General features: G+C 28.6%; 17 protein-coding genes and 1 long non-coding RNA gene across 19 annotated transcripts in view; 8 read left to right on the forward strand and 10 right to left on the reverse strand.

Annotated features, from left to right (window-relative positions):
* Window positions 1-30,568: 30,568 nt before the first annotated feature.
* Window positions 30,569-36,480, forward strand: LOC134832605 (golgin subfamily A member 6-like protein 22). The gene is made up of 4 exons (XM_063846688.1): window positions 30,569-30,577; window positions 34,842-36,173; window positions 36,225-36,416; window positions 36,460-36,480. Exons 1-4 carry the CDS (start codon window positions 30,569-30,571, stop codon window positions 36,478-36,480), a joined length of 1,554 nt encoding a protein of 517 aa, XP_063702758.1.
* LOC134832606 (boophilin-H2-like) lies at window positions 36,474-39,532 on the reverse strand. The gene is made up of 3 exons (XM_063846689.1): window positions 39,297-39,532; window positions 38,768-38,874; window positions 36,474-36,551 (listed from the first exon to the last, which is right to left on the reverse strand). Exons 1-3 carry the CDS (start codon window positions 39,530-39,532, stop codon window positions 36,499-36,501), a joined length of 396 nt encoding a protein of 131 aa, XP_063702759.1. The 3' UTR covers window positions 36,474-36,498.
* Window positions 39,533-40,882: 1,350 nt separating this feature from the next.
* On the reverse strand, window positions 40,883-42,087 carry LOC134831547 (uncharacterized). The gene is made up of 2 exons (XM_063845299.1): window positions 41,963-42,087; window positions 40,883-41,906 (listed from the first exon to the last, which is right to left on the reverse strand). Exons 1-2 carry the CDS (start codon window positions 42,011-42,013, stop codon window positions 40,896-40,898), a joined length of 1,062 nt encoding a protein of 353 aa, XP_063701369.1. The 5' UTR covers window positions 42,014-42,087; the 3' UTR covers window positions 40,883-40,895.
* Window positions 42,088-42,906: 819 nt separating this feature from the next.
* LOC134832607 (uncharacterized) lies at window positions 42,907-46,375 on the reverse strand. The gene is made up of 2 exons (XM_063846690.1): window positions 46,319-46,375; window positions 42,907-46,257 (listed from the first exon to the last, which is right to left on the reverse strand). Exons 1-2 carry the CDS (start codon window positions 46,319-46,321, stop codon window positions 42,958-42,960), a joined length of 3,303 nt encoding a protein of 1,100 aa, XP_063702760.1. The 5' UTR covers window positions 46,322-46,375; the 3' UTR covers window positions 42,907-42,957.
* A 2,544-nt stretch (window positions 46,376-48,919) lies between these two features.
* On the forward strand, window positions 48,920-50,444 carry LOC134831587 (hsc70-interacting protein-like). The gene has a single exon (XM_063845345.1). The coding sequence runs from the start codon at window positions 49,038-49,040 to the stop codon at window positions 50,253-50,255; it is 1,218 nt and encodes a 405-aa protein (XP_063701415.1). The 5' UTR covers window positions 48,920-49,037; the 3' UTR covers window positions 50,256-50,444.
* A 1,023-nt stretch (window positions 50,445-51,467) lies between these two features.
* Window positions 51,468-53,119, reverse strand: LOC134830524 (protein catecholamines up). The gene is made up of 2 exons (XM_063844034.1): window positions 52,711-53,119; window positions 51,468-52,652 (listed from the first exon to the last, which is right to left on the reverse strand). Exons 1-2 carry the CDS (start codon window positions 53,048-53,050, stop codon window positions 51,712-51,714), a joined length of 1,281 nt encoding a protein of 426 aa, XP_063700104.1. The 5' UTR covers window positions 53,051-53,119; the 3' UTR covers window positions 51,468-51,711.
* Window positions 53,120-54,314: 1,195 nt separating this feature from the next.
* On the reverse strand, window positions 54,315-55,216 carry LOC134831513 (pseudouridine-5'-phosphatase-like). The gene has a single exon (XM_063845255.1). It carries the CDS (start codon window positions 55,058-55,060, stop codon window positions 54,377-54,379), a length of 684 nt encoding a protein of 227 aa, XP_063701325.1. The 5' UTR covers window positions 55,061-55,216; the 3' UTR covers window positions 54,315-54,376.
* Window positions 55,217-55,803: 587 nt separating this feature from the next.
* LOC134830323 (pseudouridine-5'-phosphatase-like) lies at window positions 55,804-56,759 on the reverse strand. Its single transcript, XM_063843765.1, has one exon. It carries the CDS (start codon window positions 56,670-56,672, stop codon window positions 55,992-55,994), a length of 681 nt encoding a protein of 226 aa, XP_063699835.1. The 5' UTR covers window positions 56,673-56,759; the 3' UTR covers window positions 55,804-55,991.
* Window positions 56,760-57,090: 331 nt separating this feature from the next.
* LOC134829381 (F-box-like/WD repeat-containing protein TBL1XR1) lies at window positions 57,091-60,379 on the reverse strand. Its single transcript, XM_063842432.1, has 4 exons — window positions 60,190-60,379; window positions 59,094-60,112; window positions 58,916-59,032; window positions 57,091-57,927 (listed from the first exon to the last, which is right to left on the reverse strand). Exons 1-4 carry the CDS (start codon window positions 60,245-60,247, stop codon window positions 57,544-57,546), a joined length of 1,578 nt encoding a protein of 525 aa, XP_063698502.1. The 5' UTR covers window positions 60,248-60,379; the 3' UTR covers window positions 57,091-57,543.
* Window positions 60,380-60,492: 113 nt separating this feature from the next.
* On the forward strand, window positions 60,493-62,511 carry LOC134831055 (uncharacterized). Its single transcript, XM_063844693.1, has 4 exons — window positions 60,493-60,689; window positions 60,746-61,511; window positions 61,564-61,858; window positions 62,020-62,511. Exons 1-4 carry the CDS (start codon window positions 60,538-60,540, stop codon window positions 62,496-62,498), a joined length of 1,692 nt encoding a protein of 563 aa, XP_063700763.1. The 5' UTR covers window positions 60,493-60,537; the 3' UTR covers window positions 62,499-62,511.
* A 953-nt stretch (window positions 62,512-63,464) lies between these two features.
* Window positions 63,465-64,184, forward strand: LOC134830470 (large ribosomal subunit protein P1). Its single transcript, XM_063843971.1, has 2 exons — window positions 63,465-63,646; window positions 63,769-64,184. Exons 1-2 carry the CDS (start codon window positions 63,572-63,574, stop codon window positions 64,030-64,032), a joined length of 339 nt encoding a protein of 112 aa, XP_063700041.1. The 5' UTR covers window positions 63,465-63,571; the 3' UTR covers window positions 64,033-64,184.
* LOC134830471 (uncharacterized) lies at window positions 63,984-64,946 on the reverse strand. The gene is made up of 2 exons (XR_010161971.1): window positions 64,798-64,946; window positions 63,984-64,732 (listed from the first exon to the last, which is right to left on the reverse strand). It is a non-coding gene; the product is annotated as an uncharacterized LOC134830471 (long non-coding RNA).
* Window positions 64,947-65,527: 581 nt separating this feature from the next.
* LOC134830819 (dolichyl-diphosphooligosaccharide--protein glycosyltransferase subunit 1) lies at window positions 65,528-67,443 on the forward strand. Its single transcript, XM_063844404.1, has one exon. It carries the CDS (start codon window positions 65,623-65,625, stop codon window positions 66,991-66,993), a length of 1,371 nt encoding a protein of 456 aa, XP_063700474.1. The 5' UTR covers window positions 65,528-65,622; the 3' UTR covers window positions 66,994-67,443.
* Window positions 67,444-70,246: 2,803 nt separating this feature from the next.
* On the reverse strand, window positions 70,247-79,035 carry LOC134831290 (dedicator of cytokinesis protein 7). Its single transcript, XM_063844987.1, has 8 exons — window positions 78,899-79,035; window positions 78,744-78,819; window positions 76,253-78,676; window positions 74,788-75,573; window positions 71,861-74,102; window positions 70,714-71,113; window positions 70,502-70,651; window positions 70,247-70,444 (listed from the first exon to the last, which is right to left on the reverse strand). The coding sequence occupies exons 1-8, from the start codon at window positions 78,928-78,930 to the stop codon at window positions 70,399-70,401; spliced, it is 6,156 nt and encodes a 2,051-aa protein (XP_063701057.1). The 5' UTR covers window positions 78,931-79,035; the 3' UTR covers window positions 70,247-70,398.
* A 118-nt stretch (window positions 79,036-79,153) lies between these two features.
* On the forward strand, window positions 79,154-82,027 carry LOC134830301 (uncharacterized). Of its 2 annotated transcripts, XM_063843730.1 has the most exons (4): window positions 79,154-79,330; window positions 79,415-79,501; window positions 80,317-81,362; window positions 81,474-82,027. In XM_063843730.1, exons 1-4 carry the CDS (start codon window positions 79,297-79,299, stop codon window positions 81,864-81,866), a joined length of 1,560 nt encoding a protein of 519 aa, XP_063699800.1. In that variant the 5' UTR covers window positions 79,154-79,296; the 3' UTR covers window positions 81,867-82,027. The 2 variants fall into 2 exon arrangements, with proteins under 2 accessions (XP_063699800.1, XP_063699799.1); XM_063843729.1 differs by having other exon boundaries at window positions 80,317-82,027.
* An 863-nt stretch (window positions 82,028-82,890) lies between these two features.
* Window positions 82,891-83,808, forward strand: LOC134832612 (protein obstructor-E-like). Its single transcript, XM_063846694.1, has 2 exons — window positions 82,891-82,933; window positions 82,991-83,808. Exons 1-2 carry the CDS (start codon window positions 82,891-82,893, stop codon window positions 83,806-83,808), a joined length of 861 nt encoding a protein of 286 aa, XP_063702764.1.
* Window positions 83,809-89,268: 5,460 nt separating this feature from the next.
* On the reverse strand, window positions 89,269-90,052 carry LOC134832047 (clavesin-1-like). The gene has a single exon (XM_063845936.1). The coding sequence runs from the start codon at window positions 89,992-89,994 to the stop codon at window positions 89,269-89,271; it is 726 nt and encodes a 241-aa protein (XP_063702006.1). The 5' UTR covers window positions 89,995-90,052.
* A 2,528-nt stretch (window positions 90,053-92,580) lies between these two features.
* Window positions 92,581-142,139, forward strand: part of LOC134831386 (out at first protein) — a 51,350-nt gene continuing 1,791 nt past the window's right edge. The window contains exons 1-4 of the mRNA XM_063845105.1: window positions 92,581-92,988; window positions 121,345-121,458; window positions 134,786-134,920; window positions 134,979-135,162. Coding sequence (XP_063701175.1) covers window positions 92,869-92,988; window positions 121,345-121,458; window positions 134,786-134,920; window positions 134,979-135,162 — 553 coding nt within the window. The 5' untranslated portion in view covers window positions 92,581-92,868. The remainder of the gene's footprint in view (window positions 92,989-121,344; window positions 121,459-134,785; window positions 134,921-134,978; window positions 135,163-142,139) is intronic.

Raw genomic sequence — 142,139 nt, forward strand, 5'->3', positions numbered from 1 at the left:
AGTTTTTTTTTATTTTTTATGTCAAAAAGGATTAATTTAATTTAATTTTTTATTAAATTATATTTTTTATTATGTTTATTTTCTAACAAAATATTTTTTATCTGATTTTTTAAAGAAAATTCAATTTTTTAATTTTTTTTTTTTAACTATTTATAACAAATTTTTTTAAAGGAAAAGTGAATTAATTTTTAACTTGATAAAAATTTTATTTTTTTTTTATTTAATTATTTTATTTTTTTTTTTTTAAATTAAAATTTGTTATTTTTTATTTTTTTTTATAAATTTTTTTTCTAAATTATTCTTTTTTTCTAAATTATTTTTCTTTATTTTTTTAATATATTTTATTGTTTTTTTTTATTACTTTTATCATAAAAAAAAAATTTTTTTAAGAAATGTGAAATAATTTTTAACCTCATAAAAATTTTATTTTTTTTTATTTTATTTATTTTTTTTTTTTAGAAAAATTATTTGTTTAAATTTTATTTTTTATTATTTTTTATTTTTTTTTACAAATTTTTAATTTTTTTTTTTCTAAAAAAAATTTTTTAAGAAATGTGACCTCATGAAAATTTTAATTTTTTTTATTTCTAAAAAAAAATTTTTAAGAAAAGTGAATTAATTTTTAACCTCATAAAAATTTTATTTTTTTTATTTTTATTTATTTATTTTTTTTTATTTTTTATTTTATTTTTTGTTTTAGAAAAATTAATTGTCTTTTTTTTTAATTATTTTTAAATTTTTTAATATTTTTTTATTTATTTTTTTTAGAGAAAAAAATCATCCTCCATCCTTGTTTATTACCAACTAAAGCATATTGTGTGTAACCATCGAGTACAAAGAATCACCGTTCGTTCAAAGGTTATAGTGGCTTTCTAATTACAATTCCATACGGCTTTTCATGAAGAGAAAAAAAAAAGTTTTTTCATCTTTTCCTCTTTAGAGGCATTTTCATCACACAAATAATACGCACAAATTGCACTTACAATAAATGAAAACCAGCACCGTAGCATCGTAATAATACGAAAAGAAAAAAAAATCTCACACAGTATAAAAATAATCCATTTATCACAAATTCTCATCCTCTTTCATCTAACGCTAAGCTACAAAGCCTTCGTCGTGTCGAATTTCATATACGACGCCTGTAATCAAACTAAAAGCGCACAAAGCGAATTCATTTCATCATATTTCTCGTTTTTTTTTTCTCTCTCGAGCTAGCTGCCTTTTAAACACTATTATAACATAAAACTATAAATTCATGGAGCAGGCACTTGTGATGTGAATTTTAAAATGATGTCAACTGTGTAATTTATTAAATAAACAACAGAGTGCACGAAGCTCTCTCTCTCTTATCTCGCAACGGGGTCCCTCATTAAAATTCCTTTATATTTGAAATTTATATTCACACACGTCGAAAAAAAACGAGGAAAAAAGTTTACCACTGGAATAATTTTCACACCTTTTCACATTCTAATTTTATATTTATTCAATTTTGTGTCTGTGGCAAAAATGAAAAAAAAAGCGAGGAGAAAATTATGAAAGTTGAGATTTTGAATTGTGTCCAACAAAATTCATCTTGTCTTGTCAAATCTTAACTTTTTTTGCGCCTTGTCGAATGTTATTGCAAAAGAAAATGCTCGATAATCTCTTTTTAAATGTTGTCCAGATGCGAGGTTTCCATGCCAGTTTCGTCATTTTCGTACCGAAATTTTGTCAAAGCGAAAGAGAGAGAAAGAGAAAAAATTACAAAGTTCAGGGAAAACATTTTTTGGCATGACACCAAGAGCTTGTCTTTGATAGCGCTGCCGTGTCGTTGTTGGCATGAGGCGAAAGATGTGACTGTGTCAATCGATACGGAGGGCGGTTTGTCAACCATTAACCAGAAAAGCAACGCTGATTTGGAGCCAAGAGACACGGAATTTACGGTTTAAATTTTTTATTTGAAGGAATTATTTTGAGGGAGTCATATTTTGTGAGGAAATTTACCATTTTCTTTAACTTGGATTATTTTTTGGTAAGTAAAATTTGAAAATTTTTAATCCAATTTTTTAACTTGTATATCGAAAAATTTTAATTATCAAAAATTCATTTAATTTAAAATTGAAAAAAAAAATTCTTTAAATTTTTATTTTATAAAAAAATAACTTTATTTTATTAAAACTTTATTTAATAGAAAAATTTATTTTAAAATTTAGTTTTATTAAAAAAAAAAAATTTTTTATTATTCAAGATTAAATTTTATTTTTATTCTATAATAAATATTAATTTTTTTTAATAAAATTGAATTTAAAAAATTTTTTTTTATTAAATAAAATATTATTTTAAAAAAATTATGAAAAAAAATTAAATTTAATTTTTATTTTAAAAAATTTATTTTAATTATTTCATTTCATTATTTAAATTTATTTTTTAATAAAAAAATATTTTAAATTTATTTTTTTATTAAATAAAATTTTATTTTTAAAAATTAAATAAAATTATTTTATTTATTTCATTATATTATTCAAAATTTTATTTACTACAAAATTATTTTAAAATTTAATTTTATTAAAAATAATTTAATATTATTCAAGATTAATTTTTTTTATATTAAAATTTTATAAAAAAAAAATTAATCAAAAATTTAATTTAATTTTTATTTAAAAAAAAATAATTTTTAAAATATAATTCTTAAATTTAAAAATTTAATTGAAAATGAAAAAAAATTATTTAAATCTAAGAAAAAAAAAAATGAGAAAAAAAATCTCATAAAATTGCACTTAACCATCCAATTTCTGCAACGAGTGACTCTTTCATATCATTAAGAATATTAAATTACACTCATCATGACTTTCCCTTGCGCTTTTTTATTTCCATTTTTCAAGTGAAACCATTCGTTTGTTTGTCGTGCATGCGAAGAGAGAAAAAGCAATCAAATGTAAAAACATATAATTTAGTAAATGAAAATTACCCGGTTTGTAACTTCTTGTTTATTTCCAGTTGTTTGCGCACAAGAACCGACAGTAATTTCTTAGTCGTCACGGAAAAAAGGAAAAAAAAGGAGAAGAAGAAGCTACAAAGAGTAAAGGTACGACAACTTCACATGCCATTAAAATAAAGAATCCATTCAATTCACACTCTAATTTTCATGGCAAAACACACACGATGAGCACGTAAAATAAAATAATTTTGCAAGGCGACGAACTGAAGTAGCAATAAAATTCACAACGAGAGCGACAGAAAAATATTTTAATGATAATAAAATTATACAACATGATGTTTGTCGCTACGATTATTACAAGTGTCATGTCGTCGTTTTCGTTGTCGTTCCTTGTAAAATTTGTAACTCTCCGAGTTTCGAGCAAAAATATGGCAGCTCGTAATTAAGTGTGACTATAAGACACTTTGTCTCGACACAAATTAGAAGCAACTTTACCTTAATTTACTCTCACATTTTTATTTTTTCAGCTTTTCCCTCTGCCGAATGACACAAAAGTGACAAAAATAGAAACACCATCAACGATTTTTTTTTCTGTGTGTGTCGGATGAAATTGCTCCTTTTTTGCCTCCAACTCGCAGAATTGTGTCTGTTTGTTGCATATTTAATCGGATATCGCCGAACATCGTGTCGCTTTTAAATAAAGTTGTAGGCAAACAAACATCACGCATACTCCTTTCACACGAAAAAAAGCACTTCGACAAAGGCAGTTCAGCGTAATCGTTCAGCAAATATCACTTTTTGAAGGCTCAAATGTCGATTCGTTTCGTTGCGATGCGTTCAGGTGAGCGCGAATCGATGCGAATGTAATGAAAATTAATGAATCAAAAGGAAAAAACGTGAAGAGAAAGAATGGAAGATGAAAAGAAAGTGTGCGATAAGTAATGTTCGAACTTTGATCTCCTGCCTGAAATTTATTGCCATGCTGATATTTAAGCGGGAAGGAGAAATCTAATACGGTTGAGAAATGTTTCAAGGATGATTTGAAAGGTAAAAAATTCTTTTTAGATTTTTTTTTGTAGGTATTTAGAATTTTCAATTTTTTTTATTATTCTGATTGAAATTAAAAAAAATTTAAAAACTAAAAATAATTATTTATTACAAAGAAAATTATTTTTATTTTTATTATAAAAAAAAAATTTTTTTTTTTTTTTGAAAATTGAGCAAATTAAGGATTTTTTTTAAAATTTTTTAATTTTTTAATTTTTTGAAAAAAAAAAAATTAATTTTTAATTTTTTAAAAAAATTAATTTTTTTTATAAAAAAAAATTAATATCAAAAAAAATTTTCATTCTTTTTTTTTCAATTTTAAATACTATTTTTTGAACCAAAATACTCAAAAAATTTTGAATTCATTATTTTAGTTGAAAAAAAATGTAAAATTGAAAAAATAAAATTTGAATAATAATTTTTTTACATGTATTTTTTTTTTTTTTTGAAAATTAAAAAAAATGAATTGCTTCATAAAATATTTTTTTTAAACTTATAATTTTAAAAAAAAAAAAAAAAAAATTTTAAGTTTGAGAATTTTTATTTTGCATCTTTTATATGTATTTAAAATTTTTATTTTTTTTCCTTTTATTCTGATTAAAATTAAAGGAATTTAAAAAACTAAAAATAATTTTTAATTACAAAGAAAATTATTATTTTTTTGAAAAGTGAGAAATTGAAAGATTTTTTTTATTTTGTTAATTTTTTTTTTTTGATAAAGAATTATATATAAATTTGAAGTTATATTTTGCATATTTTTATTTTAAAATTTTTTGGGCAATTTTTTTTTTCAATTATTTTGGTTAAAAAAATAAAATTTTAATAAAAAAATTTTGACAAGTCAAATTTTATTTTTTTTTTAATTCTTAATTTTTTTATTTGCAAAGGATTTTTTAAAAATTAAGTTTAATTTAATTTTTAAATAATTTTGAAGTCAATCATAAAGATTAACCTGATTTTATTAAAAAAATCAATTTTTGTTAAAATTTTTTTTAAAAAGAAAAAATATTTAAAAATTCTTACTCGAAAAATTTTCGCGCAACTGCCTAAAAGCTCGAAATAAATAATCAAGAGCAGTGCGCAAACAAGCAAAAGACATAACTAAATAAATAATTATTGTGGCATAATCATTGTTTCCCATATTTTCCTCTCTTTTAGGAGCATCTATGACAACGACGACGACGCCACATAACAATCATAACTCTGCTGTGTTTAAAATATTTGTGTGCGTACATCACATCAGCTCTCACGTATCATAGATAATATCGTTTAATTAATTAATAATTGTTTTACCCCCCGTTTCGTTCCAGCAGCAGAGTAGCAGCTACACGACACCAAACGGAGATAAATAAAGTGAAATGAATAAATACATCAGAACAGCATCGCATGTGGACTGGGAGGCGACACAAAAGCGGTGTACGAAGGGAATGAGGAAAAATGAGACAATTTATATTTATAAAGTTGCTTACCTGCTTCGACAACGGCAGACGACGACGACACAGCTTCCTAACAAATAAAAAGTGTTATAAATTAAATTGGAGCTGAATGTTCCTCTGTCACTGATGTCTTGTTTCATATTTTCTTTTTTCGGCGTACGAACGGAGAGCAAGAGACACGGATGATGATGACGTCGACAAGTCATTTTAAATAAGTATTAAAAAAATATATAAATTACTTCACCCCTCTTCCTTCCCTTTTTTTAGCCAAATTTCCTCTAATTTGTAATAAAATCACTTTTTTTTGTAGGAACATGTGACAGACAGTGACGGCAAATTTTTTTAATCAATCGAAATAATTAATCCAAACCAAGCATAAAAAAATTTAAAACTCTAAATCCGGCACTGATATCGTGATGTGACGATGATAATAAAAAAAGGAAACAGGTGAACTTTGCACAGCGCGAAGCAATAATGGCCCAAAATTAAATCCAATTATTTTAATTAAGTTAAATATTTAATCAAGTCAAAGCTGGAAATTTTTTGAATTATTTATCGTGCGCGTAAATTAAGTTTTTAAATAATGTGAACGGATTTTTTTTCATTCCCGAAAGAAATTTATCACACAACTTCTCCTCTACATTTACGAGTTGAGAAAAATTCTCTCTCTCTGCGAACCGAAAAAAAAATGTGATGCCTTATGGTCCGAATTTACTATTTTATTTTATCATGGATATTATTTATTCAAACAATTTTTATGTTTGTCTCTCTTGCTCGCTCGTCGATAGCCTGATGTCATCTCGAAACATTTGTTGTTGTTGTAAAAAAGTTCAAAAAATCACTGGTTTCATTTCATGTTTTTTTTTTGTGTATTTTTTTTCGTTTACACAGACAAACACTCGTCCGGGGGCAAAAAAAGGGAAAAATGCTCATGAATATTTTATTAAATCGGTTCATTTTCTCTCTTGTATCAATTTTCTTCCTTGTAAATATTTTGTCTTTGTTTTTTTTTTCACTTTTTGTTATTTTTTTTCTGTTCACTTGAATTTTTATTTATTTATTTTTATGTCTTGCACAAGGATTTCCAACAACAGCGGCAACGTGCCATGATGCGCCATGATGAGAGGAGACACAATCGAGCCGATGTCTTGACAGAAACTCTTGAGAAAATCCATATGTCAAAGCTTTTATACGCGGAAAAATGAGATGAAAATTCCGTTCGGGTGGGGTGCGACTACAGAACAGCATCCGTTCGCAGGCAACACGTGTATTTTCTCCCTCTTTTTGCCATTGTCTCTGTGTTAGTGTGCGTTGCGACACAGGGTGTTACTCCTAAAATGAGGGAAAATGTGAAAATTTTCATACAAAAAATTGCTACCCTGTGATAGAAACACGCCAATTTCCTTATTAAAAGTGCATAAAGAGGGTGTGTAAATTGCAATTTCTCCTGCGCATGAAGAACGAACACGAATCTACACATCAGGAAAGAGAAACAATCGGAGGGGAGGAAAATCAAGGGAAAATTTTGTGTGTCATGTGAAGGAAAAAAAGGGAAATTTCGGAGTAGCGGCGCGCATTCAAAAAGGACATTTTGTTGTGAAAGAAAAATGAGATGAAACGACGGTTATTGGTTGGCGTTGCAAAAAATATTTTGAATGAGTTTTCGCATTAAATAAACTATTTTCTGTGCTGCAGTCGACGGACAGCGATGAGAGACTTGACAGGACACTTTATCAACTTAAGGGTGTCTTTGATCAACGTTGACATTGACAATAACTTGCTAAAGATAGAAAATTTTAAGAATCAATCAAAAGCGATAATAAAAGAAAATTTAATGAAAATTTTCAATATGAAACTAAAAAAAATTATTTTAAGAATATTAAATTTCATTTTAAAATTTTATTTTTTTCAGAAAGTAAAATTTTGAAATAATTCAGTTTTATTTAAAAAATTTCTGAAAAATTTTATTTTTTGATTGAAAATATTTGAAAAATAAAATAAAAAAAAAAATTTAACAAATTCATTAATTTTTGAAAAAAAAAATTAAAAAATTAATGAAATTGAATTTAAAACTAATAAATTTAAGAAAATATAAATTTTTGACAAATTCAGTAAAAAAAATTTAACTTTAATTTTTCAAAATTTTTTAAATAATTTTAAATTAAAATTTTTTAAATAATAAAATAAATTTTTTAATAAAATTAAATAAAAAAAAAACCTTCAAAAAAATTTAAATTTTTAATGAAAATCAAGAATAAAAATTTTTTAACGAATATTGTTTTAAAATATTTCGTGAAATTATTTTTTTTATCAAAATTTCATTAAATTTTCTTTAAACAAAATAAGAAAAATGCTAAAACTTACCGAAATTCGAATTTTTCAAGACAAAATGAGAAAATTTTCTTCTACGAACTTCAAATTTATTAATATCAAGAGAAATTTTCTTTATTTTTGTAAGTTTTTTATTTAAAATTTTAACTTTTCTTTAACATTTTTTGCAAAAACAATTTCATTTTTATAAAATATGTTAAAAAAAATTAAAATTTTAAACAAAAAAGTAAAGAAAACATCTCTTGATATTAAAAAAATCTGAAGTTCGTAAGAGAAAATTTTCTAATTTTGTCTTCGAAAATCCTCAATGGTCACTTTTTCACTCGCCAATCCAATCCTCATCAATAATTTCCTTGAGATATGATTACATTTCTCCTTTCAGTGCACCTTTTTCGACTTCCTCCCTGACATCGCCTCACCTTACAAATCAAAGAAACAAATAACCCGTTGACATTTCGTTGATAACAAAGGGATTTGAAGTTCATTTCATTTTTCCAGATTACTTACACACATCCATAAAGTACGAAAACTCCTCGAGATCAACAACAACAACAACAATAATAATAATTCTATTGTGCTACTGTTGCTTCTGCGATGCGATGCATTCGACGTAAGAAGAGACAAAAAGTACAAATAACATCAAATAAAAGGGATAAAAGGACATGACATAAAATTTTGTTTCGATATTACTCGGTTGACTCGCTACGTGCGCGCCGATATTGATACAAATTATGGGCAAACATCTTGTGTTTTATGATATGACTTTTGGCAATGGCAACAAGCAACACGGCACGGCACGAATTTATACCTTTACTGCATACATAAAACAAGCTATTTATATTATTAGTATCTCTCATCTCATTTTCTAAATGCGATGCTAACATATTTATTTATTTTTCGGGCTTGACTCTTTTTTTTTCGTCTTCGGAACTTCAATCGAGATCAATAAGTCTCTCGGTCGACATTCACACGGGGATTGGATTGCCGGATAACACGTTATGAATTATTTAAATTTTTTCGGTCGCTTTATAAATTGAATTGAATTTGAAAAAAAAAATCACCAAGACCAACCTTTATAACACCCGAGGGGCAAACAGCAGCAAGCAAGCTCATCTATTAGATAATAATGCTAAAGCACAAAAAAAAATCATTAATGTTTCAGTTTTTTTCTTTTTTTTTTCTTTCATGTGAATGAACTGAGAAGAGAAAAAAAATGACAATAGTTCTTACGAAAATTATGTCACATTACCTTTTTTTGTGCTGTTTCGGATTTTCATCCCCTTATAATTTTTCCTCTTTTTCATCATGCGTCGATGTGAAGGATAAAAGAACAATATGTGATGAACATGAGTTGTAAAGAAAAAAAATTGTAAAATGAATAACTTGAGCGTATTTTTGATATTTCATAAAAATTTCAAAATACTCTAAAATCAATTTTTTGAAAAAAAAAATATTAATAAAATTTCATTATTTTTGGTTAATTAAAAAATAAAAATATTTAATTAATTATTTAATTTAAAAAATAAATTAAATTTAAATTAATTAATTTTTATATTTAATTAATTTTTTAATGTTTATTTAATTTTTTAAATCAAAAAATATTGACGAATTCTTTTTTATTTCCGCATTTTAATTTTTTTAATTTTAATTTTTAAGAGGAATATCAAATATTAAGCATCTAATTCCAAAAAGTTACAAAAAATTTCAAGACACATTTTTTTAGACAATTTTTAAACAAAATAATTAAATAATAAATTAAATAAAATAATTAAATAAATAATAAATTTTCAATTTGAAATCATTTAAAAAATTAAAAAAAAAATAAATTTTGTTAAAATCAGATAAATCAGTTAAATTTTTTCAATTTTAAATCAAAAATATTAAATTTTAAAAATAAATATTTTTTTAAATTGTTGAACGAAATATGCAAAATTTTAAGAAATTCTATTTAAAAAAATTTAATTAAATTAACTTCATATTTTTTTTTATTATTATGTTTTTTTTTAAATTTTATATAAAACAATAAAAAATAATTTCGTCAATATTTTTAAAAAATTAAAAAAAAAAAATAATTAAATGTAAAAATTAATTTTAATTTATTTTTTTTTTTATAAAATAAAAAAAAAATTTTTTCAAAAAATTAAAATAAATTAAAATTTTAAAGAAAGACATCAAAACGCTCAAAATACAATTTTTTAAAAAACTCTTCGAAACACGACAAAAAAAGAAAATAATAATGATACGAACCTCATTGTAACCTCATATTATCGTCGTCGACACGCAATTCTACAATAATTTTCGGTCACCTTTTTTTGTTTTGTAAATAATGAATTTAAACGAGTTACGGTCCTTGTTCTTATCTTTGAATGAAATTTTGTCTCCCACACATCTCTGACCTCTGCAAGATCCCGAAAATGCCGCAAAAAGAAAAAAAACTGTCGGCTTTCGATACAAATTTATGACTCTTGTCACTCACTGATCATTTTAAATCCCATTTGATGTCTTACTTTACTGCCATTTTTTCTGTACACTTCGTTTAATGTGTAAACGAATATCAGTCCATTATCGCAATAACCTGAAATTGAAATACATACGACTCTGAAAGAGACTCAAGTTTATGCGGCAATAATAAATTTACCTTCTTCGATCTCCGACTCCGTTCATGAATAACGAGAAGGAAGACATCAATATCGAAATTGCTTGTAATTTTGTGTGTCTAACATCGTTTTCTGCAAAAAAATGCCGAAAACATTTATATCTGTAAACTTTTTACTCAATTTGATAAACATTTGTATCAAATTTCTCATTTTCTTCATTGAATTTTTCCCTCGCACGATAGAATTTGCTCGAAAAGGAGGCACGAAACTGCACCAAAGGGATAAAAATGTTTTAACAGTTAAAATATTAGAATGTTTTGTATCATAAATATCGAACGAGTACGTGCCTGGACATTCACTGCAACGAGAAAAAAAAGGAAAAAAAGGTTAAGGTGAGAAGAAACATCGACGAAAAACTGATGTGAGGTGAAATAAATGAAAAATTAATGAAAATATTTTTTTTAAAAGTACGACACTGCTTTCGTGTATAATTTTTCTGCAAAGAAACTAAAAAAAAAATACTAAAAAGAGACCAAAGAAACCATAAAACGTTTTATCTAGGCGGCTTGTCTCATGCATGCACTCATAACATAATTTATTCAAAAAGCAGAAAATTTTATTGTTTTAAAGAAAGAACAAAACTGCAAAAAATGTACTGCTGCTTTATTATTATTTTAAGACAAATGAAGAAAAAATAAGGAAAAAAATGTAAGAAAGAGGTCGAGTTGAAAAAATGCAACATTTAATCAAATATTTAAACTAATTGTTTGTTTTTTTTTCAGGAATTTCCGAATACTTAATTTTTTGACCTGAGAGGCATTCAATTTTTTATTTTTTAAAAAAATGTTTTGTAACATAAACAATTAAAATGAGATAAGAAACATGTGCATTTAAAATGTTACGAAAAAAATAAATAAAAAATTTAGTTAAGGATGGATCTTTGAAGAGACAAGACATGAGCAGTTAAGCTCTTAAAAAAATAAGAAAAAATTTGAAAAATTTCTTATTTTTTTTGTAAGTTAATTAAAATTTTAAATTTTAAAATTTTGAAAAATAATTTTCTTTTTTTTATGAATTTCAGATAAATTCGGTCAATTATTTCTTCTCATCGTGAAACTCAACAAAAAAAAACTTTTTGAGCTCTTCATTATGTTAAATTTTTATGAGAGCTCGGATAAAAAAACATAATTCAATTTACACGTTTATCTTTATATAATGAATTTATGTCTATGTATAATGAATAAAATATTTTATTATTTGTATATGAGAATTAATTATTACTATTAATTATATTTAGAATTACTATCTGATAAAATAATAACTAATCGATCAAAATCATATGTAAAAAATTTTTTATCTGTTGAACGAAATCAAAAAATAAAAAAAAAGTATAAAAAACAAATCAAAAAAATAAAGATGATAAAAAATTTATTAAAAACTAATGTTAAAAAAAATCGTTTAAAAGAAATAAGAATTAAGAGACAATGGTTAATTAAAAAAAAAGATTGAAACTTTCAATTTATAAAAAAAATATTTAATTTAAAAAGTATTTAAAAAATATAAAAAAAAATTATTATAAAAATTTAATTAAAATTTAAACTATGACAAAATATATCTTTCAAAAAAATAAAATTTAAAAAGAGGTGAATTGTTTATTTTAAAAATATATTTAATTTTAAAAATATTTTAAAAAAATAAATAAAAATAATTTTTCTTTTTTAATAAAGAAATATAAAAAAAACTTATAATGAACTTTAAATTAAGTTTAAAATAATGAAAAAATTAATTGCTTAAAAAATTTAGAATTAAGAAATCAATATTTCATTAAAAATAATTTTTTTAAAAACTTTAATATTTTTTTTTAATTATTTAATTTTAAAGCTATAATCCGTAAAATTACTTTAATAAACTTTAAAAAACACAAACCCTCCTCTCAAATGCTAAAAAACATATTTTTCCTTGTAACATAATACTTACATGTAATTGATTTTTCCAAACTGCTTGGCTGCATCTCGTTGCACTCCGCAAGTCAATATCATTCCTTGAGACGATATTTTTTTTCTTAAATTTTTTGTTTGTTTGTTTGTTTTTCTCTAAAAAAATCATTTCTTTTTTTCAGGTTATGACTTTTGCCAGACTCGAACTACTAAATGAGTTGAGATCATGCACAGAAAGTACATTTTGGCAGAAAAAGAGTGCAATGTAGCGGAAAAAAAGTTAATATTTGAGAGAAAAATTTTGTGGGAAGGCCACGTTTTTTCTGTTTTTCGTTTTTTCTTGCCTTATGAGTATTCAAGTTGTGGCCTAAAAACTAAAAGAATGAGAAAATATTTGCTTCTCGGAGGTGCTGTGAAAAACATTTTTATTGCTGTTGCTCGCTGTGTGGCGAACGTTCATTCAAATTTACCTCATATTTGTTACAATTTTATTTGCCTGCATGTTTTCTTGTAGTTTGCCATCCTCGGCAGTGTCTTATAGCTCTATCTGTTGCATATTTGAGAAGCGTCGGTCTATAAAAAATGTCTATCTCCTTTTTTATTTATCTCCGAGAAGAAACGTGAATGCCGACTGACTGCAATAAAGTGTTTACCTATGTGCCCGAAAGACGACGCGTTTTATTACGAGGAAAACCCTTTAAATACTCGGAAAACTAAAAATATTCAATTTTACCGCGTTCTCGGCGGAAAGTTAAGTGCATGTTTATAAATATTTCAAATTTTTACCCGGTTTTTATTATTATTGCCATTATTTATGAATTATTGTGCTCGAATGTCGCTGGAAAGTGCAACAATATATCATCTCATTTGCCTCCTTCTGTTCCGTGGACAACTTTCTTCCGTGCCTCGCGACTCCAGTACATAAATAATCATCAAGTTAACGGGTTACGAATTGAAACTTATTGCACTTTTGAGATGCTTCTCGAGTACAAATCAAATTTTCACCTCGTTTTTGCGGGATTTGAGGTAAAAACACACAAAGAAACGCCTTTGACCACTTAATTATCTGCAATAAATATCAAATCAAGTGTAATTTGTTGGTTTTCACGCCAAATTTATGTGTTTCTTTACTTTTACAGAGACTGACGATCAAAATTTTTTCAATTAATCCAAACCAAAATATTTTTTTTTTTTTTTTAATGTATAAAAAAATTTTATTAAAAAAAAAAAATTTTTTTTAAATTTTTTTTTTTTTTTAAAAAAAAAAATTTTAAAAATTTTAAATAAATAAAAAAATTTTTTTAAAAAAAATTTTTAAAAAAAATAATTTTAAAATAAATTTAAAAAAAAATAAAAATAAAAAAGAAATTAAAAAAAATTCAGGAAATGCCTCGAAAAAAGTGAAAATCCGTCACTGACTCGAATAGAAAAAAAGAAAAAAATCAATTTTACCGAATTTTTCCAGTTCTGATTCGCAACTTCATTAAATGAAATCGTTCCGACGTGAAATATCTCGATCATTATTACTTTTTCATTACACTTTACCTTCGTTTTCGTCTTACTCGCTCTCGTGAGAGAGCCATAAATACAATAAATATACGACTTTTTAAATTAGAAAATTAAATTTTATAGTTCATCATTTTATTATTTTATTCGTTTAGTTCGAGTTTTCGACGGAAAATGTAGGAAAAAGGAAGAAATTCGTCGACAAAGGGGACTTCTGTTTCAAAATTATTGCTATTTATTTGGCATCTCATGGCATTATTATTATTGTGTTTTGCTCTAGATTATTGTTATTGCCTTCATTTCATTTATTTTTGTGTTTAATGTCGCACTGTTTCATGCACGAAAGACATTTTGCCGCGTTTTTTCTCCGTTTTTTGATATATCGTCGTGTAAAATGTTGGCATGGCATGCCATGGATGGGAAATTATTGTTATTATTTATTAAATATTGAGCGGAGAGATGGGAGGCAGAAGAGGTGCAGGTGAGAAATTAGCAATTAAGTTAATAAATTGTGGGCAGGGATGGAGAATTTGTGCTTTTAGGTCAAAATTTGGATCTCTGAAGGACAATTTTGAACACTTTTGGTACTTCGAGATGAAAATTTGGATCTCTGAAGGATAATTTTGAACATTTTTTATACTTACAGATGAGAATTTTGATCTCTGAAGGAAGATTTTGATGAGAAAAATGATTTCGAACATTTTTTATACTCCAAGATGAATATTTTGATCTCTAAAGGAAGATTTTGATGAGAAAAATACAAATTGTGCCCTTTAACGAACTTTCTCTTCCAATCCATGTTCCATCTCTGCATTATCGATGCCTTGCAACCACAAATACATCACAACAACTGTGTCATAAACCATTAATTACATAAATTTCCATTGAAAATACCGCAAAGAGAGTGACTTACCTGAGGAAATTTACAACTTTCACCTAAATTCATCCCTCGTCGAAGCACAAAACTTCATATCAATTTAAAATAATTTCACTTTTAATCGACTAAACGACTTTCGAACCAAAATTTCACACAACCACGGAACAGAAGGCAAGCAAAAACGAATATTTAAACGAAACCCTCCCGTTTTTTGACGAAAATCATTAAATTTTATATGTGCCAGCAGTGTTTTCTGTAACCGATTGCAAATCAATTTTGCGTAATGTAATTATTATTATTCCCTTTTCCCGTTTTTTGCTTTGAAAATCTCACAAAAATGGGAAAATCATGAAATTTATCGGAAATTTATGAATGTAATTTGTAACAGGAGTTGACTTCTTGATGGAATTCGGTCAGTTATCAACCGGATTACGAGTGTTTGTAAGTCAAGTGGCTTCGATAACGTGAATGAACACGGAATTTTAATCGGATTTCCCGCAAATGTCAACAACTTTGATAAGAAACTTTTTTCCAATTTCATTTTTCATATAAAAACTTGCGGATTTTAACAATTGTCAATCAGTTTCAAGCCGATTTCAGTCAAGAAACAGTCTAAAAATGGTAAAATTCGTTATTTCAGTGCTCCTTTTGGCACTTTTGCCTTTTAACGGGCTTGCTGGCGTCGTTAATCTTCAATTCGGAGATAGTTGCTCTTCAGTTGTGTCGCTTCTCAAAGGGCAAGAGACACTTTTCAATGGAATTGTTGCCGACAGTTACTCAAGTAATCCCGAAAATTTCAATTCTCTGTTGAAATTCATCGGAGATTGTCCCAAAACTTACCAAATTTCCGGATATTCGACCCTTGTGAAAGCCATGAAAGAGGAAAACAAGCTTTGGAGTCGTCAAGGATTGAAATTAGCTTTTGCCGTGAGTCGTTTTGACGCAAATTCAACACTTGCCAGTGAATTTCCTGTTCTCGCACAACAACTTTACTTCAGCCCGTCGCCAAATTGTCTCCTGAAGAACATCGCCTTCAACGAATACTATTACGCAGCTGATTCGTGGTACGGATACGACAAAGGGCGTCGCAACAATTTCTGCTGGACCAAACAAACGACATCCGCTCAGAGCGTTTATGACGTTCGCGTTGTGCAAGATGACGTTTTTACGCTCCGCAACACGTATTACGATGAATTTTTGTATGCCGACGAGGCGCAATTTAGTCACAGCACAGAGAGACGTCGTGTGTTTACGTTCAGAAAACGCCCCGTTCGCCCCGTCGGAAGTGAATGGAAATTTGAGCCTTTGGAGGAAGAAAATGCCGTGAAGATCCGCAATACGAAATATGAGGAATTGTTGTATGCTGATGGCGATGTTCATTATGACAGTAGTCGACGTGAAGTTTTTACGGAACGTATCAAGGGACACGCGCTCGAAAATTGGACTTATTGGTCTCTTGAATGTTAAAAAAAATTAATTCTAAAATGAAAAAAAAAATAATTAAATTTTAAAAATTTTACAAAAAAAAATTTAAAAATCAACACAACAAATTTATATATGAAAAAATTTTTTATATGAAAAATAAATTGCATAAATTAAAAAAAAAATGTTTAAAAATTAAATTTAATTTAAAATAAAATTTTAATAATTTTTAATTGTGAAAAAATTAATTCTTTAATTATTTTTCAATTAAATTTTTTTTTTTAAATATTTTACTTTTTAAATTTTATTTTTTTTTATTTGTTAAAAAAATATATTTGTTCAATTAATTTTAATATTTTAATTATTTAAAAAATAATTCTTTCATTTTATTTTATTTTTATAAATATTTGTTAAAAAATATATTTTTATATTTTAATTTTTATATAAAAAAAATAATTAAATTTTAAAAGTTTTGCAAAAAATTTTAAATAAAAAAAAATTTTATATGAAAAATATTTAAAAAATTGAATTTAAAAATTAAAAAATTAAATTTACCCAAAAATGTTTAAAAACTAAATTAAATTAAAAATACGATTTTAATAATTTTTTAATTTAATTCTTTAATTATTTTTCAATTAAATTTTATTTAAAAAATTAATTTATTTTTTTTTATATATTTATTAAAAAATATATTTGTTCAATTAATTTTTAATTATTAATTTATAATTTTAAATAAATATATATTTTAAAAAATTTAAATAAATAAAAAAAATATTTTAAAATAATTTTTAGAAAATTTAAAATTTTAGAACTTTCTTGAACAAAAATAATAAAATTTTGCAATTTGAATATCAATAATTTTGATAAAAATCTTAAATTGACAATGAAACGGAAAATTTACTGATTAACTAATAGTTAACGTCATTAAAATAGGCAATTAAAAATAAATTTTTGATAAATTGATAAGATAACTCACCTATTTTATATTGCATTGTGCTACTTATCGAATTTTCAGAGGATATCGAACGATTAAACTTGAAAATCTCTTATCTCAAACCATTTATAAGCAGGTCATTCTCAAGTGTTTCTTCAGTTAAACTTAAAACTTTAACAAAAAATGATCAAAATCTTACTCTTAACTCTTTTTCTCGTGATTTTACCCGAAAATGGGTCATCCACGGCGTTACTTCCCGTTTCGCAGCTTCTCAAAACTGGAAATTACTCTTCTGTGATGTCATCTCTGCTTCCAACTGCCGAACACGAAGAGCTCGAGGAACTTTTTGAGGCGTCATGGGACGAAAACATCAAAAATTTCAACGAATTGTTGGCAGTTATCAACGAAATTCCGCGCGAAAGTCGCTCAATGGTGTTCGAAGCGTTGTTCAAAGTCATGGAACGTCACAACAAACTTTGGTCCAAGGAAGGTTTCGAACTTGGTTATGTCATTGCTCAGTTTGACAAAAATTTCGCGCTTGTCGAACGTTTCCCCAAACTCATCCGGCAACTTCATTTCTACGAAAACATGAATTGTCTCTTGCGGAATATCGGTTTCAACGAATATTATTACGGCGCGGCGAAGTATTACGCTTATGACAAGTATCGTCGTCGCAATTTCTGTTGGGTCAAAGGCACTTGGGCGAAAGATTCCGTTTACGACATTCGCGGCGCCGGACAAATTGGAAGCTTTTTCACGATTCGCAGCAAATATTACGACGAATATTTGTACGCGGATGAGCCGGAATACCAATTCGATAGCGGAAGACGTCGCGTTTTCACGTTGCGCGTCAAAAACATCATGCCTCATGGCGGATATTGGACTTTTGAGCCTGTCGATGCCGAAAAACCCATCGTGAGAATCATCAATAATCGCTGGCAGGAACCTTTGTATGCAGATCCGACGAAATACAACAAGAATCGTCGCGAAGTCTTCACAAAAACCAAATTTGGAAACACCGAACCCGCATGGGAACAATGGGCAATCGAGTGTTAAGCTGATTTTTTTTGCTGTTTCATGTCAAATTTCACGTGACACGAGTAAAACAAGAGAAAAAATTTCGAGCAACAAGTTTTTTGTGTTTATCTGATAAGATTTTTCTACTCTTTCGTTGGTTTTGTTGTAGTTGAGTTCAAATTGTTGAAAATTACACCGAAAAGCGACAATTCTGAAAGAAAAAGATAAATTTAGTGACAAAAAAGGGGGAAGTTGATGTACATTTGTAACAAAACTCGTAACTTGTTCAACAAAATGATTTGTGATGTTGTCTCAAATGCATTTTTAACACGAAAAAGTTTTTTTTCATGGCGTGTTTTGATCATAGAACGTCAGAAATCTTCTTGAAAGAATGATTTTTTATCGATACAAATATTTTAAAACAATTTCGGTTCTCAAAATAAAAAGTTTTTTTAACAAAAAATTTAATTTTGAATATTATAGTATATGTTCCATATACTACTTTGTTTTTACCGCACAAAAATGGGCCCTTTTACGCCAGCCTAAAAACATCGAAAAATTGTCCGAATCAAAGGCGGTAAGGTGCTAAACGACAGTAAACATTCCAAAGAATTCGAATTGAGGCAAGGAATCTCCAGACTTGAACAAAAAAAATCTGGGGCCCTTCAAAAAATTTTTTTTCAAAATTTCAAAAATTTCTTTTTTCGCCTGTAGGTACATCGAAAACGCAAAATTTAGAAAAAGTCCAAAACAAAAGTTGTTTCTAACATCAAAACCTTCATTTTGAGAAAAGCTTTTTTGAAAAATCGGTATTTCATAATAAGAGGATTTTGACTTAAATAATCAATAAGAAAAAGTCCAAAACAAAAGTTGTTTCTAACATCAAAACCTTCATTTTGAGACGGAGAACCGTGAAAATTTTGAAAATTTTCGGTATTGAGCCCTCATAATTTAATCAATTTTTTTCGCTAACATCTTTAAATGGCTCCTGTACATCGAAAACGCAAAATTTAGAAAAAGTCCAAAACAAAAGTTGTTTCTAACATCAAAAAAGACGGAGAACCGTGATTTTAATTTTGAAAAATCGGTATGTTCATAATAAGAGGATTTTGACTTAAATTTTTTTTAATCAATTTTTTTCGCTAACATCTTTAAATGGCTCCTGTACATCGAAAACGCAAAATTTAGAAAAAGTCCAAAACAAAAGTTGTTTCTTACATCAAAACCTTCATTTTGAGACGGAGAACCGTGATCTAGCTTAATTTTGAAAAATCGGTATGTGAGCCCTCATAATAAGAGGATTTTGACTTAAATTTTTTTTAATCAATTTTTTTCGCTAACATCTTTAAATGGCTCCTGTACATCGAAAACGCAAAATTTTCCAAAACAAAAGTTGTTTCTAACATCAAAACACTCATTTTGAGACGTAGAACCGTGATCTAGCTTAATTTTGAAAAATCGGTATGTGAGCCCTCATAATAAGAGGATTTTGACTTAAATTTTTTTTAATCAATTTTTTTTCGCTAACATCTTTAAATGGCTCCTGTACATCGAAAACGCAAAATTTAGAAAAAGTCCAAAACAAAAGTTGTTTCTAACATCAAAACCTTCATTTTGAGACGGAGAACCGTGATCTAGCTTAATTTTGAAAAATCGGTATGTGAGCCCTCATAATAAGAGGATTTTGACTTAAATTTTTTTTAATCATTTTTTTTCGCTAACATCTTTAAATGGCTCCTGTACATCGAAAACGCAAAATTTAGAAAAAGTCCAAAACAAAAGTTGTTTCTAACATCAAAACCTTCATTTTGAGACGGAGAACCGTGATCTAGCTTAATTTCGAAAAATCGGTATGTGAGCCCTCATAATAAGACGATTTTGACTTAAATTTTTTTTAATCAATTTTTTTTCGCTAACATCTTTAAATGGCTCCTGTACATCGAAAACGCAAAATTTAGAAAAAGTCCAAAACAAAAGTTGTTTCTAACATCAAAACCTTCATTTTGAGACGGAGAACCGTGATCTAGCTTAATTTTGAAAAATCGGTATGTGAGCCCTCAAAATAAGAGGATTTTGACTTAAATTTTTTTTCATCAATTTTTTTCGCTAACATATCCAAAAAACGCAAAATTTATAAAAAGTCCAAAACAAAAGTTGTTTCTAACATCAAAACCTTCATTTTGAGACGGAGAACCGTGATCTATAAAGTTGAAAAAATTTTGAAAAATCGGTATGTGAGCCCTCATAATAAGAGGATTTTGACTTAAATTTTTTTTAATCAATTTTTTTTCGCTAACATCTTTAAACTGTTGTTGGATCGGTATGTGAGTTGTTTCTAACATCAAAACCTTCATTTTAATAAGAGAAAAATTTTGACTTAAATTTTTTTTAATCAATTTTTTTCGCTAACATCTTTAAATGGCTCCTGTACATCGAAAACGCAAAATTTAGAAAAAGTCCAAAACAAAAGTTGTTTCTAACATCAAAACCTTCATTTTGAGACGGAGAACCGTCATCTACAAAAGTTGAAAAAATTTTGAAAAATCGGTATGTGAGCCCTCATAATAAGAGAATTTTGACTTAAATTTTTTTTAATCAATTTTTTTTCGCTAACATCTTTAAATGGCTCCTGTACATCGAAAACGCAAAATTTAGAAAAAGTCCAAAACAAAAGTTGTTTCTAACATCAAAACCTTCATTTTGAGACGGAGAACCGTGATCTAGCTTAATTTTGAAAAATCTATGTGAGCCCTCATAATAAGAGGATTTTGACTTAAATTTTTTTTAATCAATTTTTTTCGAAAAATCGTATTGAGCCCTCATAATTTTGAAAAATCGGTATGTGAATTTTGACTTAAATTTTTTTTAATCAATTTTTTTTCGCTAACATCTTTAAATGGCTCCTGTACATCGAAAACGCAAAATTTAGAAAAAGTCCAAAACAAAAGTTGTTTCTAACATCAAAACCTGCATTTTGAGACGGAGAACCGTCATCTAGTCCAAAACAAAAGTTGTTTCTAACATCAAAACCTTCATTTTGAGACGGAGAACCGTCATCTAGCTTAAAAAATTTTGAAAAATCGGTATGTGAGCCCTCATAATAAGAGAATTTTGACTTAAATTTTTTTTAATCAATTTTTTTTCGCTAACATCTTTAAATGGCTCCTGTACATCGAAAACGCAAAATTTAGAAAAAGTCCAAAACAAAAGTTGTTTCTAACATCAAAACCTTCATTTTGAGACGGAGAACCGTGATCTAGCTTAATTTTGAAAAATCGGTATGTGAGCCCTCATAATAAGAGGATTTTGACTTAAATTTTTTTTAATCAATTTTTTTTCGCTAACATCTTTAAATGGCTCCTGTACATCGAAAACGCAAAATTTAGAAAAAGTCCAAAACAAAAGTTGTTTCTAACATCAAAACCTTCATTTTGAGACGGAGAACCGTCATCTACAAAAGTTGAAAAAATTTTGAAAAATCGGTATGTGAGCCCTCATAATAAGAGAATTTTGACTTAAATTTTTTTTAAAATTTTTTTTAACATCAATGGCTCCTGTTTTTTCGCTCAAAAACATCTTTAAATGGCTCAAAGTCAAAAGTTGAAAAAATTTTGAAAAATGGAGAACTGAAATCGTAACATGTCCATCGAAAACGCAAAATTTTGAAAAATTTGAAAAAATTTTGAAAAATCGGTATGTGAGCCCTCATAATAAGAGGATTTTGACTTAAATTTTTTTTAATCAATTTTTTTTCGCTAACATCTTTAAATGGCTCCTGTACATCGAAAACGCAAAATTTAGAAAAAGTCCAAAACAAAAGTTGTTTCTAACATCAAAACCTTCATTTTGAGACGGAGAACCGTCATCTACAAAAGTTGAAAAAATTTTGAAAAATCGGTATGTGAGCCCTCATAATAAGAGAATTTTGACTTAAATTTTTTTTAATCAATTTTTTTTCGCTAACATCTTTAAATGGCTCCTGTACATCGAAAACGCAAAATTTAGAAAAAGTCCAAAACAAAAGTTGTTTCTAACATCAAAACCTTCATTTTGAGACGGAGAACCGTCATCTAGCTTAATTTTGAAAAATCGGTATGTGAGCCCTCATAATAAGAGAATTTTGACTTAAATTTTTTTTAATCAATTTTTTTCGCTAACATCTTTAAATGGCTCCTGTACATCGAAAACGCAAAATTTAGAAAAAGTCCAAAACAAAAGTTGTTTCTAACATCAAAACCTTCATTTTGAGACGGAGAACCGTCATCTACAAAAGTTGAAAAAATTTTGAAAAATCGGTATGTCGAGCATAATAGAAAAAGTCCAAGACAAAAGTTGTTTCTAACATCAAAATTTTGAGACGGAGAACCGTCATTAGTTGAAAAAATTTTTTTAATAATCTTAAATTTTTTTTAATCAATTTTTTTTCGCTAACATCTTTAAATGGCTCCTGTACATCGAAAACGCAAAATTTAGAAAAAGTCCAAAACAAAAGTTGTTTCTAACATCAAAACCTTCATTTTGAGACGGAGAACCGTCATCTACAAAAGTTGAAAAAATTTTGAAAAATCGGTATGTGAGCCCTCATAATAAGAGAATTTTGACTTAAATTTTTTTTAATCAATTTTTTTTCGCTAACATCTTTAAATGGCTCCTGTACATCGAAAACGCAAAATTTAGAAAAAGTCCAAAACAAAAGTTGTTTCTAACATCAAAACCTTCATTTTGAGACGGAGAACCGATCTACGATACTTAAATTTTTTTTAATATTTTTTTCGCTAACATCTTTAAATTGCTCCTGTACATCGAAAACACAAAATTTAGAAAAAGTCCAAGACAAAAGTTGTTTCTAACATCAAAACCTTCATTTTGAGACGGAGAACCGTGATCTAGCTTAATTTTGAAAAATCGGTATGTGAGCCCTCATAATAAGAGAATTTTGACTTAAATTTTTTTTAATCAATTTTTTTCGCTAACATCTTTAAATTGCTCCTGTACATCGAAAACGCAAAATTTAGAAAAAGTCCAAAACAAAAGTTGTTTCTAACATCAAAACCTTCATTTTGAGACGGAGAACCGTGATCTACAAAAGTTGAAAAAATTTTGAAAAATCGGTATGTGAGCCCTCATAATAAGAGAATTTTGACTTAAATTTTTTTTAATCAATTTTTTTTCGCTAACATCTTTAAATGGCTCCTGTACATCGAAAACGCAAAATTTAGAAAAAGTCCAAAACAAAAGTTGTTTCTAACATCAAAACCTTCATTTTGAGACGGAGAACCGTCATCTACAAAAGTTGAAAAAATTTTGAAAAATCGGTATGTGAGCCCTCATAATAAGAGAATTTTGACTTAAATTTTTTTTAATCAATTTTTTTCGCTAACATCTTTAAATTGCTCCTGTACATCGAAAACACAAAATTTAGAAAAAGTCCAAGACAAAAGTTGTTTCTAACATCAAAACCTTCATTTTGAGACGGAGAACCGTCATCTACAAAAGCCCTCATAATAAGAGAATTTTCTTAAATTTTTTTTAATCTATTTTTTTCGCTAACATCTTTAAATGGCTCCTGTACATCGAAAACGCAAAATTTAGAAAAAGTCCAAAACAAAAGTTGTTTCTAACATCAAAACCTTCATTTTGAGACGGAGAACCGTGATCTAGCTTAATTTTGAAAAATCGGTATGTGAGCCCTCATAATAAGAGAATTTTGACTTAAATTTTTTTTAATCAATTTTTTTTCGCTAACATCTTTAAATGGCTCCTGTACATCGAAAACGCAAAATTTAGAAAAAGTCCAAAACAAAAGTTGTAACATCAAAACCTTCATTTTGAGACGGAGAACCGTGATCTGCTTAATTTTTCGGTAACATCAAAAATTTTGAGACGGAGAACCGTAACATTTTGACCGTGATCTAGCTTAATTTTGAAAAATCAAATCATAATAAGAGGATTTTAACAAAAATGTTGAAAAATTGCTCCTGTTCGAAAACACAAAATTTAGAAAAATTTTGAAAAATCGGTATGTGAGCCCTCATAATAAGAGAATTTTGACTTAAATAATCAATTTTTTTTCGCTAACAATGGCTTGTACATCGAAAACGCAAAATTTAGAAAAAGTCCAAAACAAAAGTTGTTTTTTTAATCAATTTTTTTCGCTAAATCTTTAAATTTTTTTGGCATCCTCCAAGACAAAAGTTGTACATCGAAAACGCAAAATTTAGAAAAAGTCCAAAACAAAAGTTGTTTCTAACATCAAAACCTTCATTTTGAGACGGAGAACCGTGATCTAGCTTAATTTTGAAAAATCGGTATGTGAGCCCTCATAATAAGAGGATTTTGACTTAAATTTTTTTTCATAATTTTTTTTGCTAACATCTTTAAATGGCTCCTGTACATCGAAAACACAAAATTTAGAAAAAGTCCAAAACAAAAGTTGTTTCTAACATCAAAACCTTCATTTTAAGACGGAGAACCGTGATCTAGCTTAATTTTGAAAAATCGGTATGTGAGCCCTCATAATAAGAAGATTTTGACTTAAATTTTTTTTAATCAATTTTTTTTCGCTAACATCTTTAAATGGCTCCTGTACATCGAAAACGCAAAATTTAGAAAAAGTCCAAAACAAAAGTTGTTTCTAACATCAAAACCTTCATTTTGAGACGGAGAACCGTGATCTAGCTTAATTTTGAAAAATCGGTAAATTTTGACTTAAATTTTTTTTAATCAATTTTTTTTCGCTAACATCTTTAAATGGCTCCTGTACATCGAAAACGCAAAATTTAGAAAAAGTCCAAAACAAAAGTTGTTTCTAACATCAAAACCTTCATTTTGAGACGGAGAACCGTGATCTAGCTTAATTTTGAAAAATCGGTATGTGAGCCCTCATAATAAGAGGATTTTGACTTAAATTTTTTTTAATCAATTTTTTTTCGCTAACATCTTTAAATGGCTCCTGTACATCGAAAACGCAAAATTTAGAAAAAGTCCAAAACAAAAGTTGTTTCTAACATCAAAACCTTCATTTTGAGACGGAGAAATCCGAAAAAATTTTGAAAAATCGGTATGTAGCCCTCATAATAAGAGGATTTTGACTTAAATTTTTTTTCATCAATTTTTTTTGCTAACATCTTTAAATGGCTCCTGTACATCGAAAACGCAAAATTTAGAAAAAGTCCAAAACAAAAGTTGTTTCTAACATCAAAACCTTCATTTTGAGACGGAGAACCGTGATCTAGCTTAATTTTGAAAAATCGGTATGTGAGCCCTCATAATAAGAGGATTTTGACTTAATTTTTTTTAATCAATTTTTTTCGCTAACATCTTTAAATGGCTCCTGTACATCGAAAACGCAAAATTTAGAAAAAGTCCAAAACAAAAGTTGTTTCTAACATCAAAACCTTCATTTTGAGACGGAGAACCGTGATCTAGCTTAATTTTGAAAAATCGGTATGTGAGCCCTCATAATAAGAGGATTTTGACTTAAATTTTTTTTAATCAATTTTTTTTCGCTAACATCTTTAAATGGCTCCTGTACATCGAAAACGCAAAATTTAGAAAAAGTCCAAAACAAAAGTTGTTTCTAACATCAAAACCTTCATTTTGAGACGGAGAACCGTGATCTAGCTTAATTTTGAAAAATCGGTATGTGAGCCCTCATAATAAGAGGATTTTGACTTAAATTTTTTTTAATCAATTTTTTTCGCTAACATCTTTAAATGGCTCCTGTACATCGAAAACGCAAAATTTAGAAAAAGTCCAAAACAAAAGTTGTTTCTAACATCAAAACCTTCATTTTGAGACGGAGAACCGTGATCTAGCTTAATTTTGAAAAATCGGTATGTGAGCCCTCATAATAAGAGGATTTTGACTTAAATTTTTTTTAATCAATTTTTTTTCGCTAACATCTTTAAATGGCTCCTGTACATCGAAAACGCAAAATTTAGAAAAAGTCCAAAACAAAAGTTGTTTCTAACATCAAAACCTTCATTTTGAGACGGAGAACCGTGATCTAGCTTAATTTTGAAAAATCGGTATGTGAGCCCTCATAATAAGAGGATTTTGACTTAAATTTTTTTTAATCAATTTTTTTTCGCTAACATCTTTAAATGGCTCCTGTACATCGAAAACGCAAAATTTAGAAAAAGTCCAAAACAAAAGTTGTTTCTAACATCAAAACCTTCATTTTGAGACGGAGAACCGTGATCTAGCTTAATTTTGAAAAATCGGTATGTGAGCCCTCATAATAAGAGGATTTTGACTTAAATTTTTTTTCATCAATTTTTTTTGCTAACATCTTTAAATGGCTCCTGTACATCGAAAACACAAAATTTAGAAAAAGTCCAAAACAAAAGTTGTTTCTAACATCAAAACCTTCATTTTGAGACGGAGAACCGTGATCTAGCTTAATTTTGAAAAATCGGTATGTGAGCCCTCATAATAAGAGGATTTTGACTTAAATTTTTTTTAATCAATTTTTTTCGCTAACATCTTTAAATGGCTCCTGTACATCGAAAACGCAAAATTTAGAAAAAGTCTTTTTTGTAATTTTTAGTACATTGTGTTTATATGTTTGTCCAGCATATGAAGAATTGGCAATAATTTCTCTTAAACTAAACAATGACTCGGTACACAAACGGGTTATGTAACAAACATATACTACAATTCGAATTTGCTTAGCTAATTCAAGGTACTTTTTGAAGAAATTTTACTTAAAATTAATTTTGATGTCAGGTTTTTGTTCAATTTTTTTTAACAATTTTGGTTCGAATGATTTTTTTTCTTAAAAAATTATTTTTTTAATTAAATCTTTTTCGAAACAGACCTTTTTTTTAAAGTTATAATTATTTTGGAACAAATTTTCTTTAATTTTTGAACAAATTTTTCTAAAAGTATAAATTTTTGATACTCAAAAATATAAATTTTTTAAATTTTTGAGATAATTTCGTTTAAAATTTGAACATTTCAAATAAAATGCGCTCAAAAAAAATTTTTGCTTGAAAAAATTAAATTTTTAAAAAAATTTTCAAAATATTTTTCCTCCAAAGTTAAATAAAAATTTAATTTTTATTCAAAATCTTTTTCATAGCAAACTTTTCTGTGTTAAAAACCAACATTTTTAACAAATTCTGCTCAAATGAGGTCATTGCACGTTAATGACACACTCCATCGTACCCCCAGTCATTCATTTTCACGTAAATCAAGACTTTCAATTAGTGCTCCGGCCATATATTTTAACAAATTGTCTTTGTCTGTGTTCGCAAATCGCCTTTGACCATCGAATTTTAGTGCAGCTGAAAAAAATGTCAGTTATAAATGACCAATTTTGTGCAGTTTTGTTGGCAAACAGTCAAAATTATTAGGAAGCGTTCACGAATTTGCCTCTTTTTACGGCTAAAACGCATGAAATTCATTTGAAAACGGCTCTTAAAATAGAAATTCATCCCGAAAATGATGAAGTGATAAAAAAAATTTGTCAAAAACAATTAAAAACTAATTTGTGGCGTTCGATTCGAGGGAAAAAAATGGGAAATTTGCGCCATTTTTACATCAATTACGATAGAAAATGTCGATCGAACGAGTTAAAACAAACAATTTCGTGCCATTAACGTGAAGATTACCTCCGAGAGACACTCATATGTTGCCGTAACTTGCTTCCGATCTGCGATGATGATACGGAAAAAGTGTTTGTATCGTTTAAAAATTACTTTAAAAACATCATGTTATATACGATATTGGTATTTTAAGCACGTTTTTCCATTAAATGTTGCCTTCGTTCGTAAAAAGGTGTCTAATGCAATCCATTGTGCGACGCTCGAAGGTAAAAATGGATAATTTTCTCACAAGAGACCCGAAAAGCCATCAGCTAACGGCAAAACTTTGTTCTCGCAACCTGAGCTGCAATGCTGAAATGCGGGAACAATCGTTTATCTCGTTCGTGTTCGTTCGTTGAAACATCCTGGAAAAGTTTCGCACAATTTCCATTTGCACACACAAGACCATTGTTCTCGAGATGGAGACACAAAACTCGCATGTCACACAATTTGAAATGTAACGGAAACTTTTAGACGCCCGGATTCTCGCTTGACGATGAGACGACATTACCTGTTGAAACAATTTCAACGTGCGGGGACTCTCTGTGAAAAGAGATATGCAGCAGAAATGAAATTTCCGTTTTTCGTTTCGAATATAATTGAGATGGAAAATTATATTTTATCATTACAGCATGAGATGAGTGGATGAAAATATATGAGAAAAAGTGGGAAATTTTAAAGGATTATGAAGGATTTGTGAGAAAATATTTAATTTTTTTTATAAATTTTCACATAAAAATTAAAGAAAATTACTTTAAAAAGGAAAAACAAAAAAAGAAATTTTGGTTGAAATTTTCACTCAAAAAAGGTAAGAAATTTAATTATTTGAAAAATGTTTGTTAAAACTTAAAAAAAAGGACAAAAATGCAAATTTAAATATAAAAAAAAAATTGACAAAAATTAAAAAAAAAATTTTTTAAATTAATAAATTAATTAGTTATTTAATAATTATTAATTAATAATTAATAAATTAATTATTAAATTAAATTTTTTTTAAACTATTGTTAAAAATTATTATAAAATTTTAAATAATTATTTAATGATTTAATTAAATATCAAATTATTTTTTTATAAAAATATTTTCAGAAAAATGAATTTTTTTTTTATCAAATTCAAAAAAAATTTATAATAATTTTAAAAAATTAATTAATTTGAAAAATTTTAAAAAATAAATAAAAATTTTAATAAATAAATTAAATTAAACAATAAATAAATTAAGTTTTGTCATTTTTTTTATATGTAGGTATTTAAAAAAGAAATTTTTCAGAAAATTTGAATATTTCAAAAACTCATCAAAAAATTAAGATTTTTGTTAAGAAACTTCTTTTTTTGAATAAACAATTTTAAAAAAATTTTCTTATTTTAAAAGAATTCATCAAAAATTGACTCTCTTGTATAATTTTTAGATAAAATTTCATTAAAATTTATCAAAAATTTAATAATAAATTTAAATTTTTGAGTAAAAAAGTGAAAATTTGAAGGATATTTACTCAAAATCAACCAAAAATGTCAATTTTTCTCCATGAAATTGATATTCAACAGATCAAATTAACAAAAACCCATCGTTAACCCACTGTGAACCCGAAAATTCGACCCATAATGAGCATTTCATGACATTTTATGAGGTTCAAATCCGTTCCTGCTCCTTTTTTCCTTCTTGTAAATCCTCCGAATCCTCCTTAATGCGTGTTGAGTCGACCTTTTCCATCACTCTCGCACCGCAAATCGCAAATATGGAGCAAAACAAGTGCATTATTTTTTATTTAATATCGAGGTAATCCACAAAACAACCACAAAATCGACATATTTACCCTTTTTTATTTGTTTTTGTTGGTCCTGCGTTGAAAAAAAAGAAGAAAAAAAAATATGAAACCCCTTCATGGCATGTCCCCTCATTTTGATACATTTTTTATGATGATAACATTCGGAGTTATTGATTGAATGAAAAAAGGCGTAATAATAATTTCTTCTTTCGAAATGCGACAAAGTCTGAAGGTAATTTTATCTATTTATTGATTCCTCGTGCACGTAAACGGACCGACACGACAACTCCCCCAGAGTCAAATAAATAAGAATTACACAAGTTTTATGTCTTTTTGTGCATTTCGTGCGAGTTCAGAGACATTTCTCTCGATGTGTCTCCGAAGAAATTGCTTCGATGGATGTCGGCAGGAGCACTTTTGGATTACATTAACGCGCCAGAAAAATGATTTAAAGTCCCGCGTGTGGATTTTCGTGCGAAATTTATTGCTTTTTTCAACAAATAATTGTCCAGTGACTCGCTTTGTCGTCATTTACGGCGACATTTCCATTCCAAAGCCATCCGAACACCTGACGACGCTTCTCATCGAACCGCAAATCGTCCGCTGCAGCATAAAGATGATCCAAATATTTCGAATTTTTGATGGTAAAATAATTTCCAACTCTTGTTACTTCCCAAAAACATTCCGGATCGTCGCATTTTTCATCAGACCACGTAAAAGCCTTTCTCCGATCCGCATCATGGTTAAAATCATCCGCTGCGCTGTACAAATATTCGTCATAATGAACACTTTTGAGCCTGTATTGACCATTTTTTTCAAGTTCAAAGCGCCATTTGCACCGATCGTTCGACGGAAGACACAACGGAGCCTCAGAAGTCTTCCTGACGTCATAAATTTCGGCAAAAATCTTCCTTCGATCTCTATCGTGGTTGAAAATATCACTTTCTGGATACAAAAATCCTGATTTCTCGAATAAACGATTCCGAATGAGGCAGATTGAGTTGTCCGGAATGCCTTCGGCTTGAAAAAATCTACAAAAAATTACAATTAAAATTAATTTTAAAGACATTTCGAGACAAAATCAAGATAAAAACTGATCATAGTTACCCGTGCATTGGATGTTTTTGTCCAATTCCGTCAATTAAGATGAATTTAAATTTAATTGCGATTCTTTTTCTGCTCTTACAGAGCAAAATGTTTCAAGTAAGTTTTCTCCCTCACTTTTTTTCATTCCAACTATCGAGCGATTTTTCCGTAAAAAATGAAAAATTTGCATTAAATCCGGAAAAATATCGCGCGCCAGTAAGAACGTGAAGGGGTCTCAGCTGCGCGACACAAAAACAGACTTAATGTTGTATTGAAGAGATTTAAAAAGAAATAAAATTATGATTATCATAACGGGCGTATTATGATAATCATATTTAATAGAATTATCTTTGCATATGAATTTTTATGTACTTTTGTTTGTTTTTAAATATTTTTTTTTGTCTTTGTCTCTCTCTCTTTTGTTGCTTGTTTTGTTTTGAATGTCCATTTAGTGAAATCGCTTCGGGATTTTTTTCGCGCGTACATGACAAATTTCAGCGTTTGGGGGATGAAGTGTGAGTAGTTTGAGGCACAATGAGCTAAAAAAGAAGAAAAAAATTAAAAGTTTTTTTTTAGAAATTTTTAATTAAAAATTTAATTTTAGGTCGAAAATGTTCACGAAAATAAATTTTTTAACAAAAAAAAATTTTTTTTTTGATAAATTTAATTTTAAAATATTAATTAATGGATTTGATTATTTTTTAAAAATTTATTTAATTTTAATTCAATTTTATAAATTATTTAATTCTTAAAAAAAATATATTTTTTTTTTGAAAAAATTTAATTTTAGATGAAAAATATTTAAAATTTTTATTGAAAAATAATTTGTGATAAATTTAACTTCAGATTTTTTAATTTTTAGCTCTAAAAAAATTTCTAAAAGTTCTAAAAAGTATTTTTTTATCATTTTCTGGTTAAAAAATTTCTTTTTTAATAAAAATATGATCCATTAAAGACTCAAAAAGGAACTTTTTAATTAATAATTCTCAAAAAAAAATATTTTTGACTCATTAAATTTCATTTTTAATAAAAATTTCTTCATAAAAATGCATTAAAATTTTTTTTCGACGAATTCGAGTCAAAAAAATTAAAATTTTCATAAATTTTTTTCGTAAAAATTCCGTGAAAGGTCCGTGAAAAGCGATAAAAATTTTAATTTTCTGAATAGCAAGTCAAAAAAAAAAAAGTTAAAATTAAAAAATTAACCCCATTGTGTCTCTGCAAAAACAATTTTCATGTAAAAATGGCAAAAACTGAACATGAACTCACTTCCATAGTTTATTCGCATGCCTTGTTCTGCATTTTTATCATTATTCTAAAAAAAAATGCGAGATTAAAGTAAATATCAACTAATCTGAATGAAAATTTATACCTTGTGGATATTAATTTGTAAAATTTTCAACAAAAATCTCTCTTTTTCCGCCTTTTCACTCGTTGGCTCGTTAAATTTTTGTACACAACCGGAAAATTTGTTGCTTTATTATAATCATCAGCATGCATCTCCTCTTGACATGTGATGCGAACGAACGAAACGGAGGTAATTACGCGTTTGCTGCTTCATGCCTCGGGTTTTCAGGAATAGTTTCTCGTCGAAATCTGGAAACATATTTTAAGGAAAATCCATTAAATTTTAGGAAATGACAAAAATGATATCTTTCGAACAAAAAATTTCGTAGATTGACGTTGCATTGTTTACCGTCGAAATAAAAAAAAAAAAATGAGAAGACTTCTATTTTTACCCCGATTGTATTTGAATAGTAATGATGATGACGCAAAATTTTTGTGTATTTATGAGAAAAAAAAGAGGGAAAAGATTTTCATTTCCATTGTACAAAAGACAATAATAATGGCTTAACAAAGCGTAAGCAGCAACAAATGAATAGTAGTAAATAGAAATTGTGTCTAAGAGTCTCTCTGTTTCCGATAGAAAACTTGAGCGGAGTAATAGTTGCAAAACAAAACAAAACAAAAAAAAAATCATAAAGACCATAAAAATATTAAAGGACATTCTTTTGTGTTTTTTGTTTCTTCTTCTCGCCACTCTACGCATTTCTTTTTTTTTTTTGCTTTTATGAAAAAAAAAACAAAAATAATGGAAAAAGATTGGTGACGTTTTTGAGTGATTAAAACGTGCAAAAAAAACTTTTTTCTTGATCACCTGAAGGCATCTCACATGCTTTTGCAGAGCTTTGAAGATTTTTCCTTTAAAACATCACAAAATTATCCGGCTTCCGATGCGAGTCGACGACAATGACACCTGCTACCGAGCAACAAAAAAATGTTATTTTTATGTAATTTAACAACCGAACTATTACTACATCGGAACATTTTTTATTATATTATTTACACGTTTTCCATTATAATGTGTTCCTTAAAAATTACTGCGATTTTGTGAGAAATTTAACGAAATATATTAATATTTATTTTTATTTATAAAAAAAAATTAAAAATCATATTTTCTCATTAAAACTTAAAATTAAAAAAAAATTGTTTAAATAAAAATTAAATTAAATTAATTAAAAATTATAATAAAAATATAAAATATTCAAATAATTTTTAAAAAATTAATTTCTAAAATTAACTAATCTTATTTTAAAAATAATTTTTATTATTTTTTTTTTAATTTAATTTTTTTCAAATAATGAATCATTTTGTTCTTTAAAATCTCAACATATTTTCAATTAAAATTTTTTTGAAATTATTTTCAAGTTAATTTGAATTTAAAAAATATTAAAATATTTAATTAAACCAAAATATAAAAAAGAATAAATAAATAAAATATTTTAAAATAATTTTATATTTCAATCAAATTTTAAAAAAATAATTAAACATTTAATTAAATATTTATTGATTTTTATTAATTTTATTTTATTTATTTATTTAATTTTAATTAAATATTTTTATTTATTTAAAATTTTTAAATTAAAAAACTCATCAAAGAAACTTGGAAATTTTTTCGTAATTTTAGAATATTTTCAATTTTTACAAAGATTATAACTTTTTAATTAATATTTAAAAAAAAAATATTTTAAATTTTTATCACTTTAAAAAAAAATTATGTAATTTTTTAAATTTTATTTTAATTTATTTTAATTTTAGAATTTTAAAATTTTATAAATAATTTTTTTAAAATAAAAAAAAATTAAAAATTTTAAATTTTTTCAAATAAAAAAAATTAAATTTTTTTTTTTAAATATTTAAAAAAATAAATAAAACAAAATTATTTTTATTTAAAATTTAAAAAAAAAATTCAATTTCCTCACAAAATCGCAGTTAACAACTCAATATGGGAAGTTGAGCAAGGAAGCTCATTATAAATAATACATTATTATTAATATTAGTAGGCAAGTAACGTAGTGTGTTTGAACATATTTTTACGTGAATTATGGTAAAATTTATTCTTTTGAAATAATAATCGCACTGAAAATGCATAAAAATAGCAACAGAACCCTCTCTTCGTTAGCAAAACGACGTTCGACGTTCATTCATTAAGAAAATATGTCTGAGAGGTAAATAATGTATAAAATTATATTATTTTAATAAACATGTCACCTTTCTTCTCTCATGCTCTCACACACACACATTTCCGGGTAAAGTCATAATGTTTCCCTTTTCATGACTTCTATTAGTTTCGACTTTCATGCAATTTCCAGCCATGTGCGGAAATATCGTCTTTTAACGTTTGCCTGGCACGTTCGGCATTCGATTCGAATTATTCTCGCATTATTATTTGATGCGGTAGCGAAAAGTGTTTTTCGGTTCGACGTGACGAGCGAAAAAATTTTGTGAAAATTAATTAAAAGCACCTGTCACCTTAGATTGATATCGGAGGAAAAATGTTCGAGTGACATCAGGGCGCAAAAAGACGTTAATGAGACAGGTAGACAGTGCATTACTGTAAGTACTTAATGCATTTTGACTTCATTTGTGTCCCGTTTGTCTTCGTTTTGTGCGCAACAAAGGCAGCTCATTACTTATGAACGCTCCGGAGCACACAAATAATGCGAGAAAATTGCATGTGAGGCAGGAAAAAAAGCTTGTTAATGAAAAATTTTAATTAAAAACAAGCATTTACGAGATGGACTCTGAACAACTTTTCTCATTAAATATTTGGACAAGACAGGATTCAATTACTGCCCGTATTGATTACAATTTTCTCGAAGAAAAAAATGGAAAAATGACGTTCGGCAAACATTTTTAGCATCTTTCACGTCAAATCTTTTAATAATTCAAGAACAAACAGATTTTAAATGTCATTTTTTGTGCTGCCAGCGATTTTTTTCCTTGAGTGATTGATCACCTTCGAGTCATTTGTTTGTTTGAACAGACATTTAACGACGTATTATGTTGAGCAAATAACATTTTTTTAAATAAATTTCAGGTTTTCTGCGAATCGGATCCCCTTAAAACGTTTTTGGACAAACTAGGGGAGTCTCAAGCGGATTTCGAGTGGATTCAGCATGCAGTACGAGGCATTCGGGATGGGCATGTGACAAAAAGAGACATTTTAACGTACGAGGATGACTCGGATAGTGTCGAAGACGAGGAAGAAGACGAAAAATTGACGAGTTTTATTGAGACAGGCGATCAATGGTACGAGAAATTCCGCGAAAACGAGTGTCGGGCATCGAAAAAGAAGGAATATTGTCACGAAAAGGAGGCAAGAGAGCAAAAATTATGGGAAGCGGTTCATTTGGACAAAGCTTTTGAACCGAAAAAGTTCCCAAAACCAATAATTCCAATGAAATTTGACGAAAATGAGGAAGATGAATACGATTTGGAGTCATTTCACCAAAGGCATAACGATGATTTGAGGACTTTGAGACGAAATACTCTCATAGAAGGCGTAAAAACGGAAAAAACATCGAAAAACGAACAAGAAATGGCAGCAAATGCAACAAATTATGAAGATTCAGAGGAAATTTTGGAAGAAAAACGTCGTTCCATCAATCCATCGAACGAAATAAAGCTAAAAATTAGCAATAAACTCATGCACAGAGGCATGGGCCCATCATTACCGAGCTATGGGTACAGCGACGGACAAGTTTTAGTGTATCGCGAACCCGAAAAAGACCCAAAATCGAGTTTGAAAGAAGAAAAACCTGACGATACATTCGTTTTTCCATACAAAGAACGCGATTTACCGAATTATAATCTCTTTAAACGCGCACAAGACGATGAAAAGACAGAAAATTGGTCTGAAAGTGATTACCCTGAATACGAAAATGATCCAAAAGATGAAGAAACGAAGTTTGGAAGACATTTGTTGTCGGTTTCAGACAAAAATGAGGACCATCGACATCATCACAAACATCAAAAAGGTCATAAATTGTCGAAAAAGTTGGAAAAAGAGTTCGATTATGACAAAGAAGCGAAAGAACTTCACGTTTTTGGACCAAAAGTCGCTTCGAATATGAAATGTGAAGCAAAACATGACAACGAAAAGAACGAATTTCAACATAAAAGTGAGAAAATCTCATTAAAAGAGCCAATTTTTGATGATTTACAAAAAAATATTGATAAAAACGATACAAATATTGACTCAACATCACCTTTTGTAAACATTAAAGTCGATTTCAACTCAAATTCATCAATTTTACCGAAGAACTCAACATTTGCTAAAATAGAAATTGCACTTTCCAAGTCGCGTAGGAGCTTGAAGCCCGAAAATGATCAATTTTCAATCAAAAATGCCATGAAACATTTAATTGAGGTAAGATTTTGTTCCAAAATTAATAATTTTTTCATAATTTTCTTGTCGCAGAACGTTCACAAGTCCCTCGATGACGATCCAGAACTCAAAAATTGGATTTCTCCTCACTTGATGAGTCGTTATGATGCGTTACATGCTGACGATGAGTCCTCCAAAGGCGATAAAAATGAAAAATTCAACGATTTTCGTGATAAAAATGTGAAGGAACTGAGTTCAAAGATCGAACGTTTAATAGAAAAGGAGGTACAAAGTCGAATGTGTGCCAAATTGGATCCCGATATGGAAGCTTATTACAAAAAACTTGTAAAATCCTCAAATTTTCCTTCTAAAAGTCATCGAAACGGGCGTCGTTCAAGGAGTGTTGATGTAATTTTTTACCTAAAATAAGAAAAAAAATTTTTTTATTAAAATTTCTTTAATTTTAGGTCGATCAACTTTCTTCCAAATACCAAACAGTTCAAGATTTGCTTCGTCAATTCAACTCTTTGCCTCGAGAAGAGCAAATTCACTTGACATCCATCAAAGAAATGCTCGATAATCACGTTCGTTTGCTCGATGAGCTCACAGAAGCCTTGAAAAATGAAGAAATTTCCAAGAACGAAACAATTTCCGATCGTTTTGAGCGCCTCTCGAAAGCCGTTACTTTCATCCGCAAAACAAACAAGCCATAAAGTAACAGAAAAATCATCTCGACGACAAATTAAAACACTTTTCAAGACTACTCGTTCATGGTTGAATGCGTCGTTACTCCTTCTGTTCCGTAAATCTCGACGACGGCAACAACGATGCATTTTTTAATTAAATTATTTTTAAATGAGTTGAAATAAAACAACTACTAAGCACTTGTTTTTCCCTTCTTTTCGTCTTTATCCTTAATAAATTCCTTTTTTTTTTTTTGCTTTTTCAGAACGAGACGAAGAAAATCGTGTCGAAAAAACAATGAAAAATATCAAGATATGAAATAATGAGACGGATTAAACAATAAAAATGTTCCGAGAGAAACAAGAGCAAAGCTTATAAACAATTTAATATTTTGTTTTCGCTTGAATTAATTATTCGAATAGATTTTTTTTCGGTGTAGATTTAAATGTTTTCTTGTTAAATGTTAATTTTATTTAATGTTTTCTTCTTTTCTTGTAGTTTGGCTTAGTTTTTTTTCGTCAAGGAGGATTTGTGGAAAAGTTTTCGTTTAAAAAATGGGTGATTTTAGGACAATAACCTTAATAAAATAATTAAAAAAGTCAAATTTTCTTGATTTTTCGTTGAAGTTTGCTTCAGGAACTTAAAATTTATATTTTTTATTCAAAAAAATTTAATATTTCGTCATAAAAATATTTTTTAAAAAATTATTTTTGTTTTTTTTTTTCAAAAATTTTTATATTTTGTCATTAAAATATTTTTAAAAAATTATTTTTGTTTAAAAATTTTATTTTAATTTTTTTTTATTCAAAAAAAAATTTAATATTTCGTCATAAAAATATTTTTAAAAAATTATTTTTGTTCAAAAATTTTAATTTAATTTTTTTTTATTCAAAAAAATTTAATATTTCGTCATAAAAATATTTTTAAAAAATTATTTTTGTTCAAAAATTTTAATTTAATTTTTTTTTATTCAAAAAAATTTAATATTTCGTCATAAAAATATTTTTTAAAAAATTAATTTTTTTTTTATTCAAAAAAATTTAATATTTTGTCGTAAAAATATTTTTTAAAAAATTATTTTTGTTCAAAAATTTTAATTTATTTTTTTTTTATTCAAAAAAATTTAATATTTCGTCATAAAAATATTTTTTATAAATTATTTTTGTTCAAAAATTTTATTTTGAGTAATTTTTTAAATTTAAATATTAAATATATATTTTTTAAAAAATCTTTTTTTTTAATTTAATATTTTATACAAAACAAAAAAAAAAGTTTCAAAGACACATTTTTGGTTGATTTTTTTTTAAACTTAAGAAATAAATTAAAAATTAAGTTTTTTGACCTTCTTTGAGATAAAATTCAATCAATTTTGGATCAAAAAAGAGTTTTTTTTTAAGAAAAAAAATAAAAATTAATTCAAAAAAGGAAAAATTTTGACTCTAACAACAAAAAAATTCACAAAACTTACCAAAATTTATCAATAATTGAATCAAAAAAATCCACAGAAGCGAAAAAATCTCCCAATAATTGCTTTCCATTCAATCCTTTATTCCTTAACTCGCATCTGATAAACTCATAAAGAGTCCAATTCCGATCTTATCTCCTCAAATTAAACGTTTCTTGCAGAAATTAGCAAAGAATTGTTCCCATAACTGTTGTTGACTCACCAATTCGCATTTCTTTTTTTTTTGTGCGGTAATAATCAGTTAAAAATAAATATTTCTTTTATTCATTCAACAAAAGTTGACCAAAAATGACATAACAATACATAATAATACAATAAATTAAATACATTTAAAATATTTATCAAAAAAATACTATATACACAAGTTGAACGTGCAACGAACGAAAAAAACCCATTTCTCTCGATTTGACGTAATTTTACACTCTTTTCGCTAAAAAAAAAAATAAAATGACGTAAAAAATTTTTTTAACGAATTTCAGTGACTCACCTTTGCCGCACGCATTCATGCACTGATCGAAGCTGAGGAAGTTGTTTGCATTTCCATCACATCCGCCAAACTTGAATTCGATGCAGGTTCCCTTCGATGGGTCGTAACTGCGTGAAAGAAAAAAGAAATCAAATAAAATTCAAGTTATTGTCATTTTTTTTGTCATTGTCTGACTTTGTTTGTTTGTTTTTATGCTGATCTCGAGTAAAAATATTGATTTGATGCACAAATAAACAGACAAAAAAATTTTTAATAATTTTAGGATTATCAACATCAGCGGAATTTTTCGCAATAATGACACTTTACGACACTGTGGGACTTGAAAAAATTTTTTTAATAAAATTTTCTGATGAAATTTATGAAAAAAGTGTTTTTAGCGACACCGTTCGATAGAAATTAAAAAAGAAATACACGAGTTTCACTATTTATCGCACAATTATGAGAAGCGATGTCACAACATGCATTAATTGCAGTCACAGTGATTAACGAGAAATTCAATAAAATTTTTTGCTGCGAATGAAAAACTTACCTAAAGCGAGGGATAAGAGCTCGACAATACCCTTTTCGCATTGGAAGCATGCATTTGTCGCCTGCGCTGCCATTTCTATCGGAATTTTCTTGTCGCACAACGCGTTTTAACTCGCCATCTTCAGTTTCATCCGCTCCAAAATAATATTCGCCAACGTCTGAGAGGAATTTTGCATCGCTTATGAGAAAATCGTAAATACTCAAGGGCATGGCTTTGGATGTTTTGGCGGCAAACATTAAGATTATCGAGAAAATTGTGATTATTAAAGAGCTCTTCATGATTTTTTTTTCACTTTCAATATTTTTATGTTGATATTTTTTTTTCTTTTTCTTTAGTAACACTTTCTTCAATGATGATTTTTTATGTTTGTTAAAAGTTAATGTTAACGTTTCAACGGTTTCTCTTATACTGAAGCCGATACGTGACGATTATCACTTGATATTTGTTTTCAATTTATTTTTTTTTATTTCATTTCTTCGTTGAATAATTTGTTTACCGATTTTTTGTCGCGTTGTAGGTGCATGTTTTGATGTGCCTCGCGGTGAAAAAATGGCGCGAAATTTTTTGAGATAATTAGATCTCGTAAGATCTGTGAATTTTTATATGTTTTTAAAGAGAAATGTTAAAATTTTGTTCAAAGAGTTAAAATTTAATGTTTTTTTTCTTAAATTTTTTGAAAATTAGCTTATGTGATCTGAAATTTTGAGGTTATATTTTTAAATTTTGAGGTTATGTTACTGATTTTAGATAATTTTCTATTTTCGTTTAATGTGAAGTAATAAATTATTGAAAAAACATTTTCTTTAAAAATATGAATATAAAATTGTAAAAAAAATCAAAGAACATGAGAAATATAAAAAATAAAAAAAAAATTGGATAAAAATCTCAAAATTTAATGATTTGTACCTTGAATAAATTGAATTAATTTTTTAATTAAATAAAATATTTAAAAATAAATAATTTTAAAAATTACATATTAAAAAAAATATTTAAATTATTTTTCGTAAATAATTTTTTTAGATTTTTTTGGAAAAAAAATTTGGAAAAATTAATAATTATGGGAAATTAAAGTTTTAGGTAGAAAATTTTTAAAATACGAGAAAATAAAAAAAAATAGAATTTTAATTAATATTTTAAAAAATTTTAATGAATAAAAGTTCAGAAATTTTTTGTAAAATTATTAATTCTAAAAAATTCTGAATTTATTAAAATCTTTCTCCAAATTTTTTTTAAAATAAATTTCCAAACACTTCTTCGCCGCTGTGAATTTACACATTCCGACAGAAGTCAATGAATTCAGTCACAATTGCAAATCGCCTTACACGATGTTAATCATGTTGCGCCATTTAAATACAATAAATCAATCACACTCACGCACGATCGTAGCTGAAACGGGTTTTTGAACCGGCAACTGTTGATCGGGTGTTTATGAGAAATTTGCGTGATTGAGTGCTCGCGTGTCGCTCGTCAATTTTGTTGACAAAGTGCGTTTTGAATTCTCTCGAACTTACCGGAAAACTTCGAAAAATTTCATAATTTGTGCATTTCTCCAATTAAAAAAAAAATATTTTAAGACTAAATAATTTTATTGAACTCTCATCAACTCGAATCACTCAAACAAATAATTTTGTCGTGCAATTTTTTATAAGATTCTTTTTTCTTCTTTTTAGTTTTCGGAATATTCAGCAACTTTTCACACTTTTGGAAATGCTGTTGGGTCCGAATATTCTTGCCGTAGATGTAAATCAGGAGTTTCAGTGGACAATTTTGCCATTTTAGGAAGTGTCGCATCGATGGGTTCGAACATGGATTTCCGAATTGAGAGTCAAGGAACGCGATGAAGCGATCAAAACGCTTTTCATGTAAAGTAATTTTTGGACTCCATGATGGAACGCCCGTTTTTGCACAAAAAATGATTTCTCCGCGGATGAAGGACTTGATGATGGAATAAATTTGTTGATAGAGTTCTTCAAAATTGCCTTCAATCGTGAAATTTCCGACAAATTCACAATTTTTTATGTTTTCGCTGTTATATCGACGAATGTAAGTTGGAAATGTCAATTCAACATGCTCTTGACGATCAATATTTTTCGGTTTTTGAACAATTTTCCGCTTTTTCGATGCAGGTTTGTCCTTTTCTGCTGACCAATCACTCTCAAAATCGTCTGAACTGCATTCCGATTCAGATCCAGAACTCTCAGACTCGTCATTTTTCTTTTCTTTTTCCTTAATTTCTTGTTTTATACTGATTTCAGGCTCTTTTTCAACCAACAATGAAGGATTTGTCTTGTAACTTTCTTGTAAAATCCTTTCCTCATCACGATTTTCTTCAATTTCAGTATTTTTTTCAAGATCATCGAACTTTTCTAACAGAATTTTCTGATTTTTATCACACATTTCTTTGAATTCCTGCCACAAAAGTAACTTTTGAGCACATGAATAGCAGAAATTTTGAGGTTCACATGGGCGAATGTCATATCCGAGAGATCTTTCGAACAGTTCTTTGTAAGTTGAGCCTTCACAAGCCAAAAAATCCAAGGAATATGACGTCGAAGAGAATGTAAGGCACGATCGACATTGAGTTTGTTTTGTTATTGAAACCTGTTGCGTCTAAAAATTTAATGTTTTTGTTAAAAATTGATGAATTTTTAATTAATTTTACTTACTTTGAATGGTTTTTCATCAGTTTCGATGTCAATTTCGAGATTCAAGTCCATTTTATGGGCTTTTATCTGTTAAAACTCTCAAAAATCAGAAGAAGCAAATTTGTGTGTCTTTATTTACAGAAATTGTTTTGTTTATATTACATGAACCCAAGCGGAAATTATCATGATACGTCTTTCGTTCGATTTTGTCTTAATAAAGATATTTAATTTCAAGCTTTTTAATTTTATTTTAATTTTAAATTATTTTAATTACCTATTTTTTTTAAATTAAAAAAAAATTAAGATAAAATATTTATTTTAAATTTTTAAAAATTTCACAAAAAAATAAAATAAATTTAAATTTTAAAGAACTACGATATTTTTATAATTCTAAAAATTTTTGATAGAATTATTTTTTCTTGAATAACATATTTAAAAATGAATTTTTAATTGAAAAAAATTTTAATTAATTTTTTTTCTAAAATTCCTTTGAAATTAAAAAAAAATTAGAATAGGTATTTAAAAACAATTTTTAAAAAATTTAAAAAAAAAATCTTCAGTATTTTAAATTTTGACGTAAAATCTTCAAAAAATATATTGAATTCTTTTTTTTTATTTTTATAAATTTGTGAATTTTTTTTTTAATAAATTTTAAATTTAAAAAAAAAATAAAATTAATTTCATCCTCACAATCTTTTGAAATTTTCATTGTTTTTTTTTATTTTTTATTTTTGAATTTCATTTTAAATTTTTCTTGAAATTTTATAATTTTAAATAAATAAATTTTTAATTAAAAAAAAAATTAAATTTAAAAATCATATACTTCTCAAATTTTTTAATTTAATTTTTAAAAAATCATTTTTAGATAAAAAAAAATCAAATTAAAAAATATGTATTAAAAAAATGGAAATTTTACGATATTTTCTTTGAAATAATTTTAAAACAATTTTTAAAACGTACACTTTCTTTATTATTTATTATGATAATTTTAAGCTTAATTCAATTCAAATAAAAATTTACTCGTAATTTCTGTCATAACTCCGTTCTCCTTCGGAATTTTCTTGTCTTTCGTTCTCTGTCCATTTCCAACTCAACATTTGGCCGCGATTTCTGCTCGTTTTCTTCAAAACTGTTCCTTTGGGCGGCAAAACGTATCCCGGATGCTCCTTTTTGCAATGAACTCTCACTTCAAATGCCGATCTTCGTTTCAATCCGCATGCCGGGCACTCGTACTTCCATTCCTGATGCAACGTTTGATGCGACTTCAAGCCTCTTTCGGTTTTGCTCACGTGACTGCAAACGTCGCAGGGGAATTCGGTGTCGGCATGCACTTGCATGTGCACTTCCAACGCTTTTTGGTTGATGTAGAGCTTCTCGCAGATGGGACACGGGACTTTTTGATTGTTCGGATCGTGTTTGCTTCGCAAGTGTTTCGCCATGAGCTTATCGCTGTAACTGACGTACGCGCAAAGTTCGCATTTTTTCAGTTCCAACGGTTTGTCGGAGTGAACTCGCATCGTGTGCCCCTTCAAACTGAAGCGCGACTTGAAAACGCTGTCGCAAATCTTGCAAGTGTACGTAACGCCCAAATGGATTGCCTTGACGTGATCTTGCAACATTTGTCGCGTGGCTTTGGCGACGCCGCACGTGTCACAAATGTACCTTTGCTCGTCGGAATGTCTTGCGGCGATGTGATTTTTCATATTTGTCACCATTTGCGGGCAATGCGGGCATTGTTTCGGGATTTTTCGTTCGCGATCCGGGTTGTAACGACATCGGTTGAGATGCGTTTTGAGTGTCGAGTACTTGGGATAAATTTTTTGACATGGCTCGAACGTGCAATGATAAATTAGTTCCAAATCCGGATTAAATTTGCATCTTTTCAGGTGTTCAACGAAGCTTGAGATCTGAACAATTGACGTACAACCCTCGAAAACGCAATGTTTGAGTTTTGTTTTATCCGCCAAATCCGCCTTTGATAAATTCAGCTTCTCATAAATTGATGGTTTGACGTCTTTTGGACTTCTAGGCTCCGTCGATCCACGTTTGGCATCCAACATATCGTTAAAATTCTCGTGCACAGACATTTCCGTGAATAAATGTTGCAATTCTTGAGGCGGAGACTCATGTACAAGCGATTCTTGTTGACTTCCTTGAATAAAATGCGCCCATAAACGCCAGAAATAGTCGAATGCGATGAATTTCGTGCCATGAACGGACTTGAGTTGCGAAATTAACTTCTCAGTCGATCTCGCCGACTCCGAATCTTGATCCAACAAAATTTTATCGAGCAAATTTTTGCGTTGAACTGAATCGATTGACGTTGAAAATGGCAAAATATCTAAAAATACGTCGCAACTTTTGGTCCAACGTTCTAAAGTTGCTTCATTAACGCAGTTTTTCCCCTCGAACGTGCCAATTTTGAAATTTTGTTTCCTTTCGGCGTCGGTTAAGATGACAAATTTATGTAAATCTTCCTGTGAGGGTCTTCCATCGCCCAATTTCGGGAAACTATCGACAAAAGTGACTTCTCTTACGATAAATGGTTGAACACGGTCCCATACTTTGTTGCAAAATTCTTCCGGGCTGTTTGCCGCAATTTCCAGCTCACCGATGAAAATTTGTTTTTTCATGTCGCTACGAGAAATTTTCAAGCGCCCGAAAAATTTGACCTTGAATTTTGTGTCTTCAGGAGTTTTTTCTTCATCTGGCGAGACAAAACTGAAATTTTTATCGAAAAATGTCAAAAATTGCACAGGAGGCTCTTCTTGCATGAGTTTTTCGTGTTGCGACGTTGGGTAACTTGAGACATATTTGGCCCACATTCGCCAATGAGCATCCGTCGCATCCCTGCCATATTGCGAAAAATGATTTTCCTTCAACTTTTCCAAGACATTTTCGCATAATTGGCGATCCTCGTCGATTTTCGCGGGTTCTGTAATTATTTTGCTCGCTTCTTGCCACAAATTTCGATTTGCTACAGACATGGAATAGGGATAAATGTACATTACGATGTCTTTGTCCTTCCAACTTTTCAGCAAATATTCCGTTAGCTTGTCTACAACAAAGCCTTGTTTCGTCGTTTTGTTGTGAAAATGCACAAATTCGTTCATGTCGTCTTCCGTCGGGGCATTTTCCGATAATTTTGGGGGTTCATGGTCGTCAAAGATGATTTCGCCCACGAGATGAGGTTTGATTGCCTTCCAAACGTTGTGTTTGAATTCTTCTAAATTCTTTCCTGAGATGGTAAAGTTACTTGCAGGCGTGCCAGAGACACCTTGCATCTTGAAATAACGAATGAAGGTCGCAAAAGTAACCGTTAATACTGATTTTTCGTTGGATTTTGTCGTTTTTGCGGGAATCGTGACAGATTCGAGAGTCGGTAATGTCTCTGTCGAAGGTTTACTTTTGATAATTTCCTTCATTTTTCGTTCCCGCATGAGTTTTTCCGTCAAAGTTGCGAGTCTTTTGGGATCCCGGTCGACTAAAGTTGCCATCGCGATCTTAAATTGCAAAATTGTGTGCAAATTTTTCGAGTACGGATACACGTAGAGATTCTTTTCTTGCTTGTGCCATATTTTGAAGCGATCAAAATTGGGAGAAACATAAGTGTACTTTGTTAAATTGTCTTGAAACAGCACAAAATTGCTCATATCTTCCTCCAAAGGTTCTGAATTTTGATGCCATCGCGCCTCGCAACGTTCCTCATCGAAAATTATCTCTCGTTTGAGCAAAGGTTTGACACAAAGCCATACTTGATGCATCAAATCCGTCTCATTTGAACCTTCGACAGTAACGAGACCAATTTCCGGCTTCTCAGCTTCCTTCTGTTTGTGCGTCAGTTGAAGCCCAAAGTTGCGAATCAAGATCCGAAAGTGAACAGTGACGAAATTATCCTCAATTTCCGACGTTACTGAGACGGATCGCTTCTTTTTCTTTGCAGGCGGTGGCGATGACGACACAGATTCATCCAAATATTGCAAATATTCGACATCCGGTTCGACTTTTACTTCGGTTTTGATTTGCACGGGCGCCTCGTCGTCGTGACTTGCGAGCCAAAGTGTTTCGGGAGCGGTTCTCGTGCTTGCGGGAAGCAGGCGTTCCTGCGTTTTGTCGCACATTGCCTTGAATTCGTACCAATCGACGAGTTGTCGGGCGCAAGAATCGCAAAATTGCTGCGATTCTGAGGGGAAAATCTCGTAGCCGACAGCAAGCTCGAACATTTCCTTGTACGTGAGCGATGAGAAGCCGATGAGATTGATGTAGTGCGATGTGAATTCCGTGACTGCTGACATGCAGCAACGACACGAATCCGCCTGCAATGAAATTTGGTGAGAAATTGTGCAGGAAAAAATAATTTTTATTCGAAAATTTTACCATTTTTATTCAAAAAATTGATTTTTAGGAACCTTTTTTTCTTCGCCTCTGGTTTTGTTTACTGAAAATGAACACCGAAATGACAATGCGCAAGAATGAACAAGAAAAAAATTGATTTAATTTGAAAAATCCGTTGACATTTCATTATTTTTATAATTTTTTTTAAATTGTAAAAAAATCGAAATTAAAATGAAAGAATTTGAATTTTAGATAAAAATTTTCTCAAAAAAATAATTTTTTCACATAATTTTTTAGTTATTTTTTAACATTTTATGATCAAAGTTCTTTCAAAAGTTCACGAATCAGCTGACTTTTGTTTGTCGGATATTCATTTAGGCCATTACAATAATTGAAAATGTTTTAGATTTCATTGACTTTAAAAATTTTAAAATTTTTTTGGTGAAATTTTTAATTTTGTACATTTTCATATTAAATGCTGAATCTAACTTTAAATATTTTTTTGAAAATTTTAAAATTTTTTATATTAAAATTCAAATTACGGAAAAAAATATAAAAATTTTTTATATCAAAATTCAAATTACGGAAAAAAATATTTTGCTCTTGATTTAGTTTTTAAAACAAAACTATGTCAAAGAAAATTTTTTTTTTCAGTTTCAATTTTTTAGCAGTTTTGAGTTATAAAATGATTAAAAATGATAAATTAGAGCCCTCTGACAAATTTTTATCCATTTGGAGCAAGATTTGACAAAAATTGCTTTGACACAGTTTTTGACACAGTTTTTTATTTAGTTTTTCTCTTGATTTAGTTTTCAAAACAAAACTGTGTCAAAGAAAAAATTTTTTTTCAGTTTCAATTTTTTGGCAGTTTTGAGTTATAAAATGATTAAAAATGATAAATTAGAGCCCTCTGACAAATTTTTATCCATTTGGAGCAAGATTTGACAAAAATTGCTTTGACACAGTTTTTGACACAGTTTTTTTGCTCTTGATTTAGTTTTTAAAACAAAACTGTGTCAAAGAAAAAATTTTTTTTTCAGTTTCAATTTTTTGGCAGTTTTGAGTTATAAAATGATTAAAAATGATAAATTAGAGCCCTCTGACAAATTTTTATCCATTTGGAGCAAGATTTGACAAAAATTGCTTTGACACAGTTTTTGACACAGTTTTTTTGCTCTTGATTTAGTTTTCAAAACAAAACTGTGTCAAAGAAAAAATTTTTTTTCAGTTTCAATTTTTTGGCAGTTTTGAGTTATAAAATGATTAAAAATGATAAATTAGCGCTCTCTGACAATTTTCTATCCATTTGGAGCAAGATTTGACAAAGATAGCTTTGACACAGTTTTTGACACAGTTTTTTTGCTCTTGATTTAGTTTTTAAAACAAAACTGTGTCAAAGAAAAAATTTTTTTTCAGTTTCAATTTTTTGGCAGTTTTGAGTTATAAAATGATTAAAAATGATAAATTAAAGCCCTCTGACAAATTTTTATCCATTTGGAGCAAGATTTGACAAAAATTGCTTTGACACAGTTTTTGACATAGTTTTTCTCTTGATTTAGTTTTCAAATCAAAACTGTGTCAAAGAAAAAATTTTTTTTCAGTTTCAATTTTTTGGCAGTTTTGAGTTATAAAATGATTAAAAATGATAAATTAGAGCCCTCTGACAAATTTTTATCCATTTGGAGCAAGATTTGACAAAAATTGCTTTGACACAGTTTTTGACACAGTTTTTGACACAGTTTTTTTGCTCTTGATTTAGTTTTCAAAACAAAACTATGTCAAAGAAAAAATTTTTTTTCAGTTTCAATTTTTTAGCAGTTTTGAGTTATAAAATGATTAAAAATGATAAATTAAAGCCCTCTGACAAATTTTTATCCATTTGGAGCAAGATTTGACAAAAATTGCTTTGACACAGTTTTTGACACAGTTTTTTTTTCTCTTGATTTAGTTTTCAAAACAAAACTATGTCAAAGGAAAACTTTTTTTTCAGTTTCAATTTTTTAGCAGTTTTGAGTTATAAAATGATTAAAAATGATAAATTAGAGCCCTCTGACAAATTTTTATCCATTTGGAGCAAGATTTGACAAAAATTGCTTTGACACAGTTTTTGACACAGTTTTTGACATAGTTTTTCTCTTGATTTAGTTTTCAAAACAAAACTATGTCAAAGAAAAAATTTTTTTTCAGTTTCAATTTTTTGGCAGTTTTGAGTTATAAAATGCATAAAAATGATAAATTAGAGCCCTCTGACAAATTTTTATCCATTTAGAGCAAGATTTGACAAAAACTGCTTTGACACAGTTTTTGACATAGTTTTTGACATAGTTTTGCTCTTGATTTAGTTTTCAAATCAAAACTATGTCAAAGGAAAAATTTTTTTTCAGTTTCAATTTTTTAGCAGTTTTGAGTTAAAAAATGATTAAAAATGATAAATTGCAAATAATTAAAAGTGAAAATATTTTTTTTTGTTTTAATATTAATTTTAAAAATTAAAGAACGAGAGTCTTAAAAATCTAAGAAGTTTGAATGTAGTTTTTTTTAGTAAATCTAAATCAAGCAAAACGTTAAATTTTTTTATGTATGAAACTCATAAAAATCGAAAACATTTTCAATAATTGTAATGACCTAAATGAACTCATTGAATGTCATCTAGAACAATCGAGCCGCCATTTGTTTTCACACCGCTAAATAAAAAGGTTAAAATTTGCATTAACGATCGCCAAAAAAATCTGAATTTACGTCACAAAACAACGAAAGAAAAATGTCGTGCCCCATCGGAAAAGAGGAGCTTGCCAAACTAAAGGCCTTCATCTCCGTTTGCAGTGCTCAACCGCAACTTCTCAACATGCCAGAACTCGAGTTTTTCAAATCTTTCATCGAAAAATTGGGAGGCAAAGTTCCCGCAGCTCCAACTTCGCAAAAATCCGCGCATGCCGAAGCGTCGTTCACATCGACAAAAGCTCCCGAACCCGAACCTGAAGTCGAATCCGAAGAAGAGCCCGAATCTGACTTGGAATTAGACAACGAGGGATGCGTCGAACCGGATTCCGAACAACCCGAAATGGGCGACGAGAGCAAAGAACCCACGGAAGAAGACGAGGACAAGGCAAGCGAGTTCCGTGGCAAAGCAGCGGGCGCCTATTCGGAACAAAAATTCGACGAAGCCGTAAAATTGTACACGGAAGCGATCAAATTGAATCCGCGCAGTGCTTTGTTCCACGCGAAACGCGGGCAAGTCTATTTGAAGCTCCGCAAACCAAATGCCTGCATAATCGACTGCAATCGTGCGTTGGAATTGAATGCCGATTCAGCAGCTGCTTACAAATTCCGGGGACGAGCTCATCGTTTGTTGGGCAAATGGGAAGAGGCAGCCAAAGATTTGCGTCAAGCATGCAAACTCGACTTTGACGAAGAAGCTGACGAATGGTTACGCGAAGTTACGCCGAACGCGAAGAAAATCGAGCAACACAAATTGAAGCAAGAACGCAAAAAAATGGAACGCGAAGAGAAACAACGCAAAGAACGTGTTCGTCGTGCCCAAGAAGCGAATCGTAAGGCACGCGAGGAAAATGTTCATGCCGAGGCACATGCTTCTGCAGGCGCGGGAGGAGAAGATTTCATGAGTGGCGAAGGCGCCGACTTCTTAAATGCATTCAAAGATCCCGAAGTTGCTGCCGCGATGCAAGATATCCTTCAAAATCCGGGAAATATCTCGAAATACATGGGAAATCCAAAGATTATGAACTTGTTGAGTAAAGTTTCCGGGCAAATGGGCGGCGGCGGAATGCCATTTGGTGCTGCGACAGGAGGTATGCCCGGCGGAATGCCCGGAGGATTCGGAGGAATGCCCGGATTTGGAGCAGGAGGCATGCCAGGCTTTGGAATGCCCGGAGGAATGCCCAATTTCGGGGCAGGAGCAACGCCAAATCCTTCAAATGCACCACCAAAGCCCGATTTTCATGATGATGGTTTAGATTAGACTTGAGAATTTCCTATGAGGAGAAGCCAGAGTGTCATTTAATCAAATATTAATTCTAAAAGAGGTGAAAAAATTTCCATATTACTTAAAAATTTAAAAATATAAAAAAATATAATTTTCATTTGCGTGTTCGCTCAATGAAGCAAAAAAAAAATGATTATGAAATATAAAGCTTTTTTTCCAAAAAATATAAAATAATTGTTTCAATTTAAAAAAAATATAGAAAAATACTATAACGCATTTTTCTTCGAATTGCGGTAAAAAATTTTTCATGACCGTTTTTAGAAAAAAGAAGAGAAACGGTCATGAAATTTTTCAAAGCAAGTTTTAAGCAACTTTTGTTGAATTTCAAAGCTAAAATTGAATAAATATTCATTCTAAAGATGATTTTCATCAAAATCTCCTTGATTTTTGAAAAAATAAAAAAAGAAATTTTTCAAAAAATTTATAGTAATTCAAGGTTTTGTTTGAGAAGAATTTTATTAAAAAAAAAATTCTGAAAGAAAAATTTCGTATTTGAAGATTTTTTAAGAAATTTTGATCATTATTAAAAAAAATTTTGAGAAATTTAATTTTTTGAATTATTTTTAATATTTTTTTAATATTTATAAAATATTAATGAAAAATTGAAAAAAATATTCATGAAAAAAATTTTCAATTTTTCAATGAAATTTGGTTTTAAAAGTAAAAAATTCTAAAATAAAAATTAAAAAATAAACAAAAAAAAAATAAATTTTTGAGAAAATTTACTTTTGAAATGCAAAAGTTAATTGATAAATTTTATTTTTTTTAGTTCAAAATTAATTTTTAATTTTGAATAAAAAAATTAATTTAAATTTGAATTATTTTTAATTTGAAAAAAAAAAATTAAATGAAAATATTATTATTTAATTTTTTATTTCAAATTAATTTTTAATTTGGAAGAAATTAAACGAAAAATATTTTTTAATTTTTTTTTTAATTTTAAATTAATTTTTAATTTCGAATAAAAAATTAATTTTATTTTTTTTCCCAAATTCTTCTAAAAACCACAAAATAAAAAAAAAAAAAATAAAATAAAAATTTTTTTAACTTCCAACTCAAAATTTAATTTCTAAAAGCACTCAAAAATAATTAACTCATAAATTTCAATTTTAAAAATTTTTAATGCTCAATTTTTTTCTTTTTTTGAAAAAGAATAAAAACGGTCATGAAATTTTTCAAAGCAAGTTTTAATCAACTTTTGTTGGATTTCAAAGCTAAAATTGAATAAATATTCATTCTAAAATAAATTTTAAGCCTTCAATTAAAGAAAAAAAAATTAACAAAATTTTTAATGCTAATTAACTTTTTTTTCTTGCACAAAAATATACAAATTGTGATATTTTTTTCATAAATTTCTTAACAATATACGGAACAAAATGGGAAGAAGTACAATTTTTTTTCACATTTTAAATGAGAATCTCTTCAATTTCGCTTATTCCAACCACGAAATGATCACCATCATGCCAACGCCCGCCAAGAGCGCCGTGATTTCTTTCAACGATTGTCCAAGTTTCGTCGATTCCTCCAACAATTCGGGAATCACACTCACGGTAGCGATGTAAATAAAGCCTCCCGCTGTAAAGGGCAAAACCCACGAAGCTGCCGCATCGCCTCCGCCACTTCCGAGCAACGCAATAACTGTTCCCGCAAGAGCTCCGAGCGCCGTCGTGAGTTGCAACATCATCGCTTTCCGTTTACTGCATCCCGATTTAATGAGAATTGCCATGTCGCCGATTTCATGGGGCACTTCGTGCAAAAGGATTGTGATTGTTGTGATGACTCCGATACTGTTGCCGGCAAGATAGGAAGCTCCAATTGCGAGACCATCGGTGAAATTGTGCGTGAAATCTGCTGCGAGATTGAGATAACCGGCAATTTCGATGCCCGTTGCGGGAGTTTCTTCCTTCTTTTTGTCGGCTTTTGTGACTTTTTTGCCTTTTCCTTCGGATTTTTCCTTCTTTTCGTCCTTTTCGTCGTGCGAATGTGTCTCAGAAGCAGCTCCGTGACTGTGTCCGTGCCCTCCTTTGATCATCCGAACGCCTTTTTCGACAGCAAGGAATGTGATGATGCCTCCAAGGACCCACAAACCGACTCGCATGTCATGCGAATGTCCTTCTTCGCCGTGACTATGACCTCCGTGCGAGTGAGAATGCGAATGGGAGTGCTCGTCATGCCCATGTCCTTCTTGCGCATGAGGAATTAGATGGAGAAAAGCGTCTCCGAGCAATCCGCCGGAAGCAAAAGCGAGAAGAACTTTCAAACGGGGACGCATTTGCTCAGTATTGTCCAACGGAATGACATAAAGAAGCAAGAAAGGCGCTGCACTGATCAATAAAGTTGAGCCGAGAGAATGAATCCAAAGCCATAAAACATCTAAAAGACGAAAAAACTTCAAAAAATCGAAAAAATTGGAAAAAATTTCAAATCTTGCCTTGTTCAACTCTCTTCCCACTCGATTTCTCTTCGTGATGATGCGTGTGATGTGCTTCATGCGAGTGCCCATGTCCGTGCGAATGCCCATGATGTTGATGTGAATGAGCTTCATTAGCTTCTCGCGAGTACTTGAAGCTCGGATTCGGGTCATGATGATGATGATGATGATCGTGTTCGTGCTCGTGATGATGATGATGATGATCGTGTCCATCGCAAGCGCCACAAAGCATGGGAAATGTGAAGAAAACAATGACAACAATTAACGTGATTGCCAAATATTTGAAGACGGGTATCGGTTTGCCCTCTTCCGGGACTTTTCCTTTCGAACTTTTGCCCATTTTATTTTATGTAACGAGAAAAAACACGAAGAACGAAATATTTACGTCTACAATCTGTTGGTAAATTTCACTTGACAGTCGGCATTCAAATACACGTCATTAAAATGCAATAGGGTGAACGAGAAATTTATGAGAAAGAAGAGTGAAAAGAAAATACGATTTTTTAAAAAATACGATACAAAATTCTCATTAAAAAATGATATTTTTTTCAAATTCATTTAAATTTAAAATAAAAAATTAAAAAAAAAATTAAATTACACTCAATTCAAAAAAAAAAATAATAATAATAATTTTTTCAAAATATAAAAAAATTTATGTCAATGAAAATTTTGAAACAAAAAATTTTTTATTTCATTTAAATTTTTTTATTTTATTATTATTTATTTTATTTTGAATGCCTTTTAATTATTTCTTTGTTTAAAGTCAAAATTTGAATTTTTTTTCACAAAAAAAAAATCAAAATCAATAATATTATTATAGTATTAAAAAAATTTTTTTTCAAAAAATTTATTTAATTGTTCAAAAATAAAAAAAAATATATTTTTTTAAAATTTAATTAAATTTTTTTCGAAAAGTGAAATTTTAAAGAATTTTATGAAATACCTGATAAAAATTAATTTTTGAAAAAAATATTTTAAAATAAATATTTTAATAATTATTAATTCATTAAAAATTTACATTATTTAAAATTTATTTAAAATATTAATGTCAATGAAAAAAATTAAAAATTTATGTATAAGTCGAAAATTTGAAAATATGATTTTTTTATAAAATTTTGAAACAAAAAGTAATTCTTAACTTACCTAAAACTTTAATTAAAAATTAATTTTATAAATTTTAATTAAAATTTCTTAATATTAATTGTACTTAATTTTTTTTTGCCCAAAATATTTTTTAAAAATTATTTTCACAAGAAAAATATTTGAAATTATACTTTTTTCAAAAAACAAAATTGTTCAAAAATATGAAAAAATAATATTTTACAATTTCTTTAAATTTTTTTTAAAAATTGTTCTGAAAAAATGTGAAATTTTAAAGAATTTAATCAAATAATCTTATCAAAGATTAATTTAAGAAAAAAAGTTATTAAAAATTAAAATTAAAAAAAAAATGTTGAATTTTTAAATATTTTTTTATTTTATATTTAATTTTTTATTTTATTTATTTTATTAATTTTGCAAATATTTAATTTTTTTGAAGCCTTTTAGTGAAGAGTATCACGTAATTTTATTTTTTTACGTTAATTTTTAAACTTTATTTAGAAGACACTATTTTAAAACTTTTTTTCATTTTTAGTCAATTTTTCCTTCAGATTTCTTTCAACTTTTACTCATAAGCAGGAAGTCCAAATTCCTCAGGCTTGAAATCCTCCAACGACTCCAACACGAGATCAGCTTCCGTGCAAAACTCCTTCGGCAATTTCGGATCAGGAATCATCACGCATTGCATTCCCGCATTTTTCGCTGATTTCACGCCATTTGCCGAGTCTTCCAACACCAAACAGTCTTTCGGATCAATCGGAGGCTCAAATCTCTTTGCCGTGATCAAAAACACATCAGGCGCTGGTTTTCCCTTTTCTACTTCCGGATCAGTTCCCGTTACCATGTGATGAAATTGCCCGATCAAATCCTGATAATTTTGAATTTTCAATGCGATTGATTCGCTACTTGAACCTGATCCGATGGCAATTGGAATGTCGTTTGCCAAACAATGCGTTATCAGTTTTTGAACTCCTGCGAAAACGGCACAATGCGCAAGACGTTCCTTCGAAAGTTTTTGAAAGTCAGCGTAAAATTCCGCGGGAGTGCATGGTAAGTTACAATCGGCAACGACAATTGCGCAGGCTTTTTGCTCTTCTGTGCCGAAAAGCTTCACACGAGTCGCGAAAGGTAAAGTAGCGCCATATTTGCGACAAATGTCTTCGTGAATTGTCGTGTAAACGGACTCAGAATCGAGAATTGTGCCATCCAAGTCGAAGATAACGGCTTTTACGGGAGCGTATTTTGTCATTTTTGTTGAAATTTTAGAGAAGTTCGATGTTTTTACGAGGTTGCTATGCCTTGGTTGAGGGTTGACAGTAAACTGAGTGCAGCAAATTGTTGAAAATTTCCACTATGCAAAAGTTTTATTTATAAATATTAGCGAGTATTAACCATTTATAGCACGATGTTGTGACAATTTGTTTTATTTCGAAGTGCAAATTAGAGCAAAAGGAAAAATTTCAAGGATTTTTTTTATCAGGAAATTTTTTTTAATGAATTTTTACGAATTTTTGTATAAAAAAAAATTTAAAAAAAAAATAATTTTATATTTTCGAAAATATTTTCAAAAATAAATTCCATATTTTACTAAAAAAAAAAAAAAATTTTCGCAACTTGAAAAATTTTCGAAATTAAAAATAAAAATTTTTGCACGAATTTTCATTTTTTTTTTCGAATTTTGTAAATTCGAAAATTTTTATACAAAAAATGGAATTTTTTTTATTTTCGAAACTTGAAAATTTTTACCAAATTTATTAAATTTAAAAATTTTCGAAATTAAAAATAAAAATTTTTGCACGAATTTTCATATTTTTTTTTCGAATTTTGTAAATTCGAAAATTTTTATACATAAATGGAAATTTTTTTATTTTCGAAATTTGAAAATTTTTACCAAATTTATTAAATTTAAAAATTTTCGAAATTAAAATTAAAAATTTTTGCACGAATTTTCGTAATTGGTTATTTGAACTTTCGTTTTATTAAAATTCAAAATATTTTCAATAATTTTTTATTAAACGACCCTGTAAATTGCAAATTCTTATCAAAAATACAATTTCTTTCCTGTATGACGTTAATAATTCGATTAAATCTCAAATAAATAAATAATAAATATTTACGACGGAATTATTTCATAAATTTAACTAAAATTGCATCACTTCCAATTAAGAAATTCGCCGCCTTTACGTGAATGCCGGCAACCCAAATAGCTCAGGTCGAAATTCCTCCAACGACCCAAGCACCAAAGTCGCTTCAAGCGTATTTTCCTTCTTAATTCCCTTTTCGGGCACCATCACACATTGCATTCCCGCTGCTCGAGCGCCTTTCACGCCATTCTTCGAGTCCTCAATTACCAAACAATCCTTCGGATCAACAGGTTTCTCAAATCTCTGCGCAGCCAACAAGAAAATATCCGGCGCTGGTTTCCCATTTTTCAACTCAGGATCTGTTCCCGTGACTTTATGATGAAACATGTCGAACAATTCGAGGTAATTTTGAATTTTTATCTCCACAGTTCGATGTCCTGAACTCGTTGCCAAAGCGAACGGCACGTTATTGGCATTTAAATGTCGAAGTAGCTTCTCCACGCCCGGAAGAAGAGCACAAGAAGTCAATTTCACGTTGGAAATTTTGATAAATTCATCCTGAAATTCATCCACAGTGCATGGAAGTTCACAAAGCTCGACTGTAATTTCACACGAACGCCTTTCTGAGACACCGAGAACACTTTCGCGAGCCTTTGCGTTGAAAGATTTTCCGTATTTTTGGCAGACAGCTTCGAAAATTGCCGGATAAACGCTCTCCGTGTCGAGTAACGTGCCATCCATGTCGAAAATTACGACTTTAACGGGATGAAAAGCCATTTTCGCGAGAGAAACGTGATGGCGAGACAAGTTGTTAGAACTTTAATGACGAAATATCAACTGAACGTTATGTAAAGAATCATCTGTTTGTGTCACTATTTCTATTTACCTACAATTGAAGGCTGTTACAATATCGGAAATTGATATAAAAGTAAAAAAAAAAAATTTTTTAAAGAAATTTTTTTTCCAATTAATTCAAACCAAGCAAAAATTTATCAAAAATTTCGTTTAAAAAAAAATACGGGGAAAAAATTTAAATTTTTTAAAGGAAAACAAAAGCAAATTTTGTGATGACCTTGAAAAATTGCAATCGATGCACATAATTGTTAACCCTGAACTTGCTGACGAAATTTTGCGAGAAATTTGTGAAAGCAGAAAAAAAAAGAATTTTTTAAATTTATTTTATATTTTATTCATTTTATAGCATTTTTTATCATCAAAGTGAGAGAGAATTAAGACTTTTCTCTCATTTTTAATTTTTTTCCTTCTCTAATTAGTTCAGTTTCTTATGTAAAAACTAGCTAAACAGGGAAACTGTCGAAGACGAAGAATAAATTTTGTTTAGTAGTCAGTAAAAACCGAAAGGAATTTCGTTTCAAGATTCCTCATCTTACGTTACGTTCTTGCTTTATTTGTGACTCATTTGCTTGGACAGAACAGAATTTTGTCAGCGTTACTTAAACATACACATTGTTTAAAATTATCATAAAAATTAAGAGTAAAATTAAAATCTAATTAATTTGTTGTTGTTGTTGTAAGTTTTCATTGTGTTTTGCAAATGAAAAAAAAATTAAAAAAAAATTTTCCGAAAAATTTCTAAAAATCCCCATCTAAAAATAAAAATTTTTTAGTTCCCGCTTCACGTTTCCCCTTATAACTTTCTCAAGTCTAGCACAAACACACTTCCGTCAGAGGCACTCGCACCAACTTTGCTGCCACGCGAATTCCAACAAACCTCGAAAATGCCGCCCGTACCTTTGTAACTGTGCACAAGGGTGCCCGTTTGCGTGCTCCAGATGTGCACGCATTTGTCAAAGCTACCGGATGCAAGGAATTTGCCGTCGGGCGAGAAAGCGACGGAATATACGGGTTCTGTGTGTTTTGTGAGCGTGTGAATGCATTGTCCGCGTTCAACGTCCCAAAGTCGCACCGTCGAATCGAACGAAGCACTTGCCAAAATAAGATTCATGTTCGGGTTTTGCGTGCCGGGACCCGTGGGTGACCATTTGATTGTGTAGATTTCTTTTGAGTGAGCCTGAAATAAAGGAAATTTTCGTTAGAAGTTGATTTTTAAAAAATTTCATGAAAAAACGTTTCACATGAATTTAGAAAAAATTATATTTTTTTGTAAAATTTTTTTCATTTTTTCAGTATTTTAAATTTTATTTAAAATTATAAAAAAAAATTAAAAACAATTTCATATTTTTTATATTTCATTATATTCTATTTTTAACAATATTTTCGACAAATTTCATACTTTTTCATTTCGAAAAAAATATCTTTTATAAAAATAAAAAAAAAAACTTTTTATTTTCGAAAAGTTTATTTTATTTTAATTTAAAATTTTTTTAATTTCGAAAGTTGAAAAATTTCACTAAATTTTTAGATTTTTTTTTGTTAAAAAATTTTCAAAATTCGAAATAAAAATTTTTACACAAATTTATGAATTTTGAAAATATTTCTAACTTCAAATTTTATTATTTTTTTTTTAAATAAATTGGCAAAATGAAAATTTATATTTTCAGTATTTCAATATTTATTTATGTTTTATTTTATTTATTTATTATTTTATTTTATTTAATTTTTAACTAAATTTTATATATTTTTCAAAAAATTTTTAAATCCTTTTCAAAAATTTTTTAAATTTCATTTTTTTTAAATTTTTATTTTTTTTTCAAAAAAAATTACTTTTCGAAAATTTTAAATTTTTTTAATTTTTTTTATTTTTTTTTTGATTTTTAAGTTTAAAAAAATAGAAAAATACAATAAAAATGTTAAATTTTCTTATTAAAAAATTAAAAAAAAAATCAAAATTTTAAAAAGTTTTTTTTTGTAAATAAATTTTCAAAACTGTCGACATGAAAATTTTAATGCAATTAATTTTGATTAATTTTTTTAAATTTCAATAAAAATTTTGAGTTTTTGAAATTTTTAATTTTTTTTATTTTTTAAAAATAAAATAAGATGAAATGTGAAACATTTTTCTTTATAAATTTAGATGCAAAAAATAAAAGAAAACTTACTTGCAAATCGTGAACACACGTATCTTGCTTCATAGACCAAATTTTCAAGGTCATATCATCTGAACAGGAAGCTAAAAGTTGTCCTTGAGGATCCCATTTGATTGCATTGACTTCATTCTATGAAAAAAATTTCATTATTTTTGTGATAATTTGTAAAAAATTGAAAAAAAAAACTCACCGAATGACCATGGAAGGATTTAATCGGTTGATCTACGCCTAATTTACACACATGAATACACTGATCCGTGCTACAACTGGCAAAGGAATTGTTCGTTTGCCAATCGACATCCAACGCGGGCGCCGAATGAAAGGAAAATTGTTGCGTGCATTTGCCTGTCGACGCCTCCCAGATGATTGTCGTCTTATCAACGCCCGCCGACAAGATGTAATTTCCACGTTTGTTCCATTTCAGCGCGAAAATGGGTCCCTTGTGTTGTCCCAATGTGCTTGCGAGCGATCCATCTGTCGTCCAAATACGCGCATACCCATCGTACGATCCCGTCGCGAGCAACGAACCATCGAAATTCCAATCCAGCGACGTGACATCTTTGTTGCTGGGTACTTCGGTGCCTCCCTTTTGGATGCAATGACGCAGCACAAGTTGATTTGGCGACGTCGAATTGTCGCTCATGTCCCAAATTCGCGCCGTACTGTCGCCACTTCCGCTCGCCAACAAATCTCGCGATGGATTCCACGCGCAAATGAAGACTTCGCTCTCGTGCCCCCGCAAAACAGTCGCTTTGCTCGGCGGAATTTCAATACTTTGATCGACATCCATGCTTTCGGGCGCCGCGCTATTGGCGTTGTTCGTTGCTGCGCCGCTCGCTGTCGTTGCGGATGCCGTTGTGACTGTCGTTGTGCTCGTCGTGCTACTTGTGGCGCCCGTACTTGCGTTCGTAGCTGCTTCATTGTCGCCGCCATTCGTTTCGGGCGCCTCTGTTTTCACTTGCACGACCTTCATCGCGTTCATATTTTGTCGCAGTTGCACGACTTCAGGCATCACGGCGTCAATTAGCGAGAGACTTTCGACAACGCGTTGCTCCGTGCCATCCTCATTGATGCTAATTTCCGCCTCCGTGTATTGCAAGCCTTTCTGCAAAACGCTCAGCAGGGCAGCGGAAGGCACCAAAGCGCCGTTTATGTTGCTTTGGGAAATGTGTGATTCGATGCCGAACGTGTATGCCGAATGTGTAAAACCTAAAATGACAAATTTCGAGCAATTAATATCAACAAAGCCGATTCGCGACGACGACGACGACGAAAAATGCACTTGCCTGACTCCTGCAAATATCGGTAAACTAAAAAGTTCACTTCATCGCTCGAGAAACTCATGTTGAACACAATAATTGGCGAACTGCAGAGACACAATTGATGTGTTAACACAAGACTTTGCGGGTTCTTTGCTGTATTTCGGGGCAAAATATGCTGATTTGTGATTTAGCAATTTCAATTTAAGCTGGCGTCGTGTTTGACGTAAATGTCAAAAAAATTCTGCGTCATCATTTTCATTCGTCTCACGCATTGAGGTTAATTTTCCTCCGCTAATTCAACTTTTTTTCTTATTTACCAACAAAAAATCCCCGAAAAATCATCATTTCTTACTAAAATTTCAGATAAAAAGCATGGGAATCCGCGGATTAGACACTTTTATTAAGACAAAAGTCAAAAATGGGACTCGAAACGTAAAAGTAGATCAGGAAATTCAACAAGAAAAACAAAAAACCGGCAAAGATGTACTTCTCGTCATCGATTTGGACTCGATGATGAACCATTGGTACTTGAAATCCCAAAAAAAATTGAATTTTTATTAATTTTTTGCTTTTTTTTCAGTTGTACCATTGACGCAGAGATGCTTTGTGGAATGCGAACAGAAGTTTATTGTGCTCGAATTGACGAATTCTTCCAAAAATTACTCATTGCCGGAGCAAAGTTGATTTTTTTCAGCGACGGACCTCCTCAAGATGACAAACATCCGACCTGGATTCAAAGACAGAACCGAAAATACGAAGAACAATTGGCGGTAATTGATAAAATTGAGCATCACGTGCCTTTGAGAGAAATTCTTGCAGCGGGATGTCCAACAACAACTTTGATTGGCTCCGTTTTGAGGAAAAAAGCGAAAAAATATGGATCGTTGCATATTTCCATGGATAACGAATGTGATTTGGAATTGGCAGCTTTTGCAACGAAAAATGCGGCTTTTGCGGTTTTAGGTGATGACTCGGATTTTTTAATTTATGCGGGAGAATGGCAATATTGGTCCGTCAAGCAAATGGATGAGGAAAAAATGACAACGACAGCGTATAATCGAGCAGCGTTGAGAGCTCATCTTGCCTTATCGCAGGAACAAATGCCCGTTTTTGGAGCGTTAGGCGGAAATGATATCGTACAGTTCGAGGATATCAAGGGATTTCACAATCGCATCGGATGGCGCGATAAATTCGACAATATTGCACATTATGTGAGACCTTTGCCGTTGAATTTCGTCGAACGAGAGGAAATTTTCGACAAAATTACGCGAGATGTGTTTTCCCACAGATCAGATTGGCAAAAATTTAAAAGTTTTTTGAAGAGCGGCATCGAAATTTATAATTATGTAAGAATTTTAAACTCTTTTTGAGAATTTTTTCAACAAATTTTCCTTTTAGAACTCTATAAAATCCGAAAAACGAACTGAATTTTTGCAAAAGTTGTTGGAAAATAATTTGACGGATGCTTTTGCGTTATTTAAACAATATCCATACACAAGTACGACACTTTTTCAAGATATGAGAGACACAAGTAAGAAACCTTACAGTCAAATGGCTTTGGAGATAAGAGCAAAAATGGTTGGAGCTATGTTTAAAAATGTCAACGACCCGAATTTACAAATGAAAGTTGTGATAAAAATGTCGCACGAAGATCCGTATCGACAGATTTTGTGGAAACCGAATTATCCGATATGTGAGTGATCGACGAAAAATTTCTGTTAAAAAAATTTTAATCGAAAAAACAAAATTTCGACCAAATTTGAACTGTTAGGGTTCATTTTTCGTTCAAATTTTCATCAATTTCAAATTTTTTAAAATAATTTTTGACTAATTTCAATTTTTTTTTCTTTTCAGTTAACGTGCCTTCGCCTGAAAAACTCATATTTCGCGATCCAAATGACGGATTAGATGAGAAACGAAAAGAAATTCTTCGTTGGATTTTGCTCGGAAGTCATTTCATCCCATTAAACACTGATAGACTCTTTAGTTTACCTCAAGAACTAATTCTTCCTGTTGCTACATTATTCTACCTCGTGAAAGAAGGAAATCTCTCAATCTATCTCGCTGACATTCTGCTCTTAACTGTTCTTAACTCGGCAAATGTTCACATGGATCCTCCGGAATATTTGTTCAAAGATGCTTTTACTGCCTCATTTTTATATCTGAAAATGTTTCAATTTCTCGTGAAAGTCTTCAAAGTAATTGGATTGCGTGATTTTGCGCCGACAGTGAAATTTGACGGATATTTGTTTCACAAATTGCATCAACAGAATCTCAAGTTTTGCAATATTGATGTGAGACAGATCGAAAATCTGAGAATTTTTTATCAATAAAAAAAAGTTTTATAAATATATTTTTTAAAAAATATATAAAAAATTATGTTTATTAAAAAAAAATAAAATAAAAATAAATAATTTTTCAAAAAAAAAAAAAACTTTAAATAATTTCTTCGAAAAAATTTTGATATTTTGTGTTTCAAATAAAAAATTCTGAAAAAAGTCAAAAATTTCTTTAAAAAAATTCAAAATTATTTTTTTTTAAAAAAGGTTTTTTTTTCGCAAAATTTAAAATTTGAAACTATAAAAAATTTTTAATATTTTTTAAAAAAATCATATAAAAATAAAAAATATTTTTTTATATTTTTTTTTTTTAATTTTAAAAATATATTTTGTTAAAAATTAAAAAAGGGTCAAAATTTTATATTAAAAAAATATTTATATTAAAATTTTATTTTTTAAAATTAAAAAAAAAATTGGTTCAATTTTTAAGAGAAAAAAAATTTTTGAAGAAAAATATTAAAATAAATTTTGAAAAGAATTCAAAGCATTTCAAAATTTGAATTAAGGTAATTTTTTATATAGAATTTTAATAAAATAAAAAACTGCAAAAATTTGAGAATTTTTTTTTTATTTTTTCGAAAAATAAAAGTATTTTGTCATAAACAAAAATTTTGAAAAAAAAATTAAAAATTTTGAACAATTATTTATTTAAAATTTTTCGAATAAATGATTCATGAAAATGTAATCCTTATTGTTCTTAAAAATTTAAAGACTAAAAAATTATTTTTTCAAATTTTTTTAAAAATCAAATAAATTTGTTATAAACAAAAAAAAAAATAAATGAAAAAATTAGATTTAAAAAAAAAATTAGAGTTAAAGAAATATAAAAATTATTAAAAAAAATACAAATTTTTTAAAAAAATTATAAATCCTTTAAAAATGTTGGGAAATATTGTTACCTTATTCTCGATCATTTGACAGTTCACGAAAAATTGCGTGTCGAGCAAAGCATCGTGACGTTTCTCTTTCTTTTCCAATCGCGCTCTTGTCAAGTGTGCTTGTTCGGAATCCGCTAAGGCATTTCTTTGCGACTTGCACCGTAAATAATACCACAAAACAAGTGAAAAATGGCTCTATCTAAAGCTGAATTAGCCTGTGTTTATGCAGCACTCGTCCTCGTTGACGATGATGTCGCCGTAACTGTAAGTTTCGCCCTTAAAAAATTTCGTCTCATCGCCACATGGCGTTCGCCATGTTCTTCCATGCGTACATCTATAGAACATTATTTTCACATGTGAACAATTTTTTTTTTTGTATTTTGCAGGGTGAAAAACTCCAAACCATCCTCAAGGCTGCCAACGTCGATGTTGAACCCTATTGGCCCGGTTTGTTCGCCAAAGCCTTGGAAGGTTGCAACGTCAAGGAATTGATCACGAACATCGGATCAGGCGTTGGAGCTGCCGCACCTGCCGCTGCTGCACCCGCTGCCGCTGCCGGAGGAGCTGCTGAAGCCAAGAAAGAAGAGAAGAAGAAGGAAGAATCCGAGGAAGAAGAAGATGACGACATGGGATTGGGTCTCTTCGGTTAGATTTCGAATTTTTTTTTTTCAAAAACATCAAAAAAGTCACGACATCCGCTTGGAATATTTGTGCAGTTCAATGCGCATCTAATCTAACGTACAAAAAAAGTTTATTAGAAATCTAATAAAAAAAAGTGATGTCAAAAAAATCTTAAAACTAATCCGTTTCATGTTTCTCCTTCACATGTTTCTCCAAAATTTGCCTATTTTTGTACGAATTCTGACAAAATCTACATTTGTGAATTCTTGTTTTTGCATCTCGCGGTTCCGGATGAACATTTCTCGCATGTTTGTACCACGCCGAGTACTCCGTAAACCTTTTTTCGCACGTTTTGCACGCATAAGGCTTCGTTTGTGAGTGAATATTTTCGTGATTCACCAAATTTCGTTTGTTCGTGAAGGATTTTTCGCATCCAGCGAAGGCACATTTGAAATCTCGCTCATTTTTGTGGATTTTTTCGTGAATTTTACGAATGTCGGTTGTCGAAAAGCTCTTATCACAGTCGGGAAAGGAACATTGGAAGGGACGGGCACCTGTGTGTATCCGAAAATGCCTCCGAAGGTCACGATGAATCTTGAAACGCTTCGTACAATGCGAACATTCGAAGGATTTCTCATCGATTTCGGGCAAAATGTCACTTTCGGGAGACGTTACTTGCGGAAAAAGATCAAAAAGGGAGGATTCGGGATACGATGGACCTTCCATGATCTAAAATTTAAAGGAAAATTTAATTTAAATTGACCTTGATAATGAAATTTTAAAGGAATTTTTACCTGAATGAGTATTTAACGACGTTAAATTGAGATTTTGTTCACGTTGAGATTCAATCATTCCCGAATTAAATGAAATTTTAATAGATTTTTAATGAAATTCGAGAGTTTTAAAATTGTTTAGGCCACTCCAAATTTTTTTAAAACTTTTTGTCCCATGTCCCATTTCAAAAGTTGAAAACCCAATGGGGCAAAATAAAAAAAAAGTTAAAAATTTCATCAAAAATTAACGTTTTTTTGGCATATTTTCATGATTTTACAAAAAAATTAAAAAAAAAAAATTAAATTTTTTAACCTTTTTGCATTGAAAATGATATATTATAAAAAATTTCCTTCTCTAAAAATATTTTTTAAAAAATCAGTAAACTGATGTTTTCAAAAATTTTTTCAAGTTTTTTTTTTGTGAAAAATTATTTTTCAATTTTTTTAATTGAATTTCTCGGAAATCAATTTTAAATAAGAAATTATCAATGAAAATTTTGATCATCGGTCGAAAATTCATTGAATATTTGTCATTTTGTATGAAAAAGTATTTCAAAATTTTATTTTTGATGCCCTCCCCATTTTAAAAAAAAAAGTTTTTAGGACAAAAAGTTCGAAATAAATTTGGAGCGGCCTAAAACGAATTTTAGTTCTCGTCTCAAAACACAGATGGGCCTTCAATTGACGCATGACGTGTCACCCAATGGATGTGTCAGCGTCGTAATTTTCAGCCAATCAGCGCGAATTGACACAAGTGACACCCCGAAAGAAAATCAGCTATCGTCACCTATTTCCTTTTGCTCTTCTCGCTGCAAAAAAATCACAAAATTTTACGCCGGACTCACGATGAAAGTGAAATTCTCCATTCTCTGCGCCCTCGCAGGCATTTGCATGTCGCTCGCAGCGAGCGTCGATCCCGAAATCCAAAATAAGAATGTGGACCGTACCATTGACATCAGCTCGCAACTCGTAAAAATCAATTACAAAATAACGCTGGAGCACAAACAGGGCAAAAACATCCAAAATTACGTTTTTGTCGTGCCGGATGCGGAACGGCAGCATTTGTCATTCATCTCGGTGAAGGATACGCAAAAGAAGGAGTTGAAAACGACAGAAAGCAAAAGTCCTCAAGGCACGGAGTTTATCTTTTCCTTTGGAGCGTCGCCGAATCCCGTGGTGTACATCGAAACGGTTTACACGAAGTTTTTGGAGCCATATCCGGCACAAATTACGCAGGCAGACAAACAATTGGTTCGCTACTATGGCAACGCTTACTTCTATTCGCCCTACAAGACCTTGACCCAGAAGACAACGATCCATTTGGCATCGCGTCATGTCGAAAGTTTCACGCAAGTGAAGCCTTCCACGCATTCCGACACCCAAATCACGTATGGAGCGTATGATAATGTCGAGCCATTTGCCACGGAACCAATTGTCGTGCATTACGAGAACCATTCGCCCTTTTTGACAGTCACCCGATTGCAACGTTGGATCGAAGTATCGCATTGGGGCAACATCGCGGTCGAAGAAACCTTGGAAATTGTGCATGCTGGAGCGAAATTGAAGGGATCCTTCTCACGATATGACTACCAAAAAGACACACGTGGCTCCCAACCGAGTGTCAAGTCGTACAAAACGATTCTCCCGTCATCCGCAACTGGCGTCTATTATCGCGACATGAACGGAAACATCTCAACCTCGGCGATGCGCATCCTAAAAGACAGTGTTGAGTTGGATTTACGTCCCCGATTCCCCTTGTTCGGCGGATGGAAGACCCAATACACTTTGGGCTATAATGTACCCAGTTTCGAGTATCTTTTCCAAAACGGCGACAATTACATGCTGAAAATGCGTTTAATTGATCACATTTTCGACGATATGGTTGTCGACGAGATCGTCACAAAAGTCGTTTTGCCCGAGGGCAGCACAAATATCAAACTCATCACGCCATATTCCGTGCAACGTTTGCCCGATGCGCTGCATTACACGTACTTGGATACCTTTGGACGTCCCGTTATCTCGTTCACGAAGAAAAATCTCGTCGAAAATCACATCAACGACTTCAACCTGAAATATACATTCCCCAAAGTGATGTTGCTGCAAGAACCGCTGCTCGTTGTCGGCTTCTTGTATGCCATCTTCTTGGTTGTGATCATCTGGATGCGACTCGATTTCTCCATCATCAAGCAACAGGAGCAGCATGCGCACAAGGAATAGGATCGGAGACGATTTCCGTTCGTGCATTATTGCAACACAAGATCTCGTGCAACTACAACTAACAGCTCATCTACGGAAACTACCGAGGAACCAATTATTACCTATCATGACGGAAACGACGGAAACAATTATATCAGAAGCAACGTTTAAAATATCAGAGAAACGATCTCCTCCTGTCTTCGACTTCAACTTCTTCTACTTTTATCGGCATTTAACATTCGCAATTAGTTAACAACGTTTTGTGCTAAAAAAAAAATAATTAGATTTAAAATCCAGTTAGACACGCCGCGCGCTGCAATTGAGTCACATTCACCAAAAATTTAATATTCACATGCATTTCTCTCGTTTAATTAGTTTTTTGTGTCTTGTTTTTTGTATAAAAAATAAATTGAAAAAAATAATGAGTACAGACTTTACATACAAGTTAAGGATTTAATTAAAAATAAAAATGTGAAAAAAAAATTAAAAATTGAGTTTTTATTTTTATCATGAAAATTACAAAAAAAAAATAATTACATAATTTAAAAAATTAATTTTTTTTTATTTTATTTCTTTAAATAATTCATTACCTTTTTACTATTTTTTTTTTTTTTATATTTATTTTTTTTATTTTAGAGGTAATCTCGAAAACAATACGCCTCAGAGCAAATTTTATTATTTATTTTAATTTTTATTTTTTTTTTTTTTTATATATTGATTTTGCCCTACAAAATGCGTTCCTGAGAGGTAATCTCGAAAACAATACGCCTCAGAGCATATGTGTAATGGAGAAAAATGTTAGTTATGACGTCCCCGGAGAAAAATGTTGCATGTGAAAATTGCAATATCATGAAATTTGATATTTTTAGCTTTGAACTTATCGTAGACAGTCAAATTTACATTCGTTTGAAAGATATGATGCAGAGCTACAAATTACAATAGGTCCCAATGCCTTTTGCGCAAAAATAAATTTACAGGAGCCCTAAAACAAATTTACGTATTTTTTACGTATATTTTAATTTGATATTTTTAGCTTTGCACTTATCGTAGACAGTCTAATTTACATTCGTTTGAAAGATATGATGCAGAGCTACAAATTACAATAGGTCCCAATGCCTTTTGCGCAAAAATAAATTTACAGGAGCCCTAAAACAAATTTACGTATTTTGACAAATTCTATGTGCGACACTGTTGCATGTGAAAATTGCAATATCATGAAATTTGATATTTTTAGCTTTGTACTTATCGTAGACAGTCAAATTTACATTCGTTTGAAAGATATGATGCAGAGCTACAAATTACAATAGGTCTCAATGCCTTTTGCGCAAAAATAAATTTACAGGAGCCCAAAAACAAATTTACGTATTTTGACAAATTCTATGTGCGACACTGTTGCATGTGAAAATTGCAATATCATAAAATTTGATATTTTTAGCTTTGCACTTATCGTAGACAGTCAAATTTACATTCGTTTGAAAGATATGATGCAGAGCTACAAATTACAATAGGTCCCAATGCCTTTTGCGCAAAAATAAATTTACAGGAGCCCTAAAACAAATTTACGTATTTTGACAAATTCTATGTGCGACACTGTTGCATGTGAAAATTGCAATATCATAAAATTTGATATTTTTAGCTTTTAACTTATTGTAGACAGTCAAATTTACATTCGTTTGAAAGATATGATGCAGAGCTACAAATTACAATAGGTCCCAATGCCTTTTGCGCAAAAATAAATTTACAGGAGCCCTAAAACAAATTTACGTATTTTGACAAATTCTATGTGCGACACTGTTGCATGTGAAAATTGCAATATCATGAAATTTGATATTTTTAGCTTTGTACTTATCGTAGACAGTCAAATTTACATTCGTTTGAAAGATATGATGCAGAGCTACAAATTACAATAGGTCCCAATGCCTTTTGCGCAAAAATAAATTTACAGGAGCCCTAAAACAAATTTACGTATTTTGACAAATTCTATGTGCGACACTGTTGCATGTGAAAATTGCAATATCATGAAATTTGATATTTTTAGCTTTGTACTTATCGTAGACAGTCAAATTTACATTCGTTTGAAAGATATGATGCAGAGCTACAAATTACAATAGGTCCCAATGCCTTTTGCGCAAAAATAAATTTACAGGAGCCCTAAAACAAATTTACGTATTTTGACAAATTCTATGTGCGACACTGTTGCATGTGAAAATTGCAATATCATGAAATTTGATATTTTTAGCTTTGTACTTATCGTAGACAGTCAAATTTACATTCGTTTGAAAGATATGATGCAGAGCTACAAATTACAATAGGTCCCAATGCCTTTTGCGCAAAAATAAATTTACAGGAGCCCTAAAACAAATTTACGTATTTTGACAAATTCTATGTGCGACACTGTTGCATGTGAAAATTGCAATATCATGAAATTTGATATTTTTAGCTTTGTACTTATCGTAGACAGTCAAATTTACATTCGTTTGAAAGATATGATTCAGAGCTACAAATTACAATAGGTCTCAATGCCTTTTGCGCAAAAATAAATTTACAGGAGCCCAAAAACAAATTTACGTATTTTTTACGTATTTTTTTACGTATTTTTTACGTATATTTTTTTAATGACGTGTTTAAAAAAAAAATAAATTTAAAAATTAAATTTAAATTTTTATTTTAATTAAAATAATTAATTAGGAAATTTGAAAATTAATAATTTAATTTTCCTTAATAATTTTATTAATTATTTAAATATTATTCATTAATATTTTTTTTATATTTTTCAAATTATTTTTTAATTTAATTAAATAATTTGCAATATCAAGAAAGAGCTAATTTTCACTTAATATATTAAAAGTTGTAATTTTCTTTCCGTCAAAATTAATGAATGGCAAAATTAAGCCTTAAATAATTGCTAAGGGTCAAAATGTTGATTAAAAAATTTTCTTTCTTTAAAATTTTTTTTTAAATTTTTTAATAAAACACAAAAAAAATTATTTCACAAAAATTCTTTATTTACGTATTTTTCGTAGATACTAAATTATTGCTCAACTTACTTTTCTATTCAAAAAAAAAAAATTGAAAGAATTAAGATCATAATTATTAAAAATCTCTTAAGTCTGAGATTTTTTTTTGTAAAATTTTGGAATATTTTATACTTTGAGTAAAATATATTTTTATGTAAGAAAACATTGATAAAAAAAATAAAATCTTAAAAAAATCTTACGAGATCTAAAATTAATTTAATAAAAATACTTTTGAACTGTGATGATCAATTGTTGTCTTAAAAATAAGGAAAAATATTTTTTTTGTCATGTTTTGCTAATGATATCAATATTTAGAGTAAATATTTAGAAGATAATCTCAGAACACTGTTCCTTTTAAATTCCTATATTTTATAGGAAACTTTGGTATATTTTACTAATTTTCGATGATTTACCATCGTAAAGGTGTAAATTTGTTATTTTTTGATGCGATTGAGCTAAAAAAAATATAAAATTAAAAAAAATTGTTTGAAAAAAAATTTAAATTAATTTACTTGATCAATCCTTGTGTTTGAAGAGGAGTAATTGTAATAAGAGGTGTCAAGCGCTCCGTGAAACGTACATAATTACGTTCGAGCTCTCGTTGATAATCCTTTTGATCGGCTAAAATTAAGCCTTTGTTTTTCTTGAGGGCGTCGTGACATCTAAAAAATCATAAAAAATTTAAATTTTTCTTGAAATTTCGTTTAAAAATTGAAAAAATTACTTTTTCGAGAAATCCTTAAAACACAATCGAAGTTTATTCTGATGTTTCGTGGGAATTGTCGTGCCATCGGAAATATTTTGCAAGAAAGTTAATGCCATTTCGAGAGGTCCTTGATTCACTTGTGTGCCAATGCAGCCTTGCAAAACCATCTGAAGTATTTTTGGATCGGCAGGTTCTTGATTTATTGCAGCTGCGAGCTCCAAAGTCTTCTTTTGAATGTCTTCGATAGCAACTTCGATGGGTTCTAAAATAATGGATTCTCTTGCTACAACCTGAATTCGGGTCTTTACGTAGGGGAAATATTCGCTCGTCGTGAGAATCGTCTTTCGTTTGTATTGCTCGTTGAGTTCGCCATGCGCTTTGCCGGATTTCGTGAAGGGAGTTGCGAAGATGAAACGTTCTAAAGAGAGAAAAAAATTAAAAAGTTATTTTTTAACTTTTGTTCTTTAATAGTCTTTAATAGTTTTAAAAAAAATTAAATACAAAATTAAAAAAAAAATTTAATATATAAAATTTATCAAAAAAAAAAAAAAAAAAAAAAAAATTAAAAATTAAAAAATAAAATTTCAAGAAAATTATTTGAAACAATTTTCATAAGATGGTTTGTTTTTAGAAATTTTAACACAATTTTAATTATTGCAAAATTATTAAAAAAAATTCTTAAAATTTCATTAAAAACAAAAATAAATTGAAGTATTTTTTTTTAATAAAAAATCAATTAATAATTAGAAAATTTTGTTATTTTCTGTTGTAATTAATTTATTATTTTTTTTAATTATAATTTTTCTTTAAATTTTAATTAAAAAATGCAAAAATTAAAAAAAAAAATAAATAAAAAATTAATTTAACATTTTTTAATTTTTCAAAATTTCATTAAAAAAAAATTTTTTTTATCAAAAAAAATAAAAAAAAAATCAAAAATTGATTAATAAAAATAAATTTCATAAATAATTTTAAATTAGATTTTTTTTATTTTCTGTAATAATTTTTTTTTTATATTTTTTAATTAATATTTTTCTTTTTTATTTTTTTTTATATTTTTTGAAAAATTAAAAAAATATTTTTTGAGAATTTTTATTTTTTTTTTCATGCAATTCATATTTTTTTTATAAAAATGTTCAAAAAAAAATCAAAAATTTTTACTTACTGATATTAAAATTCCTCTCGAAATACGTCTCCCGTTGTCTCAACTCATAAGTCTCAAAATAAGGTTCGACATATGTGATTTGAATGTACGCCTTATCCGCATCTAACGTCTCGACATTCACCGTATTCGAATCTTTTATGATGTGAACGACATCCGGACCAAATCTCTCGGAATAAAAGCTCTGCAAACGACTAAAAATCTCACTGAGCTTCGTCAAAGTCGGTTCTTTGTAAATAAACTCCTGCTGATCCAAATCTCCAAATCGATTTCCATAAAACCCAACACGGAAATACGTTCCAAAAAGTCGTTTCCCATTCAATTGCGCAATCCGATTAAACGCTTCTTGCAACTTTCCATGAATTTTGCTCAACTTTTGAAATTCTCGAGATGCTTCATGAATTGGAATCAATACGCGATAGACATCGTTCATAACTTCATACATCCCGGCAATCTGTAACGAGTTCGCAGCTTCTTCCAAAAGCGTTTTCAAGCCTGTCTCCGTGAATCTATTCCCTAAAAAGATTCCATCTTCACCTGGGCTAATGACGTCGTCAGAAACAGCGGATTCCATCAACGTATTTGGCGAAATTTGCGTGAAGGAAACTGCTCCGATGGGAAGATGGTTTTGCGAATCGAGCATACTCAAGTATTCGGCAACGAGACTCGCACTGTGGATGTAACACATGGCTGCTTCCGTGTAATTACTGCGTTCAATGTGCTTTTTCGCCATATTTTCGAGCCACGTGAGTCGCAAATCGGGACTATTTTGATATCCTTTTGCGATGCGGTTCATCAAGTCGATCAACATCTCGACATCTTGCGAATATTCCTTCATTTTGACCGTATCGGAGAGGATCATGTGCAGATTGAAGAGCAAATCTTGCACTTGTTCGGGGAAAGTCGTGTCTTGAACATCGGAATCTGTCTCGGCATATACGAGAATCGTCTTTAACGCCTTCCGCAACGAATCTTCGCTGAAAGTTGAGCTCGTGCCAACCAATGACGACAACGAAAGAGTAATTTGCATCTTGACTCGCGGGAAATTCGATCCAATTTCGAAAGTTTGTCTCATGAGGAGATATAGAGAAGCTGCTGCTTGCGATCTTACGGATGGCAATTGACTTCCGCAGTGTTTCAGGAGTAAAAGACACAAATCCGCACAATTATCTGACTCGTCGTCGAACAAAAGATTGTGAGATTTGTAAATAATTGATCGCTGAGTCGCAAAAATGTTCTGTAAAGCTTGAACACTTTGATTTCGTGACAGCGAATGCAGCAAAACTTTCATCACGGTGCTCAAAATGCTCGTATGGATCTCCGTGTTGAACGCGACTTGCGTGATAAGCTCCAACGTATCGAGAATTGTCAAGGAAACTTCCGTTGCGAGAGCTCCGTCGATATGTTGGTTACTTTCGCAGTCATTTTCGGCGCCCTTCACTTGATAATCGTAGAAAACCGTGCGATATGGCATCTGATCCTTCTTGAAACGATATTTTTCGGTTGAATTTCGATCTTTTCTGCGATTCATGAGTTCCGTGCGTGCACTTCCCGTTCCTCTGATATATTCTTCCAACTTTTCCTTCATATCCGGCGTTTTTCTGAAACTTTGCGTTTGTGCCCGGCGAACTGTTGGCTTTTTCCTGCCCTTATACTCGAAGCACGGGATACAAATGTTCAAAACTTGCAACATTTGGTACAATCGATGCGGCGAAAGACCCGAAACCCACTTATTTAGTACAGTTTTTTCGATATTTTTGATCACCCATAAGAAAGAAGCCAGCAAATGACGTGTATTGATGCTACTTAATGGCACTTTGTTCTTCATCGGTTCTTGTACGAAGTTGTACATGCGACTTCCGCTGATGGCATACGCAACTTCGGGACTAATTGTGTCGGAAACAACGCCCGTGGGTCCTTGGTAGTCTTCCAGCAAGCCAATTGTGTGCATGCGATCGTGATCTTCGGGCAAATATGAATGAAGTTGCGGAATAATGTCCATTACGATGCCAAGAAGAGGCAAATACAGGACAGCGACACGAGCTTTCGCTTCGGGATCCGTTAAACGGGGGTCTGTGTCGTGAGATGCGAGTAAGTCACGTAAAGCGCGGATAGATTGACCATGTAAGTCGGAGTTAGATAACTCCATGACGCCAATTAGCTCGGAAAGCATCAAGCCGATGAGGAAATGTTGCGCACGATATTCGGATGTGAGTTCGGCGTATAATGCTTTGTCGGAATTTGGCTGAAAATGGAAATTTTTTAAATTAAAGTTGGTAAAAAAAAATTATTTTAATCGTATTTCAATTGATTTTTGAGCATTTAAATAATTTTTGTTGAAAAAAAACTATTTTTTCATTTAATTTTTTTTTATTTTTCTATTAAAAAAAAATTTTTTTCTTAAATTTTCATTCAAAAAAAAAAAAATAATAATAATTTTTTAATTTTTTTTAGTTTTTATATTTTAAAAAATATTTTTTTTTAAAAAAAATTTAATTCGCAAGTTTGAAATTGTTTTTTCAATTTTTATTTAAACTTAAAATTGTTTGAAAACTAATTTTTTTTTTTGAGATTCTTAAAAAATATTTTAAAAAACCAATAAAAAAAAAAATAAAATTCTAATTTTTTTTTAAAATTTTCACAAGTGATTATTTTTTTTTTAAATTTTTAAATTGCTCTTTAAAAAATTCAATAAAAAAAGGAAGAAAAAAAATTTTTTTATTCAATTTTTTACCAAATTAATATTTTTTTTTTAAATTCACTAAATAAATTTATTTCTAATAAAGTTTTTTTTAATTATTCTTTTTTTGTTTTCTAATTTTTTTTAATGAAATAATTTTTTTTAAAGAAAAATATTTTTTTTTGTCAAAAATCAATTGAAAAACGTTAAAAATTGTTAAAAAAAAAAGTAAAAATTTAATGTAACTTACGAATGAATTTCCGCTATTAGACGACGTAATACTCGGCGTTGGGCTCGAACATGCACTAATTGTCGTAAACGGCGTCCCATACGGTAAATTCAATGCCACAATATGTTCATGCGAGCACAAAATCCGCAAAAAATCAACTTTATAATGGATCAAATCCGGTATCGACGTATTTTTGCTCGTCATGAGTTTATAATAAATCTTAACCAAGCAAAAAACGAAGCCGCGATCCATAATTGACAGCAAATCAAACATGCCAAATGCCAAACTCGCATTAATAGACGTCGCCAATTTCGGATCCGTGCTATGATATCCAATAATTTTCGTCGTAATTAAATTCACGAGAGTTGAAATGTCATCCGTGAAGGAATGTGGGAAGCGTGTCTTGCGATTCGACTGAAGTTGATTCGTGATGTGAAGATGTTCGATCATACTTTTGATCATGAGTTCGAACAACATCCACGAATTTGTGAGAGATAAAGTTGCAGCAGCTCCGCTCGCAACAACCCAATGCAAGGCGAGTTCTTCGTGCAAAAGTCGAACGACGCCATCTTTGGGTCCCAATCCAGTTGGGGAGTAATCGCTTCGCATGGAAGTTGTTCGATCGACAGTTTTTCCAGATAAAACGGAGGCGAAATAGAGATCAGGATTGCTCGAACTTCGACCTAATTCATCGCCTTCTTTGTTTGAAGCGGATGCCTTGAGATCCAGAGGATGCGGAATTTTTGCTTGGAATTGAATGTACGTTGAAACGAGACTTTGGCGACCATATTGATCGTGAGAAAGTGTCTGAAATGAAAAAAATTAAATTAATTCAGCTGGAAAATTAAATTTAACTTTAACTTTTTTTTTTGATTCAAAATTTAAAAAAAAATCTGATTTTTTTTTGGATAAATTTTTTTTTTAAATAAAAATTATTTTTAGATTTTTTAAGCCGTATTTTTTTTTTTAATAATTTTTAAATTATAAATTTTTCTATTCTATTTTTTTTTGTAATTTTTTTATATTTAATTTTTTAATTAAATTAATTTTTTAAAATTTTAATTTAAAAAAAAATATTAAAAATTTTTCTAATTAATTTTTAATTAAATAATAATTTAATAATTTTTTAAAAATTTAATTTATTTAAAAAAATTTTAAAAATTAATTCAAAATTTTTTCAAATCATAAATTTTTCTTGTTTTTTTATTATTTTTTTATTATTATTTTTTTTTTTTTTTGAATCTAATTTTTTGATTTTGTTTTTTTTTAATTTAACTGTCATAAAAAGTTCTAATCATTTATTTAATTTATTTTTTAAAAATATAAAATTTTTTATTTTTATTTTTTTTTTAATTTTATTTTTTTTTTATTTTAAACAAAATATTATTTTTTTAAAAAATATTTTTTTTTAGAAAATTTTAAATAACTTTTTTAAAAAATATTAATTTAATTTTTTTTAAATCTTTTAAAATTAAAGAATACTCACTGATAATTTCTCCAACAACTGACAAATACTCTCAAAAATAATAGGCGCCAATGACAAAATCTGTCCTCCAATCTTATAAGTCGTCACAAACAATTCAATCAACTTATCAAAGACCATTTGCAAATTCTTCACCAACTGAATCAAATCCGCTTCCTTCAAATTCGCCAACGCCTTCTTAAATTCCTTCTCAATATTCGACTCTCCAATATGCGGCGGAATTTTCCTCGTCTCCAAACACTCACAAAGCATGAAAAATTTATCCAAATACGGATCCAACGTATGAATCGACGTCGAAGCTTCAACCGTAACTGTAAAAACGGGCCTGTGATTGTCAAGCCATTTCGTTCCCGGAAGCTGAACGGGCGGAATGTACGAATAATTTGGCGGCGGTTCTTCAATCATGATGGGCAACGCATGTTCTCCGATGTTCAAATGACCTTCCGAGAGAATTGGAAGCCACGTATACCCAATAGGAGTCTCAACAGCTTTCGGTTCAAGTTCCTTCTTTTGACACGAAATGTGAAAAATGGTAAAAAGTATGTGATGATTTTGTCGCAGCTCAGCTGGAAGAGAAATTTTAATCTCATCGTAAAATGTGGGACATTTATTGTGGTAAGTAACTGCTGTATAAGCTTCCGTACTGAATTCAGGACATGAACTTTTGCCAAAAATCAGGGGAAGAGCATCGGATGGTTTCTCTCCAGCCATGAGTTGAATGCGAATAGCGATATTTCTCGCGGATTGCCCTGCTCGAGCAGCTGTAAAGTTCAATTCTTTCGGATTTATGTACAGCAAATTGCGATAACTGTAATGCGGATTGAAAATCGGAGCAATTGGAAACTCAAGAACTTCCTTAATAGGTCGAATATTTTCATCGGAGAACGGTTTAAGCTTCGCCAGTTCCGGAGTAAGACAATTTTTGACATCCGGAAAGGGAGTTATCTCAAGTTTTATTGATCCGGGTATGCATTTGTATCGTTTGACAACCGAACTGGGTCTTTTCAACTCAGGGAGAAATTTATAAAGTTCTTCATCTCGCATTTTTTCGGGTTCTTGTTTGAAAAAACTCGATACCGTGATGCAAATTGGTCGGAAATTCTCCACGCAATTCGCGAAATCTTCCGCTGACCATGAACGACGTTTCTCCGTGCGACTTCTTTCAAGCGATCCGCGACGTGAAAGTGTTCCCATATCCACAGCACGTTTTTTTAACTGCTCAAAACTGCTCGTTGATGATTTCCGATCCAAACTATTCGAAGAAATGCTTGTCCCGATGCTATCTCGTTCACTTTTGTCATCATTGTACGACTCTCCGTTGAAAATATTGTTCAAATAAATGCCGGTCCATGCAAAAGGTTGTCGATATTTGCCCAAACGTTCACAATAATCCGCCGCATTTGATTTCAGCTTGTCAATGTACTTTTCTTTGTCTTCGCGATCCTTCAAATACGCTTCAATTGAATCCGGTTGAAGGACTTTTTCCAATTTTATGACGAGAAATAAGTCGTTACTCGGTTCTGAAATTTCAAAAATCCCGCCACGCGCTTTTGAACTGGGATCGGCGAAGGGAATGTGTGTCGAGAGCATCTTATTGAGCCCTTCGGAGTTCATGTCGAAGTAAAAATTCTCCGAAAGTTTTTTCTTCTCTTTGGCATCGTACAAAGCCATTTGCGCGAAAATTGGTTCAAACTCGAGTTCGAGTTTCAGTTGATGACACTTTACAAAAATGCGATTTCCCAAATGTTCGTGCGGCATTTTCGCTGGGGGACGTCTCTCGATGGCATCTTCGATCTCGATGTCCGGATAAAGACTAAAAAGGTTCTCAACGCGTTCCTCCAAACGCTTCGCTTCGTTAATTTGATCGATATTTTCGGGTTGAACGCGTTCAAGGATGCCATCGATGAGCGGATCATTCGCCGAACTTCTCAAATCGAACGAAGCCCATGATCCGCGGGGCGTTAAAGTGTCCGTACTTGACACGAGAGTCGATACTGACGACAAACTCGCGATACTTTGACGACTACTTGGCGTACAACTGTCACTCTGATACACCAAAGTCTCATCCAACGAGCTCAAATCGTAATCTTGATCAATTTCGAACTCTTGATGGTACACACTGCATGTTCGTTCAAGCCTCGAACGACTCCCATTCGAACTGGAATGATGCCTTTGACTGAATTCGACAACTTTAAAAGGTCTCGTGAACGCTCCGATGCAATGCTGAACGTAATGCGGCAACGACGATAACTCTCCTTGCGGCAAAACGTAGTCAACGGTGCGTAATTTTCGGTCTATGAGATTTACTTGGATGTCGTTGAGGGGAAAATCCAAAATATTTCGCAAGGGATCGCGATAAATGGCGTTTTGATGTTGCTGCAAGAACTCTTCAAAGTCAAGAGGTTCAATGAGTTCGTTCAAGGAGACCTAAAATCCAAACAAATATGGAGTGTTAATGGGTGCGGTTCAAAAAAATTGTGAATAAAGGACTTACCGATGAACCAATTGACGATGTTTCCGTCGGTACGATGTGATTTGCGACATTTTTCCGCACATCTGTGGCATGTTGTCTACAAAAAAGATAAAAATTTGTTAATTTTTTGTCGAAAAACCGATAAAACTTGAGAAATCGACTCGCCCAACACTTACTTGGACAATTTTTGGGCGAAAGCACGTTGCATTTTCCTCTTTTTCGATGATTTTTCGTTAAAATACCTTCAAAACTACAAACTGACGCTCGAGATCATGATTAAAAACATCAATTTTCACTTAAATTTCGTAAAAATCCTGAAAAGCAGGAACTGAATATTGAATTTTTTTGTTTTGTTTTGATTATCAAAAATTTTTACTTCGATTTCGAACTGGGCTGAGTGTGAATTTTTTTCCATCTGGGCCGCAAAATCTAAAAAGGTAAACAAAAAAGTCTGAAGAAACCAAAAAAAACACAAATTACGTCGATTTGCTCGGGAATTAGAGAAAATCCTTGAATTAAAGAAGATAACGAACGATCACGGGACTTTTGGATTGCGCGAAATTTGTCGGATGAAATGTCAAATGTGAGCTCGGAGTTGTTTGATGCAAGTAAGTTCAATGGAAAATTTTTGCAAATTTATTTTAGAAAGGCGAAAATTAACATTAATTTTTATGTGTTTTTATGTAACGCAGTTAACGAAGGAGATTCAAATGCATTCGAGAGTATTTTGAAGCAGGCCGACAACAAAAGAGCTGTGCTCGCAACTCAAAATGCTGATGGTAAGTTTTTTTCTTAAAAAAGGCCCTTTAAAGGGCTTATCAGTGATCTACGAAAAAAATATTAAAATTTAATTCGTTAAAAAAAAATCGAAAAAAATTTTTTTTGAATGAAAATACTTTGAAATTTAATTTAAAAAAAATAAAATTATTTTAAGGAATTATTTAAAATTTAAAATAATTTTATTTAAATTTTTTTATTAATTATTTAATTAATCAATATTTAATTAAAAAATAATTTAAGAATAATATTTAATTTATTTTTTAAAAGCAAATTTAAAATAAAATATTTGAAAAAAAAAAATGAAATAAAAATATTAAATATTTTAAAGAATAAAAATTAATTATTTTTTTTATCTTTAATAAATTGGTAATTATTTTTATTAAAAAATATATTTTAATAAAAAAAAAAAAAAATTAATAAAAAATAAATTTTAAAATATTTTTTTTTAATAAAATAAATATTTTTCTAAAGGAAATTAAAAAAAACTTTTTAAAAAAATAATATTAAAATTAAATTAAATAAAAATTATTTTTTTGAAGAATATAAAAAAATATTTAAAATCAATTAAAAAATTAAAATTAAATATTTAAAAAAATACTTAAAATTATTAATAAAAAAAAATTAATTAATTAATGAAAAAAAAAAATAAAAAAAATTAAAAATTTAATTTAAAAAAAATATTTAAATAATTTAAATTTAAAAATATTTTTCAAAAATTTTTAATTTCTTTTTCTTCAATATGGACTTTTAATATTTTATTAATACTTAAAAAATTTTTCTTAAATAATTTTAATAAAATAATTATTTTTTTCAGGTAATTCAATCCTACACTTTGCTGTGATAAAAGCCGATTTGCCAATTTTCAAAGTCTTAATGCATCATTACAAACTTCTGGATGTCAAACAAAAAAACGCTCAAAACGAAACTCCCCTCGACATCGCGCTCCGCATCCTGGAAACCCCTTCAGAGATCGTCAAACGTCTCACGGCGCTCGAAATCATGCACGACACAAAACCTCCGCCATCCTCGACATCCAAACGTCGCAAAATGGGCGAAATTAACGTGCTGCGAAAAGCCTTGCAAAGTGCTGACACCACAAAAGTTCGTCAACTGATAAAAAATGGCGTGAATTTAAACGACGCCGATAAACGAGGACAAACAATTCTCCATAGTTTCGCGATGGATCTCGTTAGTATGGCGGTTCGGGAGAACAGCGTATGGGATTTATTTGCGACAGCTTATCACGAATTATGGCGATTTTTGGTCCTCGAAACGGATGTTGATGTGACAAAGCGAACGCAGGCCTTGAATAAAAACGTTATCGACTTAATTTTGGATGAAACGTTCAAACATCACTATTTCCGACGAAATTTTTACTTCGATATTGCTCGGATTTTGGAACCTTTGGTAATCACAAAAGATGGTGTCGACAAAACGGACGAAGCTAAGATGTATATTTCGATTTTTCGCATATTTTTTGTCGCTATTAAGGGAAGTTCGCATAAACTCGTGAAATTTTGCATCGATGGCTTTTATGGAGTTGATCGAAATGCCGTGATGGGAGTTACTGTACAGAAATTTTGTGTTCTTTTCAGTCCAAATGAGCAAAAGGAACGTTTTATTCTCTGTCTCTTGTTGCACGACTATTACGAACGCGTCGCTCACGAATTAGGCTTCTTGCGAGAACAACTGGATCAAGGAAATCCAACGATGCACGCGGAATTACTTCAAATTTGCAAGATTCTCGCACGTACCAACTACCGTTTCGACGAACGGCTCGAATGTTTCATCGATGTGCTGCTAAAACTCAAGCAACAAGGCTACCATTTGGAACGAACGCACGTCGTTGATACCCTAGCTGTGAGTTTCGTGTCGGAAAATATCCCGAATGAGCGCGCACGTCGCATTCACGTCTTATTTTCCGCCATTTTCGCGCATTTTCACATCAATTTCAACAATATCTTGATTCAGGTTCTCGAACGCATTCCGAATTTCATGTGGCACATCCTCAAGTACACGTATCTCGATGTCAGGCCCATTCAGATGGTTCTTCCCTTTTGCACGAACGTTTTTTATTCAGTTTCGACGCTTTTCTTCACGGTACTTTATAACGAGAGTTTTTCCATGGAACACATGGATAATTCACTTTTGACACTTTGCGAGCATCAGAGACTCGTTTACGACGAAAAAGAGAAGAAATACGCTTTAGTTCCGTTGTCGCTGCAGGAAATTGTGAGAATTAAGATTCGGAGGGAGATTCACAGGGAATCGAGGACGAATAAAGCATTTGTCGATACAATCATGTCACTGCCATCTATCCCGGAGATCATTCAGAAATATATTCGTTTTATGGAACATTTGTGATTTTTTGCTGCTTTCTTGTTTTAATTTTTCGTTTTTTTTTTATGTCGATCAAAATATTTTTTTAAACTTTTTTTGACGTATTTTTAAGTGCTTTGTGACAAAAAGTTAGCAGTTTTGTTACATTTTTAGTGTGATATAATAAAAATTATTGAATTTTAACCAAAAAAATTAAAAATTGTTTTTATTTATCGCAAAAAATGGAAAATATTGAATTTTTGAAAATAAAAAAATTCTTCGAATTTCTTGATATTCAAAGTTTTTATTAAAAAATTTAATTTTTTTTAATTTTCTAAAAATTAGTATTTTTTGTGAAAAATATTTTCGAAAAATTAGTTCGAATTCTTGCTTTTTTATAAAAAACAATATTTTTTTTTAAACTTCATAAAAAATTTAAACAGATAAATAAAATAAAATTAATTTTTTTTTTAATTTTTAGAAAAAAAATTAAATAAAAATAAAAAAAATATTTTGTATAAGAATTAAAAATTTTCATTAGAAATATTTAAAATTATTAAAAAAAAATTCATTTAATTTAATTAAAAAATCGATAATTTTCATAAGAAATTTTAAATAATTTTCATAATAAAAATTAAAAAAAATTCCATTATAAATTTTAAAAAAATTGAAAATTTAAAAAAATTAAAATAAATTTTCATTAAAAATTTTGAAAAAAATTGAAATTAAATTAAAAAATTTCATTAAAATTTAAAGAATTAAAAATTTTTACAAATAATTAAAAAAAATATTTTTCATAAAAATTATAAAAAAATTAAAAATTGTGCAACTTTTTCATAAAATCACATAAAAACTTGAGACTTAAACGCTTTGAAGTAATAAACAATCCATTTTTAAATGAAATTCTTAACGTCACGTCTCTTTTCATGAATGAAAAAATTACGCGAAAGCACAAAACGTGAATTTTGTAATGAAAACATTCAATATTTATTCTATAAAATGCATTTCTTGACCTTAAATCGCTTCAGTCTCTCATTGACAAGACAAATTTCGTAACTTTTGACGAGCAATGAGACTTTTTTCAACATTTTTGTTCGTTTTCATCATAAATTGTGAGTAAATTTTCCAAAAAAATAAAAATTTCTCTTAAAAAAATTAAATTTTTCAAGACGCAACTTCAAAAAAATTCAATTGCCCATCGCCCGACGGAGTTTTTGCTGACAAACATCACTGCGACTTATATTTTTCCTGCAAATCTGGAGTCCCCGAGTTACAAGAATGCCCCAATGGATTAGTTTTTAACGCTTCTCTGCCTTCAGATACGAAAGAATATCCTTGCGTTCATTTAAAACACATCGATTGCGGGCGTCGAAAGCTTCCCGAACCAAACAACGCTTGTGAGGAATGTTCTTACGATTTCGAAACAAAAATCATTGGAGGTCCCTCTGAATGCAATCGATACCGAATTTGCTCAAATGGCGCTCCAACGGATTTGAGTTGCCCGGAAAACTTGGCGTTCAATGTGAAAAGCGAAACTTGCGAATGGTCCGATTTGGCGGAAGATTGTGACATTGAGGCTTTTACGGGATTCAAATGTCCTCAAAATGCAGGAAATGGGCAATATTTCGAAAGTCCTCACAAATGCGATCATTATTTTATTTGTTACAACGGGAAGCCACGATGGATGATTTGCGCCAAAGGAAAACTTTTTGATCCAAAATCGGCTGATTGTGTCAAGCCGAAATTTTTGAAGAGCGGAAAATGTTATCGAAACACGAAAAGTCAGCTGAAAAAAGGAAAAACAGAAGAAAAATTAGTTGAAAAGTTGAAAAAAGATGAAACAAAGACAAAAAATGTTAAAGTTGAGAATGAAGAAAAATTTAAAAAATTGAAAGAATCGAAAAAATCTAAAAATTCTAAAACAAAGCTTGAAATGATGGGCGATGACTTCACCGAAGACGAAAAATTTCCAAAAGCAAGCAAGTAGAATTCCTCAGCGCCGTTGATTTCTTTGGCAAGTCACAATTTTAAGCTATTTTTCGTTATTTCTTCCTAAATTTTCTCATTTTTTGATAATTTTTTTTCAAAAATTGTCAAAAAATGAGAAAATTTCGCAGCTTAAGTTCGTGAAAGCCAAAAAAACCGCCAGTGAAGTCGAATATTACTTGTTCTGCTGCTCCAATCTAAAAATAATGAAAAAAATATAATCGTGAATAATCACAAAATCGATAAAAATTCAATGAATACTTAACGTTCAACCGCAAATCTCCGTTCGAACAATTCTCCTAATAACAATCACATTATTTAAATTTCGTATTCATTGCATTTTTTCGTGCTCCAACGTCTTCTTGCATGTAAAAATCGAGTTTTGCAAAAGAAATCTAGAAGAAAAGAGGATGAAAAATTAAGGCAAATAATATCAGATTCGAATAAAAATCAAAAATTTAAAATAATATCGTGTATCGTTGATCTGATTTCATGTAATGATTTTTTTTTTGTGAGGTAACGTGATACTGAAGATTTTTTTTCTTGATATTTGATTTGAAAATTCATCAAAAGGGATTTTTTTCTTCTTATGGTTGTCGTTACATGTATTTGAAGAGTTCGAGTTACAAGAAAAATATTGAAAATGGATTATTGGAGCGTTAAATTTTGGGAAATGTGATTCGAAGGCGGGATTTGATAAAAAATATTAGTTAAATAAATATTTTTTTAAAGAAAATTGATTGAAATTATGTTTTAAAAAAAATTTTTTTTTTCAATTGACATTTTTAAGAAATTAATTCTAATTAATCCAAATTTAATTTAATTAATTTTTTTTTAATTTTTAATTTTTTAAACTTTAATTCAAAAAAAATTACAAATATTTTTTTTTTTAATTTATAGTTTTTTTTTTTGAATTATATTTTAAAAAAATCAATAATAAATTATTTAATTTTTAAATTTATTTTTTTTTTTAATTTTTAAATTAATTTTTTTTTTTTAAATTTTTAAATTAATTTTTTTTTAATTTTTAAATTAAATTTTTTTTTAATTTTTAAATTAAAATTTATTTTTAATTTTTTTATTATTTTTTTTAATGCAAAAAATTTAAATAAATTCCTTTTTATGAGCTTTTTAATGACAAAAAAAAATATTTTATTTAAAAAAATAAGAAAAAACTTCAATTCAAACAAAATTTTTTTTTTCTTATTTCTGTTCCTTTTTCTTTCTCAATATGGAAAAATATATCTTTCAATACAATTTTTTATGATCCCTTCTTTTTAATTTTTTTAACCAATATTTTTCTCAAAAGAAGCGCATAATGGCAACAAAATATCTATATTTCTCATATGGCTTGGAAATAATATTTCTCGGAAATATGTTTGCTCGCATCCTTCTCTATTTGCAGTTACCTCTTTCGATGCGTTGCTCGAAAAAATGAAGCCAAACTATTGCTCGCTGCAAATAAAAGTAATTTATCTGATTATTTCCGTTTTGTATCATCGTACGTTTTTGGTTTGTGTTTAGGTTTTCATTGCGTGAACGAAAAAGAAGTTTGCGAAACATCTAAAAAGTGCCCTGTAGTGAAAAATTTGTTGAAATTTACTCAAAAAGGGGTTAAATTTAAAATTTGAAATGCTGAGTTCAACATTTTATTTGCTGAATTTGAAATTTTTTATTCTGAATAAAAATTTTTAGTTGCTGAATTTGAAATTTTTTGCTGTATTCAAAATTTGAGTTGCTGAATAATAAATTTCAGGCGCTGAATTCGAAATTTGTTTTGCTAAATCGAATTTGAACTGCTGAATTCGAAATTTGATGTGCTGAATTAAAGTTTTTAGTTGCTGAATCCGAAATTTTTTTTCAAGAATTTTGCTGAATTTCAGGTTGAAATTTGAATTGCTGACTTAAAAATTTCAAGAGCTGAATCCGATTTTTTTTGCTGAATTAAAATTTTTCAAATCTTTTAAAATTATTTGTAGAGCTTCATAACACATTAAACCATCTTCCTCAGCTTTCTTCCTGTCTCATCTTATAAATTTTCTAAGCAATGTACATTAAACTGTTATGAATATGCCATAAATGCATCCATTTGCCGTAAAATCCCGAGACATACAAAAACCCGTTGTAAACTACAACGACATGAAAAAGACAGCACAAAAAGATTGCACACAAGTAAATTTTACAGTTCAAAGGATACTAATAAATAAAATTGAAATTTGTAGTGAAAAGCCTTACAAACAACTTATTTTCTTCGTCTTTCTCATATCGTCTCGTCCCGTATTTATTACATTTTATTTCCTCCTTTTATATAAACTTTAGGGAGAATAGAGGAAAACTTTTTAGCAGCTTAGATATCATTGCGTCGTAGATTCTCGTTCAGAATGCAGTAAAAATACATTTTTATATTGCGATATAATGAATAAACGAGTGAGAAACTCATATAATAATGAAAATATTTTCTCTTGTGCAAATACACAAAGAAATGCGAGAAATAGTGACAGAGACATCTTAAAAGGATTATTTATGATGATGATGCATCGATATTTATTTATTTTATATTGTTGTTGAAACGATAACTGCAAATTTTTATTTAGAACAGAATAATATTTTTTTTTCTTTTAAGCTTGGTTTGAATTAGCAAAGTAGCGATTTTCAAATTTTTTAACTGTCATTTTTTGAATTGACATTTTTACGATTTTTTAATTTCAATTCGAAATTTTACGAAAAAAGAAACAAAAAAAAAATATTTCAAAATAAAATATTTAATTTAATTTTTTTGTAACAATCTTTAAAAAATTTAAAAAAAAATTTTAGAACTTTTTTTATATAAAATTTTATTTTTGAGAAAATTTTATCAAATAATTTATTTTAATTGTCAAAAACTTATTTTTTTTTTATTAAACAAATTTTTTAAATTATTTTTTGAGAATCTTTAAGCTGAAGCAACAATTTCTTCCTTCAACTTAATTTTTCTGTGCATGGAGACGCCTGATGCTTCATTTGCTGAAACAAAACTCAAAATATCATCAACACATAACAAACATAAAATGACCTAAAATCGCATTAAATCCAATTCTCCAATCGAATTTCCCGTATTTTCGTCTCTAATTTGCTCAGTAAAGCGTATTTTTAGCCTCATTTTGAGCGAAAATTCAATTTCTGTTCCGATTCTGTCTGTGGCTTAGCTGTTTCATTTTATATTTAGCACGAATACCGCACGCTGCAACATCAGAGAGACATCACAGAGACAGAAAAATCACAACAGATTGCAATTAAGGTGTCATATGGCATTGCTCCGTTTTGTTATTATTATTATTTGTGTGTCTGACTGTCGGTTTTTTGCCATTCACTGAGAGCTTTTGTCGAAATTTGTATCATTTATTGGCATGGAAGCCGTCTCTTTAATAATTTTTCGCCGTAAATTCATCAAAATTTAATTAAATTCTCACTTCCGACAAGCAGCAGTGTGTGGAGATGAGACGCATGAATAAAATATTGTTCCATCAATCCGCAAAAATACACAAAATAACAATGAAACACTCGAGTCCCCGCACAACAGAGGCAATAATTCGTTGCCTGTGTGAAATAAATTTGCGATGAAAGTAATTTTCGTCTTTAAATTTTCATGTCGAGACTTGAGAGTCTGGATTGCGTTATTAAAACGAGAGAGATAGGCATTGTTTTATACGCCCCGAGGGAATGTTTTTACTTTATTAAAGTTCAGATTGATTTAAGAGGGTGTTCTTCAACGTTTAATTAAGACGTGTTGTTTGCCGTCAGAATCTAAAAATGTTTTTCTCGAGAAAACAAAAGCGCTACTTGGACAAACAATTGAAGTGATTTTTACTGAAATTGCATCGACAATGAGAAGGTTTCAGTTACAAACAAGGAGAAAATGGAAAAACAATGGAAATGTGTGAAAAGTTGGTTTTCAAAGAGTTCACTCAGGTACGTTGTGTAATATATTGAAATGGAATTCCGTATCGCATTTCCTTTGTTTCTTTCCTTTTTACATCATATTTTTCTTGATATCATGATATCTCCGTTATCAAAAGACCTTTGTTTTGCACATTTTTTTAAAGATATCAAGAAAAAATTTAAAAAATTCGATTTTTATACGAGTATGTCTGTTAATTTTAAAAGTAAAAACTATTTAAAAATTTTAAGATTTTTTTTTTCAAAAAAATTTAATCTAAAATTTTTTTAAATAAATATTTTTTACCTAATTAAGGTATTTAATATAAAAAAAATTCGTTCAAAAAAATATCAAAAAATAATAATAAAAAAATTATTTATTTAGAATTTTCAAAAGCTAAATTTCAATATCGAAAAAAATCAAATAAATGAAATTTCAAAAATAATAAAAATTAATTTTTTTAAGAAAAATCTCACATTTTGAACTTTAAGTTAAATTAAATAAAAAATTAATTGATATTTTTAATAATTTATTTTATTTTATTTTTATTATTTGAACAAATAATTTTAATTAATTTTTTTAAAAATTAAATTAAAATTATTGGTTTTATTAATTTAATATTAATTTTTTTTTCTTCATATTCAAGCTTAAAATTTTAATAATTAAAAAAAATTAATTATAAAATTCAAAAAAAGATCTTGAGAAAATATTAAAAATTACTTTTCTCGAGAAAAAATTTAAATTTACGTTAAAAAATTAATTTTAATTTTTTTTTTAATAATTTTTTTATTAATAATTTTTTTATTAATATTTTTTTTTAATTAATAATTTTTTTTTTAATAATTTTTTATTTATTTTTTTGTTTTAACTTTAACTTTAAAACATTAATTTTTTTCTTAATTAAAAAAAATATTAATTTTCTATTTGAATAATTTTTAATCAAAAATTTCTTATTAATGAAGATTTTTTTTTAATATTTATTAAAATTATATATATTTTTTTTTTAAATTTAAATTTTAAAAAATTTATTTTTTTTTGTAAATTTATTTTTCAAAAATTTAAATTTTTAACATCATCTGAAAACTTTTTTTGTTCTAAACTTTTAAAATTAATTAACTTTAATCCGTAATTCTATGAAAAAATCATCAAAAATACACTTTTGAAGCATTTTATGACAAAAACCTCATAAAACGTTCCAACAATATTTCCACATATCATCATCTCATCCCCCTTTGTGTTTGAAAGTAATATGAAAATGCATTCGTTTTACGTTATCATTTCGAATATTTATTAAAATAATACTTTTTTTTTTGCTTTCATGTGCTTTGAAAACGTGCCTTTCCGAACAATTCTTTGAAGAGTCGCGTTGAAGTTTGTCAAAAACACGCGAAAACCCAAGAACAAAGCGAAAAATGTGTGTCAAGTACGCTTTGTGAAACAAAAAAAATGTGAATTCTCCGAAGACAAAGACAAGTACTTTGATGATTAAAGAGAAAAACACACAAAAGGACACTTGAAATTTTTTATTTCAAAATAAATAACGAACTACGAAGAAATTGCGAGGATCAGTTTTTCCTTTTCTTCCAACGTTTTGTACAACTTTCTCCGCAACTCGTCGTAATTTATCGCATTTTCCGCCGGGCCTCCATATTGCGGCGGCAAGCAGTCTCTTCCCAAAGCCTCGTGCAAAGTCCTTAAATCGCTACTGTGGAAATTCATCTTCCGCAAAACGCCTTTCATCATGAAGGGCATGACAATTTTCATGAATTTATAGACGAAATTCGAGGTGTTCACGAGATGGATGTCGTACGCCTTGACGGGAGCAACTTCCGCAAATACCGACGAGTAATACGAGTTTTGCGGCGTAAGCCATTTGAAAAGGCGCCATTTAACGTCTTTCATGTCGATGATGATCGTGACGCCATTTTGTTGCGTTTCTGCTTCATCCAAGATACTTTCGAACCAGATTGTGTCAATTTGGCCCATTTCTTCGATCGTTACCTCGGAAGTGTCCATTTTGCTGGCGTGCATGAGATAAACGCGTCGTCCATGTTTGTCGCGATGCGGGAGCATAACGGCGATATTTCGTTTTAAAAGTTGATCGTAGGCAGAGACATGGCGCGTGAAATGCCAGTCGGGATGTTCTTTGCGGAATTTGTGATAACGCGTGAGGCGTTTGAAGGCAGCTGTTGGGTTCCAATCGAGAATTGTGAGCCATCGGGTGATGTAAATGTCGTCTGTGCGGATTTCGTAACGTGAACTTTGGATCATTTCTAAGAATTGGGATTTAATTTTTTGCTTTTCCGAATCCGTTTGGGGCAATTGAGGCACACTTTTGTGCCTTTTGAACATTTTTTGTGTGTTTTGTTTTGGTATCACAGAATACTTTGAGTTGACAAAATGAAGCTTCTTATGCGACTAATCAACAGCTTCAACTTTCAAAAGGCACGAGCATCAAAAAAATCGTCTCTTCTCTTTTTGGTTTGATGAAATGTTTGCGATCTTTATCTAAAATTTTGAAAAAATTTAATTAATTAGTGAAAATTAAAAAAAAAATAATTTTTTAATAAAATTTAATAATTTAAAATTATCTTTTAAAAAAAAATTAATTTAAAATTATTTTTTAAAAAATAATTAATTTTAATTTAAATTTAAAATTAATTTTATTAAAAAAATAATTTTAACAAAAATTAATTTTTAAAAATATTTTTTAAAAAAATAATTAACAAAAATTAGGAATTTTAGAAAGTATTAAAAATTAAAAAAATAAGGAGAAATAAAAATTGAAAAAAAAAATCTTAAAAAAATTAAAGAAGCAGTACAAACGCTCCCAACTCACAAAAATTGCTTACGCACGAGAACTTAACTCTTTTTTTCTTCGTCTCGATTTTGCCAGATCCCTCCTTAAAAACGCTCCATTGACGTTTCAACCGGTTTAGTTTGGCATCCAAAGCAACATTTCATGAATGAAACTGTGGTTGTGTTTACAAAAATAAATTATTTTATTTAAAAAATGATGGAAAAAAACTGAATCTCGATTTGCGTCATCAGAGCAATTTAAACACAAAGAAGAACCCGTTAAACCTGACCTGTGGTAATTCGAAAGGAAAGAATAAATTTGTCACTTTGTATTTCGTAACTGAGAACGTAGCAAAAGGGGGTAAGTATCGAATAAGAAGAGGAAGGTAAATGAACTGAATGGAGTTTGTTAATTAATTCCTTTAAGATGTCATTTGTGACACGAGCAGAAAATGTGTAGTAAATACCGTGAATGTTTGTTTATCAAACAGTGTTGTAAAATTTTACGCATTTAGTAAATATAACATTTTGCCTCAAAATAGTTTTTTGATCAAATGTTTCAAATTTTAACTTTTTTACCGTATTTCAATTTATTGTTTATTAATTTTTTTTTGTAAAATAATATTTCAGTGTAATTTAAGATATTTAAGTATTTAATTAAAATAAATTAATAAATTAATAAAATTAAAAAAAATATTTCAAAAAGAAAAAAAAATTAAGATACATCCATTATCCAAATTTTTGTCAAATATCAATTTTAATTTTTAAATTTTTTTTTAGTAAATATTTTTTTTTATTTATGGAAATTTTAAATTCATTAAAAAATAGCAAATTTTTACATAAAAAATTTTTAAAAAACTATTTTAAAATTATTTATTTCAAAAAAAAATATTTTTAATAAAATTTTAAATATTATTTAAATTATTTTTTATAAACAAAAAAAATATTTTTAAAAAATTTTTTAATTTTTTTAATATTATGTTAAAAATATTTTTAATAAAATTATTAATTTATTTAAATAAATATTATGTATTTTAAAATCAAAAATTATAAATAAAAAAAAATAATTTAAAATATTAAAAAAATATTTAAGATATTTTTAAAATAAATAAAATAATTTTTTATTTTTTTTTAAATATTTTATAAATTATTAAAAAAATTAAAATTTTTTTTTAATTATTAAATATTTATTTTCATGTTTCAATATTTAATATTTTTTTAATTATAAAAAATTATTCAAATAAAAATAATGAATAATAAAAATTTTTGAATTTTTTTAAAATCTTATTAAAATTTTTAACACAAAAATTAAACTCCTTTTAGGCGCACAGTACAAACTACACTTCAAACCGCACGCACTTGAGCTCAATAAATAAACTCGGCGATAGAAATAGTTTTAATCATTATCAAACAATGAACACTCTTTTAACTTCAATGACAAACTTTTCGGTAAAGAGGTAAATAATCAGCTTTACTTCAGGCCCATATTCCTTTTGTCTCGCATTCACGGTAGGTACGTACGCTTAACTTTAAACTACATTTTTGATATCATCTTCATCTCTCTCATTTATTGTTATTAGGTACTTGAAGCATGTACGACACTTTATTCAAACAACGGTTTTGGAACACAAAGCTCAACATGTTTCGAAATTGTACGAAAATTGTCTTTAGTTGGCAATCTTTTGTGCAAATATCGTGTCTAATAACACCATTTAAAAGCTTAATTCTCGATTATCGTTTTGAGCAACAAACATTTAAAATCCCGCTGGAATATTTTTTCACCTCTTCATCGCAGCACGAGTCCATTTCGCATCCTTACCGTTATTATTGTTGTTGTTATTACCGGCATTTTTCCATTTTTTCCCGTCAGACATCCCGTATAACGCCACAAAACTCGTAGTTGTCGTACAAAAACATCTGATTCATAAAAAAATTGATGAAATGAACGAAATTCATGAATCGCATGCGTTCAAATTTGCCGTCAGAGGGCGTGCGATTCATTCACTTCCCGCATTCATTCACCAACCTTCCATTCAGTTCTTTGCGGGACAGCAAATAGACAAGACATGCGACACGGTTAAAGGTCTCTTCCGTAACATTCGCATCGCAAAACAAATAAATCTAAAAATAAATGATTTTTTAGCTGTCAATCCGTTAAAAAAAGGCAAAATTACGGTTTTAAGCATCGAGTAGTGTTCCTCAAATAAAGTTAAATGAAGTTAAAATAGTAAAATTCCATGAAAATTGAAAAAATTCTAAAAGAATGTAAATAAAAAGCAAGAAAAATACAACAACAAGTGAAGTGAAGTTGAAAAAATAGAAAAGAAAAAAAGCAAAATAAACAAAATGTGTGCAAAAACGAGAAAAACGCGTTCAATGATCGACAAATACTTGATCGGATTAACATATTTTCTACAGTGTGCCTGTCTTGGCAACCCACAACTCCTCATAAATGTTCAAAATCAGGTAAAATTATCAACGCAGACACAAAAAATCATCCGTCACACATACAAACAGTGTTCATTCTCGGCTTGTTATTTTTTTTTACGACACAAAATTCATTCAACTTTACGTATGCACTTTGCATGGAACGAAGGGACAGACATATTTTTGTACAATTTTTTTGAGAAGATGATTCTTGGAAAGATTTGTTATCACGAATGGAAGAAAATGTTAAAAACTAAAATTATTTATTTAATAAATGGCACAAAATTTTTTTATTGTGCTTTATAAATAAAGGTTTTGGAATGATTTGAGTCAATAAATAAATAAATGATGTATCGTTTATGTAAAGAAATGAACAAAATAAGGGACTGTGCATGACAATATCTCATAAACATTTGATATTTGCACGAAATGAAAGCAATAAAATTTAATAGACTGATGGATTGGATGGGATTTGACGTTTTTTCTACCCATGAAAATATTTAATGTGTAAATTTAGGGAAAGAAATGTCAATAAAACGTTTTTTAAGTGATTTAGTGACCAAAAAAACTAAAAATATGTCTTTGATGAGAAGTTTGAAGTTGAATTTTAATCGTCTGATGTTGCCAGTTTAATCGCCATTTGCTTAAATCTACTCATTGAGACTCCAAAACTAAAATTTCCCTCCAGGTTCAGCGAAACTGTCAATGAAAAAAGGTTATTTTGGAGTTATTTTTAAATTTTTATATGCTTGGTTTGGATTAATTGAAAATTTTTTGAAGTTTCTTGTTGTCCTGAAAAGAAAAAAATAAATAAATTAATAAAATTAAATTAAAAAATAGAATAAACAAAAACTATTTAAAATCAAATAAATAGTAATTTTACTAAAAGCTGAAACCCATAATGAAATTAGACACGCGAAATTCTCAGTAATTTGTGAAATTGATGCAAATAAATTCATTAATAACATATTTACAACACAAAATATTTGATTGTATTCCATCAAATCAATTTTGAAACACTTTTGCATAATTCTACGTATTTGATAGTTTGATCGTTGAGTTCCATTAAGCAATTAATATTGCATTTAATGCCCCATCTAAGACCGTATTGAAATAGTTTTTGATTTCTCGTTCAATCAAATTAATAGTTTTCTGAAATTTAATTTATTATTGATGAAGTTCGAATATTTTGTGAATTTGCGAACTTGACAACTTTTTACAACACCTGCCTTTTGAAGCAGATGCACTGCTGAATCTAATCCCCTCACGAGAGATATGGGGAGAAAATTGACACATAAATAAATTTATTACTGCAAGGAAAAGTGAATAAAAATTGCATCACATTGCATGTAACACGTGAAAAATATGATAAAAAAATTCATTTTTTTTCCTATCTTTTATGACAACAAGAAAAGTTCAGTGCAGAAGTTGCAAAAATGTTGCAAAATCAACTTTTTTTCGCATTTGAAATTGTGTAATGTGAATTGAATTCTATCTGGAATATAACGAAAAATTGAATGAATTGAGTTCATCTATGAAGAGATTCGAGTTGGAAAATTTTTTATTACATTTTAAAGATTTTTTGTTTTAAAAATTTAAAAGAGAAAAAAAAGAAAAAAAATTAAAAAAAATATATATCAAAAGGATAAAGAAATAAAAAAAAAATATTTTAAAAGAAAAAAATATAAAAAAAAATTTTTTTTGAAGAAAATTACGATATGCAAATTTTTTTAATTAAAAAAAATAATTAAATAAATTTAAAAATTTAATTTTAAATTGAAAAAAATTGAAAATTTTAAATAATTTTAGTTTAACAAAATTTAATTAAAAATTTTAAATAATTTTAGTTTAAAAAAATTAAATTAAAAATAATTTAAAAATTTATTTAATTTTTTAAAATTTAATTTAAAAATTTATAATTAAATAATTTTAATAAATAAAATGCGCTCAAGTCAATAATTTTTTTTTATAAAACTTACCTCGTGACAATTTTTCATCAACTTTTGTTCAGAAAATTGCTGCAATAATCAAATTATTGGTTCCATCATCACAAAAATCATCGATTGGATCAGTTGTCATCATCATTCGAAACAATAAAACCACAAAAAGAGACAAAATGAGCTCATATCATCACAAAAGTTGATCATAAACTGAAATGATGTATAAGGGATTGTTCTCCTTATTTCTCATCTCCTTGTGTTTTTCTGAAAAGAAAAAAAGTCAAAATTATTATTTTTATTATGGACAAATAATCAGGAAAAAGGAAATGTCCTTTTCTTCTTGTTTCGCTCCGATATTTTTTTTGTCGATATCAATAACGACCATTTGCGAGATAAATAAATATTTCTCGCCATAATATTTGCTTGTTGTGGTCTCTCGTTCGTGCCAATAATTCGGGAATGTCGATAATAAAATATTTTATTGTTCGTGAAAATATTTTGCCCCAAAAAATTTTCTTATCGCCCCCGAATAAATTGAAAAAAAAAAACTCTTCGATAAACATTTATTCGTCATTAGGCTCATCTCGTCAGACTTTCTTTTGTCAAATGGGCATTAATGTTGATACCCCGATGGCGTTACCCGTTAATAATTCATCCTTTATGCGTTGAACCAACGACGACGACATGGAGTAACGAGAGCCATTTAGATGTCAATCTAAATATGTTCCATATTTACTTTTCTATGTGCGAGCAAAGCAAACAACGTCAATGAAGTAGTTAAACATGTTTTTTGGGAATCAACAAAAAAAAATGTATGAAAAAACAAAGAAACGAACAAAAAACGTGAAATATGGTTATGTGTTGTTAGCAAGCCGTTAAAGGCATTAAAAGTGATTTCGCTTGACGATACAATCGGAATCAATTTATGAACGTAAGTTATCGCAAAAAGCTTTTTATCGTCGTTGAGAAGGTGTTAAGACAAAAAGAAAATTTTCGTGTTGATTTTTATTTGTGAACTGCCATTTTGTGAGAAAAAAATAGTTTGAATTAGCAGAAAGGCGATTTTCAAATTTTTTAACGGAAATTTTTTGAATTGACTTTTATGATTTTTTTAATATAAATTTTAAATATTTTTTTTTAAAGCAGATAAAATTTAAAATAAAAAAAAATAAAAGAATATGAATTCTGAATAATTTTTTTAGAATTTTAACAAAAAAAAATATAAAATTAAAAATTTTTTTTAAAGAATAAAATTTTCGATTAAACAAAAAAATTTTAAAAATAAAAAAAAAATTAAAATGTTATTTTTTTAATTAAAAAAAATTAAACAAAAAATTTACAAAAAATTAAAATTTCAGATTAAAATATTTTTTAAAAATTGAAATCGAATATTTAAATTTTTTAAAAATCGAAAAAAAATAAAAATGGGCCATTTTCTCACAAAATAACAATTTCTAAGTAAAATTCATTGCCTAGATTGTTTTTCTTCTCAAAATAAATTTCTCAAGAATCGCGTTCTCGAACAAAATCCATCTCTAACAATCATCATATTTCACGAACAATCGTTTATATGACGTCGATAAACATTAAAAAGGCAAGGATTTTACCTGCCTCAAAGCAATTAAGGTGAATTATTATTGTTTTCCTCGTTATTTCGTTCGGTTTTTCGCACAAACAAACAAACATTTTGTTCATTTCTGTGAATTTTTCCATTTTTTCTTGCTTTTTGGCGTCTCTGCTACACTCTTGCGGGTCATTTCGGGGGATAATTGGCTTTTTATTGAATTTATATCCGCATGTGTTTCGATTTTTCGAGAGATTTGGAGCAACGAACGACACATTTTTCCGCATGCGACGCGGCACGACACACTGTTGCTCGCACTCCCATCGATTAAATGCTAAAATGAATGACAATTGCCATTAAATCTGCTCTCATTAATAATCAGGAATTGGAATGATGACTCCTCTTGACATGATTGCCATTCGAGTAATGTGTTGCTGCTCTCGCACACAGACACTCACACACGACGGGTGATGCGGAATTTAATTTATTTATTGTCTGGAAATGAAAAAATAATTATAATTTTGATCCTGAATAATTGATTCGACGAGGAAAGGGTTGCGTTACGTTACGAAAATTAATGATTTGCTGTCATTATATTTCCATATAATTGGAGACGAAGGCTCTGTAACGACAGAAAATAATAATTAATTGAGTATTTGATGAAATTGTCCTTGAATGTGACATTTTTTTCACCAATTCACGTGCGGAAATGAGCATGAAAATCATGAATATGGAATTTTTTCGAGCTGCGAACCTTATTCACGTGGATTAAATCGATGAGGATGTGTTGTGTGGATGAATAGGATAGAAGAGGGAGAGAAAAAAGGCAGAAAAAATGTAAATCAGTTGATTGTAGAATCTTTTCTTTCCCGAGTTTTTCTCTTTTTGTGCTTCTATTCATTCACAGGAGGCTCAAGTGTGTGTTTTATTTATATTTTGAAGCACATTTTCTAAAAGAAAAAAAAAATTAAGACAAATTTTCAACAAAAAATATAAAAATTTCACAATTTCGTACTCCTCAATGAAATTTTTCTTCAAATTGTAAAAATTTTCAAATGTTTTCATCAAAAAATATTAAAATTTCACAATTTCTTACTCCTCATTTCACAATTTCGTACTCCTCAATGAAATTTTTCTTCAATTTGCTATAAAAAGCGCTCAAATTAGCATTTTTGGTACTCAGCAAGTCTTTCACTCCCTTCAAAAAGCGTCTCTCTGTACAAAAATTTCCAAATGTGATGAATGCCAATAAGTTTTTCGATCGAATCGCATTGAATCGATGAATGAATGGTTGAATTATTTCTTTCTTATTTATTATTCCCATTATCTCAGATTTTTTCAATACAAATTCAGCCTGATTTGAAAAGAATAATTTTCTTTGAAAAGGAAGTTCTTTTGTTCAATTCATGCTTCGATCTCTCCAATTTTGAATTTGAATGAAATTCTTTTTTTTCTTTTGGCAAGAATTTATCTAATTAGAAGTTTTTTGTGGATAAATTTGCATGAAAATGCATCAACTTTTCTCTCTTGGTGACTTAAAATCTCTTTTCTGCCCTGAAACGAGAAAAGACAATTAATTTTACATGATTTGGGAATCACAGTTCATTAAAAATACCGAGAAAAAAAGTCTCAAGTTTCTTCGTGGCAAGAAATTTTGCAGCTTGTACCCATTTATTATTAAGCCAACAACAAAAAAAGTTCAAAAGTAGTCGTAAATTTCGTTTCTAAAGACACAAATCCCCCTCAGAAGTACGTTTAAAAGCGATTTTTCTTGGAGAAAATGAACTTTTTCTTGTTTATACCTCATTTTGGGCTGCAATGAAAGAAAAAAAAAGACGTAAAGAAGAAACAAGAACGAGTTAGTTTGGCACAAAAACTTACACACGATTAACTACAACCTTTGCTCTTCGTTGTTGTTGGGAGTTTTCTTGAAAGTCTACAGCTGTAACAGATCAGAAAACTATCCTGCAAGAGAAAAAAGGTAATAAATGTGTAAAAAGTTTAACAAATTAAATTTTAAGATAGTTCGTTATTCTTGTGGGGCGGCAAAAAGTTTCCATTTCAGAGGCAGCATCGCACATTTTCGAAGTTTTAGCATCAGCAACAGTTTCGATCAAACAGCATTTAAAGAAAACTTTTTTTTTCTCGCAACAAGAAAAAAAGTTTTTGTTGTTTTAACGTTGTATTGATAATGCTGACAAGTGTAAATTCTCAGTTTTACTTTTTTTTCTTGCTCGATTTTTGTATCGGAGCAAGGTGCGACGACGCTTTAATCCTGTTAAAGTTTTACATTTGCAAGAAAAATTTTTTTCTTTATTACACTTTTTTAATGCATTTTTGTGTTTTGAAGAAAAAAAAATTTTTTTTCGTTTTTATGTCTGTCTGTAATTTTTTTGACATAATGAGGAGTAAGAAATCGAGAAATTATTTTTTTTTAGAAGTTTAATATTTAAAAAAAAATTAAAAATGTTAATTAATAAAAAACTGATAAAAATAAAAAAAAATTTAAAAATTTAAAAATCTTAAAATTGAACATTAAAAGAGATATTTTGAGAATTATAAAAAAAAATTACAGCTGTCAGAAATTTATTTTTTTTTTAAATTTTTCAATTTTTTCTTAAATCAAAAATGTAAAAAAAAAATTAAAATTAAACAAACAAATTTTTTTCGAAATGAGGAGTAAATAATTGTGATATTTTAATTTTTACAGTAAAAAATTTAATTTTTTATCTCAAATAAATTTAAAAATAATAAAAAATTAATCGAAATTAATCAAAAATCGAAGAATAAAAAATTATTTTATTAAATTTTAAAAAAATGACAGCTGTCAAAAAATTTATTTTTTTAAATTAAAAAATTAAAAAAAAATTAAAAATTTAATTTTTAATATTTTTTTTCTTCAAAATTTGTAATAATAAAATGCGCTTAAATCCTTCATTTTACGAAAATTTTCAAAAATCTAATTTTTCTTATTTTCAAGCCATAACAACTTACTTCCAGACTTGCTATCGAAAGAAAAGAAAAGAAAGGGAGAGTCAATGAACGTTCGAATAAATCGTTTTTCTTCAAGTTTTCTTACACATTTTTTTTTCCGATTGTATTTATTTATAAAGAAAAAGCAAAAAAAAAACGACAGAAAACAGTCGTCGTCACCATCGAAGAAACCTTTCAAGCGAACACGAGTAGCATCGACACAATAAATAAATAGAAAATGTTGGAAAAGTAGCATGGCGTAAAAATGACCAACTTGTTGCCTGCATGTACTCGAAATAAATTTTCACGTCTTGCCGATAAAACGGAATGAGTGTATAAATTTTTTAGTGCATTCGGAACCCTTTTTAACCCCAAAACGTTACTTTCTTACAATTTTTTTTTCTTAAAAAGAAGAAAAAATAAGAAGAGGGGAATGCAGATGTCAATAAAAAGACAAACAAAACTACAACAAATAAAATCCCAAATGCAAGAAAGTTGCCCTCGATTTCCACTCTTTTCTACTTTAATGATAACGTATTGCCCTCGCAAGACGACGAAACGACGAGAAAAGAAGATGTTTTCGTGTTCACTTGAATTTCTGGTAAGAAATTGCAGAAAATATGAGCGCACAAGACAGCAATAATCGTATACAAGGAAAAAATTGGTTTTTATGGGGAAAATACGACAAGAGTTCGTTTTATTGCGGAGCGGAATGAGGAATGCAATTTCGTTCGTGGCCTGAAGCACTTTTGGCAACGTACAAAGAACGAGAGATGAGAAAATGGAACGGAAAGCGTTAATTAAGAAAATTGATTATTATTATGGCTCTTCAGATGTGAGAGTGTGCGATGCAACAACGTGTCATTTACACACACAAGAATTGAAGAAAAATACTTGGATTAAGAGGAAATTAAGATTTTAAACATCGGTTTATTGATTTTCATTACAAAATTGAAATTGTTCAAGAGAAAATTGAAAATTTTGTTTGAACAATATTTTTTACGAAAATTATATCTTAATTTTTTGGAAAAAAAATTGTTTGAAGACAATTTAATTGAAAAAAAAAATTATTTTAACATTTTTTTACTTTTTTTTTCTTCAGTTTTTTAATAAAATAAAAAATAATAAGTGAATGCTGAATTTTTAAATAGTAATTTCTAATTAGTTAAATTAAATTAAATTAAATTTGAAAAAATTATTTAAAATATTTTTTTAAAATTTATTTAAATTTTTTTTCTTTAAATTAATTATTTATTTTTATTTTTAAAATGAAATATTGAATTATTTTTTTTTTATTTTATAAATTAATTATTCAATAAAATTTTATCAAAAATAAAATAAATAAATTTTAAATTAATAAAGTCAAATAATTAATTTTAAATAAATTATTTAATAATTTTTTTTTCAAAATTTATTAAAAATTTAATTTTTTAAAAATTACTTAAAATTTTATTATTTAAATTAATTATTTATTTTTATTTATGATATAAAAACTTTAAAATAATTAAAAAAAAAATTTTTTAATAATTTTTTTGATTAAAAATATTTTAAAAGCACTTACCGTTCTTGAAAACTTCAAAAATTTTCCCTCAGACGAAATTTCTCTTCCTAAAAAAACTCGTCTGTCACTATTTCCCTTCCATTTATTCAACATATGTGCTCCGTATTGCACAAAAACCATCTTTGACAATCCTCCAACTCGATTCGCAGACAAAAAAGTAAACACAACTTTTTTCCCTCATTCGCGTTCAAAACAATGAACGACAATAATCATCGCAATAACAGCAAATTTCGTGTTGTCTACTCGAGACAGCGCAGCAACTTGATAACTGTCTGGCACAAAACACGCAAAAAAACTGCCTTTTGTATTGTTTATCAATTTGATGAATTTGCGAACTTTTTTATTTTTGTGTCTCGCGTCTCTCCCTGAATTCATAAACTCGCAAAAAGTGACTTTTCTTTTGAAAAAACGACAAAAAAAGAAATTTTCTTGTATATTTTTCTATTATCATATCATATTATTATTGTTGTCGACTCTTCTTTTGCTTCTTCACGACAATGCAATGCGATCTACTTTTGTGTGTAATTCTACAGCTTTTTGTCAAGTTCTTCATTCGTCGTCGTCGTCGTTGAGCAATTGTACAACATGTTTTGTGATTTTTTTTTACGAAACTTTCTAAAAATGAAAGAAAAACTTCACAAAAAAAGTTAAAAAAAGCATTTTGATATCTTTTTTTGTGCCATAGAATCATCATCAAAACGACGAATGAACGAAGTTACAAACTGGAAACGAGAGGGGGAAGTTTAACAAATAAATATATGATCCTAATTTCGTATTTATGTAATGTCAAGTTTCTTGTTGTTGAAAAATATTTACTGCGCCTTTTACATTTTTCCATCTTTTTTTTATGTTTTCTTTTTGGTTGTCTGTCAGTTTGCTTGCTATTAAATTAAGGAAACCTTTTTCTCATAGAAAGCTAAAAAAAAATATAAAAAAATGTTAGGATTAAAAATAAAATGATTATACGATAAAATGACAAGCGGTACAAATAAAAAAAAAATAAAAAATAAATAAATAAAAGAGAAAAAATTACCAAAAGGATTTTTTTTCCTTTTTGGCGAGCGATAGTGAAGTTACCTAAATAAGTGACGGTAGCAATTGACGATTGTTGGTTTCGACATTGAGCGACGGTAGATTTGAAGGGTGATTGATGTCCGCTAATTGGATGGAAAAAAGGGTTGAGATGATTATTTTTAGCGTTTGAGCTTCCAATTTTGGGACCAAAATTAAGTAATTTTTATGTTTTGACGTGAGGAGGTAATTTTTCGTCATGGTTTTTGTTGTTTCTAAAATTGAATAAAGAGAAAAAAAAAATATTATTTTTTGTTTGTTTTAAATACAGAAAAAAACAATTAAATTAATATACATTAAAAAATTAAATTAAATAAAAAAAAAATTAATAAAAATATTGTTTGAAAATTTATTTTTTTATTTATATTATTTTAGATTTTTATTTATTTAAATTATAAAATTATATTAATTAAATTATTTAAATTATAAATTTTTTATAATATTTTTTTTATTAAATTTATTAATTTTTTTATTTTATTTACTAAATTTATATTTTTTTTAACTCTTTTATAATTTTAAAAAACATATTTTAAAATTCAAAAAAAAAAAAAATTTTAAATATAAGCTATTTATAATTTAAAAATTATTTTATTTTAAAAAATTAAATTTATTAAAATTTCAAATTTTTTAATATTTTTATATTATATTTTTTTTAATTTTAAAATATCATAGTTTAAAAAAAAATAAATATTATTTCACAATCATTGTTAAAAATTTAAAAATTTTATTTTTTCAAAAAAATGAAAAATAAATAAAAATTTTTAAAAATAAACTCGAGGCTTCTCGAAGAAAAAAATTTAAAATTTCATAAAAACCATAAAATTTTTTAAATATTTTAGCCAGTTTAAAAATTTAATTTTTTTTCGCAAAACTTTAATTTTTAAAGTGCTTTATTAATTAATTATTTTTAATTAATTAAGAAAAATTTTCAACTATTTCCCATGAAAATTCTTCATTAAAACCCAACTAATATCAAATTTCAATCAATAATGTACCAAAAATCAATCCATTTTCGTGCATCATCCAACGACAAACTTTCACACAGAGCGGATTAGATCCTATTTCTGCATAAAAAATTGTTAGAATACCAATCAACCCATCAATTACTTTTGATTTCCCTTGTTGTCCAATGCCGCTCAGTAGCAAAATTGAGACCCACTTTTCACATTCGACAATTTGTTTTGCTTTTTGTAATTCATCGCGGCATTATCTATCCACAAAAACACACGGCGCAGCTTCAATTTCAGTCAGAGACACACTAATTTGTTATTCAATTACAATGGATTTATGTGTCCCGCGGGAAAATCACAAACACAACTCACTCATTTATCGAGGAAAAAATATAAATTTTGCACCCCGTGGGAATGGATTTTATGCAATTTTGTCGGAAAAATGTCAAATTAACGATTTTTTTTGTGTGGAAATGCTTTGAGGTAATTGATTGATTTTCGCATGAAAACTACTTGGGAATTGAAAATTTTACATGAAAAAGTACTTTTAACATTTTAATTAACGTTTCTGAGGATTTTTGGTAACACAGACATGCAATCAAGCAATTCAAATTCCATTAAATCTGACAACTTTATAAACTTCCGCGCGCGCGAAATTTTGTAAGAAACACTTTTTCATTGGTTTTCGCCTCTGGGCTACACACGCACAAGTGTCTTCTTTATTTTCACAAAAAAAAAAAAAAAAAAAAAAATGAAAAAAATAGAAAACGTGTGTGTACAAATATCATTTTCATCATCATCATTAGCCCATTCAAGTAATAAAGAAATGAAATTTGGTATCTTCTTTTTTGCTCTGACAACGCGTGATTTACAACTTACGGCGTGTTTCGTTCTCTTGAGACACAAAAAAAACGAGTATGAGGGAGAAGAAGAAAAAGGAAAATATTTCAGAAAATGGAAATATCCCTTTTTTCATCGTGCGTCGTGACAGTCGAGGTTTTTTTGTTGTTGTTGTTGCTTTCGAGAGTGTGAGCGCAGAAAAAATGCGTCTGCTATCAGCAACAAACACACACATTTACTGTTCGGATCATCGCCACGCACTGCCGAGTTTGTTGTCGGAAGATATGAAAAAGTTAGTTGTTTTGGCATCTTTTGACTCGAACGTGCGGAGAAGTCGACGTTAAATGTTTGTGAATGGCAGGATAAAAGTGTATTTTTACTCAGATTTGAAATATTTTTTTTTTAATTTTACTTTCTTTTTGTTGAAAATTTCTGAAAAAAAATATAAAATAAAAAAAATAAATTTTAAAATTAAAAAAAAAAAAAAAAAAAAAAAAAAAAAAAAAATTTTTTTTAAAAAAAAAAAAAAAAAAAAAAATTTTAAAAAAAAAAAAAAAAAAAAAAAAAATAAAAAAAATAAAAAAAAAAAAAAAATAAAAAAAAAAAAAAAAAAAAAAAAAAAAAAATTTAAAAAAAAATAAAAAAAAAATAAAAAAAAAATTTTTTTAAAAAAAAATAAAAAAATATTAAAAAAAAATAAAAAAAATAAAAATAATAAATTTTAAAGTAAAAAAAAAAATAAAAAAATTTAAAAAAAAATATACAAAAAAAATTAAAAATTTTTTTTTTTGAAATTATCAACTTTTAAAAAAAAATTTATATTGAAAAAAAAAGTAAAAAAGAAAATAAATTATAAAGAATGAAACTGACAGACTCCTCTTAATTCCTTTTTTTGAATGAGAAAATCTAAAAAGAAACAAATAATAATCGCAAAAAGATCAGAAATGCCAAAAAACAGTAAATACTTACTCTAATGTGGATACCAAATGTTCTCTCTATCCAAAAAATTTTCCATTTTCACAATGATGACGTATGTTTCCGATGAGCTCTTTTTTTAGCTTAGATTATCAGTTTTTTGATCATTTACTTACCGTTCCTCATAATGAATAATTGTTCGCTTCACTGAATTACGAGCCAATTTCCATTTTTTTTCCTGTCCTTGTTGTGTGGCGAAATTTTGTTTGTTCACTCCTTGCCTTGAAATTGGCTCGAAAATGTTTAAATAAGAAAAAAAAATCGTGTTGCAAGTGATTTTTTTGTTTATTTTTCCTCATTCGTCCTTCCTTTTTTATTTCTTCGTGCAAATGTGCCTGACAACGACGTTGACTTTACTTTATCATCAAGTACAAGCTCAAGTACATCATCTTACGTTTCCATCATCCTACGACATAAATAACACAAGATCAACAATGTTTTTTTTTTTGCTTTTTTTTATTGTAATCTTTCGACTTGAGGATGCGACTGGAGATGGGTTGAAAAAACAAAAAAAAATGTTTAATTTTCTTTTGACTTTTTTTTTACATTTTTTTGCTTTAAGCTTTTTTTACGACCTTGAACACTTTTTTTGTCATGGAGACGTCAGGTTTTTTCTAATTTTTCCGTTTTTTCTTCTCTTTTTAGGTATGTAATTATCGAGTAACCACTTAACAAAAACACGAGGTCAGATTCGGGTTTCAAGCTGTCAACTTGGATTACTGCGAGAGGCAAATCTAATTAATTTCAGACAAAATAAATGACAAACGACAGAGAGAAAATGAACCACTGTTGTTGACATTTTCCGACACATTATGTGCGGTGACCCATTATTGAGTGCAAAACTTTGCCGTCTGCGGATTGCTTCAAAAATGGGGACACCGCAACTTTTGCTCAAGATGTATTTGCTCCTTAATTACGTAAGCTGTCTGATGTTGAGATGGTTAATTAAAACGAAACCTTAATCCAATATGGATTAAAATGGGAAGAGAGAGAGACATTAATCCTTCTACTTTGATATATTAAACGATGCTTTCAAGTCGTTCATGGATGGAAATCCATCACGTTTGAAGATTTTGAAGAAAATTGGCGTATTTTAACAGAAATTGAGGTCTGTCTGAAAAACTATTGATATAAAAATTCAAAATATAAAAAAAAAATTAAAAAATTGCATAAGGAAAATTTTTGGTATGTGCATTGGGACAAAAATTTAAAATGTGCATTGGGGCAAAAATTAAAAAAAAAAAAACAAAAATTCGTTATAATATTTTACTTCCGAAAAAAAATTTGGTATGCAAATTCAAAATATGAAAAAAAATTGAAAATATGTAAAATGGGAATTTTTAAAATTTGCATTGGGATAAATTTTCAAAATGTGCATTGGGTCAAAAATTAAAAAATTTTCATCAGAAAATGAGGTTTGTCTGAAAAATTAATGATATGAAAATTCAAAATATGAAAAAAAAATCAAAAACTGCATAACGAAAATTTTTGGTATGTGCATTGGGACAAAATTTCAAAATGTGCATTGGGGCGAAAATTAAAAAAAAAAAAAACAAAAATTCGTAACAATATTTCACTTTCGAAAAAAAAATTGGTATACAAATTCAAAATTTGAAAAAAAATTGCACAGGGGGAATTTTTAGACTGTACATAGGTTTAAAATTCAAAATGTGCATTGGGACAAAAATTAAAAAATTTTCAAAAATCGAAATCCGTTACAATATTTTGTTAACGAAAACTTTCTAAAAATTTTTTTTCCTTCAATTTCCAAGCAACAACCGAGAAAAGTTGAAAACCTAAAACGAGACGAGCAGGATTAGAAAATATAATGACAATTAAATGTTTGCTGCGGATAATAATAATGAGATCGGCTAATGAATAGCAACGAAGAAGTGTGTTTGTCATCATCAACGAGTCATTCGCAGGTTCCATTTAGCGCACAATAAAATTGCCCGAAACAAAGAGAATTATATTCTAATTAAGAAATAATTCGCTCTGAAACGTGTTCTACTTTTATTTTTAGCGGTTCGTTTGTCATCACAAGCCGTCAGTTGGAGGGAAAGGGGGTTAAGCAGCTTTTCTCTCAACACGTCTCTCAACTCGTTAAAGAGGACGAGGATCTCTCAAGTGACAACAAACAATTATAAATGATGAAAGTGATACGTGATATGTGAGAAATGTTTGTCTACAAAGTCCGGAGTGCGTGATTTTCAAGCAATCTGTGCTTTTAGTGAGAGAGAGACACTTTTACGTGATAATATTGCGCTTGAATTTCTCATTTTAAGAAAAATCAAATTTCTTGTTCAATTTTCATCATTTATCGATGCTTGATTGAAAATTCAACAAAATTTTCTCTCGTCTTTCGTGATCGAAGACAAAATCCTCAGCACACGAAGCAATTTTAATTTAAACAATCAACATCAAGTCTCCATAAAATAATAAATGAGATTATCGTCTCTTGTACTTTCCTGCCGTGTCATGTCATATCGATGTCTATTTTGATACAATTACCTCGTATCACACTCTTCTCGGTCCCTTTTATTGATCGTCTCTTTGTTCCGCATCGCACTATCAATATCGCCGCATCACACAAAAGGACCTTTGTTCGTCCTTCGTAATATTTTCATTAAAATCTAATTACGATTATCCATGATCCGTTCCGAAAGTTTATCCAACGTTTGTTCATGCAAATATTTCGCCTTTTAACTAAACGCTGGCACGACGTTACAACAACATTACCGAAATAACCCCAAAAACAAACCATGCCATAAAATAATTAAAATCACTTTGAGCGAACGCAGCATGCAGGAAGTGCAAAATGTGTGAGTAAACATCGATTTTAGAGGTTTTCGCAATTGATCAATTAATAAATTTCAGGGATTTGCCTCTTTTGCTGAAAAAAAAGTTTTTGTGCTTGGTTTGGATTAATTAAAATGTTTTTTTTTTGGTTTGATTTCTCAAACTTTGATGATTTTCAGACATTTTCATTCCTGAAAAGCAAAAAAAAAATTCTTTAGTAATATTTTCATCCAAAAAAAAAGCGGAAAAACAAACGAAAATTGATCAATTATGCTGATTATATTCATCGTCTCATCCGCTCGGTTCCTCCTTTCGAATCATCTTCTCGCTCGAGTCGCTTATCTTGTTGATTATTACAAATAATTTACATACAACACTTTTGGTTGTTGTTGTTTTTCCGCCTTTTTTCTTGTTCCATTCGTTCCTCCGAGCAATTCAGCATGGGGATGCTTGACAACCATCTGGCGACGCATATCTGAAAAAAAAGCATTGAAAAAATATCAGAAGAAGAAGAAAGATGAACTGATTCCGTCGTATTATTAGCTTTTATTTTCTTTTTTTTGGGTTGTTTGCGTGACTTGTGACACAAAATACAAGAGAAAATGCGGGAGATGAGAAAAATATCCGATGAGCCACGTAAAAGGTACGTAAATTGGCTTATCTGTAATGTTGTCTAAATGAAATAATATTGGAAAAGCGGAGATATTTTGGTCGTTGTGCGTGTCGTGTCGCTGTTTTTTGTGTCATCTGTACAATTATTTATTATTCATTTCCTTATTGAATTGCTTATTTACTGATTTCGATCTCGATGTTTGTCTTCTTGTCTTGCAATGTTTCTTCGTGAAGTGTTTTTTTTCTGTCAAGGTCAAATATTGATTTTTTAGAATTTAAAAAAAAATCTCAAAAGTTTTTAATTTAAATTAAAATATTTTAAAAATTAATTAAAAATTATATTATTTATTTTTAAAAATAAAAATATAAAAAAAAATCAAATAAAAAAATATTTTAAAAAAATAAAATTAAATTAAAAAACTAAAATATCTTTTTAATTTTGAGTTATTAAATTTTTTTTTATTTTATTTTTTTGTAATTTTAATTTTTTTTTAATATTTATATTTAAAAAAAAATAATTTTTTTTTTTCAATATTTTTATTCATTTTTCAATATAATTTTTTAAATTTATTTTTAACTTTTTGTTTATTTTTATTTAATATTTTCAGTACGTAAAAATATTTTTTTTCGGTTAAAGTTGAAACAAAAAATTAAAAACGGAATTTTTAAGTTTTTTTAAATCATTTTTCCTTTTCAGAAAAAATTATTCAAGTATTACTAAATTATTAAAATTATTAAAAATTATTAAAATTTTTTTAAGAAATTTTTTTGTGAAAAAATCAAAATTTTCAATTTAACTCTTTACTTTAAAAGTTTTTTCAAGTAAAATATTTTAATGACACTTTCGAGTTAAGTCCCAAAAGATTTTAATTTGAATTTCGAAACTTTAACGACGCCTCAAGAGTTCATTGTCCCTCGTTTTTTGCATAAATTCAACACGATATCTTACCACACTGATGACGACGATGGCAATAAATTTAACTTTTCAACAAATTTAACGACCATCCCCTGAATTTAGTATCCCTCGTTGTACACGAAAAATCTTGCATGAAGCTGCCTGCTGTTTTAACACATTAAAAATTGAACCTCTTTGCTCATAAATTTTCTGTTCAATCTCGAAGCGTACATCTTTTTCCTAAAAAAAAAAATGAAATTGGTTGAAAAATGAAATATACGAAAAAAAAAGAATTATTTAGCATCTCAACATACGCCTACCTCGTCTCGTACTTCCTCGAGATCTTCTCTCGTTTGGCAGTTAACACACGCACTGCCATTTGTCGCCCTTTTTTATATGTTTTGAATAAATTTCGTATCAATAAATTATTAGATTCTGCTTAAAAAAAAGTGTTTTTTGCATATTTTTTATGGTTTTCACACTTTCCGGCGCCTCAAATCTATTCCCGCGTGCAGAATTTGTTCGCCGCATTCACACACGGGAAAAGTTATGCTATTATTATTATTGATACGGTGCGTTGTCTGACGGCATTTGTGTGAAAAACAATACCTTTTGTGGCAGAGATATTCAACACAAAGTCCCTTTATCGGCACCAAACAGGCAACGATGTGTCAATTTAATCTCCCTCCGGGGTTTCATTTAGCACATTAATAATGAAATACAGTCATGAATATATGACACTCGGTTTTGTTGCCGAGACTTGAATGAAAAATTCAGGCAGCGTTGTCCTAAATTTAAATAAATACCGAAAGCAACAAAAGATACACAGAGCGATATTGCACGATAAAAGAGGATAAAACTTTATTGGCGATGCGAAATTTGTACACCGATCGAACTGAAAAAAAAATACAAAAAAAGGATTAGATACCGATTTTACTGCAGCAACTTTAATTTTTTTTTTAAAGCTAATGAAAATTTAAGTTGATTGGAAAAAAAAATTATTTCGTTCTGTGGGATGAATTTCTTTGGCGAGCAAATTTGAACAAAAAAAAAAAAAAAAGAAAATTACCTTAAATTCCCTCGAGACTCTGCTAACGGCAATCAGGAATAATAACAATAATAATGAAACTTATTACAATGCAGATATTCTTCTCAGGCAAGCAAGCCAAGTTACTGTGAATGAAGCACGAAGAAGAGAAGACTTTTTCCGTATTTTATTGGTTATCCTTTTTTTTCTTCGTATTTAATGTTGTTTGCTGCCATAATAATAAGTTTCTTGTCTTCGCCACAATCTCGCCTTGAATAAAGATTTTTCAAAGAAACCAAGAGTTTGCGTTGAAATATTTAAAAGGGTTTTGTTATTGTTTATGGACTCGAGATGGAAATTAACTTTGGAAAATTTGAATGGAAATGTGTTTGGGTAAACGAGATGAAAAGATTTTTAAGGAAATTTATAGCTAAAAAGGTCTTTTAAAGGTGACAGCTGTCAAAATTGTAAAATTACTAACCGGAAATTGGTAAAAAGTGAAAGTTGTTAACTTGAAATATTTAAATTTTTATAAGATTTGTAATTTTTGAAAAAAAAAATTATTTTTAATTTGTGAACGGATTTTTTTTTTTGAATTGACATTAATAATTAAAATAAATTAATTAAAAAAATAAATAAAAAAAATGTTCAAAATATTTTAAATAATTTTTTTAAAAAAATTAAAATATTTTTTTTTATTTTGAAAATAATTTTTTTTAAAAATATTTTTTTAAGTATTAATAGTTTTTATTTTTTTTTTTAATAAATTTTTCATTTTCAAAATATTCAAAAATAAATAAATAAAATTTAAAAAAAAAATAAAAAAAATTAATTAAAAATTTAAAAAAAAATTAAATAAATTTTAAAAAAATTTAAATTTTAAAAAAAAAATTTGAAAAATTTTAAATAATAAATAAATTAATTTAAAAAAAATTTTTAATAATTAAAAAAAATATTTAAAAAAAAAATTCTTGAAAATTAAAAACAATTGAAACAATTTCAAAAAAATTTAAAAAAATTAAAATAAATAAAACAAATAATTTTTTTCAAAATTTTTAAATTTTAAATATTTTTTTTTATTAAAAAAAAATCATTTTTGACATATTTAAAAAAATATTTTTTATATTTTAATTTAAAATTTAAAAAAAAAAAATTAAAAAAATTAAAACATTAAGAAATTAAAAAAAATAATTTTTATTAAATTAAAAAAAAAATTAAAAGAATTTTAAAAATATTTTTAAAAATAAAAAAAAATTAAATAAATTTTAAAATATATATAAAAAAAATTAAAAACTCACCTTTTAAGAGGAGACGCCTCATCCCTTACATTTGCATGTAAAAAAGTGATTGAAATATCGTTGTAATTTAATCCTCTTTTAAACGACCATTAATTGAGGACATGAACTGTGACCTTTTTTGCGTGTATGTGTGTTCGAGCAATTACATGTTCGTTCGACAACCAAGCAGAATCTCACATGCAAAGGATTTGTATCGTTGATCAAATCAATCTTTTTATCCATTTCCATTCGTTCTTCGAAATGCAAACATTTTAAAAAGTTTCGTTCGCATCTGAATCGTTTTCCACACGACTTCACTCGTTCTCCGTCTTCTCATCGATTAATTACCAAACACATTCACACAAAAAGTTTCGAGAGAGCAAACGACCCTCAATTACTTTATTTTCCCATCATTTGAATGAAAAAGTTTTTTTTTCGCTCTCAAACGTGCAGACGAGCAACATATTGTAATCATCATTCTGCTTAATGATTTGAAAAACTACTACATGAGCTCTTATGACGTGTGCGACGGAGTGTGTTACATGTAAATTCAACAGTTTTTCAGACGATTTTCGATGCGAATCAATTTTAATTACCACGTAATCGAAAAATCTGCCAGTTTTTCGTGCATTTGCAGTGCGAACGGGGGAAATGAAACAGAACGACAAAGACAGATGGTAATTACAATTGAATGTCGTGCGACACTCGACTGACGTTTCGCTTCGGAATTGGGTCAAACGTGATTGATACGATGGACAAAACTCAATTTTCTGAAAATCATTCCGCTTTTTTTTTTTTTTTTTTGAGTTGGAATGACACAAAAGTGACGATCGATAATGGCTCACGTGTTGTTTTATGTTAATAATTCGTGTGATTTGCTCCTGTTTTGTGACGCGACGCACAATGGGCTCAAATTTTACAAATTTGAACAAAAAAAAATATGCACAGTGCTCCAAAAAGTTAAAAATTAAGAAAAAATTGTTCAAAAAAACGATTTTTTACGATTTCATTCATAATTTTTTACTTTTAATTATTTTTTTGGTCAATTTTTCTTCATTTTCAGACCACTGTGCATAAAAAATTTTTTTTTAATTATGGAAAAAAAAAATGTTTTTGAGCCCACTGTGCGTCGTAATTTCGCCCCATAATAGGCGTGTAACCATTTTGTTGTTAGCAGGAAGACGAGGAATTAGAAAAAGGAGTGAGGCATGTGTTAAATTTACGCTGAAAGCAACGACGACGACGCCGCACGCTACAAACCAGGTGTAAAAAGTTTTATTCTTGCTTGTCCTCCTGCGTTTTTTTCATTATGCACGAAAAATGTAAAGACAGAGTAAATAATGGCATGGAACAACACAAAAAAAAGTGCAGAAAAAGAGTAATTACTTTTTTCTGGCATTTCCTTTCGCTCAGTGATTCGCCTAACGAACGAACGAGTTTCTCACAGAAACAGTAATAATAAGAGCTTTGAGCGCGGTGAAAAATGAACACAAACTATTACAAAGTATTCAAATGGAGCAACAAATGCGACGGAGAACGAACCAAAGCGTAAAGCGAATGTGCAAGAATTAATAATAAATAATTGTTTTGTCTCTGCAACGAGTGGAAATGTCTATGAAAATGCGAGAAAATTGGAATTTGAATGGCGACGTGAACAAAAAATGAGGAAAAATGGCGAAGAGAATCATTCTGTTATCATCAAAATGCAATTTTGGGAACATTTTCAATTTATTATTTGACAATTTTTTTTAAAAAGAGCGGATTTTTTCAATGAAAAACTATTTGGAACATGACACAGAACGAATTGGATTAATTTTATCTAAAAAAAAAATCGGGTAACAGGTCAATTAAATGTCATTTATGGAGTGGAATCAAATAAAAATTTTGTTTGAATTTCGACTTTTAAAATTATTAATATTTATGAAAAATTTATTAAAGAATTATTTTTTTTTAATTATTTAAATTTATTTTTAAATTTTTTAAAATTTTTAATAATTTATTAAAATTTATTTTTAAATTTTTTAAAATTTATTTTCAAATTTTTTAAAATTTATTTTTAAATTTTTTAAAATTTATTTTAAATTTATAAAAAATTATTTTCAAATTTTTTAAATTTTATTTTTAAATTTATTAAAGTTTATTTTTATATTTATTAATTTTTTTTTTGATTTGTTGAAATTTTTATTTTTATTATTATTTTTTTTTAAATTTTAATTTAATTTAATTTATTTATTTTTTATTTTATTTTAAATTTAATAAAATTATTTAAATTTATTCTTAATAAATAAAAAAAACTATTTAATAAATATTAATTATTTTTTTAAAATCATTTTTGATATTAATTTTGAGTCAAATTCAAAAAAAAAATAAATAAAAAAAAATTGCTTTTAAATTTAATTTTTAAAATTAAAAGAAATTCAGTTAGAAGCGATTTTTGTATAAAAAATTATTTTTTTTGACAGCTGTCAATTCAAAAAATTATCCGTTAAAAAATTTTTTTTATTTAATATTTTAGCATTTTAAGTCTTGTTAAATTAAATTTAAACGTAATTGATCCGAAATTCTCACAAAATTTAAGCTCTTGCTAAATTTAAATTGTCATTTCATTCTCAGAACTCAAAAAATCCATAAAAGTGCGATGTACTTTACGAGACAACAGGACAGAAAAATACTCAAATGTATGTTGGTTGCTTGCATATTTTAGCAGGACAAGGAAGAAAATAAATAAAATATTTTAGAAACTGTCGTCTGAAGTAACGTTGTACCACTTTTTATCTCTTTTCTAGCTTTTATATTGTTGTGTGTCGTGCACTATTTCGGGTCATAAAATATTTATTTTTCCTGTTCATTTTATGACAAGCCGTAAAGTACTCAATTTGTAAAAAAATTTTTTTTTTTTTTTTGAAAAATTACTCTTAAAACTTTTGTGAGTAATTCTAAAATAATTATGAATTTTGAACGAAAAGCAATTTTTTGCAAGGGATTTTAAATTTTCCCTCAACTTTGTCATTCGGAACCGTAAAAAGAGTAAAAAGTTGCTCAATTATTTATTCATTTTTGCTCATATTGCGACGACGACGATGCCTGCTCATGAATATTATTTATTTTATATGCAAATTACGGCAAAGTACACACTCGAAAGCATAAATATTTTCCCTAATAATGGCTCGTCTTCCCTTTTTGCCGGCAAGACACGAGCTCATTATTAAAATTAAGTAAATATCTTGGAAGAAGACAGATTGCGTCAAAAGGCGTTTCATGCGAGAAAACTATGCGGGAAAATCGGACGACGTGTCTATAAAATAATCATGAACGACAGCGTGATGACACAATCAAATGCTAATTAAACCATTTCTCTCTCTGTGTGTCGCTCTTCACTTGAACGAGTCCCGCACAAGAAATTTACATTTCTAATTTAAAGCAAAATTAATTGCATTCGCATTTAATGAACAAACATGTCTTGTGTGCTCGTCTCGTTCGTCGTGTGTGATTCAAAATTAATGAGAGTAAATAAAGTGCGGAGATTCTTCTCTTCTTGTCAACACAACACAACACACACAAAACCTCTAATCTAATTTTTCGTCGGGATGTCATCTCATCGTAAGGGACGACGACGACAAACTTCTCGAAAGCATAAAAACGCAATAAATCGAGCTCTTTTGTAATTTGTGATTCCAAGAATGGAGTTTTAATGCTCGAGTTTTCGTCTTTTTACTAATTACATATTTTTTTTTAAATTTTCCTTTAATTTTTACATTTTTTTAAAAAATAATTTTGTTTCAAAAAAAAAAAAAAATTAAAAAAATTTGTTTAAAGTTAAAAAAAAAATAAAATTTTTATAAAAATTATAAAATTAAGTTAAAAATTTTACTTTAGTTTATTATTTTTTTAAAATAAATTTAAATAAAAATTTTAATTATTTTATTTTTTTTTTGTTTTTGAGAAATTAAATTTTTTTTTATTAATTTAAATTAAAAAAAAAATTACTTTAAAGAAAAAAAAATCAAATAATTAATTCAGCAATTTTTAAAATAAACTTTGAGAAATAATTAAAAATTTTTGCAAAAATAAACTTAAAATAATTTATTACGTTCTTCTTCTTCTTTTAAAAAATTTTTAAAAATCTTTTTAAAAATTAAAAAAAAGAAACTTTATATTTTGTAAAATAAAAATTTTAATTTTTTTTTGTATTTTTAAGCAAAAACAAAATATTAAAATAATTTTAATTAATTTTCAAATTCGATATAATTTTTTTTTAAATAAATTCGCAAAAAATAATGAATTATAAATTATTAAAAATATTAATTAAAATATATAAAAAATATTTTTATTTAAAAATAAAAAATTAAAAAATTAATATGGTATTAAATTTTTTTAAATTGAATTTTTTATGGTATTTTAAAAACTTTGAAAAATAAATAGTTAATAATTAAAATTTAAGAAAAACAAAATTTAAATATTTTTTTAATAAATTTTATCTTTTTTAGATTAAAAAATTTCAAACTCGAGCTTTAATTTCCTCGAGAACAACGTTTTGCAATTTACAGCAGTAACCACACAGATTCAATCTACGCACAAACTCCAAAAGCGGCAAATAGATCAAGAATGAGATAAAGTACAGGAGGAACGAGGACAACGACGATGACATGTGTTCGGTTCAAGTGAAGCCCAAACCACAAATTCTCTCTCCCAAACAAAATAGCTTTGTCTTGTTCCATTTTTGGGCACAAAATTAAAATGTTACACATGAGTTGGTGCGTTGTCGTCGTCGTCGTTGCAATGCGATTAGTAGTTGTAGATGCGGTTTGAAGATTATGGATTTCTGTTCTAAACTAATGCATTCTGTGGTTGCATATCTGCTCATTGGACCACGTGTGTGTTGATGAAATAATGTTACTGCATCAGTTTTTGTAAAATATGGTCCCGAATTCTGCTGCAAACCAAAAATTTTAATATTATTTGAAGGAAAATGTAATTTTGTGGGACAGAAATGTCTTTGTTTTGATGAATTTCAAAGTTCGACGTCAATTTTAATTAATTTTTCAAGAGAAATTGTTTCATTTGAGAATTTAATGAAAAATTTCTCATAAAATTTGTGTTCCTCAAGGTCATTTAAATTAATTTTATTAATTTTTTGTTCCTGAAAAGACACAAAAAAAATTATTTTTAATTATTTTTCTCATGTTTTTCCTCGAAAAAGCTATAAATTTAAATTTTCATTATTTTTTTTAAATTTTTTTCCTTAATTTTATTCTCATAAAAAATAAATTTCAATTTTCATTAATTTTATTCCCAATTTTTTAATTTTTGACACTTTTTGTATTTCAAAAGCTTTCAAAAATGAATATTTTTTCATAAGTTTCAATACAACACCAAAAAAAAATGACTTCCCTTTCCAATAATCGGATCAATTTAATTAAATCCTGACGACGTAATTTTTCATTAATATTGAATAATAATTCAACATTACAACAGTTCGTTGACTTCGTAGCAAAAAAAAAAATACAAATTAAAATAATATCCGATTTTAATGATGTTTTTTCCGCTTTTCAGAAAAATAATGAAAAAAGTTGTGAGAAAAATCATTAATTTAAAAATTTTTTGCTCATATTTGGCGACAACGTGCGAATATTTTTTATTCAATTCATCATCAAACGACGGCAGTTTGATTGAAACGCGTCAAAAGTGATCGCATCTCGTCGTTGTTCGTGCCTCGTCGACCAATTGCATCAATCATGTCGGTTATGTCGGGGATTTTTTGTGGATTTTCATTCATTTTCGGGCTTTGAATCGATTCTGGAGGAGATTTGCGTTCTACAAAAACCTTTTTTGGTACAGATTTCGCGATGGAAACTCGTTTTGGCTTGACAGCTTGTAGTTTGGAGCCTCCTGTGACACTTGAAGATGCTTTTAACTTTGAAACTCGTTTGATTTTGCTCGCACTAACTTCAGTTTTGGGACGTAACTTGACTTTCGGAGCGATTTCTGGTCGATTGCTGTTCGTACTTGATCGTTTCGAGTCATTTTTCGTGATTTTTGATCCATTTGCGGAGGTTCGTTTTACTTTTTCGACACTTTTAGGTCCTTTTGAAGCATCAGAAGGTCTTTTTGGTTTAATTTTTTCTTGAATTTTATCCCTTTCTGCTCTGGAAGTTGCTAAAAGAGCTCGTTCCATCATCATTGACAACTCTTTATTGCGGCGATTTGTTTGTTCGACATCTTTTAAGAGTTGTTTCAGCACTTTGTACTCTTTTCCTGCCTCTCGTTGACTTTTTAGCATCTCATCAACACTCATTTCCTTCGTGGGAGTCACTTTCATGGCAGCTTCCAACCTCGGAACTCTCACTTCCGTCACAATTTTCTCTCGTTTTCGATCATTGACGATCTCCAAGACGTCATCTTCCTTCAAAATTGTCATTTTTTGCTTTTCTTCAGCGCCGTAAACGTTTTCAAGGGTCATTGGCGCCAAAAATTGCTTCAATTTCGATGATAATTCCGCACTTTTACGTCGTGCCTCAGTTGCTTCAGCCAAAACTTGTTTCACATTTTTCTCCTTTTTCGGTTCTTTGGAGTTTGTCGTGCTGATACGGACTCGTTCGCGATCATTAGTCTTCATCGCAGGTGACGAAATCATGTTTTTACGGACTTTTTTACGACTTTTCTTGATTAAATTGAAATTTTAACAGCTCAGGGAATTCGACCGATAATTTAGACATACAGAAAAACTTTTTTTTTAGATGACACTTGATGCTTTGCTGACTTTGATTACTGAAATCTGGTCGTTTTGTTGTCAACATAAACATCAAAGTTTATCATTATTGTCGAAGAAACGGAGGAAAACGACAAAAATTGGATCGTTTCGTAAGCCGCTGAACCTTTTTCGCCTCGATTTTTTTGTATCGTTGTCATTACGGCTTACAATCTTTCCATAAATAAGCGGAATTTGTTTGTTTTTTCGACAAAATAAATGATTTGTCTTATTATTTCTGTCAAACATCTGCTTCGTTTTCGTGTTTCCCGTGCTCCGTGACACGCAAAAGTCCGTCTCAGTCACCGTTCCCGCTCATAAATTTTAACTGGAATGTTGCTGATTATACAAGCACGATTAGAATTTTATGGAAAATAACGAAAGAAAATCTATTTTGCGACGACAAGAGTGCCCATCGGCGTGTTTTTTCAAGGAAAATTGATAAAAAATTCCCGTTCACCCTTTTAATTTCAAAAATAAATTTAATATCGTAAAAATACACAAAACATCCTCGCGCGCGCCGAACAAAAAGTCAAACATCAACATCGAAATTTACTCGGGCGCAACAACAAAAGGTACATATTTGTCCATAGCTTTTGCCTAAATTAACGTTGGAAAAAAAATAAATTCCGGAACAATGGTGTCGTTCGACATTATGGATGCGAGTAAATTTACTAAATAACAAACAAAGGCAAACAACAAAAACAAAATGTATTTGATGAAAATGTAAATTTTGCAGATAATGTCGTCAGTGATGATTATTAGAAGTACATGAAAGCACAATTTCCTCATGGATTAGGTTTTGGATGTTGATTGCTTTGGATTTTTTTATGAGCTTTTGTCTTGAATCAAAGATTTTTATCAAGAAAATTTGATATTTTAATAAAAAAAATTACATTTTCTTTAAAAAAATCTCTCTGAAAAAAATTTTTTAATTTTTTTTTAATTTTAAATATATTTTAATTTTAATTTAAATTTATTTTTTTTTTAATTTAATTTTTTTTAATTTAATTTTTGTCTTTCTGAAAAAAAAATTTAAATATTATTTTTTATATTTTTTTTTATTTTATTTTAATTCAAAATTTTTTAATTTTTTAAATTTATTTTTTTTTAATTTTAAATTTTTTTGAAAAATTTTGTTGAAAAAAAAAATTTTGTTTTTTTTTGAAAAAAAATTTAACTGATTTTTTTAAAACTGACAACTGCCAAAAAAAAAATTTATTTAAAAATTTTCGAAATTCTCATAATTTTTTATTTACAAATTTAAATTATTTTTTTAATAAAATTTTTATTTTTATCAAATTTTATTTTATAAATTATTTTTTTTAACGGAAATATTTTGAATTGACATGTGTCAAAATTTTCAAATTTTTTCTTTGAAAATATATTTTTTAAAAGTTTTTTTTTATTATTTTTCGACGAATTTCGTAACAAAATTTTGTCAAATAAATTCTTGAACCATTTTTTGTCCTGAAATCATCATAATTCTGCACAAATTGGGCCATTCAACTAACAATAGAGCCGAAAATTGCCTTGTTTTTACTTCCCTACGGGATCATTTTTACCTTTTTCACACACATATCGAACATTGTTCGAAAAATTATGAATATAACAGTAATAATTTTCAATGAAAACAAAAAAAATGTTTAATTTAAACAAATAAATAAATGTACAAAATGTTAAATAAAAGCCTCCGGGAATGACTGACCAACCAAAACCTACAATGTAAAACACGTGAAAACAATAAATTCATTGAAAAAATGAACAAAAACGCCGTCTCATGTAAAAATGGCAATTTTAACAATAAAACTGATAATATTTCATAATTGTTACCGAAAAATTCCCGTCGCAAAAATGGAAAAATATTTTAATTATTCGAATTCACATTATTGTTCGAATAATAATAATTTTTTGATTAAATATTGAAATAAAATTATTTTTTTATTGCACAGCAAAAATTCAGGAGAAAAATCATTAAAATTAAATTTTGATCGAAACTCATGCCTGAAGGGACATTTGCTGCATTAGCATCTCATAACAACTCAATATCGACAAATTTTAGACAAGGACATGTGTTATTTCTCCTTCTTTGTGCATAATAATAACAGAGGATGAAAAAATCTCATTTGCATCGAGCAACAAAATTGCATCGGAAAATTTCTCTCCAAATTGATGGAAAATTGCCAAGAAGTTAATTATACAAATTGTTGCTCATTTTATTATGTTTCGACTTGGCAAAGAGGAAACTCGCTCTCTCTCGAAAATACGGCGATACACAGTCCTCTCGAAGAAATTAGAACGAGGAACAAGCAAAATAGGCAGAAAATTTTTTTTGCATCGCTTTATTGTACTGCATGCAGAAAAATGAGAGACGACGAGGAATGATTATTATGCACAAAATGTGTGTTTTGCTTATTTTGTGGCTTTTTATCCAAATTTTTGGTAAAAATATACAAAGAAAAGTTGTCACATTAGAATTTAATTGAACAAATTTATCGCATTTTTCACAAATTTCAAATTTTCTTAAATTTTGACCCAATGCACATTTTTAAGTTTTGTCCTAATGCACAATTTAAGAATTTTCCCAATGCAATTTTTAAATTTTTATCCAATGCAAATTTTTAATATTTTTCCTAATTTTGAATATTTTCAACGAAATATTTTTGAATATTTTCAACGAAATATTTTTAAATATTTAGCATATTAACCCAATGCAAAATACCATTTCTCCCATATTTTAATTTTTGCCCCAATGTAAATTTTAAAAATTTCCCCAATGCACAATTCAAAAATTTTCAACCAAATAATTAAACCCAATGCAAAATTTGATTTCTCGCTTATTTAAATTTTTGCCCCAATGCAAAATAAAAAATTTCCCAATGCACAATTTGAAAATTTTTATCACTTTTTTCTCTGACAGACCTCAATATTCGCCTAAAATAATTTTTTTTCTTCGAAATGCGATAAAAAAAAAGTACAAGACGAAACCTGCTGCTAAAGAAGAATATTTAATTGACCTGATTTTTGGTTCATGTATTCCACAAAACTTGTTTTCCTCTTCCAAACTTTTCCTAAAAATTTTAAACAAAAAAAAAAACTTGTCTACAAAATGAACTTGACCTGAGAAACTAATTTTCTTAATTTTTTTTTTGCATATTTTCAGGGAGGCGAAGTCGTGCAAGAGACAATAACGTCGAACATCGGAGACGATGTCATAATTTTAGAGTTTCAACGAACCGATGGCACACTAATAACGCAACTAATTGATTTTCGAAGCGTAAGTAAAAAATTTTTCTTCATTTTATATATTTTTGCTAATTACCTCGTACCTCGTTTATTGTCTTTTCTCCGAGTTTTCTCAAGAAAAAAAAACAAAAGAAATTGCTTTCCGGAACAGTTTTTTAATTGTCCTCGATTTTTCCTTCAATAAAAGCTTCTTCGTGAAATATGAACAAAAAACAATGGAAATTAACTTCGCTCGACCAACGAACAACAAATAATCGCAGAAGACAAGCGAACAATGGACAAGTATCTTTAATTAACCGGATTTTCCTTCTGTTACAAAAAAAAATCTTTTTTTTTTCTTCAATGTTGCTTTCTTTTGAATTTTATGCAAATTATGGAATTTTTTTTACAACGTTGACCAAATTAAGTAATTAGAGGCACGTAAAAACAAAGAAGGTTTTCGGTAAAAATTACATTGTGAAAAAAATGAAAGGAAAATGTTGATGGAAAAAGGGTGAAAAATTAACCACAAACAATATAAATTTGTGAATTTATGGAAAAAATTGAGTGAAGTTGAGTTGTGAAGTGGTTGGAATCAATTATTTATTAATTTTCTCTTGTTCATTGTTCTGTTTGAACATTTTTTACGGTTTTTTTTTTGTGGTTACGGAAATGAGGGTTCGAACAAGTGAGGAGATGTTAAAAAAATATTTTTTATTTTTAGAAGAATTTTTTGGTTTGAAATTAATTTTTTTTATTAAATTTCCACAAAATAATAAAAAAATTCTCAAATAGAAAAGTAAAATTCTTTAGAAAGTTTTAATTTTTTTTAAAGAAAAAAATTTTTCTTTATTTTTTAAAATTTATATTTTTTTTTTAAGAAAATAATTTTTCTTGATGATTTTATAAATTTTTTTAAATTCTTTAAATATTTCAAACCTTTAAATTATTTTATTTCTTCTTATATTAAAGTTTTTCGTTAATTTGACTTTATTTTCTTACCCAAAAATTATTTTAAAACTTTTTCTTCTCATATTTCGATAAAAATTTGATATTTTTCTTGCCCTCTCTCTATTTTTCCTTTCAGTAATGATGAATAAAAAAAAGAAATAAGCAGGAAAATTAAGAAATAAAAGCCCTTGTTATTATAGATTGAGTGCGCATTAAAAGATTTTTTCATAAAAAAAAATCAAGTGTGGGAGAAAAGAAAAGAAATGAAATCCGAATAAAAGAACGAAGAATAAAAATAATTTTTCCCGCTATTCATAACTTGACTACTCTCAATGACTTTTTAATTTTCTGTTTTTCTTGGCACTTGACCCAGTCAATAACAAACTCGCGGCACTTCAATATTCATTCAAATTATTTACTTGGAAACCTTTTAACGATGCTTGGATACTACTTTGATATTAATTTCTCCCCCATTACGTTTTTTTTTTCGTTTTCATAAAATCTTGGGAAAAAGTTTTCTGAATTATTAAATTAAATCATCAACTTTTTAATGGCGACTTTGAATCCGAATCGACTTTTTTTTCAATTTACTCGTTTATCCTTTGAGATGACATTCATCAAAGAGAAATTAAATTGAAAGCGACGATGACGACGACGGGCAGAATCTTCTCTCGACTCGAGCCAATTACGGAACAGATAATTGCTTTTGAAATTGGTTTCGCTCGTTTTGATTTCCAATTTCGTTCACGCAACATTTTGAGGTTTTTATGGTCGAGATTTTGCTTGATTTAAATGAAGAAAGAAAAAAATCGGCGGAGCGAACGAAGAGAATGACAAAGAAAATTTACACAAAAGCGAGCCTGGTATAGAAAATTAATGAAAAGAAATGTTTTTTATTATTAATTTAATGTCTTATTAACGGTCTTTTCATTATTATGGCTTCAGGCACGGATGTAAATGACAGTTTGGTGTACTTTTTAAAAGAAAATTTTATCGGTTTTATCAAAACTTGATTGAAATTGAAAAATATTTTTAAAAATTTTAATTTCACGAAGCTCAATAATTTTTTTTGTTATGAAAATTTTCATTTTTTTGAGCTAAAATTTAATTTTTTTGAAAATTTTTGTAGAATTAATATGAAAATTTTAATGAAAAATTTTCTTAAACACTTTAAAACCGAGAAACATGTCAACTCTTGACACCTTCAGTCCCTTTTTAAACTTGAACCTTCCTTCGTTCAACCTGACATTAGCGACAATCCATGTCAACGTCATCGCCGTTCGCAAAATTTATTTCTCTACTAAAATTTAACAAGAACAGATGCGACCCTTGAACGAGAAAAGTAGCAAAAGGTGAACGACAACCTATTTAATGGGCGATAAAATGAGGATAAAAATCAATAAAACGATGAAATTCCGCTCGTTTCAATGTTTTAAAGTTGTCATAACCCAAAAATAGACAAAAAGATTTTTCGAGTCCTTGAAACTGTTACGACGCAATCATAAATGTCGTAATCGTAAATGTCTTCATAAGCTATGGGAAGTTTTAAAATTAGATCTCGCTCATCATCATTTATTATCAAACGGAAAGGAAAAATTTGTGTGTCGCGAGTTCCCGTTCATCAACTTATGGCTTTGGAAGATAATCTCGATGCCATTATCTCTTCGTGTCTCATTCTCTGTCAAAATTTCATCATTTTATTGTTATGATTATGATTATGTTCGACGGCAAAATGGAATGGAATGAAACAAGGAAGCAAGCTTTAGTTAGAGCAAAGAAGAGTTCAGAGGACACACAAAAATAAACATAAGGTGATAATTTTCACTTTCGATTTCTGTTGCTGTCGTTTAGAGTGACACAGAGAGTATAAATATTCCCCCAAGACGTTGCGCTTAACCATCCATGCTTAATGCGAGGAGTGTGCCGTGCAGAGTAAAAGCAACATTTATTTCATTATCGTTTCTCTAAATGTCCCAGATTTATCAAAAGCAACAGTCAGGCAGAGGCGTCACATTGTTAAGGCATGAAATGGGATCTTTCGATCATTTATCACAGTTTGTTTCATATTGCATTGACATTTTGTTAAAAATTCTAACAGCTTTATACCATATTGAGTCTTGTTCATGATAGGATATCACAGATATTGGTCTTAACCTAATATTGCTTCTTAATTCATATGATTGTAATTCTCCTATATTTCGAAAGTTTTTTAGCCTCCATCAAAAGTTTCATTGAGATTAAATTTTTTTTTTTAAGATTTTCTTCTTGAATTTTTTTTAGAAGTTTCTCTAAAAATTTATTTCATAAAAGTATTCTACTATAAATATAAAATATAAATTTGGTAAAAAAAAAAATAAAGAAGAAAATCTTTAAAAAAAAACTCAATGAAACTTTCGTACAAAAATCTTTTGATGGATTTCCTGAAGTAGCTTCTGAAGATTGTGAAAAAAAAATTGAAAAATATTTATAGCACGTGAAAGTTGCATCATATTTAGCTTTAAAAGAGAAAAGAATTAAATTAATAAAAATTCAAAAACATAAAAAAAAGATACTTACAAAATTTCGTGGATTTCCTAAATAGCTTCTGAAAATTGTAATAAAATTAAAAAGATTTAAAAAAAAATTAAATTAAAAAATTATCCCTTTGAAAAAATTACTTACCTACATCTCTGGATAGATATCTATTTCTCCCTCTTCTCGACTATTTTCAAGATGATGCTTTGTGCCAAAGAAGCAGTAATCTATCTTTTCTCCATTCGTACGTGCTCATTGTCAGTCATACAGAAAAACTCTCTTTTGAAAAGACGACGACGACGAAGAGTGTCAATGTTGGTCGTTAATATTTAGATTAAGATTATATGCTTGAAAGTGTATCAAAATCGTAGATAGACAGATAAATAGCTGAAATGGAAAACGAAGGAGGATGAAAAATAACACCGTAAATAAATATCCACAGCAAAGATAAATGCTAAATATGCGTGCTAAGGAGCATTTCAAAATGCTTCGTTAAATCCATCCAAAGACTTGATGGTATAATATTCAAATTTTCCGATAATATTCCTAATCCCTTAAGATGAAATTGTAAGGCGATTTTATCGATTGTCAATCTTTGATGTCTTTCCGCCTCGTTTTTTTTTCGTTCCTTTTATTATTCTTGCCTAAGATGCTGATAAATCTCGAGTATCTGGTTAATCTTCTTTTTTCTCCGATGAGCGTTGAGAGGAGATTTCATTACTATGGGCATCGATGTGACAATATGGGATAGGCGGTGTTTATTGTTTTCTGAACAACTTGTGAAGATCACGCAAAATGGTACTTGATGACCGAATCGATGAGCAGAACTGAAAACTGAAGGACTTGTCGAGAATGGCAGAGACAAAGGCGATAAAATCAAGAGGATGGATATCAATTGTGAGAATTTGTGGATGAATGTCAAGGATTTTGAAGCAAAAATGAAGTACGTTTTTGATGAAATTGAACCGAAAGCCATTGAAAGCAAATTCAGGTTTGAAATTTCTTTGATTTAAATAATTTTGAGTCTAAGAAATCTTAAAGAAAGTTAATTTGTAGGATTTTGACAAAACAAGAACTTGCCATTTACATAAAAGCCAAACGATCACTTTTCAAATCGACAGTTTATCAAATTTCACGAGAAAAACGTATTTTCAAGGCTATTTATCGCACGTGACAAGCCCAAAACTCCTTTTTATTGTTCATTTCCATCATTTTCTCATTTTTTTTCCGGCTTTCGACAAAACATATCGTCTCCATAAATGGCATATAAACCCACTTTTCTGCGATGTGACACAATTTCTTCTCATTTTTTTTCCAACATTTTAACATGACGACGACGACGATGATGATCATTCATTTGTCGTGTCAGGCGAAATTATATTGCTCCCTGGCGTAAACTACTTTTTTGTGTATGTGCTTTTTTCGTCGACAAAAAAAGGGTATTGATATTATTACAGAGCACAGACAACAACAATAACAGAGTAGCAACAACAACAACAACAAAAAAAATGTCACACACGAGGCGATGTGATAACGGACAGGCATTTATGATGGGAGGCTATTAGTTGTGCAAATAATTTATATTTGAAAAGGTCACAAAAAAGAGGGTTAATATGACATGATTTTGTACTTTATGGCGTGCTGCTGTTCGTTCGGGCCGAGTTGTCGCCTGCCATGGACAACAAAATAAATAAAAAATTACTGAAGTAAAAATAAATGTGACAACACCTTTTATGATGATGACGATGATGATGATAAATAATTTTTTATTTGGAATTCATTAAAAATTCAAATGTTTGAGCATTTCCTTGAAAGCTTTGGAAAAATTTCATTGTAAAGGGTCTGTCAGTGAGACAAACATTAATTTTGAAGTAATTTAAAAAAAAATTGTTATTTCTTGAATGATGTTCAAAGATTCCAATTGAAGTAAAAGTATTTTTAAATTTACTAAAATTTAGTAAAAAAAAAATTTAATGAACAGCATCAAAATTTAAAAAAATATTTATAGCACGTGAAAGTTGCAACAATTTTACCTTTATAAGAGGAGAAAAAATTAATTAAATTTCGATTAAAAAAATATCATAAAAAATGATACTTACAAAAATTTCAGCAGCTTCCTATTTTTTTTATTATTTCCTTAATGAAATGCACTTAAGTCCATAAATTCCTCGTCAAATTTCAACCGCTTCATAACTCTTCGTGTCACGAGCACTCAAATTAGTTGAAAACTGATTAAACATTCATAACTATAAAATTTTTCACTTTTTTCAAACTATGAACTAATATTCAGACATAATTACTTGAAAGATAGACATCGCGCATTATCACTAAAGTCTACACGAAATATTTAGTTTGATGACTATCTTTGAAATTACTTTTAGGAAAAAGTTTCCATAACAAAAGAATTAACGAACACGCAATATAAAGTTCGAAAGTTTTGCCGTTAAGCCATCGAACTTATGCGGGAAATCGTCGTTCTTCGTCGAATTTAAGCCTTTTTCCCTTTAATTCTTGTGGTTTTTTCTCTCTTTTTCAATCCAATTCTATTGAATTCTGCACACAAGCCGCTTTGAGACTGTAAGTGATTTATGTTTGTCATAATATTTTATTCTTTCCCATAAAATGTTGTTCGCGTGTAACTGATATGTGTGTGATTCCTTTCGGTTTGCTAAATTGAGTTCAATCTCACACACATTCCTTCGCTGTTAATATTCCGCCGCATTTGTCTTCGATTCCGTTCGTTCTGTGTTTGATTGCCTTCATCAACTAACTCCCTCCATCTCTCCAAACGGGTCGGAAGTTTTATTTTTGTGTGCGGTTTTTTTTTGATGTTTAACACCGTTCTGCCTGAAAAATGAATGCCCTTTGGCACAATATTAGGATCTGATTGGATTTGTGCGTGTAAAAAAACAGCAGAATCAGCAGTTCAGTAGCTTTGGATTACAAGACAAAGCAAAGGAAAAAACGAAAGACAGACAAAAAATTGATGATAAAATGATTGAGAGAGGGAAACTTCCTCGTCGACACACAAAAGAAACGTAAAAGCAGCAAAAAATAGAAGATGAAGTGTATCAATTTCAGTAATTTTATTATTTTCTATTTTTTACAACCGATTCTTCTTTCGTTTATTGTTGTCTCTGGTTACACTACTGTTTACACAAACAGACAAGAAAATCGACGCAATTTGTTATATTAGACGAAAGAAAAAACTCCCAATTGAATGAAAACCGAGAAAGCATTACTTTTGTCATTGACTCAAATGTCACAAATTGCCCTTCAGGTAAAAAAAATTTGTCATCAAAAAATTAATGAAATAGTAAACGAATCCTCTTTAATCAAAATTGGTCCGAAAACTACCAAATCATCGGATTTCGAGACATCATCTGCTTATGACTTGACAGTTTTTCGCATCGTGACTCGACATTTTATTCGAGACGACTTAAAAAAAAACTGGTATGGGAAGATGATGCGAGTCACTTATAATAATTAAATCAGGACATCAAAGGATTTGAAAAAGGCAGAAACCAATATCGATTTCGTATCTGAGAAAGTTTTTTTTTCTCTCTCAAAAGTTGTTCATTAATCATAAATGAAAAAGGTTTTAAACTCGTGTGCTTGGGCGTTTTTTTTTTATATATGGAAAGGATATGTCGAGACATGATGAGATATTTTATAAATGGACTAAGGGAGAAAAATTATACTTTTCTCAAGGTTCTATGGGCGGATATTGAAACGTCGCCTAATGAAATATTTTTATGACAAAGTTGTAAAAAAATTTGCTCATTAGAAAGTTTTAATTCAATAAATTTCAACTTTTTAAGGTTGTTTTTTTTAAGAAATCGATTTCCGTAAATCAAAATTTAAAAAGACTCAAAAAAATAAAAAAAAATAATTAAAAATTAATAAAAATATATAATAATTATAAAAAATATAATTAATTAATTAAAAATTTAAAAAAAATAATTAAAAATTAATTTCAAAAATTAATTAATAAAAAAAAATTAAAATTTAAAAAAAATAATTAAAAATTAATTTAAAAAATTAATTAATAAAAAAAAATTAAAAAAAAATAATTAAAAATTAATTTAAAAAATTAATTAATAAAAAAAATTAAAAATTAAAAAAAAAAAAATAATTAAAAATTTAATTTTTAAGATTTAAAATTATTAAAAAAATAATTAAAAAATTAATTTAAAAAATTAATTAATAAAAAAAAATTAAAAATTTATATAATTTTTTTTTCGTCAAAAATATAAAATTATAAACTTTAAAGGAATTTTTTTAAATTAAAGATCAAAATAGGCTGTTTTCGGTATTTTATAGCTGAAAAGTACATGATGAAGGTTGAGAATTTCATTTCCTGTCCCATACACGTTTTATTAAAGGGATGTTTGTCTTCATTCCACGACATGATTAATCATTTTCTTGTCTCCTTCACGTCATATCCGTAACTCGGCAGGATTTCCATCAAACTTGAGCTTGAGGATTTTGTCTTGACCGACATTTAATAAAATTTTTGTGTCATAAATAATTTCTCTAACGAGCTTCTGTCGTCGTAAGAAAATGTTTTTGTTTCAATATTTGACTCGAGACATGCAACGAACTGAAAAAAAGTAAAAAATAAATAAAAAGAAAATATAAATATATTTATCATCAAATAAACAGTTCGCACAAACATCATCTACTCGCAAAAATAATTTTACTTTATTCATTTATGCATGATGATAAATTTTAAAATAAATGTTAAAATGTAAATAGTTTCCTCCCATTGCTTCGTGCCGCACAAGCAGAAATTTTCCCCCGCATGTAAAATAATGTGACTGCACTTTTGCTCCAACTTGGGTACGTGTCTCGTTACGTGTCGTGGCACAAAGTTGAGTGCTTATCACGAGAAGCGTTGCTTATGAAAAATATGCTTGTTTGATCAACAAACTTTTCTTGAATGTGTAAAGAAAGAATCACTCGAAGAAAATATTTAACTCAGCTCATGCATTTATTTATGTTTTAAAATGTAGTGTAAACGTCTTTCGTCGTCGTCGTTTTTTTTTCAAAGAAGGCAGAGAAGGAAAATATTTACCTATTATTTATATATTTTTGTATATATGCAAAAAGAGCTCGGAATGATATGAAATACAAGCAAACAAGCAAAAAAAAAGTCAAATTAAAGGAAAATTTTATAAAATCATGAAACTGTGTATGTTTGTTATTTTCCGCTTTTGCCTCTTGCCTTTGCAAAAGTTTTCCAACTCCAAGTCAAAGCAAAAAGTCCTTGTACAAAAATAATTTTTTGTTTGTAACGACAAATATTGCTCGGCATGTAAATCCGAAACACGTAAAAAAATCTATATGGCAGCACAAGGAAGAGATTGCAATCATGAAAAATATTAATAATATGGTTGAGAGAGCAGCACGGTTTGTGTGTGTGTGTCTGGAAACAAAATTAAATGTTTTACAAGCAAAAAACGAAAGGGTTGCGACACATGTATGTAGCCTTAGGTTGTGCAAAGGTGAAATTTTGACTTGATTTTTTTTTTGGGAATTTTTGTCTTTGGACAAAAAATTGAACTATGAACGGAAAGTTGTTTGATTTTAACGATTAGCGACAAAAAGTTATGAAGCAGTGAAAAAATGTTCAAGTTTCTTTAAGATTTTTTTTAAAAAATTGTGCATTTTTAATATTGCACATTAATTTATTAAAAAAAAATTTTTTGCTTTAAAAAATTGATAATTTCACAAAAAAATTAATTTTAATGGAAAATTTTTTTCCATAGAATTTAAAAAAATAAACTGACACAAAATATTTAGCTCTTTAAAATCATTGTTTAAAAATTTTTTTGAAAAAGAAATTTTCATTTTTTTAAAAATATTCTATTGAATTAAAGAATAACTAAGTTAAAAATTAAATTGAACTAAACTAAATTAATTTTTTTTTTACTTTTTTTTTCATTGTTTAAATTAATACTTGAATTTTGAACTGATTTTGAATTTCTATAAACAATTTTTTTATTTATTTTTTTGAAAATTAAGAAAAAAATAAAAATCGAATTTTTTAGTTTATTTTTTTATTAAACAATTTTTTATTTTTTTGAAAATTAAAAAAAAAATAAAAATTCGAATCTTTTAGTTTATTTTTTTATTAAACAATTTTTTTATTTATTTTTTTGAAAATTAAAAAAAAAATAAAATTCGAATTTCGTTTCAACAAGATTTACTATTTTAAATAATTTTTTAAAAAATAAATTTTAATCGTGAAATTTTTGAAAAATATTCTACAAGAAATTCAATCAATAAAAGAACAACTAAAATTTCAAAAACTTTGCATAATATTGTAAAAAGTGCTTAAAACCGCAATATTAAAGCTGCAATTCCTTATCTCTCCAACAACGCAAACCTTTAAAAAGTAACGCTTTTTGCTTTTCCTCCAACTTTTTATCTAAAACGTTGAATATTCATGCATAAAAACTTCCTTACTCGTTTTTTTTTCACCATTTGATATCTTAATTGTATCATCATTTTTATTATTAGATTTCCCTCCTGCCTGCCTGAACACTTTACTTACATTTTTTACATTTTGCTGAATGAATTAAATTTTTTCTCTCTATTTTTTCGCTTCAGTCATTAGAGAAAGAGAGGAAAAAAATGACACGAAACGATTACCGAACAGCAACACAAACGAGTTAACTTAAAATTTTTCATTTAAAACACTTCACTTACAATTTTTATAATTAGATTTGTCAATTTCGAGATAAAAGCATCGTCGTCGGCGTTCCCTATGTGACGTACAAACCATACACACAGGAAAGCAATAAAAAGAGGCATCTCGAGAGACCAATTTAATTTAACTCGTTTTTGTTTTTTAACACCTGAGATCTCGTTTCGTGTAATTTTTATTGTTGGGGTTTTACATCGTTTTTTTTTTCGTAGTTGGGGGTGTTGAAAACGGACATTCATCTCACGGGACGGAGGATTACATGGCAAATGGAGACGCCTTGTGGGTTTTTTTCGGCATAAATAAGAGGAAAAATGTTCCTCAGGTGTTCGTTGGTTGAAGAAGGCAACACAGAAGACGGAATTAAATTTCATTATTATTATTATGCAAATCTCTTGGTTCCTTTTCTTTTCCCTAAAAACAAACTTAATTGTTACTTAAATGAGAAAATCTTTTCGGTCTGTTTTTTGTAACAACAATAACCAAGAATAACAACGACGTTCCTTTCTTTTTCATTTCCTTAACTTTCCTTTTTCGTGTTACTGAACGCAACAAGAGGTAACAGATACCTGCATGGCTTTGTGTTTCTCTCACCTTCCGAACAACAGCAACAACAACGAGCGAGAGAACAAAAGGAAGGAACGCCTAAAAATTTCCGTAAATTGTCTCTCGTTAAGTACCTCTTGTGAGAACGAAAATTCACTTTTTTTGTAACATTTTGAAAAAATATTTTTTTTTGTCTGTCTGTTGCTTGAGTTGATTTTTTTAAGATTAATTTTTTTATTTGATTTTTTAAATAGATAGCTTATCAATTTTTTTTTACAAAAATCAGAAAAATTAATTTTTAAAAAAATTATTAAAAAAAAAAAATTTCTTTGAAGTTTATTTCTTAAAAATAAAATTTTTATTTTTTTTAAAATTAAAAAAAAAAAAATTTAAATTTAAAATTTTTAATTTTTTTTTAATTTTAATTTTTATAAAAATTAAAATTATTTAAAAAAAAAAATATTTTTGAAAAAATTTTTAAAAATTATAAAAATTTTTTAAATTTTTTTTATTTTTTGATTTTTTAACAAAAATATTTTTTTTATAATTTTTAAAAATACTTTAAATTCAAAAAATAATAATAAAAAAATTTATAATTTTAAAAATATTATTATTTTTCAAACAATATTAAAAAAATTTTATAATTTTTATGAAAATTAAAATTAAAAAAAAATTAAAAATTTTATAATTATAAAATTTTTATAAATTATAAATTTTTTTTTATTATTTATTTTTGATTTTTTTTTATTTTTTAACAAAAACATTTTTTTTTTAAATTTAAAAAATATTTTAAATTCAAAAAAAATATTTTTTTTTCAAAAATAAAAAATTCTCTTTGGGATAAAAATTTTTAATCGAAATGCGATTCTATGAACCTTTTTTTTCAAACAACAACTTTCTAAATTTTTTTGTTGTAATTTTACCATAACGTTGCTTGTTTTTTTACACACAAAAAAGAACATGTGAAAACTTGGATTTGAGTGAAAGTGAATTCATTTTAATATTACATTAAACGTTCGTGCATGTTCCAACATGAGAAAATCCTCATTTTATCCCGCAAGTTTTCGTGTAAAAAAAGGGAAACATGTGCAAAATATATGATGATAATGTAATAATTTGATCGGATTTTCTTCCGTAAATCATCATTTTCGATGATTGGTGTCATCATGACAATCGTATCAGATGCGTTAATCAAGATAATGTCCGAAATACTGTCATCGACAAGATGTTTAGTTAAGTAATTTATTGGGTGGTTATTTCTTTTCTTTTTTTTTTTCTTTTGCTGCCAACACAATGAAAGGACTGAATGGTAAATAATACACAATAAAAATAAATAAAAGGAAAAAACAAACAAAAGAAGAGAGGAAAAAACATTATCTTGACCGTTACAGTAACTAAGGAACGTCGTTAGATGGGTATTGAAGATATCTGTCATTTGGTCATTCGTTCGATTGTTTTGTTTTGATAAAAAAATAAAATAAGATTTTTAGGAGGTTTGAATTAGTTGAAGGCAATAGATGAGATTTTTGTTGAGAAATATTCTTCAATTCTCGAAAAATCTTTATAAGAGCTTACCAATTATTATTTTTAAGGTTAGATCATCCTATTTATCAATTTTTATCATGAATTAGGCTTTTTTGAGCTTCCATTTTGTAATTTGTTGATCAAATCCGCCATTTTGAGATCTAAATTTTTCCATATTTAAAAAGTTTTTTAAGTTCAGCTTTCAATTTTTCTTATTTTTTGAACAGATTGTTAATTTTTTCTTCTTTTTTTCTGTTTTTGTGTTTGAATTTGATTGAAATTAAATTTTTTAAAACTTAATTTCCCTAAAAATTAAAAATTTTTTGACGATCTCGTGCTTGAGTGACATTTCTCCCTTTGTTTTGAATTTTAATTCCTTCTTTCGCCACCCGCGTCGCTTCAAAATTTTAAAAACCAAAAACAAAATTTCCCGCGCAAAAACAAACAAGTCCTTTGATAAGCTTTTTCCATTTATTTATGTGTCTGATCCCAACTTTTCCATTTTTTTTTCATAAAAAAAAACTTTCTTATGTCATCTTTTCAAGATCCTTCTGCGAAACGAACGAAATCCTACAGACGACGACGCCAATTGTTTCGCATTATTTGGTCATTACTCCTTTTCGACAGAAAAAACGCACAGAAGCCACGTGCCATGCCATCAGTTCATGAACGTTCTTCGTCATTAATTTCCATCTTTTCGGTGCTTCGTGCACTTTCTTTATGCTTTTTCGCATATTGAACGCAGAAAAAAAAACGGAGAAGAAGATAAGCCAGACAACTGAAGTCGTTGCTGTGAATATTAATTTTTATGCTCGTCGTTCATGCACACGGATGGCGGTCAGCACGTTTCACGCTCTGTTTATTAGATTACGCGTGAATTCAGACAGAAAAGTGAAAAAGAAACAAAAGGGAGCAAAAAAAAAAAAACAACAAGATTTTAATATTTATGATGGAATATCTCGTGTTTAAGACACTCGCGGCATTCGCGTTATGTAATAATAATGAGGGCAGCTACCCGAAAAATTATCACCTAATTTATGGCGCTGTCTTGCGAGAACCATTAAATAAACGAGACGAGCTGATAATAAAATTAATTCGCCGTTATTGACATTTTTTTCCTTTTTTCTCGTTTCAGGAAGTGCAAATACTCAAAGCCTTAGTTTTAGGAGAGGAGGAACGGGGACAAAACACGTATCAAGTAATGTGTTTCGTAACTCGATTCATGAAAAGTGAATTTATATCGTCGGATGCGATGGCAAAATTACGACAGGTAAGAATTTTTTTCGATTTTTAAAGAATTTTTTTCTTAAATTTAATTTTTTTTTTAGAAAAATCCTCATACTGTTCGAACGCCTGAAGAAGATCGAGGAAAAGAAAACTTTACAATGACAGGATGGATTCATCTCGACAAATCCAGTCCTATTTCGCGTCACATATCGTATTTATGCTCAGAGGCACAAGACTCTACTTACGTCAGAGACGTCGATATCAAAGCATGGAGTGAACTTCCAGGTAAAAATCTCTTAAAAACGATTTTTTTTATTGAAAAAATTTTAAAATGTGCATTGGGGCAAAATTTTAAATTTGTTTTAAGACCAAAATTCGAAATGTGTATTGGGATTTTTGTTCGAAATTTAAATTTTATAAATCCTTTAGAATGTTTAGAAGACAAAAAATTTCAAATTTGCTCTGTTTAGACATTTTAAAATGTGCATTGGGTTAAAAATCAATTTTTTTGACGAAAATGGAGGAAACGCCTTGTACTTTGTTCAAAAAAATATTAAATCATCACGAATCCATTTTTCAAATTGTTATGATAATTTTTCTTGTCATAAAAATCACGGCGAGTCAATTTCACGACAAATTTGCATAAAATTGAAGCTGAAGAATCAATCATAAATCCTTTTCATTCATTTTTTCTCTTCACGAATCAAGTTATGATAATGCTAAGGAGATCAAATATTCTTCTGCGGTTGGTGTCAATCTTCATTTTTCCGACATTCATCAATTTATCCATCGTCTGAAAGCGGTAAAAAAGCAAAGAAACCCTTTTTGTGGAGATTTTTTGTTCAAAATTTTCTCTCTCTCTCTCTCTCGAAACACATTAGATGCCTATTGACACACTTTTTGAGATAAAAACGACAAAAAATTGATAAAATTGTCGAAAAAAAAAGTTTCGTGACAAACGGAACGGGTCGTTTATAAATGTTTCCTCTGTCAATAATAAAATTTTTTCGTCCCAATTTATTTAAATTTATGAACGTATACGAGTTGTCGTGTTGTAAGATGCGATGCGGAACGATAATCATAATAATAAAATGGGAGATAAAATGTTGCGTGCGTGGATCGAGGAAGGGAAAAGGGACGGAAACAGGAAAAAGAGACTGAATGTGTGCTTTAGAAGGAAGCATTTGTGGAAAAAGGAAAGAGTTTTGTCATTTATCGAGGAATATTGAGTAGTTCGTGTGATAAAATTTATCAAAATTTACATTTTGATGTCTTTTTTGAAGGTTTTGAGTAAAAAAATTAAATTAAAAAATGGAAAATTTTCACAAAAAATTTTAAATTAACTTTAGAATGCATATTTATTAACTTTTAGCTTTGAAACCCATCAAAATTTGGTTGAAAAGTGACTTGAGGAAAAAAGTACGATTTTTGCTCCTCATATGATAAAATCGTACTTTTTTTTATTTGATCAAAAATCGATCAGATATCAATTGAAATCAACTTTAGAATGCATATTTATTAACTTTTAGCTTTGAAACCCATCAAAATTTGGTTGAAAAGTGACTTGAGGAAAAAAGTACGATTTTTGCTCCTCATATGATAAAATCGTACTTTTTTTTATTTGATCAAAAATCGATCAGATATCAATGGAAATCAACTTTAGAATGAATATTTATTAACTTTTAGCTTTGAAACCCATCAAAATTTGGTTGAAAAGTGACTTGAGGAAAAAAGTACGATTTTTGCTCCTCATATGATAAAATCGTACTTTTTTTTATTTGATCAAAAATCGATCAGATATCAATTGAAATCAACTTTAGAATGCATATTTATTAACTTTTAGCTTTGAAACCCATCAAAAATTGGTCGAAAATTGACTTGAGGAAAAAAGTACGATTTTTGCTCCTCATATGATAAAATCGTACTTTTTTTTATTTCTTCAAAAATCGATCAGATATCAATGGAAATCAACTTTAGAATGAATATTTATTAAATTTTAGCTTTGAAACCCATCAAAATTTGGTTGAAAAGTGACTTGAGAAAAAAAGTACGATTTTTGCTCCTCATATGATAAAATCGTACTTTTTTTATTTCTTCAAAAATCGATCAGATATCAATTGAAATCAACTTTAGAATGCATATTTATTAACTTTTAGCTTTGAAACCCATCAAAAGTTGGTTGAAAAGTGACTTGAGGAAAAAAGTACGATTTTTGCTCCTCATATGATAAAATCGTACTTTTTTTATTTCATCAAAAATCGATCAGATATCAATGAAAATCAACTTTAGAATGAATATTTATTAACTTTTAGCTTTGAAACCCATCAAAATTTGGTTGAAAAGTGACTTGAGGAAAAAAGTACGATTTTTGCTCCTCATATGATAAAATCGTACTTTTTTTATTTGATCAAAAATCGATCAGATATCAATGGAAATCAACTTTAGAATGCATATTTATTAACTTTTAGCTTTGAAACCCATCAAAAGTTGGTTGAAAAAACTTGACGATTTTTGAGAAAAAAAGTACGATTTTTAGAATGCATATTTATTAAATCCAAAAGTTGGTTGTCATATGATAAAATCGTACTTTTTTTATTTCATCAAAAATCGATCAGATATCAATGGAAATCAACTTTAGAATGAATATTTATTAACTTTTAGCTTTGAAACCCATCAAAAGTTGGTTGAAAAGTGACTTGAGGAAAAAAGTACGATTTTTGCTCCTCATATGATAAAATCGTACTTTTTTTATTTGATCAAAAATCGATCAGATATCAATGGAAATCAACTTTAGAATGAATATTTATTAAATTTTAGCTTTGAAACCCATCAAAAGTTGGTTGAAAAGTGACTTGAGAAAAAAAGTACGATTTTTGCTCCTCATATGATAAAATCGTACTTTTTTTATTTCATCAAAATTCGATAAGATTTGAATGGAAATTATCTTTAGAATGCATAATTATTAACTTTTAGCTTTGAAACCCATCAAAATTTGGTTGAAAAGTGACTTGAGGAAAAAAGTACGATTTTTGCTCCTCATATGATAAAATCGTACTTTTTTTATTTCTTCAAAAATCGATCAGATATCAATGGAAATTAACTTTAGAATGAATATTTATTAACTTTTAGCTTTGAAACCCATCAAAATTTGGTTGAAAATTGACTTGAGAAAAAAAGTACGATTGTTGCTCCTCATATGATAAAATCGTACTTTTTTTTTATTTCTTCAAAAATCGATCAGATATCAATGGAAATCAACTTTAGAATGAATATTTATTAACTTTTAGCTTTGAAACCCATCAAAAGTTGGTTGAAAAGTGACTTGAGGAAAAAAGTACGATTTTTGCTCCTCATATGATAAAATCGTACTTTTTTAATTTCTTCAAAAATCGATCAGATATCAATGGAAATCAACTTTAGAATGAATATTTATTAACTTTTAGCTTTGAAACCCATCAAAAATTGGTTGAAAAGTGACTTGAGAAAAAAGTACGATTTTTGCTCCTCATATGATAAAATCGTACTTTTTTTATTTCTTCAAAAATCGATCAGATATCAATTGAAATCAACTTTAGAATGCATATTTATTAACTTTTAGCTTTGAAACCCATCAAAATTTGGTTGAAAAGTGACTTGAGGAAAAAAGTACGATTTTTGCTCCTCATATGATAAAATCGTACTTTTTTTTATTTTATCAAAAATCGACCAGATATCAATGGAAATCAACTTTAGAATGAATATTTATTAAATTTTAGCTTTGAAATCCATCAAATATGGGTTGAAAATTGACTTGAGGAAAAAAGTACGATTTTTGCTCCTCATATGATAAAATCGTACTTTTTTTATTTCTTCAAAAATCGATCAGATATCAATTGAAATCAACTTTAGAATGAATATTTATTAAATTTTAGCTTTGAAACCCATCAAAAATTGACTTGATGAAAAAAGTACGATTTTTGCTCCTCATATGATAAAATCGTACTTTTTTTATTTCATCAAAAATCGATCAGATATCAATGAAAATCAACTTTAGAATGAATATTTATTAACTTTTAGCTTTGAAACCCATCAAAAGTTGGTTGAAAATTGACTTGAGAAAAAAAGTACGATTTTTGCTCCTCATATGATAAAATCGTACTTTTTTTATTTGATCAAAAATCGATCAGATATCAATGAAAGTCAACTTTAGAATGAATATTTATTAACTTTTAGCTTTGAAACCCATCAAAAGTTGGTTGAAAATTGACTTGAGAAAAAAAGTACGATTTTTGCTCCTCATATGATAAAATCGTACTTTTTTTATTTGATCAAAAATCGATCAGATATCAATGGAAATCAACTTTAGAATGAATATTTATTAACTTTTAGCTTTGAAACCCATCAAAATTTGGTTGAAAAGTGACTTGAGGAAAAAAGTACGATTTTTGCTCCTCATATGATAAAATCGTACTTTTTTTATTTCTTCAAAAATCGATCAGATATCAATTGAAATCAACTTTAGAATGAATATTTATTAACTTTTAGCTTTGAAACCCATCAAAAGTTGGTTGAAAATTGACTTGAGGAAAAAAGTACGATTTTTGCTCCTCATATGATAAAATCGTAATTTTTTTATTTAAACAAAAATCGATCAGATATCAATTGAAATCAACTTTAGAATGAATATTTATTAACTTTTAGCTTTGAAACCCATCAAAAGTTGGTTGAAAATTGACTTGAGGAAAAAAGTACGATTTTTGCTCCTCATATGATAAAATCGTACTTTTTTTATTTCTTCAAAAATCGATCATATCGAAATCAACTTTAGAATGAATATTTATTAACTTTTAGCTTTGAAACCCATCAAAAGTTGGTTGAAAATTATCAAAAATCGATCAGATATCAATGGAAATCGACTTTAGAATGAATATTTATTAACTTTTAGCTTTGAAACCCATCTAAAGTTGGTTGAAAAGTGACTTGAGGAAAAAAGTACGATTTTTGCTCCTCATATGATAAAATCGTACTTTTTTTTTATTTGACCAAAAATCGATCAGATATCAATGGAAATCAACTTAAAAATGAATATTTATTAAATTTTAGCTTTGAAACCCATCAAAAAGTGACTTGAGGAAAAAAGTACGATTTTTGCTCCTAATATGATAAAATCGTACTTCTTTTATTTCTTCAAAAATCGATCAGATATCAATTGAAATCAACTTTAGAATGAATATTTATTAACTTTTAGCTTTGAAATCCATCAAAACTTGGTTGAAAAGTGACTTGAGGAAAAAAGTACGATTTTTGCTCCTCATATGATAAAATCGTACTTTTTTTATTTCTTCAAAAATCGATCAGATATCAATGGAAATCAGCTTTAGAATGAATATTTATTAACTTTTAGCTTTGAAACCCATCAAAAGTTGGTTGAAAAGTGACTTGAGAAAAAAAGTACGATTTTTGCTCCTCATATGATAAAATCGTACTTTTTTTATTTCATCAAAAATCGATCAGATATCAATTGAAATCAACTTTAGAATGAATATTTATTTAACTTTTAGCTTTGAAACCCATCAAAAGTTGGTTGAAAAGTGACTTGAGGAAAAAAGTACGATTTTTGCTCCTCATATGATAAAATCGTACTTTTTTTATTTCTTCAAAAATCGATCAGATATCAATGAAAATCAACTTTAGAATGAATATTTATTAACTTTTAGCTTTGAAACCCATCAAAAGTTGGTTGAAAAGTGACTTGAGGAAAAAAGTACGATTTTTGCTCCTCATATGATAAAATCGTACTTTTTTTATTTCTTCAAAAATCGATCAGATATCAATGGAAATCAACTTTAGAATGAATATTTATTAACTTTTAGCTTTGAAACCCATCAAAAGTTGGTTGAAAAGTGACTTGAGGAAAAAAGTACGATTTTTGCTCCTCATATGATAAAATCGTACTTTTTTTATTTCATCAAAAATCGATCAGATATCAATGAAAATCAACTTTAGAATGAATATTTATTAAATTTTAGCTTTGAAACCCATCAAAAGTTGGTTGAAAATTGACTTGAGGAAAAAAGTACGATTTTTGCTCCTCATATGATAAAATCGTACTTTTTTTATTTCATCAAAAATCGATCAGATATCAATGAAAATCAACTTTAGAATGAATATTTATTAACTTTTAGCTTTGAAACCCATCAAAAGTTGGTTGAAAATTGACTTGAGGAAAAAAGTACGATTTTTGCTCCTCATATGATAAAATCGTACTTTTTTTATTTGATCAAAAATCGATCAGATATCAATGGAAATCAACTTTAGAATGAATATTTATTAAATTTTAGCTTTGAAACCCATCAAAAGTTGGTTGAAAATTGACTTGAGAAAAAAAGTACGATTTTTGCTCCTCATATGATAAAATCGTACTTTTTTTATTTCTTCAAAAATCGATCAGATATCAATGGAAATCAACTTTAGAATGAATATTTATTAACTTTTAGCTTTGAAACCCATCAAAAGTTGGTTGAAAATTGACTTGAGAAAAAAGTACGATTTTTGCTCCTCATATGATAAAATCGTACTTTTTTTATTTCATCAAAAATCGATCAGATATCAATGAAATCAACTTTAGAATGAATATTTATTAACTTTTAGCTTTGAAACCCATCAAAAGTTGGTTGAAAATTGACTTGAGAAAAAAAGTACGATTTTTGCTCCTCATATGATAAAATCGTACTTTTTTTATTTGATCAAAAATCGATCAGATATCAATGGAAATCGACTTTAGAATGAATATTTATTAAATTTTAGCTTTGAAACCCATCAAAAGTTGGTTGAAAATTGACTTGAGAAAAAAAGTACGATTTTTGCTCCTCATATGATAAAATCGTACTTTTTTTATTTGATCAAAAATCGATCAGATATCAATGGAAATCATCTTTAGAATGCATATTTATTAACTTTTAGCTTTGAAACCCATCAAAAGTTGGTTGAAAAGTGACTTGAGAAAAAAGTACGATTTTTGCTCCTCATATGATAAAATCGTACTTTTTTTATTTGATCAAAAATCGATCAGATATCAATGAAATCAACTTTAGAATGAATATTTATTAACTTTTAGCTTTGAAACCCATCAAAAGTTGGTTGAAAATTGACTTGAGAAAAAAAGTACGATTTTTGCTCCTCATATGATAAAATCGTACTTTTTTTATTTGATCAAAAATCGATCAGATATCAATTGAAATCAACTTTAGAATGAATATTTATTAACTTTTAGCTTTGAAACC

This window comes from Culicoides brevitarsis, chromosome 2, assembly GCF_036172545.1.
Source record: "Culicoides brevitarsis isolate CSIRO-B50_1 chromosome 2, AGI_CSIRO_Cbre_v1, whole genome shotgun sequence".
NCBI lineage: Eukaryota > Metazoa > Arthropoda > Insecta > Diptera > Ceratopogonidae > Culicoides > Culicoides brevitarsis.

What these genes read in the sequence shown, in the direction of transcription:
- LOC134832605 (XM_063846688.1), top strand. An exon ending in CCATGAAACATTTAATTGAG is followed by an intron (nt 36,174 to 36,224) that starts GTAAGATTTTGT and finishes TTCTTGTCGCAG; the next exon opens with AACGTTCACAAGTCCCTCGA. An exon ending in AACGTTTAATAGAAAAGGAG is followed by an intron (nt 36,417 to 36,459) that starts GTACAAAGTCGA and finishes CCGATATGGAAG; the next exon opens with CTTATTACAAAAAACTTGTA.
- LOC134832606 (XM_063846689.1), bottom strand. Translation starts at nt 39,532, where the DNA reads ATGTTTGCCGCCAAAACATCCAAAGCCATGCCCTTGAGTATTTACGAT. An exon ending in GCTCTTATCCCTCGCTTTAG is followed by an intron (nt 38,875 to 39,296) that starts GTAAGTTTTTCA and finishes TCTTTCACGCAG; the next exon opens with TTACGACCCATCGAAGGGAA. An exon ending in CATGAATGCGTGCGGCAAAG is followed by an intron (nt 36,552 to 38,767) that starts GTGAGTCACTGA and finishes TTCTTATTTTAG; the next exon opens with GTAAAAAATTACATCAACAC.
- LOC134831547 (XM_063845299.1), bottom strand. Translation starts at nt 42,013, where the DNA reads ATGGACTTGAATCTCGAAATTGACATCGAAACTGATGAAAAACCATTC. An exon ending in CTGATGAAAAACCATTCAAA is followed by an intron (nt 41,907 to 41,962) that starts GTAAGTAAAATT and finishes TTAAATTTTTAG; the next exon opens with ACGCAACAGGTTTCAATAAC.
- LOC134831587 (XM_063845345.1), top strand. Translation starts at nt 49,038, where the DNA reads ATGTCGTGCCCCATCGGAAAAGAGGAGCTTGCCAAACTAAAGGCCTTC.
- LOC134830524 (XM_063844034.1), bottom strand. Translation starts at nt 53,050, where the DNA reads ATGGGCAAAAGTTCGAAAGGAAAAGTCCCGGAAGAGGGCAAACCGATA. An exon ending in TGGGAAGAGAGTTGAACAAG is followed by an intron (nt 52,653 to 52,710) that starts GCAAGATTTGAA and finishes TTCGTCTTTTAG; the next exon opens with ATGTTTTATGGCTTTGGATT.
- LOC134831513 (XM_063845255.1), bottom strand. Translation starts at nt 55,060, where the DNA reads ATGACAAAATACGCTCCCGTAAAAGCCGTTATCTTCGACTTGGATGGC.
- LOC134830323 (XM_063843765.1), bottom strand. Translation starts at nt 56,672, where the DNA reads ATGGCTTTTCATCCCGTTAAAGTCGTAATTTTCGACATGGATGGCACG.
- LOC134829381 (XM_063842432.1), bottom strand. Translation starts at nt 60,247, where the DNA reads ATGAGTTTCTCGAGCGATGAAGTGAACTTTTTAGTTTACCGATATTTG. An exon ending in AATCCTTCCATGGTCATTCG is followed by an intron (nt 59,033 to 59,093) that starts GTGAGTTTTTTT and finishes TTTTTTTCATAG; the next exon opens with AATGAAGTCAATGCAATCAA. An exon ending in CGTGTGTTCACGATTTGCAA is followed by an intron (nt 57,928 to 58,915) that starts GTAAGTTTTCTT and finishes CCTTTATTTCAG; the next exon opens with GCTCACTCAAAAGAAATCTA.
- LOC134831055 (XM_063844693.1), top strand. Translation starts at nt 60,538, where the DNA reads ATGGGAATCCGCGGATTAGACACTTTTATTAAGACAAAAGTCAAAAAT. An exon ending in GCATCGAAATTTATAATTAT is followed by an intron (nt 61,512 to 61,563) that starts GTAAGAATTTTA and finishes TTTTCCTTTTAG; the next exon opens with AACTCTATAAAATCCGAAAA. An exon ending in GAAACCGAATTATCCGATAT is followed by an intron (nt 61,859 to 62,019) that starts GTGAGTGATCGA and finishes TTTTCTTTTCAG; the next exon opens with TTAACGTGCCTTCGCCTGAA.
- LOC134830470 (XM_063843971.1), top strand. Translation starts at nt 63,572, where the DNA reads ATGGCTCTATCTAAAGCTGAATTAGCCTGTGTTTATGCAGCACTCGTC. An exon ending in ACGATGATGTCGCCGTAACT is followed by an intron (nt 63,647 to 63,768) that starts GTAAGTTTCGCC and finishes TGTATTTTGCAG; the next exon opens with GGTGAAAAACTCCAAACCAT.
- LOC134830819 (XM_063844404.1), top strand. Translation starts at nt 65,623, where the DNA reads ATGAAAGTGAAATTCTCCATTCTCTGCGCCCTCGCAGGCATTTGCATG.
- LOC134831290 (XM_063844987.1), bottom strand. Translation starts at nt 78,930, where the DNA reads ATGCAACGTGCTTTCGCCCAAAAATTGTCCAA. An exon ending in AGTTGTTGGAGAAATTATCA is followed by an intron (nt 75,574 to 76,252) that starts GTGAGTATTCTT and finishes TTTTCATTTCAG; the next exon opens with ACACTTTCTCACGATCAATA. An exon ending in CGAGAGGAATTTTAATATCA is followed by an intron (nt 71,114 to 71,860) that starts GTAAGTAAAAAT and finishes TTCTCTCTTTAG; the next exon opens with AACGTTTCATCTTCGCAACT.
- LOC134830301 (XM_063843729.1), top strand. Translation starts at nt 79,297, where the DNA reads ATGTCAAATGTGAGCTCGGAGTTGTTTGATGCAA. An exon ending in CTCGGAGTTGTTTGATGCAA is followed by an intron (nt 79,331 to 79,414) that starts GTAAGTTCAATG and finishes TATGTAACGCAG; the next exon opens with TTAACGAAGGAGATTCAAAT. An exon ending in CGCAACTCAAAATGCTGATG is followed by an intron (nt 79,502 to 80,316) that starts GTAAGTTTTTTT and finishes TATTTTTTTCAG; the next exon opens with GTAATTCAATCCTACACTTT.
- LOC134832612 (XM_063846694.1), top strand. Translation starts at nt 82,891, where the DNA reads ATGAGACTTTTTTCAACATTTTTGTTCGTTTTCATCATAAATT. An exon ending in GTTCGTTTTCATCATAAATT is followed by an intron (nt 82,934 to 82,990) that starts GTGAGTAAATTT and finishes AAATTTTTCAAG; the next exon opens with ACGCAACTTCAAAAAAATTC.
- LOC134832047 (XM_063845936.1), bottom strand. Translation starts at nt 89,994, where the DNA reads ATGATCCAAAGTTCACGTTACGAAATCCGCACAGACGACATTTACATC.